Genomic DNA, 144,179 nt, shown 5'->3' with positions numbered 1-144,179 from the left:
TACTTCATTACTATGATTTATTGCCCCATTCTCCTCTTCTAAGCTTCCCTATTTCTGTTTAATAGTTCCATTATACTCCCAAGAAACCAAACTAAACCAGAAATCTGAGAAGCTTCCTCAATCCCTCCTTTCCCTTATGAGCACATCAAGTTAGTGTGTACCTTGATAGGTCTCTTATTCATCCCCTTCTCTCCTTTTCTCATTACTATGTCTCAAGTTTAAGATTTCATTGTCTCTCCTTTGCTATCTCTACATCCAACTCTATCAAGTGCAATCTGTCCTCTATAAAAGTTGGTGAAGTCATCTTTTAAATCTCAAGGGTGGTCCACATTTTCTCTTGTTTACATCCTTCAGTGGTTCCCCACTACCTGTGTGGGATCAAGTCCTTGCTCCTTAGCAAGATGGAGAAGACTGGCCCCCGCCCTCCTCTCCAACTTTATTTTATACTCTACCCCCAGCTCTTACACTTAACTTGCTTGTAAATTAAAGCCCCTGATCAATTTTATTCATTCTTTAAACTCAGCTCAAGTAATACCTCTTTCCTAAAACCTCTCTTAGTTTTCTCCACTCCAGATTAGCATTCAACTTCTTCTCTTGCTATATCCTCTATTATCTTGAACACCTATTTTCCCTATGGTTCTTGTTTTCATTATCATCTTCTCCAAACCTCTTAGCTCCTTGACATCAAAAGCTATACATATTTTTTCCTGTTTCCTTAGCTTGTAGCCTAGCAAAGTTCTGGGACAAATATTGTAAAGCTTAATAAACTATTACAGAAGGATGGACAGATTTACAGATATCTGAGAAATGTTTTTATTTAATAGAGTATTATATTGAAATAATATTACAGGGAACTACTATTAACTGAAACCCAGGCTATTAATATTCCCACACAAGTTTTTATAAAAGGGCCCACGAACACCTTAACACCTCCTCCCAATGTCTTTGTAATGAGCCTGAAAAAGACTGAGGTCATGGACTGAAATCCTTGCTACCACTTTCCCCAGAATGTGCCTGTATGGTTGATATCAACTTTGAAGTTTCACCATGCATTTGGGGGAAAAAGAAACTGAAGAGAGTTAATGACATAGCATGTGGATAGAAAAAGCAGAGTGGTAACCAGCCAAAGTTAGAGATTTCATCTTCATATTTGAGTAAGCTTACCAAGGTCAGATAATTCCACCATGACTACAAATGATCACTGTGGAAAGACTAGAAGATCTAGACTCATCCAGCATATTCATAATTCCTAGATTGAAACGATTTTTTAATTAACATCTGTATTCATCATTTGAAAGGGCAACCAATACGAAAAGTATAGAAAGAAAGAAAGAGAAAAAGAAAAGAAAAGAAAGAAAGAAAGAAAGAAAGAAAGAAAGAAAGAAAGAAAGAAAGAAAGAAAGAAAGAAAGGAAAGGAAAGGAAAGAAAGAAAGAGAAAGAAAAGAAAGAGAAAGAAAAGAAAGAAAGAGAAAGAAAGAAAGAAAGAAAGAAAGAAAGAAAGAAAGAAAAGAAAGAGAAAGAAAAGAAAGAGAAAGAAAAAGAAAGAAAGAGAAAGAAGGAAAGAAAGAAAGAAGAAAGAAAGAAAGAAAGAAAGAAAGAAAGAAAGAAAGAAAGAAAGAAAGAAAGAAAGAAAGAAAACGAAAGAAGAGAGAGAGAAAGCAAGCAAGCAAGCAAGCAAGAAGAACAACACCAAGTGTGGTGACTCATGCCTGTAATCCCAGCATTTTGGGAGGCCAAAGCAGGCGGATCACCTGAGGTCAGGAGTTTAAGACCAGCCTGGCCAACATAGTGAAACCTCATCTCTACTAAAAATACAAAAATTAGCCAGGTGAGGTGGCGCACACCTTTAGTCCCAGCTACTCAGGAGGCTGAGGCATGAGAATCACCTGAAACTGGGAGGCAGAGGTTTCAGTGAGCTGAGATGGTGCCACTGCACTCCACTCCAGCCTGGGCAACTACTGGGGGAACCCACCCCTGATAATTCAACGTTTTTCACATAGGTTCTTTTCTATTTCCCTAAGTGTCAGCTGGTGTGAGAAATAAAGGGAAAGAGTACAAAAGAGAGAAATTTTAAAGCTGGGTGTCTGGGGGAGACATCACATATCGGCAGGTTCCATGATGCCCCACAAGCTGCAAAACCAGCAAGTTTTTATTAGTGATTTTCAAAGGGGAGGGAGTGTAAGAATAGGGTGTGGGTCACAGAGATCACATGCTTCACAAGGTAATAAAATATTACAAGGCAAATGGAGGTAGGGTGAGATCACAGGACCAGGGCAAAATTAAAATTGCTAATGAAGTTTCAGGCACGCATTATCATTGATAACATCTTATCAGCAGACACGGTTTGAGAGCAGACAACTGGTCTGACTAAAATTTACTAGGCGGGAATTTCCTCTCTTAATAGGCCTGGGTGTGGTACGGGAGACCAGGGCTTATTTCATCCCTTATCTGCAACTGTAAAAGACAGACATTCCCAGAGCGGCCATTTTAGAGACCTCTCCCTAGGAACACATTCTCTTTCTCAGGGCTGTTCCTTGCTGAGAAAAAGAATTCAGCGATATTTCTCCTATTTGCTTTTGAAAGGAGAAATATGGCTCTGTTCCACCTGGTTCTCAGGCAACCAAACCTAATGGTTATCTCCTTTGTTCCCTGAACATTGCTGTTATCCAGTTCTTTTTTCAAGGTGTCCAGATTTCATATTGTTTAAACAATTTGTGCAGTTAACACAATCATCACAGGGTCCTGAGGTGACATACATTCTCAGCTTACAAAAATGATAGGATTAAGAGATTAAGGACAGGCATAGGAAATTACAAGAGTATTGACTGGGGAAGTGTTAAATGTCCATGAAATCTTAACAGTTTATGTTCAGAGATTGCAGTAAAGACAGGAGTAAGAAATTATAAAAGTATTAATTTGGGGAAGTAATAAATGTCCATGAAATCTTCACAATTTATATTCTTCTGCCATGGCTTCAGTTGGTCCCTCCATTCAGGGTCCCTGACTTCCAGCAACATGAGACTTCATATGCTTGAGAACATCTTCAACTTACCTTACATTTAAATGATTATCTAGACACAAAATCCTAATTTAAAGTTTCTTCAGCACTTAAAAGCTACTGCTTTGTTTTCCCCTTGCTTCTGTTGTTGCTGTTGAGAAGCCTGATGTCAGTTTAATTATTTCTCCATTATATATGATCTTTTTGCATCTTCTTGGAAAGTTTTCTTGTATATAATTTATTTTCACAGTAAGTGCAAGATCAAATTGTCCATATGACATATTGTTAAGATAGTATATATTACATTTGGCATTCAAAAGCTATGTTATCATTATGGGGAAAGAAAACTTCAAGGGCCACTATAATTTGAACAGGAAATGTGACAGTCATGAAGATGTGTTAGATCTTTCCTCAAGAGAGAGCCTGCCACAAAGAGTGTAGTGAGCTGACAGCCTCCAACTCTCTTCAGTCAGCTCCCTAGTGACGCTAAGCACATCAGGGGTGCCAGATAACTAAACAAAGAAGGGATATTAGGTCATGGCAATTTCCTCTCAATTTGAAACTCTTCTGTTAGCAATCTGTGCACTAGAGCTCCCCATTGGGCTCACTGAGATTTTCTGCACCACAGAGATTTTCTGCACCACAGTTTGAGGCTCTTCCCCCTCCATCTTTCTTCCTTATGCCTTTTCTTTCTCAGGTGTCGGACTTGCATGGTGGACTGTAGGCTATCTCTGCCTACTCTTTCTCCCTTTACTCCTTATCTTGCACAAGTGTTACTCTCCTTATACCTCTTGAGTTTCTGACTACATCTTGGTGTCTGCTTCTGGGGGACCAGGACTAACAAGAATAAATGAATGTATGTTGTGTATTTAAGTAGAAAGCCCAGTCCAGAGAACTTGCAACCTGATAATTTTCCACATGATGCCATGGAGTTGTACTACCATCATCCAGCATCCTCTACTTTTCCTATTCCTATTCTTGGCCCCATCAGGGCTTGCAGTGAAATGAATTTGGGGTTATCAAAAATAGATGTTTTTATTATAGGTTATTTTTATTATAGCCTTTATTGCCTTTATTGGATTGACATGACGTATTTTGTATAAACAAGAATGCAAATGCTCACCATTACCTCTTTAACCCATTCACAGTTTACCAAACCGGCCGATTTTACCACAGTAGATTACAACTTGGATATAGATTTGGTGGTACTGATTACATTGTTCCTGTTTACTTTCTTGGCTTTAAGAAATCTGTAAGTGGTTTCTGACTCAGAGTTAACATTTTCTACCTTTAGTGTGTTATGCTTTACAAAACACTAAAATTTAAGAATTTAGACATCAATAACTCAGAATATTTTTGTAAATTATACAAGAAAGTTCATAAAGACAGAATAATTCAGTTCAAAACATAATTGTTTTTACCCATTTAAAATATGTTGATAGTTATATAATTGTTATACAAATTTATGGGGTACATGTGATATTTTGATACAAGCATGCAATATGTAATGATCAAGTCAGGGCAACTGGGATACCTCAAACAATTACCATTCTTTTATGTTGAAAACATTAAAGTTCTAGCTATTTTGAAATATACAATACACTATTCTTAACTATAATTTTCCTATTGTACTATTGAATACTAGAACTTATTCCTTGTATCTAATGGTATGTTTTCAAATATTAACCAACTTATCTTTCTCCTCCCCTACTCTCACTTACCTTTACAGTCTCTGGTAATTACCATTGTTATCTTCTACCTCCATGAGATCAACTTTTCTATTTCTCACATACGACTGAGAACATGTGATAATTGGTATTTCTGTGCCTGGCTTATTTCACGCAACACAATGACCTCCAGTTCCATCCAGTTGCTGCAAATGACAGGATTTCATTCTTTTTTATGGCTGAATACTAGTTCATTGTGTACATGTGCCCCATTTTCTTTATCCTATCATCTGTTGATGGAAATGTAGGTTGATTCCATATCTTAGCTATTGTAAATAGTACTGCAATAAACACAAGAGTGCAGATGTCTGCTTGATATACGGATTTCCTTTTCTTGGTGGTGGGAGTGGCATATATCCATCAGTGAGATTGCTGGATTGTATGGTAGGCCTATTGTTAGTTTTGTGAGGATTTTCATACCGTTTTCCATACTAGTTGTACTACTTTACATTCTTGCCAATAGTGTATAAGTTTTTCTTTTTCTTTACATCCTTGCCAGTATTTATTGTTTTTGTCTTTTTGGTAATAGCCATTTTAACTGGGTAAGATGATACCTAATTGTGGTTTTGATTTTTACGTCCCTGATAATTATTGATGTTGAGCATCTTTTTGTATACCTGTTGGCCATTTGTATGTCTTCTTTTGAGAGATGTTTATTCAGATCCTTTGCCCATTTTTAAAATGGATTTTTGTTTTTTGCTATTGAGTTGTTTCAATACCTTATATATTCTGGTTACTAGTCTCTTGTCAAATGGATAGTTTGCAAATATTTTCTCACATTCTATAGGATATATATTCAATTTTTAAAATTGTTTATTTTGCTGTGCAGAAATATTTTAGCTTGATGTAATATCATTTGTCTACTTTTATTTTTATTGTCTATGCTTTAGAGGTCTTACCTCCAAAATCTTTGCCCAGATCAAAGTCCCGCAGCATTTACTCTATGTTTTCTCCCAGTAGTTTCAAAATTTCAGGTTTTCCATTTCAATCTTTAATCCTTTTTGTGTTGATTTTTGTATATAGTGAAAGATGGGGATATAGTTTCATTCTTCTGCATTAGGATATCCAGTTTTCCCATACCATTTATTAAAGAGACTGTCCTTCTCTCCATGTGTGTTCTAGTCATCTTTGTCAAGAATGAACTGGCTATAAGTGTGTGGATTTGTTTCTAGGTTCTCTCTTCTATTCCACTGGTCAATGTCTGTTTTTAGGCCAGTAGTATGCTGTTTTGGTTCCTATACCTTTGTAGTGTAATTTGAAATTAGGTAGTGTGATACCTCCAGTTTTATTTTTTTTTTTTTTTTGCTTAGGATTACTTTTTATGCTTAGGATTACTTTAGCCATTTGTGTTTCTTTTTGGTTTCATATACATTTTAGAATTGTTTTTTTCTATTTCTGTGTCAAATGTCATTTCTATTTTGATAGGAATTTTATTGAATCTGTAGATTGCTTTAGGTAGTGATATGGTTTGGTTGTGTCCCTACCCAAATCTCATCTTGAACTGCAGTTCCCATAACACCCACATGTTGTGGGAAGGACTCAGTGGGAGCTAATTGAATCATGGGGGCAGCTACCCCCGTGCTGTTCTTGTGACAGTAAGTGAATTTTCATGATATCTGATGGTTTTATAAGGGGCTTTTCCCCCTTTGCTAGGCATTCATTCTCTCTCCTGCTGCCCTGTGAAGAGGTGCTTTCCGCCATGATTGTGAGTTTCCTGAGGCTTCCACAGCCATATGGAACTGTGAGTCAATTAAACTCTTTCTTTTATAAATTACCCAGTCTCAGGTATTTCTTCATAGCAGTGTGAGAACTAATACAAGTAGTATAGACATTTTAGCAATACTAATTATTCTAATCCATGAGAATGAGATATTGTGTTAGTCTTTTCTTGTGTTACTATTGTGAAAGGAAAATCTTGGGGCCCCAAAATTACTAAGCTAAGGGAAAAGTCAAGCTGGAAACTGCTCAGGACAAACCTGCCTCCCATTCTATTCAAAGTCACCCCTCTGCTCACTGAGATAGAGGCACATTCTGATTGCCTCCTTTGGAAAGGTGTATCAGAAACTCAAAGAATGCAACCATTTATCTCTCACCTACCTGTGACCTGGAAGCCCCCTCCCTGCTTCGAGTTGGTCCCACCCTTCTGGACGAAACCAATGCACCGCTTACATATATTGATTGATGTCTCATGTCTCCCTAAAATGTATAAAACCAAGCTGTGCCCCGACCACCTTAGGCACATGTCGTCAGGACTTCCCAAGGCTGTGTCATGAGTTCCTGTCCTTGGCTTTGGCAAATAAACCTCCTAAAATGATTGAGACTTGTGTCATCATTTTTTTTTTTTATTAACACTATAAAGAAATACCTGAGACTGGGTAACTTACAAAGAAAAGAAGCTTAATTGGCTCATGCCTCTGCAGACTATACAAGCTTGGCACTGACATGTGTTCAGCTTCTGGGGAGGCCTCAGGGAGCTTTTACTCATGGCAGAAGGTGAAACAGGCACAAGCATCTCACATGGTAAAAGCAGGTGCAAGGTGGGGGAAGTGGCAACACTTTGAAAAAAATCAGATCTTGCAAGAACTTACTATTGAAAGGACAACACTAATAGGAAGGAGCTAAATCACTCCTGAGAAATCTGCCTCCATGATACAATCACCTCCTACCAGGCCCCACCTCCAACACCAGGGATTACAACTCATCATGAGATTTACAGGAGACACATGTCCAAACTATTTCAGGTGTATGGTCTATTTTTTTTTTTTTTTTTTGGTCTCTTCACTGTCTTTCATGAGTGTTTTGTTGATTTCTTTGTAGAGATCTTTCATGTCTTGGTTAAATTTATTCCTAAGCATTTTATTATTTTGGGGTAGCTATTGTAAATGGAATTTCTTGATTTCCCTTTCAGATGATGTTTGTATGTTGGTTTTATATCCTGCGATTTAAATAAATTGGCTGATCAGCTCTAAGAGTAGTTTGGTTGAGTCTTTAGGTTTTCCTAAACATAAGATCTTGTTATCTGCAAACAAGGATAATTTGACTTCTTTGTTTTCAATGTGGATGCACTTAACTTTTTTGTGTTGTCTAATTGCTCTGGTTAGAACATTTAGTGTTATGCTGAATAAAAGTGGTGTAAGTGGGCATCCTTGTCTTGTTCCAGATCTCAGTGGATAAGATTTCAATTTTTCTGCCTTCAGAATGGTATTAGCTGTGGGCTTGTCATATACGGCCATTATTGTGTTAAGATATGTTCCTTCTATATCCAATTTGTTGAGGGTTTTTATCACATAGAGAACTGGTTTTTTAAACCATTTGTATTTGGAAACATTCTTTATAAATACAAATTTCAATGTTTGTTTATTAATTCTAATTTCTAAACTGTTTATTTTTAAAATTTACTTTTAAGCCAGGTGCAGTGGCTAACACCTGTAATCCCAGCACTTTGGAAGGCTAAGGCTGGCGGATCACCTGAGGTCTGGAGTTCAAGACCAGCCTGATCAACATGAAGAAACCCCATCTCTACTAAAACTACAAAATTGGCTGGGTGTGCTGGCACATGCCTGTAACCGCAGTTACTGGGGAGGCTGCGGAGAAGAATAGCTTGAACCCGGGAGGCAGAGGTTGCGGTGATCTGAGATTGCTCCATTGTACTCTAGCCTGAGCAACAAGAGTGAAACTCCATCCCAAAACATAAATAAATAAATAAATAAATAAATAAATAAATAAATAAAATTTACTTTTAATTGATTAATGGTAATTATGTGTATTTATAGGATACAGTGTGATCTTTTCATCTATGTATACATTATAGAAAGATTAACACATCTACTACCTGACCAACTTAGCATTTTTTGTCTGTGTGGTGAGAAAGTTAGAAATCTATTCTTTCAGCAATTTTGAAGTATACAATACATTATTATTAACTGTGGTCACCATATAGTGCAATAGATTACTAAAACTTATTTCTTCAGTCTAACTGAAATTTTGTAGCTTTTGTTTAACATCTTCCTTTTCCCAATCGCTCTTCTTCCTCCTAATCTCTGTTTCCATGAGATCATCTTTCTTAGATTCATCATATAATTAAGATTATATAGTATTCGTCTTTTTGTGCCTAGCTTTTTTCACTTTGCATAGTGTTCTCCAGTTTCATTCAATAAGTGTATTTTTATATTAAAGCACATTGATTCAGTAAAGCATAAAGGACTTCCCTGGCTACACTTTTTAGCTGTGGTAAATTTTTTTTTTGTTTTTTGAGATGGAGTCTTGTTCTTCCACCCAGGCTGGAGTGCAGTGGCGTGATCTCGGCTCACTGCAACCTCTGCCTCCCAGCTTCAAGCGATTGTCCTGCCTCAGCCTCCCGAGTAGCTGGGATTACAGGAGCATGCCACCATGCCCAGCTTATTTTTGTATTTTTAGTAGAGATGGGGCTTTACCATGTTGGCCAGGCTGGTCTCAAACTCCTGACCTCAAGTGATCTGCCCACCTCAGCCTCCCAAAGTGCTGGGATTACAGGTATGAGCCACCATGCCCGGCCTTAGCTGTGGTAATTTGGATTTGATAAAATATCAAATAATTTATAGCTACTCCCCTATCCCAATCAATTCAAATTATTTATGTTTATAATAGATTATATTTATTTAGTTTGAAGGCTTTCTCCAATTACAAGTGCTCAGCCTGCCAATATGAAAAGTAAGATATTTTATTTAAAAACATGTGGTTTATAGTGATGTGATTATGATTATTTACATCTCAATTTTTATTTATATATTTATATGCATCCTGCCTTTTTCACTCTGTGGTTAGCCTTAAATGTTTGGCACCAGTGTACTTATGTAAAATAGACTACTGTGGAAATGCTTTTCAGAGTTCAGTTTATTTTACGGGTCCACAAAAACCACAGAGCTACTAGGTGTCACACAACAGCTATACTGAAGCAAACTTTTGTTCAAAGCCACACTTACTTTTGCTGCAGTGAAGTGCATTCTTACTATATGTATTCCAAAATTTTTCAAGACTTTTCCTGCAAGAAAATATTCTATATTATCCTATCTTCTTGTTATGTGTGTGTGTGTGTGTGTGTCTCAGTCATCTTAAATTCATCTGAAATTCTTTGAGTGCAAGGCCTGGTATCTTTGTTTTCAATGTGCATTTTAATACTCCATAATACTTAGAAGTTAAATAATACATGATTTACAAGCATACCTGTTAAAAGTTGAAAATAGCAAAAAATGAATACTTTTCAAACAATTTAAAAATTGTTAGTTATTATTAATGATTAAATCTCTTGGTGCTATGTGAGAACTTCAGCCTAAATTTAACTCCTTCTTCCTTTTCTTTCTTTCCTTTTTTTTTTTTTTTTTGAGACAGAGTCTCACCCTGTTGCCTGCTGTGGGAAGTCAGGGACCCCGAACAGAGGGACCAGCTGAAGCCATGGCAGAAGAACATAAATTGTGAAGATTTCATGGACATTTATTACTTCCCCAAATTAATACTTTTATAATTTCTTACTCCTGTCTTTACTGCAATCTCTGAACATAAACTGTTAAGATTTCATGGACATTTATCATTTCCCCAGTCAATACTCTTGTGATTTCCCATGCCTGTCTTTACTTTAATCTCTTAATCCCATCATTTTTGTAAGCTGAGGATGTATGTCACCTCAGGACCCTGTGATGAATGTGTTAACTGCACAAATTGTTTAAACAATATGAAATCTGCGTACCTTGAAAAAAGAACAGGATAATAGCTATGTTCAGGATACAAGGGAGATAACCATTAGGTCTGGCTGCCTGAGAGCCAGGCAGAACAGAGCCATATTTCTCTTCTTTCAAAAGCAAATAGGAGAAATATTGCTGAATTCTTTTTCTCAGCAAGGAACAGCCCTGAGAAAGAGAATGTGTTCCTAGGGAGAGGCCTCTAAAATGGCTGCTCTGGGAATGTCTGCCTTTATGATTGCACATAAGGGATGAAATAAGCCCCGGTCTCCCATAGCACTCCCAGGCCTATTAGGATGGGGAAATTCCCGCCTAGTAAATTTTAGTCAGATGGGTTGTCTGATCTCAAACCCTGTCTTCTGATAAGATGTTATCAATGACAATGCGTGCACAAAACTTCATTAGCAATTTTAATTTTGCCCTGGTCCTGTGATCTCTCTCTGCCTCCATTTGCCTTGTGGTATTTTATTACCTTGTGAAGCATGTGCTCTCTCTGATCCACACCCTATTCATACACTCCCTCCGCTTTGAAAATCACTAATACAAACTTGCTGGGTTTGCACCTCAGGGGGCATCATGGAACCTACTGACATGTGATGTCTCCCCCCGACACCCAGCTTTAAAATTTCTCTCTTTTGTACTCTTTCCCTTTATTTTTCAGACCAGCTGACACTTAGGGAAATGGAAAAGAACCTACATGAAATACATTGATTTATTGGGAATGGGTTTCCCTGATAGTCTCAGAGATTTTATCACACTAAAACTAAAACTATTATTGAAAACACTTTTGGAAATAATGAGTAAGACTGTTTTTATATAACCACTGTCAAAAATAGAAAAAAAATAAAAACAGAAAGAAAGGAAAACAATGCATCAATAAGTGAAATGGGAGAGTTCTCTGACCCTCCTCACAGGACGTGTGACAGGGATGTGACTCATCTGTTTGGCCGCTGCTGCTGCTCAAACCTTTCATGGGAGGGAGAGCACACAGACGGGCAGGTGCAGAAGCCAGGTATGTGCTTTTGGGCTTTGGCCCAACAGTGATGTCTAGGGATGTGTGCCTGTGACTCTCAAAGCCCCTGTGGGTGTGCTCTAGTGCTCTTTTACCTCTGCCATCCACAGACAGCTTAAGTGATAACCAGCTTAGTGCCCTCTTGGTACCCATGTACTTGTCTGGCATCCAGGAAGAATCAGGTTACACATGGATGTGAAGGATGGTGAATGTGGGAATTTTACTGGGTGATGGAGGTGGCTCTCAGTGGGATGGACAGGGAGCTGGAAAGGGGATGGAGTGGGAAGATTATCTTCCCCTAGAGTTTGGCTGTCCAGCGCCGATCTCCCCTCTGACCATCCCCAGCTAAACTCCTCTTGATATTCAGGCACTCCTTCTCTTCTCTCCTTCTCTGCCATGCCATTCTGTCACTCTTCTGCTCTTCTGTTTGTCTGCTTATCTGCTCATCTGCTCATGGTGCCTGTGGTTTATGGTGTTTATGTGTACAGGATAGAGGGGTGTGGCAGGCCAAAAGGCAGCTTTGGGGCACTACAACAGTACTGCCTGTTCCCATTTAGGTCCTTAGGTTTCCAGGCTTGAGGGTGGGACCTTTGCCAGGGAACTGTCCTCTTCTACCCGGTATTTCCCTGTCCCCTGTTTGTCTCATAAGGATTCTGCGATTAAACTAATAATAATGTCAATGTACTTGAAGGATGATAGAAAGATTGGTGGGCATTAAAAGAGGGCTAAGATACTGATCTTCTTGGAAGGGAACATATGCATATTGTGTTAGGCTAGATTTTCCCAGAATCAGACCCTGAGCCAAGGATTTTAGTGCAAATGTTTGCATGCGTGTGGTAATCTCAAAAAGCACCAACAGGGGACTGCAGAAGTGAGATAGAGAATAACAGAAAACTAATCTGAATTCAGGATACCTTAACAAGCAGGTTGTCACTTGGGGCAATTGGATTAGGTCTCACTGGAGCCCTCCAGTAGATGTAGAATTTGCCTTAGAGTTGTTCCATTCAAGGATCAAGAAAGGTGGAAATCAGCTGCTGGATGGCCAAACACCAGGAGAAGACCAATTTCTACTCCTCATTGTTTAAAAGCTGTGCTCATGGTCAATAACTCCCTGGAGATTACAGAGGCCAAGCACCCTCCAACCAGGAAACCCTCTGGCTAAGGGATTACCTCAAGTAAAGAAGTTACCTCAAGTAAAGAAGTTGTTGGCATGTATGGGAAACATAATTGCATAGGGGATATGGCTGTGACTGCTATACTGTACTTACTGTACTGCGCAGATTCACTCATGCTTTGAATTAAATTCTCTCCATCTAGTCACTATTCTTCAATGTAGTGGCTAGTCACAATTTTAAAATAAAATGAAATTAAATACTAACAATAGGAGGCCAATGGGACAAACTGCAGCCTCCTCTGCTGCAGTTGGCCTGAGGCTATGACTGCTATTCATCATCTTACCTTTTTAGCAGACATTTTACATTTCACTCAACCTTGGCAGGCACTTCTAGTCGAGATTGGTTCACTTTAATGAACCTCAGACCCATATCCCTCAGGGATCTGATCCCCTTTTTGTTGTTCTCTAATCAGTTCATGGTTGCTGCAATTGCCTGTTCACTGTGATCATTAGACATAGAAGCACCTAGAGGAACCTAGTGAATCCCCTAAATTCAAGGCATAATTCTCCTTGCTGCCATTAAGTAGTAGTAACTTTATCTCTCTACCACATTAAATATCAATTACACTTTCTGCATAGCAATTCCATTCTTTGTTTGCTGGCCTATTGGCCTGAGGAGCCAAAAATAGCCAGTGGCTGCCAGAGCTTCAAATTTAGTAGAACCTTACTGATCCCCTATAGTCCAGTATAACACAAGTTTTGCAGATGAAAGCACAAACCTCCAAAGTGGTGCATTGTGAGTAATAATAAGACCCACTGCTACTTCTATCCTTTATTCCTGAAACCATATGTTCTAGCTGTCACAGTGATAGGACATATAATGGCCATTGGTTCAAAATATATACCATATCCTAAAAAACAGCACTCAAAAGCCACAGTGTCATCCACAAGGCTTATTGTTTAGAGGCCATTTCAACATTCTGTTGAAACAGACAAGAGGCAGGGAAATACTAGCCAGAAAGGGGCAGGGTCCCTAGCAAAGCCCCACCCTCAAGCCTGGACCCATGGCCCAAAGTGAGAAACATGCATTCCTGTTTTCCCACCCAAATGTTGCCTTTTCCAAAACCACCCTGGCCCACCATCCTGTATCCATAAAAGCCCCTAGGCCCCACTAGCAGAGCAGCAGAGTGGCAGAGAAACAGAGAAGAGAAGCAGCGGCTTGACATCAGCAAGAAGCAGCTTGACTTCAGAGGGACAGCTTAATGGTTAGACATTAGAGAAGAGTTCAGCTGGCAATGGTTGAACTCCAGGGGAAGACCGCCTTCCCACTCTGTCCCCTTTCCAACTCTCCATCCTGCTGAGAGCCACTTTCATCAGCAATAAAATCCCCCGCATTTACCATCTTCAATTTCTTCATGTGTCCTGATTCTTCCTGGACACCCAACAAGAGCTCAGGATACAGAGGGCTGTCAAACTGAGTTGTTAAACACTTAAGCCATCTGTGGATGGCAAAGCTAAAATAGCACTGTAACATATGCCCTCTGGGGCTCCAGGAGTCATCGGTATCCCCCCAGATGTTGCCACAGGGCCACACAGACTTCTGCTCCTGCCGGCGCCCAAAAGCACTCGTCCTAGGCCCTTGAACCTGCTCGCCTGTGTGCTCCCCATTCCATGAGCGGTTGAGCACTGTGGACTGAGTAAACAAGCCAACCCCTTTGCAAGTCCTGCGAAGGGATCAAGGGAACAATTCCATTTCACTATCAGACTTACAGATTAGGGTAATGTGGTATATGGTAGGACCAGTGGATCCTGGTCACCTGCTATTTTCATCCCTCCTTTGACATAAGGGGGCCAGTGCAACCAACTTACGAAAAGGTTGATCTCTATTTGAGGACTCAGCATCAGTCTCTGCTGCTGGCAGATTTGATGTAATCAATAGCTGCAGTAGTTAGATTAATGTTGGTGGGAGGAATCTGTACTGTTGAGCCCATGTATAGCCTCCATCTCCACCACCATGACCACTCTTTGTGGGTTCATAGTGGACATTGGAATGGCCAAGATAACAGAGGCTAGCTAACTTGGATGAGTTATTCTGTACACTTGATTGTTTGAATCCTTCCCTTTATTTTATGCTCATACCAAAGATGTATCTACAAGCCTTTTCCCCAATCTTTTTTGAATCTGATCTTCCAATTTCATTCCGAGCTCCTGACCCACGAGACAATCTTCATGGCACTTTCTAAAATGTTATGTATAGTCTTCTTTCAGACCACTTCTCTATCCACAAAGGTGCCGACCTAGTGTGCTGCTTGAACCCCAACCCTGGAGGATTTTTCTTCTTCATTGTTTTTCAGGGCCACACCTGAGTAGGTCTATAGTACAGCAGCAGTTCATTTTTAGCTTATTCCAACATATTAAGCCAGCTCATCTATAGAACTAGGCATAAAAGAAGGCCTTTAATAATCCTATATGTTTGGAGATTTTAAATAGCACACTACTAAATGACCCTTTGGTTAACAAAAAAAATGTGGAGGGGAACTTATGAAATACCATACATCAAATCTATGGAACATTGCTAAAGTAATGCTTCACAGAAACAGTATAGTTTTGAGTATATCACAGAACTGGAACAATTAAAAATAAATGAGCTAAGGTTCAATAAGTTAGAAAGGACAGAAATAAAAAAGATAAAGACAATAAAATAGAGAACAGCAACAAAACAAAATAAAAAATTTTTAAAATCAACAAAACAAAACCTGGTTCTTTGGGAAGACATATAAGATGGACATATAAATATTGATGACTTAGAACCTCCTCTAGGTAATATGCCCAGAGACAATCTTATACATGCCCATAAAGAAACAGATACAAGTTTCTCACATTATTACTTATGAAAGTGAGGACTTGAAGACACCTTAGTTGTTCATCGCCTAGATAATAGATAGGTTAACTGTGATGATGCATGTTGCAGAATGTTATGAAGTAGTCAAAAATAATGAATTAGACATAATCAAAGCCAGTGGGTAGATCTTGAAAACATGCTGTTAAGTAAAAACAAACAAACAAGAAAACCCTAGTGTAATATCATTTGTGTAAATTAAAAACAAGTGAATACAAAAGAAATATTATGAAATTTTTAAAGATACAAAAAATCTCCTAGAATATACCCTGGGGAGAAGGGACTAGCTATGAAAGGGAATAGAATCTGAAGAGGAAATATAATAAAGTTAAATGAGACAAAAATTAAACAAGAGAGGGTTGTACAAATAATCACAGCATAACATGATCCAAAAGTGAGACTAGCAACTATTTTTGTAAGAGGTTAAAAAAATAATGTCATACTACTATTTACTATTAATCGCGTAAAATGGAAATTGTATTTCACGTAATATAAAGATCACACTCTTTCATAGAGCCAAGTTAATGGACATCTCTCTTTGAAAGATTTTGGGATTTGCTTTCTGAATCAGGTTTCCTCTTGGGTTTCATTTTGCTTTATCTCTCAGCAAACTTTAGCCATAAAGTTCTCAATCCCCTATTTGATAATTCAATATTATCAATTTAAATTGAATAAGTATTTATCCAATTTAAACCTTTAGATTATTATCATTCCAAATGAGTCAATTAAAATAATAACATGCAATGAAAAAAAGTCACTAGTTTATTTGTAAATAGAAAATACAGACAGCATCTTGTACTTAAAGTTATCTAAACAAAATATATTTATTCTTATGTATAAAATGTATTAGGCTGATAGTTCTAGATTTTGTAATTCTCATAATCCAATAAGAAATGTTTTTCTAGTAAACAGCAAAATAAAATTCTAAAAACAGATATTTGGCAGAAGAAAACATTTAATTGCATCATAATCAATTTTATAAATTTTTAAATTTTATATTTAAATAGGAAAGCTGGCAATCATGGAAAAATATAGTTAGCCAAACATCAAACTATTCTAAAAATAATTCATTATATTATCTAATCCTAAAGTCTTAGCTTTTATCACATTTTAATGTTTTAATTCTCTTTTTTACTTTAAAATATTTTAATGATCTTTAAAGTAGCTTAAGTACCTTAAGGCATTTTTAGATTAGTATCTAAATGCTTATTTACTTATGCTCCAACAACTGGCTATCCCTAATGGAGACATTATTTATCTCTGTTTTAGATACTTACAGAACGTAACAACCAAATTATCTATTCATGCATTTTCCATTGTATTGAAACTGGTGATAGCTCTGTCTTAAGCCAAACATAGTTTTGTACAGAAACTGACATACTTAAATTTGGTGATCAATTTTGGAATCCAGAGAGAATAGAACTCTCCTTTATGCAAAAATAATTGTCCCAAAGAAATCTTGGCTTCAGGATCTCAAGTTATTAAGGCTGTCAAAGGTCTTATGATAGATAGTCCATAAAAACCATTTGCTAAATGAATCATTTGTGTTGAAAATATAATTTACATGATTTGGTATACTGGGAATATAGCTGATACTCAAGTAATACTTTCGAAGCAATGAAGAGCCAACATATACAATCATAGCATACCATTTTTATTTAAATAGCCTTCATTGGACTCTTCTGTCTGGAATAGTGACAGGAAAGTTCAGGAGACAGAAGGTAGGGCCTGGAAGATGATGGAGATGGGGCTGAGTGTGAGTTTTGTCTATAAAAGGCCTCTGGCTGAGTATGGGTGGGCAGGTGTTATATGTCCTTGAACATGAGACTAGGCGACTTCTAGAACAGTTGTGGATCAGAGGTAAACATACATACGCATGCATTTATGTTATTTGGTGGGCTACTTAGATTTTATTGCAATTCGTTTCACTTTCAGTTTCTCAGAGTGAAAGGGTCTAGTTTGGCAGTGTTGCCTTACGGGCACTGCTGCCTTACTGGCATCAACTGTTCAACTGAGCTCCCTTTAAACCTCTTTAACAAAGGACTAGCATCCTATACTAAGCCTTTTACAACCTTTTACCAAACCTTTTTCTGATCTGTGCCTATCAGAAGCTTTTGCTAATTCTGCATGTTTAATTCACCTGGGGTTTTTTGCCCAGGGTTTATTTGACAATAATTTTCTTGTTCTCAGTATCTCCTCTCACTGTGATTTTCAGAACATGATTTGTCTCCTGTCACACTCGGTGCTTGTGGGGAATCTCTCCTGTTGAGTTCTACAACTTAATAACTTCCCTAGATTTTGTGTTTTGTTCTCAGGGCTGCCGCGATGTATAAATGAGCCCTTCCAATGCCTCAGTTGTGGAGCTATATGATTTTATATATATGACTTCATTTCCAAATCCCTCTTTGATCTGTGAGCTCCTCAAGGCCAGAGCTATGACTTATCCATCTTTGTATGTCCAGTATCTAGATTACAACCTGAAATATGGCAGGCATTCAGTAATAACTGAAATGAACAGAAAGCGAAGCAGAATGGGACTTGAACTTGGAAGAAATTTATTCTAATGGTCAAATTATTTTCATACTGTATGTCATATTTATTACCAAGTTGTTTTATAGCACTTTCTTTTCATGTATACACTTGCTACCAACCTCACAACAAAGTAGAAATTACTATCCTCATTTTATTAAAAAATAAAATAAAATAGTAAATCTAGCAGTTTGCCTGATGTGAAACAGGATTAATTTAAGTAGAAAAATTTAATTCCATTTTAAAAGTCTTAGCTCTTCTATCCCAATTCAGCTGATTAAAAAACAGATATAGAATTTCTCCCAATTCCAACATGTTATCAACCATGGAAGCAGAAATATATGGGGGGAAATTGCCTTTTTCGAATAGGAGGTTGCCTGGGCAAGATGTCTCACATTTCTAACATCAGCATTTTGGGAGACTGAGGCGGGAGGCTCACTCAAGTCCAGGAATTTGAGATCAGCCTGGGCAACTTAGTAAGACCTAGTATTAGTTCATTTTCATACTGCTAAAAATAACTTCCCTGAGAGTGGGTGATTTATAAAGGAAAGAGGTTTAATTGTCTCACAGTTCTGCTTGGCTAGGGAGGCCTCAGGAAACTTACAATCATGGCAGAAGGGGAAGCAGGCATCTTCTTCACAAGGTGGCAGGAGAGAGAGAAGTGGAGGAGGAACTTCCAAACACTTACAAAACCAACAGATCTCGTGAGAACTCAGTCGCTATCATGAGAACAGCATAAGGAAACCACCCCCATGATCCAATCACCTTCTCCCTCAACACGTGGGTATTACAGGTCCCTTCCTAGAGATGTGGAGATTACAATTAGATATGAGATTTGGGTGGGGACAAAGAGCCAAACCATCAGACCTCATATCTACAAAAAAAAAAACCAAAACAAAACAAAGGAATAATAAATAAAGTTTTAAAAAATAAATAAGAGGCTGGATCTTACCTAATAGGGCTTGGATTACCATTCAAACAGACCTAAAGGAATTCTATGCCAACCCAGCCACCCAGAAATAGAAAGGAGAAGGAGCAAAAAAGAGTATAGGCAATTCTGTCTATATTTAACATTCAAGAAGTCATCAAAAAAAACCCAAGATTAGAGGGTTTGATTTTATAAACTGTCTTTCCGGTATACCACAAATCCAATAAAACTTCAGAGAAAAAAGGATCTACTTTCTGGTTATCTATTGCATTTTATCATTTTATTCTGGTTATCTATTGCTACATAACAAATTACCCCAAGATTTCGCAGTGTCAAACAACAATTTTCATTACATTATATCTCACCATTTTGTGGACGAAGAAGTTGAACAGATCTGAGCTGAGAGACTCTTCTGCTCCGTGTGGGATTGATTGAGATAATCACTGGCACCTTTGTTAAAAAGTCTAAAAGGCTGACTTCAGTTGAAACTATTAAACAGAGCACCAACATCTGACCTTACCATCATGGCAGTTGCAAGATAATATTTCTTACATGACAAGTTACAACTCCCAGAAAGAGTTTTGTAAGCAACAGTTAGTAAAAGCTGTGAGTTTCTTAAGTCCTAGAGACTGGCATAGCATTATTTCTGCCGTCATCTATTTGTCAAAGTAGTCATTGAGCCCACTATGATTTAAAGTGAGGGAACATAGATCTTCATGTTAGGATGGGAGGAATGTCAAGGAATTTGGGGTCATATTTAACCTACCACACAGCCCAATTAACTTTTAACGCTCCTTGCTTGCAGATGATATTTTTCAACATTTTTTTGTGCAAAACCAAAAATGCAGAAAGAAAGCTTTTTGTTCCTCTGTTCTCAGAGTACTACTCTTACAGCTGTATACCGTTCAACCTTATATTATCGCCACTGTATATATTTTGTCACCACTACTAAAGTTGACACTAAGATATTTTTACATTTATGCTTAACTTATTTATACACCAATATAAATGAGTAGTTCAGGAAGAAATTTCATAAGACCTACAGCTGTCTGCACTCTTTGCTTCTTGGCCTCTGACCATTTAAATACCTCCAGACTCTACTCTTAGAAGAGCAGGCTGAGTGTTCTACCATATCAGCACCTCAACATATACCAGAACTTCTCTCATCATTGTTAAACCAAAAAGTACTTTGGGGACCAGATAGACCAAACTTGCCATTTCACGGAAGTTAAAACAGATTCAGAGAAGTTGATACGAACTCATCCATATTATGCAAATAGTATATGCACAAGTCAGAACTAACATCCAGGACTTGTTGAACATCTTCAGTTGTATTTACAGCATATGTATTTTGTGTTGGTATTTTTTCAAAAGAAATTTTATTAGGAAACTAAGAAGGAAAAACTATCAAAAAATGACAAATTAACTAAATCCAGAACATCAAATCATAGAAACTATTAAATTTCCTGAAAGCAAGTTTAAAAAAAAAAAACTTAATTAAAACTATTAATCATCAGTCAATGCCTGTCTCTTGGCTCAGTCTGGTTGGTATTCATGACTCTTTTTTTTGTTTGTTTGTTTTGTTTGGAGACGGAGTCTCGCTCTGTTGCCAGGCTGGAGTGCAATGGTGTGATGTCAGCTCGCTGCAAACTCCTCCTCCTGAGTTCAAGCAATTCTCCTGCCTTAGCCTCCCTCTCGAGTAGCTGGGACTCAGGCATGTACCACCACACCCAGATAGTTTTTGTATTTTTAGTAGAGACGGGGTTTCACCATATTGGCCAGGATGGTCTCAATCTCTTGACCTCGTGATCTCCGCTCCTCGGCCTCTCAAAGTGCTAGGATTTACAGGCGTGAGCCACTATGCCCGGCCAACTCTTACTTTTGTAAACTAACTTTCCTTCCTCAGCTGACCTTGCTGCTCCTTCTTTTTTTGTACACCATAAATGTATAAAAATTTTACCTGTCAATTTAAAAATAAGTAATAGAAAACAGAAAAAAAAATAGAGAATATCAATAAAGTGAAAAGTTGGTTCTTTGAAAATATTAACAAATTAATAAATTTTTAGCAAGCCCTGCCAAGAACAAAACAGATAAGACATAATTTATTAAAATCAGAAATAAGGACATCATCCAGACTCTACAGAAATTAACATTATACAGGGAAATGATGAACAACTTTATGCCAACAGATAAGAAAATGTAGATGAAATTGGAAAAATTCCTAGAAAGACACAAAGATGGCATCAGAAAAATATCAGATCAGAAATATAATAGATAGTGACAGTGGGTCACCCATAACAAAGAATTTCTTACACACACATACACGCACAAATATACAACAGAACAATTCACACATAAATAACACTAAGAAGAAATTTATTCTCTCGTAAATATAAAAACAGAAATTTATTTGGGACTAGTTGGTGAAAGATCAATGTAAATCAGTAAAAATCCTTAATTTTGAATTTTTTTAACGTGGCTCCTTTCTTTTCCTTTTTTTTTTTTTTTTGATGGAGTCTCACTCTGTCACCCAAGCTGGAGTGCAGTGGCACGATCTTGGCTCACTGCAACCTCTGCCTTCTGGGTTCAAGTGATTCTCCTGCCTCAGCCTCCCAAGTAGCTGGGACTGTAGGTGCCCGCCAACACGCCCAGCTAATTTTTGTATTTTCAGTAGAGGCGGGGTTTCACCAGGCTGGTTTTGAACTCCTGACCTAATCCACCATCCTCAGCCTCTGAAAGTGCTAGGATTACAGGCATGAGCCACCATGCCTGGCCTATTTATTTATTTCTATTATGTATTCTCAATTATTTCAGAGAAGTTCTGTAGGTGATAACCTTTGGAGACTTTGCAGGTCAGAATATTTATTTATTTTGATCTCGCATCTAAATTCTAGTTTGGATAAGTGTATATTTTATATACTTGTAGTTTCAAAATAATTCATACTCAGCATTTCAAGCATTGATCTATTGACTTCTACAGTATAATACCCATCCAATGCTACATCACTGCTCAGCTTTAGGGAACATTTTCTGGACCCTGAGACACAAAGCCAGGGAATATCATGCACATAGGGCTGCCTAGAGTTTGCAACAGCCAGTTCCTGTGCAGACAGCGTTCTTTCGTTCTGGAAGCTTTTAGAAATTTATTTGAGTCCTAATAGTTCTGAAATTGCACAAGTAATTGTCTAAGGCAAAGATTTCCTTTGTTTGTTTTTGTCTTAACATTTAGAGCACTCTGAAATCTCAATACCTGTGGTTTAGCAGATTATGGGAAATTTTTCTCAGTTGCATATTTGTTTATTCATCCCCGTCATTTTCTCCGTTTTTGTCTTCTTGGTACTATTAACTGATAGCATTATGTATGGTGAATTGTTCCTTTTTTTTTAACTTTTTTTTCTTTGGTAATCGTCTCTTTGCCATTTGCTCCATAGTTTGGGGGAGTTTCTGTAACCTTATTTTCCAAATCTTCCACTGGTATTTACTGTTTCTTAAATTTTAATTTTGTTAATTTGTAAGAACTATGTTTTCCTCTGATTGCCACCTTGTCATTGCTGTCTGTTCTTATTTTGTGGATACTTCATCCTGCTGTATGACACCTTCTCTGAAGATAGTCAATTCATTTTTTTAAATGTTCTCTTATGGTTACTTGGATCATCTAATTGGCCATGTTAGTGAATGCCTTTGGTTTTGTCAAATATGTGGTAAACTATTTCACTGATGCTCTCAGTTGATGGGTGAAGGTTCTGTTATGCATTGAATTGTGTTACCCAAAAAGATACTTTGAAATCCTAGACCCCATCCCAGAGAAAGTGACTTTATTTGGAAATACAGTCTTTGCAAATGCAATCAAGTTAAGATGAAGTCATTAGGGTGGCCCTAATTCTATATGACTGGGATCCCCTATAAAAAGGGAGATTTGGATCCACATACAGAGGGAGAATGTCATGTGCCAACAGATGCCAGGATTGAATTCATGCAACTAGAAACCAAGACACATGAAAGATTGCCCACAAACCACCAGAAGCTAGGAAGAGGCAAGGAAGGATTCTCCCCTGTAGGCTTCAGAGAAGAATGACCCTGCGGACACCTGGATTTCAAACTGACAATCTTTAGAACAGTGGGAAAACATATTTGCATTACTTTAAGCCACCTAGTGTATAGTGCCCTGTTACAGCAGCCCTGGGAAACTGATACAAGTGGATTTCCTGGGTTTCATTTGCAACTGCTGTGTGAGTCCTTTTCCTCCCAGTCTTCTCCCCTGAATGGAAGAACTTTATAAGGGAGGCAGTACTCTAAAGCCTATGTAGGTGAAGAGCAAACAAACCAAAACAAACAAACAAACAAAAGAAACAAGGCTATGCCTCGCCATCCTCCAGAAGGAAGGCTTTACTTGAGTGGTGCATTAGTCAGGGTTTTATTCAGGGCTCATCCGCATTAGAGAGGGCAATCTTCTTTCCTCAGACCACCAATTCAAGTGTTAATTTCATCCTAAAACACCTTCATAGACACACCCAGAATAAAGTTTGACCAAATAGCTGGCCACCCCATGGCCTACTCAATTCACACATAAAACTATCATAAACCTACCCCTTGTCAACCTGGTACCCATATACATGTCCTTAAACCATACTTAATCTCAAAAAAGACAACAAGGTCATATTTCCTCCTATCATAATAAAACTATTCTGTGTACAACCAGAAACACACTAACATTTTAGAAGAGGAGATAAAGTCCTGAAATGATGTTAACTCTTCTCCTTGATGTCCTGTAAGTTACACACAATGATGTAAAGTCAACACACCTTATTTTATATGATAAGGGGGTACCAGGGAAGAAAACAAAAATATTTGCTTTATCCATCTATGTACACACACAAACACACACACACACACACATTTGTAACAAAATAAGGAGAAAATATTCATGACAATTATAGTCCTCATTTCTCATTTCTGTAACTGGTCGTTTGGCCATAGCTGGTATTTTTAACTACCTCTTCCACCACCCAACCTGTATTCACTTTGCCTTCAGCAAAAACTTCAGCAGGCCATAGTTCTTTACATAGTGGGTAGCCCAAGTTTTCCTTCCTGAAAAGTCTGAGCTATGTATAGCCCTGCCTGAATTGGATTGTTGCAGTTTTACATTGGCCTTAATCACAGAGCATGGCAGTAATAACAGACACCCTAAGGGACCTCTTGTAGTCTAGACATATTCATCCTTACCACCATTGTTGTGTATTGGTTCTATTCCCCTTGGTAGTCAGGATCAGTCACCCCCATCAGAACACTAACTCCCTTCTTTGACTGGTGATTCATAGGCATGAGGAGCCCAAAGTGCCCAAGCGGCAGTCTTAACTTCCAGTTAAATGGACTCATTGTGTCTTGCGGTGGAAGCATTCCTCTCTTTGGAACTAAGACTTCTAGACCAGCAGAACATAAGACTGAGGAATCAGGAAGCAAACATTTTGCTAGTGGGCCATTAGGGGTACTAGTGAATGGTGCTTCTCCCATTTTCAGTCCTTGATTCTGGGACTCATGAATCTTGGCCATGGGAGAAGCAGCACCATGTATTGGATGCTGATCCAAAGCATATAAAGCCCTCTGAAGAGCCTTGTCCTAGCCTTGAAAGGTAATGCCACCTAGCTGGTTCTGGAACCCTGTCTTTAGAAGGTCATTCCACCCCTCTGCTAAGACAGCTTCTTGCAGATGATGAAAAATATGGTAAGACTAGGGAACGCATGAGAACGGGCCCGTTGCCATACTTTATTTGCTATAAGTTGAGTTCCTTGATGAAAACAAATGTTATATGGAATACTATTATGGTGTATAAGGCATGCCATAAGTTCACAGGTGATAGATTGGGTAGAAATAGTGTGTAGGGGGAAGGCAAATCCATATCAAGAGTGTCTATTCCAGTAAGAACAAGATGCTGCCCCTTCTATGATGGAAGAGGTTCGATGTAACCTGCCACTAGATGCTGGGTGACCACCTCAGGCAATTGTGCCTATTAGTGTTAGTCTCTCCCACTGGCAGATCAGGAACTCAGTGGTGGCTATAGCCAGGTTGGCCTTGGTTGGTGGGATTTTATACTACTGAGCCCCTGCATAACCTCCATCCTGCTGAAACAGGAGAGTTCCCTGACTCCCTCATGGGACGTGCAACAGAGGTGTGGTTCATTCGTTCGGCCACCATGCACTCAAACCCTTTATGGGAAGAGGAGCATGCAGGTGAGCAGGTGCAGGGGCCAGGGCAAGTGCTTTTGGGATCTGGCCTCACAGCAGTGTCTAGGGGTGTTACAATGCTCTTTTAGCCCTCCCACTGTGGACAGCTTAAGTGTTAAACAGCTCAGTAAAGAGGCAGTGTGACAGCCTTTTTGGGTTCCTACACCCAGTGCATCCCAAATTCTTGTCTTGCATCCAGGAAGAATCAGATTACTCGGACTTGAAGGATGGTAATTGTGGGAATTTCATTGAGTGATCGAGATGGGGAGCTGGAGAGGGAATGGGGTGGGAAGATGATCTTCCCTTGGAGCTTGGCCATCCCGTCGTCAATCCCCTCTCCAACTGCCCCCAGCTGAACTCCTCTTGATGTTCAGATGCTTTCTCTCTTCTCTGCTTCTCTCCCACACCACTCTGCTGCTTTCTGCTCATGGATCCTGGGGTTTGGAGTTTATATGGGCAGAGGATAGGGGGCTGTGGTGGGCCAAAAGGCAATGTCTGGGGCAAAAACAGGAATGCCCGTTCTCATTTTGGGCCACAGGTCTAGGCTTGAGGGTAGGGCCCTTGCCAGGGACCCTGTCCTCCTCCCTCCTGTCCATATCACTGCCACCATGGCCGCTTTGTTCACGAGCCCACTGGACAATGACAGGGATGGTCGGGGAAAGAGGCTGACTAGTCCACAGAACAGGCCATCCTGTCCACTTAACTCCTAAAATCCTCCTCTGCTGAGGTCACATATTGGTGAACATTCCCATAGGATACAAATATCTCCACATTTTTTTGGCCTATTGAAAGCGGTCTATCCACGTATCCTTTCCTCAGATTTCCTTGTCACCAATTTTCTAATCATGTTCCTTCCAAGTCCCTCACCATTTAGCCAAACCACAGGCTGTAGCCCATGAATCAGCATATAATTGCATGTTTGGCCATTTCTCCATCCAGTCAAAGTGAACAACCGGGTGCACAGATCAACATTCTGCACATTAAGACTTCCCTTCATCTTGGTACTTCACAGCCTCCAGAAAAGGGCTGTATTGCTGCAGCTGCTCACTTTGGGCTAGTGCCTGCATATTATGTGAAACTATCTGTAAACCATACCTGAATCTTCTCTTCCTCCACCAACTGAATGTAGAGAACTTCCCATGAGGCCATAGGTGCAGGCTGGGAGAGAGAAGGTAATGTAGCAGGTATGGAGACCATGAGCATTTGGGCCACTTATTCATGTAAGATACTTGTGCTTGATTTAAATATTTACCACTTCTGTTGGATGATGGAGTACCACTGTACACACCTAACTTTATGGTTAAGTAGATCAGATATCACTCCATTCATCATGGACCACTCAGGTCATATGGTAACTTAGTGGTTGCCCATGGCTAAACAGTCAGCCTCTACTAAAATTTGGTAGCAGGCCAAGAGCTGTTTCTCAAAAACAGAGTAGTTCCCTGCAAAGGATAGCAGTGCTTTGCTCTAAATCCTAAGGGCCTCCACTGTCACTCACCTATTAGGGGCCTGCCAAAAGCTCCAAACGGCATCCCTATCTGCTGCTGACACTCTCAACACCACTGGATGGCAGGATCATATGGCCCTGGCAAAGAAGTTGCAAGGCAGCCTGGATCTGTGGCAGAACCTTCTTTTGTTCTCAGGCAAAACTAGCAGTTTTTCTGATCATTCACTAGATGGGCTGGAGTAACATATCGAAATAAAGAATGTATTGCCTCCAAAATCCAAAGAGGTCCATGAAGCATTATGGCTCTTTTGTTTGTTTATTTGTTTGTTTTTTTTGTATTTGTAGGAGGGACCATATGCAGCAACTTATCCTCCATCTTAGAAGGAATATCTTGGCACGTTCCACACCACTAGACCCTGAGAAACGTCATTGAGGTGGAAGATCACTATTTTTACCCTATTTTGTTTGTCTTTTGTTTCCTTGACTTTATGGGCCTTCAATTTGTGTCAGATGTATTTCTCTGACATGCAAATGTCTTACCAGTACATCTAGGGTAGTGGCTACTTCTTGTTCACATGATTAACATACTATCATGGACCAGTGTGATCCCTTATAAAAGGGAAAGACAATAAAATCTCTGTGAACAAAATTATGACATATGGCTGGAGAGCTGATAGACCCCAGAAGTAGGATCATGAAGGTATATTTCTGGCTCTGGCAGCTAAAAGCAAACTGCTTTAAACTGTCAATAAAGACAGGTATGAAGGAAAAAGCACTTTTCAGATCAAGTACCAGGGGATGTGTTCATTTGCTCAAGAAATTAAACCACATCTGGTAGAGCAGTTGCAATTGGAGTGACCACCTGGTGAAGCTTACAATAATCCACTGTCATTTTGAAAGGTCCGTCTGTCCTCTGCACAGGCCAAATAGATAAGTTGAATGGGGATGTGGTGGGAATCACCACCTCTATGTCTTTCAAGTCTTTGAATGGGGGCACTGATCTCTGCAATCCCTTCAGGAATGTGCTCTGGCTTTTGTTTTATTGTATCCTTAGGTAGAGGTAATTGTACTTGGCCTTTGCCACCAGAATAGCCCTCACGCCACAGGTCAGGGCACCAATGTGGGGATTCTGTCAGCTGTTGAGTATATTTGTGCCAATTTCTGGAACTGAAGAAACTGAAGAAGCTTTCTGGAACTGAAGGAATAGCCATAGGTTAGGCTTAGGGGTCCATGGGACTCACTGTGAGATGGACCTCAACTGAAACTCCATTGATTACCAGACCTCCATAGGCCCGACTCTAAGCTGCAACATTAAATGTCGAATCTCTGCTTAGTGGGCTCATATCAATAAATTTGGCCTTATCCAACTTTATATTTCTTCCACTATTATCCCACACCCTTAGTAACTATTCCCACATATGTTGCCCCTGGATTTCTTCTTGTGTAAATTAAAAGCCCAAGTAATTATTTTGGAGTGTAGCACTGCAGCTTATGGGCCACACTTTGTATCTCATCTCTAGGAACCTCTAGGGTCTTAAGTCTATTTATGGGTCAAGAAGCAAGGAAGGGTATTGGGAGTGAATCCTGAGAAGACTCATGGTTGTCTTGCATGGCAACTGCAACTGCTTTAGTGGAGGTCATTACAATTTCCTCAGGTAGTGTGGTTAATCTCCTCAGATGGGAATGGAGAGGCAGCTCTCAGTCAAGGTGGAGTGGCTTCTCCTACTGGGGTTCAGGAGGGACCCCACTGACATTCAGGGGTTCAATGGCACTGAGGTTTATCAGGCCTTTCCCACAAATGCTCATGCCAACTTTCAGGATACCATTCCTTCCCAATCAGTATCCTCACTTTAACAGTTCATACTTAACAAGGCTGGGAGTTCAACTTACACTGTAATTTAGCAAGTCACAGAATGAGAATCTGGGTTTGATTCTCAGCAATCTCAGCCCTGCAGGTACCAGAGCTGAGGGTCTTCTTCAGGGCACACACAGAAGCTTTTAGGTCATTCATGCAGCACGTGAGTTGGAAATTCAAATGCCTGGGTTCATCGTTTTCTTTTCTTTCTCCACTTTATTCAGTGACATTAGAAGCAACCAGCCCATCTCATTATACTCATTAGTTTGCCAAAAATATTTCAAAGTATCTTATACATAGATTCTTGCTTCTTGTAAGTAGTTGAGTATCCAATGGTGGTATTTTGTGTATCTCCATTGTCAGATCATGCCATGAACTATTACTGCTCTTTTCCTACTGAAAATAAAATCATTAGTGCTTACAAATTTAATCATCTTAGAGACCCAATTCCAGAAATCCCAGAATTAATTTCTAAAACTCATCATTAAAATTCTGTTCTTCTGGAATCACTCTTAGTGACAAAATTTGTATTAGTTACCATCCTATATAAACAAATAGAGCCAATAGGATGTATATATTCACAGAGAAAAAGATCTATTTATCTGGGTGAGAGAGAGATTTATTATAAAGAATTACCTCACACAAATATACAGAATGACAGGTCCCAAGAGGTGCAGTCAGCAAGCTGGAGACACAGAAGAGTTGGTGGTATCATTTCCGTGAGCCTGAAAACCAGGCAAACCAATCATGTGGCTTCATTCCAATTGCTGATAGGCTGAAGACCCAGGAAGAGCCAATGTTTCAGTTTGATTTTGAAGGCAGGAAGAAACCAACGTCCCAGCACAAGGCAGTCAGGTGGTAGAAGACTCTCCCTTACTTTCGGAAGGGTCAGTCTTTTTATTCTATTCAGGCCTTCATCTGATTGAATGGGCCCCCAACCCTGCACATTAGGGAGGGCAATCTGCTTTACTCAATCTTCAGATTCAAGTGTTAATCTCATCCAAAACACCCTCATAGACATACCCCTAAATAATGTTTGACCAATATCCAGACACCCATGGCAAGTTGACACATAAAGTTAATCATCACAGATAGTAAAGGAGTTTGCTGCATTTAGGAGCTGGGCAGATATTTGCCTCTTTTCTTTCATTGACAGTAGTCTAGACATCACAAATTCCTCTTTGGAATAATGTTTTCTAGGCCTTTCTATGTGATAACGGAAGGCATACTAGTGATAATAAGCAGTTCATTTTATTATAATGTAGTTTATAGGTTTTATATTCTACTCTTAAACAATTAAACAGTGCTACCTTCTGTTTAGCATATGTAAGAAGAATAGTAAGACACTGTATAATCATTCACCCTGATGATTATTCAGAGACAACATCTCCTCCTCTTCATTTTTGTTCAGTTTCATTTGCCATTTTTCTGAATCTGCTCTGAATTCAGAAGTGGTTTTTTCAGAAAGTGATTTTCTTTGAAGCATTTTGGGCTTTGGATTTTCTCTGTTCTTTTGCTTCTCAATCAATTCAATACAATCTACTTTTCATCATCCGTAAATCAACCTTTCCCTTGTCCAGAAATTCCTCAAGATATCTTATCTGCTCATCGGTTCCTTTTGTTCCTTTTAAGGCTACTATGAATTTCTTCTCAGTTATTAAGGTATTTGGTACACAGGAAAAGTCGTAATGAGGCTGTGTGTGGAAAATACAATGTTTCTAATAGGAAAGAGACAGACTAAACAAGCAGTCAGAAATAGAGGAACCAGAGATGATGCAGAAGTAGAAGAAAGCTTTAAAAAATTATAATAGTTGTCTGCGCACAGTGACTCATGCCTGTAATCCCAGCACTTTGGGAGGCTGAAGTGGGCAGATCGCAAGGTCAGGAGTTATAGACCAGCCTGGCCAACATGGTGAAGCCCCATCTCTACTAAAAATACAAAAATTACCTGGGTGTGGTGGTAGGCACCTGTAATCCCAGCTACTCGGGAGGCTGAGGCAAGATAATCGCTTGAAACCGGAAAGCAGAGGTTGCAGTGAGCCGAGATCGTGCCACTACACTCCAGCCTGGGTGGAAGGGTGAAACTCTGTCTCCAAAAAAAAAAAGAGAAAATTGTAATAGTCACAGAGAGATAACAGAATATATTGTAATCATAGACCTAAAATGGGATCCTATAAAAGTAAATGTTCTGAAAAGAATAAAGACGTCTTACAAATTCAAAGCAGGATAAAGTTAGTGTAGGAGAGTATATTATCAAAGCGATAATACAATATAACATTATATATTACATTTATTTTTCTGAAGATCTCTCTTCTCAGGCCTCTTTACTCTTTCTCCAATCTGAACTTACATTTCTGCAGGTCTAATGCAGCAGTCATCCTGGGATATCTCTGCTTTGCTCTTTCTGAGGTGGTTAATATTCATATTATAAATATAATATAAAATCACACTATATATTTACAAACAATATTGAGAAAAGCACTATACTTCATAATACAACTCTAGATACCAAAACACCAAATAGGGCACTGTGATTTATATTTATGGAGCAATGCCTTCATATTATTAAAGAAAATTATTTTCGGTCCACTTAGCCAAACTTTTAATTAATCATGAGGGAATAATGAAGCTATTTTCAGTCACACAAGATATTAAGAAATATCCCTTCGGGGTCTTTCTCAGGAAGCTTTTGGAGGATATGCTTATGCCAAGCAATGGATTAAGCAAGGCATAGGATCTGGGATACGGAAAAGGAAGGAACTAGCCAGAAAAGCAGTAAAGCAAAAGACATCCCAGGATAACCACTGTATTAGACTTAGAGGAAACTAAGTTCAGAATTATAAGCAGGAGGAAAGAAGGAGACAGGGGGCCTCAGGAAAGAAAAAAAGGAATTTATAGTTTAATTGACATATATTAGTGTTTGGAAAGATTATTTATAGGTGTTTGTCATATCTATTGATGTATTTGGAGAAAATAGAATGCAAAACAAAGGGAAAAAAGATAAAATTATTAGATTTAAGAAAAATTATAGGAGACGGGAAAAAAATCACAGTGTACTACTTGGTTCGATGGTGAGCAATCATTTACATGGCCATAAAAACTGAAATACTGCCTACTGATTTTAACTACATAAAAATCCTATAGTGAGAAAAATGTGGGATGATAATAGTAGAAAGAGAACAAAATCTTCATTTTAAGCATCATGTGTAAAACTGATAATTCAAAAATGGTAGTATAAGCATATTATTTAAAACTATGAAAGTAAGTCCAGGTGCAGTGGCCCATGCCTATAATCCCAGTACTTTTGGAGAGAGAGGCAGAAGGACAGCTTGAAGTCAGGAGTTTGAGACAAGCCTGGGCAACAAACCAAGATCCCCCATATTGTGTATATGTACACAATATTTTAAAAATTAGCTAAGCATGGTGGCATCTGCCTGTAGCCCCAGCTACTTAGGAGGCTGAGGTGGGAGGATCCCTTGAGCCCAGGAGCTCAAGGCTACAGTGAGCTATCATTGTGCCACTGTATTCCAGCTTGGGTGACAGAGCACAGGGACCCATCTCTAAAAAGAAGGAAATAAAAAGTGAAAGTAAGTATCAGAAGAAATAGCAAAATGAGTTTAAAACAGGTGAATGGGGAGGCAGGGATTACTGATTATAAGTCATTTAGCATTATCTGATTTTTTTATCTGACATTTTTGCTAAAACAAGATGTGCACACAGTTTAAAAAATCAGATAATGCTAAATGACTTATAATCAGAACTGTGTGCACCTATTGTTTTAGCAAAAATATCAAATCTAAAAAGAATACAGATGCAAATAAAATGATACCAAGATATGCTGAATATAATTTTAAAACATATTTGTAAATGTTAGTTCTTTCCTAAATGCGGCATTGATATGGTTTGGCTCTGTGTCCCCACCCACATCTCATGTCAATTTATAATCCCTACATGTCAAAGGAGGGACCTGTAATCTCCACATGTTGAGGGAGGGAGGTGCTTGGATCATGGGAGTGGTTTTTCCCATGCTCTTCTCATGACAATGAGTGAGTTCTCAAAAGATCTGATGGTTTTACAAGTGTTTGACAGTTCCTCCTTCATATGCTCTCTCTTGCTTGCTGCCATGTAAGATGTGCCTGCTTCCTCTTCTGCCATGATTGTACGTTTCTTGAGACCTCCCCAGCCATACCGAACTCTGGGTTGATTAAACCTCTTTTCTTTATAAATTACACAGTCTTGGGCAGTTCTTTATAGCAGTGTGAAAACAGACTAAAACAAGCTAATGCTAACACATTGGTACTTTATATAGCCTTAAGGGAACAATAAATTGATCGCACACACACACACATATATATATAGCATTAGCTTCATGGTTAATAGCAGTTAACAGACACAAAAGTCAAGGTGACAGACATTACTATTCACCTCATGAGTTAAAGGTTAACTGACTAACAATAGTGGCAAAAAATTTTATTGTAAAATATGTTTCTATAGACATGTAGAATCCAGAGACATGAGCATGTATGTCTTGATGAAGATACTAGATGCAGCATTCTGGCAATATTTGAAGACTGAATTACAAAAATCTGCTTCATTTCGTGGATGTACCTAAAAGTTTGGGCCAAAGGGGCAGCATTTAGAATCTGCAAGGGAGAGGAGGAGCCATTAGGAGAGAAAGAAGAAAGTAATATAGGAAAGAAAGATTAAGAACGGATGGCCATTCATATAAGGAAAGAAGGCACCTTGACTGTGTTATATTACCACTACTACACTGAGTAGTAAAGGAACTAGTATTTTATCACTAAGCAAGGAGATGCTAGGTGATCCCTCAGCAGAAAACAACACTCAAAGGACTGTACATTCTGAATTAGCAATCTTCCTGGAGAGGAAGATGACAAATGATTACCAGGTATGAAGTTCCAATCCTTATCTGATACTGATTTTCTGAAAAAGAAAATTAAGGTGGCATATAGAAATTGTTGTAAGTTGTAAAGAATCACCTGATGATATGTATGCCATTGATCTTATTCCCATTAACTAGCAGATTTTGAAAACTATCTACAGGGTTTTAGTAGTGATTAAATTTATGTTTGTTATAGGCATTATTAAAGCAGAGTGGAGTAATTTATACAATTACTGTAAACATCTAGAAGGCATAGGCTACTTTTAGAGTAAAGATGCAGGGATAATAAAGTCATAGCTTTGAAACTGACCCTGCTCCCCAATTACCTGCTTAGTAATGAATGACTTGGAAAAAATAATGATGCCTTAACTTTTTAAAGGTGCAACTTAATTTTATAAAAGAATTCAAAAAAGATACTTAAAAATACTTGCTAGGCAGGGCGCAGCGGCTCACGCCTGTAATCCCAGCACTTTGGAAGGTCAAGGAGGGCGGATCATGAGGTCAGATCGAGACCATCCTGGCCAACATGGTGAAACCCCATCTCTACTAAAAATACAAAAATTAGCTGGACATGGTGGCACATGCTTGTAATCCCAACTACTCAGGAGGCTGAGGCAGGAGAATCGCTTGAACCCGGGAGGAGGAGGTTGCAGTGAGCCGAGGTCGCACCACTGCACTCCAGCCTGGGGACAGAGTGAGATACCATCTCAAAAAAATAATAATAATTAAATAAATGAATATTTGCTCATCAATTAAAATTCTTACATGAAAATTAAAGAATTAAAATGATTTAATATTTTCATTAATAAGGTAGATGAATTATGTCATATTGCTATTCTTTACAGTTTGGATATCACTATTGTGTGAACAGGTTTCAATAAAAGTCTACCTTATATTTTGTGTGTGACAAAAATAATATATAATTGGTTTAAATAAGTCAACCATACAAGAATGTATAAAAAGGCAGATGAATATTCTCCCCCCTGCCCCATTTAGTGTCACAACTTGCCTGTGATTTTAACATTCGGCGTGTGTCTGCTCATCTGGTACAAGTATATTGCACTTATATAGCCTTGTTCTATTTTTTTCAAAAGTGAGAAAATACACTGTAATTTTTTAAGCTAGCAATTACTGTAGACATCTCTTCTGATCCATAATTTTAGGTCACTTAAACAGCTCATAACATAGATGTGTTATAATGTTTTGACCACTGTCCTACTGAGGGACATTCAGAATATTTGTAGTTGTTTACTACTATATTAAAATGAACTTCCTTTTACATATATCTTTATATATTGCTATTTTATTTCTGTAGGATATATTCATAAAAGTAGAATTTGCCCTTTGGGAGGCTGAGGTGGGCAGATCACAAGGTCAGGAGATCCGGACTATCCTGGCTAACACAGTGAGACCCCATCTCTACTAAAACTACAAAAAATTAGCCAGGCAAGGTGGTGCACGCCTGTAGTCCCAGCTACTCAGGAGGCACAGGCAGAAATTACAGAGAGCCGAGATCGTACCACTGCACTCCAGCCTGGGCGACAGAGTGAGACTTCATCTCAAAAAAACAAACAAACAAAAAAGTAGAATTTACTAGATTAAAAATACATAAAATTGTCATTATTATCATCATTATTACTATTGAATAGGTACTACCTAAGCATGGTAAAAAGAAAAACATTCAAAAAGGAAAAAGGGATATAAAAACCTAGTCTATTACACACCGATTCCTGTTATATTTTAAAAGTTTGGAGAGGCCAGGCGCGGTGGCTCACGCCTGTTATCCCAGCACTTTGGGAGGCCAAGCCAGGTGGATCACGAGGTCAGGAGATCGAGACCATCCTGGCCAACATGGTGAAACCCCGTCTCTACTAAAAAGTACAAAAAATTAGCTGGGTGTCGTGGCGGCGCCTGTTGTCCCAGCTACTCCAGAGGCTGAGGCAGGAGAATGGCGTGAACCCGGGAGGAGGAGCTTGCAGTGAGCCCAGATCGAGTCACTGCACTCCAGCCTGGGCGACAGAGCGAGACTCCGTCTCAAAAACAAAAAACAAAAAACAAAGGTTTGGAGACTATATCATCTAATATACATACTAACCCAGACGACTGAATTATGATAATCATTAATGTGTCAATAGATACACCAGTGACTATCTTGATATGAAATATTCAATGAAGTGCCTTACTGTATTTCAGTAAAGTGTCTGTGGCAGGTTCTTACTTTACAAGCATTTAAATTGGTCACTTACATCACCTAACAGATTCTGAAAACTATTATTTTATGGATTATATAGACTACCAGATTTTCAAAGGAGAGGCAGACCTTTTAAAAAATCTGCAAATTTTGAACTTTTATTGCCCTTCCTATACAAAATGAGAATCCAGATGAACCAGTGATAACTATTTACTGGCAACAAGTTTCATGATGAATGCTTAAAGGAGCTGCCTAGAAAGAACAAAGACCTCCCTAATCACCCCACCCCCCAGGGTCACTATATGATAACAATGACTCTTAACTAGAATGCATGCTCATTAAGGGCTGGGATTATTATTTTTTCTGCTGTATCCCCCAGTGGCTAGTGTCAGAGACAGAGATTCAGTAAATACCAGTTGATTACATATTATTCAAATTTGGCCAAGAGCTTGAGGACACGGGCTTTCAAATGATCTGATTCCAACATTTAAGCAAGGAAGAGCTAAGAAGCATTCACTCTAAATAGTATACATAAAAACAATTGAAAGCAAGTAACATATGGGAAGGGTAATTCGTTAGAAGTGATGTTATTCGGCAGGGCGCGGTGGCTCAAGCCTGTAATCCCAGCACTTTGGGAGGCCGAGATGGGCGGATCACGAGGTCAGGAGATCGAGACCATCCTGGCTAACACGGTGAAACCCCGTCTCTACTAAGAAATACAAAAACTAGCTGGGCGAGGTGGCGGGCGCCTATAGTCCCAGCTACTCGGGAGGCTGAGGCCGGAGAATGGCGTGAACCCGGGAGGCGGAGCTCGCAGTGAGCTGAGATCCGGCCACTGCACTCCAGCCTGGGCTACAGAGCGAGACTCCGTCTCAAAAAAAAAAAAAAAAAAAAAGAAGTGATGTTATTCATATGATGCAAATCACACATCACATCAAAGTCTTGTTCTACTTCCTAGTTTTAGCTTTTTAGCTTTCCACAGTGCTAGGGTTAGCTAGTCTGATCCCAGAAGTATCCTTGCATCATGACCTATCACAGGTACATAATTCAACTTAATTCACACATAAATGGGGGAAAAAAAGAGAAACTTATAAGACTCAGAGGCACATTCAATAGGTTTACATTTAATAAAGGTTGTGGTGAGACACTTTAGGAAAAGTGAAGACAGAACTCTCATGGTTTGGTAATATTAAATTGGAAGCAGGGCCGGGAGCGGCAGCTCACGTTTGTAATCCCCGCACTTTGGGAGGCCAAGGTGGGCGGATCACCTGAGGTCAGGAGTTCGAGACCAGCCTGGCCAATATGGTGAAACCCTGTCTCTACTAAAAATACAAAAATTAGCCAGGCGTGGTGGCACATGGCTGTAATCCCAGCTACTCAGGAGGCTGAGGCAGGAGAATCGCTTGAACCCGAGAGGTTGAAGTTGCAGTGAGCTGAGATTGCGCCATTGCACTCCAGCCTGGGGGACAAGAGCGAGACTTCATCTCAAAAATAAACAAACAAATAAATAAATAATAAACTGGAAGCAGAACTATTGACTTAAGCCCTTTTCTGCCATTTTGAGTCCAGAAAAAATAAAAACTGCCTTTTTGCCAAACAGAAGTGATTAGTAGCAGGTTTTCCCTCAAAATGATGTAAAATTGAAATATTTTTGATTTGTATGCATTTTTTGTTACAAGTGGTAATGAGGATATAACAGTGAAACTTACAGATTAGGTCCTTTAATAACTAATACTTCCAAAAGTAAAAAAAAAAACAAAAACAAATATTTCCAATTAAAAGCAATGATTAAGCTTAAATACTCTCTATATAATTTGGGAGCAAAAGGGGTATCTGTAGCTATGATGTGAATCTGATTTGACAGATTTTATACTTTTACATTGAGTTTAATGACTCATATTATAAAAGGGAGCTATAACTAGTAGAAAAATAACTCAGTAAGATTCTGCTGTTTTGGAATCAGGAAATATATTTGTCATTGACTCACAAAACAAAATGTGCTTTCAAAATCTTTTGAAACAATTTTTCTGAAATTTATTTCTAAAAGAGACAAAACTTTAGAAGTGACACGTTTATACTAAGCATACATGCGTGAGCAAAAAATAAGCACGGAATACAAAAATGAAATAGTAAAATTTTAATACAGTATTCTGAATACAAGTAGAATACCACTAGATAAGATTTGTATTTACCTAAGAAATCTATGATAGTATGGGTTGAGATAAACCAGTTTAGGATAGCCACTTCACTATTCACATTTTAATCAGTGTTGACCAGAAGCTAAAACAATTTATTTTAGGCTAAGAGTTGCAATAAAATCATAGACCCAATCTTCCTTGTTATGAATCAAATGAACATGTTTTAAGGTGATTTGTCACTTAATGGTAGCTGGGGTAAGTCATACAATAGAGAGCCCTTACAAAGACTAAGCACCAAATGATGAACTGTTTGTGGCTTTTGTTTTGGGCTATCTTAAGTTTTATTTTGTGTTTTCCATTAACATTCATGTGCAAATTCTTACAGGCAAAATTTTAACATGGAAGTTTCAGCTTGGAGATCTTGCCAACTGCACTTACAACAGTTTTAAAGCAACTGATACTTTCAGAACAATCTCAAGCTTAATTGGTTACCATTACAAGATGCAGAACTTTTTCTTTAATGTTTTCTGGTCCCTGAAAATTCAATAGGGCCAAATGCATTAACTGGAAATAGCATTTTTTTTAAGTCTTAATCAAAGATGATAATGGATAAAACAACTATATAGGCTCTCATACACAATCTTTCTAAATTTTCACCCTGTAAGAAATGATTACAATGTCCTTCAGGCTTGTTATACACCCCCACAGAATCAAAAAGAAAGCCAACAAAGAATTTAACATTTCAACAAGCTAGGAACTATTTACTGTAAGCATATCGTGAAATTCTGGAAGACATACTATCAATACTTTGAGAAAACACTATTAACATGTGTTGAAGAAGGCAGTTTATAAATGAAACATTACAAATCTTATGTTTATGCATACAACTTATAAAATAGAAAAAAGTTGCTATTTTTCCAATAGTATAGCATCACACTAACACTATATAGTTAAGATTGAAAACTTCTGTACACACGTTCACTACACCTCCAAAGCAGCATATGCCTCTTAGACATCCTCATTTGTTATCTAACATATGCCAATCATGGTTTCAGGGACTTGTATCAGTTTGAGCAGGCTACAACAATCATTCTGCCTTATTTCTTTAACTTTAGACAAAGTCAATTAGTTTCAGGGAACAAAAGTTTCATAATCAATGAAGAAACATTAATACCAAATCCCCACAACAAGATGGAAAACATTTCTAAGGAGAGGATATAATCCTAACAGAATGGACCAGGCCCCTAGGTACAGTGAATGTGGGAATTAGGAGTCTGAAAAATACATTAAGATATATAAAATTTAAGTGATTATCAAATCAGTAGTAACTACTAGAAACTTAAATATGAATTATTGATGTTTTTCTAATGTAACATCATCCAGTTTACTGCTTAGGACCACTCTCAAAGCTGATCTGCCATCACATTTTGCCATTAGTGCAAATGAATACCCAAATAATAGGGAGCAGTTTCAATCACATGGAATTTCAAAAAACAGAATGATTGTATATCTAACTTTTTGTATTCTGAAAATAGTGCTATAAAACTCAATTATTCCTAGCTTCTAAAATCTACCATCTTGGATAGTTCAAATTAAACATGGTTGCCTGCAAATTCTTTTCTAGAGGAAGTAAATGCAAAACACATATGGTTCTGTTTTGCTGCTGGTCTCCTCATACACGTGCTTCATCAATGAGAGCACTACTCTAGGCATGCATTTATTATACTACTTTAACATAACTGAACATAAGGAAAACAGTTCACATTTTGATAAGTGATTTGTTTTGGTGGCAGGCTTATTTTTTAATGAAAACAATGCAAATCTCTGAAGTTAAATGGCCAGTTTGACAACCTGAATTAGAAACTTAAGTCTGTAAAAAAATCTTAAGATATGGAAAGCTGTTACTGAAAAATACACAATCTAACTTTTTTTCACTTTGGCTTTTTCTTTTATAAATGAAGATTTGTGGTAAAAGTCAAAGATATCTCCAAGTCACATAGGGCATCATTTGTCACTGCTTTGTAATAGAAATATATCTCATAAGTATTTTTAACTTGAATTTCAAATAATTTAAGATTTCTTATTAAAGCTCTAGTCCAAGTTTCCAGCTGTTAAATTTTCAAAAAATATAATTTGGGTCTCTGATAGAACTTAGCTAGGCTAAGCTACTTGGATAACCTTACAGGACAGTGAGGTTCAAACAGAGATCATTTCCTGAACATGGTTGATCTTTAAGAGAACAATTTCCTCACCCCAACAGTTATGCAGGATACTGCCAGATCTCCACTACAAAAAACCTGCCAGAATTTCTAGACAATTGTTTACTATCCATGTTAAAAACCTTGTACCACCGGAGGCAAAGCAGATAAAGTAAACTTGTTTCTAGTCTATTCACCTAAATAAACTCATAAAGTTGTATAGAAAAATGAATAGAAAGTAATTTTATCTGATCTGTCAGCCAAAAAAATCATTACTAATTCTCTATAAAAAAGAGAAAACTCAACCATAACATATTTAAATAAAAATGCCAACATTGAAGTCTTTTAACAGCAAGACATAGAAAAAGGTTTGCAAATGCAAGATGATGCTTAAAATGAAAGCTATGGTTTGAAATTAGTATTCATAGTAAGAGACTAAAATCTTGTCACTGCAAAATTCCCCTTGGCTTTTGGCATCGACATGGAAAGATTTTAGTCTTTTGGTCACTTGAAGCTGCTACAAAACACAACAATAAGCCTTTAAAATGGGGGCAGGGGAAGTATGCAATTGAAAGATAGTAAAGGTAACTACATCATATACAAGTAAAACGTAGTTTGAAATAAACAGTCATTTCTGCTAGGGATCTGAAGATATAAGAACAGTTTTCCACTATCCCTTCCTTTTTGAAGAGGATCCTCTAAAGAAAATAATTCCTATAAGTTACTGTTAAGTGGTGTTGCCTGGCAGCAGCTTCAATAGGCTAGTCTTCAATCCAAGTAATTAAGTAATCTTACAAGGAATAATCATACATGGCAACAGGGTAAAAAAGCAGGGCAGTTCTTCCATGCACAAACATTTCAGGAGAAAAACCATTAATTTTAAAGATAACCATCAGGTTTCAGGTATCCTAGCACACTCTAAACCTAGGTTTTGCTTTATACCATTGGTGACTAAAATTAACAATAAGTTTTGCAGTGAGGTGTTTTGTTTTTTTTTTTTTGCCTGCAACTATATACACATTGCAAAACTATTCTGCGTCACATGATTTTAAATGAAATAAATACAAAAATGAACCACACAATCAACACATAACTTTAATACTCCACATTTATCTTGATCACAATGGTGGTAACCTCCTAGTCAACAATCTTGTGAGTTGAGGAGTTGATTCTCATTCTCATATCCATCAGGAAGGTATGCTCTCCGTAGCTGGTCTGACTTGGGTATGGAGCCTCCATTCTTCACATGGCGAGATAGGAAAGCACGGACTGCTGGGTGATCAGCCTTCTCAAGCGGGATGTTGGCTTCCAGGCACATTTTCACGAAGTCCTGGATAACACTGACTTTCTCTGTCTGCGCAGTACTGTTGCACTGAAGGGATGCAGCCAGGGGCCTCTGCTTCTTTCTCACATTCTGCTCTTCAAATTCTGCCTTCCTCTTGGTGTGAGTCTTTGACTTGAGGTGGTCACTAATGGCAGACTTGCGGACATGATTCAGAACCACATTGCAAGACGTGCAGAAGAGTTTTCCCCCATCCTCATGCAGCTCGCCTCCGAACTCAGTGACTCGGTCCAGGGGCGTCACATACAGAGCAGTCTTAGAACGGTTTCGAGCAGGTGGTGCCGTTACCACAAATCGCTCCATTCTGACTCTAAATAAATATGGTTCTTTCAAGACAAAAGAAACAAAGATAAGTATTAGAACAACAGTTCATTCTGGAACAATAAAAGGCAGTATATAAACACTTTAAGATTAAATACTTCAAAACAACTTAAATTAGTAGACTGTGTGTCTATTAATCTTAGCTTACCTGAAATATATAAGGAAAGGCAAAACTAGAACAAGTTACTAAGCAGTAGCAATCAGGTCTATTCCTTGATTTTTATGAAATTCAAATAAATTAGACTATAAAGAAAGAACTCAAACTATCCCAGATGTCACTATTATTTAGGGAAACCTAATAACAGGTCAACATTTAGGATATAAATTACATTCAGGATATAAATTGTATTAATCTCATCCAATTTAGATATGTATTCAAGTTCAAAAGAGTTTCTTTCCTGTCACAGTTCTGGGACAACTGAGTTTAGAAAACTGTGGACAAAGTTTTTCAAACAGGTGGGCCTAAAAACTGCCATAATTCTATATGAAGATGAATATAATTTCCAAAACTGTTCTGAGTAAAAACCACAAAAAAAAATTTAATTAACAGCAACAATGACATTAAATTGTAAATCCAAAATACACAGTTCAAAGTAAGTTATTTTGTAATGCATGTATACGTCTATTTTCTAAAAGGTGTTACGATATGCAGTCTTATTTCTCCAATACTTTTTTGTTTCCTTTTCCCATTAAAATTAGTAATTACATTTAACATTTACTTCACTTATTAACTAGTAAGAACAAAATCAAGAACATAGTGTCTAGTATACAGCAGAACCTCAATTAAAATTTGATGGAAAAAGTGAGTACCTTCACTATTTGTCCAAATATTTATATTTAATCTAGAAGCAGCCTAATAATTTCTCAATTTACAATAGTAACACACTTTTATGAGCACTGCACTAAATACCAACATCACAGCCTTATGGGCATTGAAACCTTTAGATAATGAACATATTTTGGTAGGTGACAAATCATCAAGTCTTAATTGTTCCCTGGCCATACCTTTGGGCTCTTACAATAACCAAGACTTAAGAAGTTAAAGTGAATTTGATAAAATTCAAGATGGAATTCTGTCTGCACAAATATGATAGAGAAATAATTCTAAGTGTGCTCTGAAGAATTATGCTTTATAAGTGCAATCAGAAACGATGGAGTATTCAATGAATACATACTAGAGAATAGCTGGGTAACATGAACTCTGTTTCAAAAGAACTTTATTTGCCAACGTATCAGACATTCATGGACACAGAAGATTAAACATTCCACAGAAATTCTGAAAGTACGACAAAGTATAGGTTTTAATAGATTTACTTTTATTTTTTCCACTTTTTTTTTTTTAAATTGCATAGCTCTCATTTGCCAAATATTGTGTTAGGCTACAGGTTTGCAACGGCACAGAAGACAGCTATGATTCCTACCTAATACTTACCATTACACGTTTATATTCTAAGTAAATAGTATGTGTTTTACACTCCCCCGACAAATCAGTACCAATTATGATTAACGGTTCTAACCTAGTTGTGGGAAATATTAAATATTTGTGCCCCGTAATGCGTAAATCTTACTTTCTACGTAAAAAGTCTTGTATCTTTAAACATTTGGATTTCAAAAACAATAAGCATGTAATTCTTTATAGCATAAAACGCTCAAACATTTGTGCTAATGTGAAAGGCCTATACTTTCCAATGTGTTTGTAATTTCAAAAAGTCTGTTTGTGTTACTGCAGAGGCAAATTTCCACCCAGTAGAGGATGCTCGAGTTTACACACCCAAAGAACAAAAGTGTTTTCAGTAGAAGATAAAGACATTTTCAACAGATGAAGAAATTAAAAAGTGCAGGAATTAGCCAACAAAAGAGAAAAAGCAAATCGTTTACTAGATCAAAATAAAACTCATCATAAGTTTTCAAGTTTAAATGTTTACCGGATTAGTTTCCAGTTTTTTTCGTCTTGATACTTAGCAGGGAAGGGTCTCCAGAGCAAAACCAGAGACGCATCAAATCCTGGCACTTTCCGTTTGTTCAACCCCGGAGATGCCTTCAAATCAGTTTTTCAACAAGTGGTGGGGGGGAAATAGTTTCTGGGCTTGCACCCGATTTTCCCTGCTGTGCCAGGAAGTCATGCCTTTACTGTAAAACACGAAAAACAAATGGAAGGAAAAAATGGGGGACGAAAGGAGGGCGACTGAAAAGATGAACAAGAACGTCAACAACTGCCACCACGAAGGTGTTTCTAAAACCACTTTATAGGTAACTCCACACTACAAACCCGATCCCAGCGTTTACCCTAACACTTCCCCTCCCATGTCCTCCTCCGTGGTCCGCCCGCTTGGCACCTCCTCCCGCTCCCCAGGCCTCAGGGTTCGGGCGGGGGCGCGGGAGAGGCGGGGCGCGGGACGTTCCCGATGTCTGGGCTCCCACCTCGGGCGCCGAGCCCAGCACGCCGGCGCCCCGCCGTCCCGACCCCGCTAGCCGGGCAGGGCCGAGTCCCAGATCCCAGCTGTGGGCCCGGGAACTCGACAGCCGAGTTGGCGGCAGTCTCAAGGGAGGCGGCGGCAGGCGCCTGGCGGAGGCGGCCGCTGTCAGGCTTCCCGTCTCCTCCCTCTTCCTCCCGCCGACAACTGTGCCCCGGCCCCGCCCCCGGTTCCAGCTTCAGGACGGAAGGCCCCGGGCCCAGAGCCCGCACCAACGGCTGGGCCCACCCTCGGCCTCCCTAGCTCCTTGGTACCGTAGGATCGAGGCCGCCGTTAAGGAAAGTGGACGAGGCCCGGCCGGAAAGGAAAAGAGAAGGAAAAAGGAGGAGCAAGGGAATAAGAGAGGAGGAAGATCCGTCGCTGCCGCCGTCGCCGCCGTTGCCCGATCGAGCCCCGCGGCGGCCGCCGTGTCCCCCGCCGCGCCCCGTCCGCCTGCACCGCCTATGGCAGAGCCCGTAGGCGGTCCCCAGCAACCGCCGAGCAGCATTGACCAACAGTCGGCCGGTCTATCAAACGGACTGCTGATTTCACCAATAGGAGTAGAAGGGCGGGCATGGGCATGATTGGCAGCTTGCGTTTTCCAATGAAAACTGGGGGCGTGGGTGGGCGGAGCCGGAAGTAGAGCCCAGCCGAGAGGCCCCTGTCCGGCTAGGGAGGAGGGAAGGGGGAGGGAACTAGAGAGGAGGAGGAGGTTAGCCTAGGCAGCTACAGCGGCGGCGGCGCAGGGGCTGGTACGCGCTGGGCGGCGAGAGCCTCATGGCGGAGGAAGAGAGCGATCAAGAGGCCGAACGCCTCGGAGAAGAGCTTGTGGCCATTGTGGAGTCCCCGCTGGGCCCTGTGGGGCTTAGAGCTGCGGGCGACGGCAGAGGCGGCGCTGGCAGCGGCAACTGCGGCGGCGGCGTCGGGATCAGCAGTCGGGATTACTGCCGACGCTTCTGTCAGGTGAGGCGCCCGTTGGCCGCCCCGACTTGTCACCCGAGTCCTGGGCCTCTCTGCGTCTCCTGGCCTTCTCGTCCATGAATGTGGTCTATGTCCAGTGCCCGCTCCTCCCGAACAAGGAGGGTGAGGCTGAAGCTCCCTCCTCCACCTATCCGGCTTGGGGTGGGGGGCGGGGAGCAAGGCGAGGGTGACCCACGGGCTTAGGGTTGCTGAGAAAGTGAGAGTTTGTCGGGAATGAAGGGGCTGGAAAGAAGGAAGGTCGGCTGTCCGGAAAGCTCTGTCCTGACATGCCGTCCCTACCCCAAACAGACCTTCCTGCCCCAGAGTCCCGCCTTTCTTATGTTTCCTACCCTGCCTGGTCTTTCTCACCTCATTTGGCACCTCTGGAAACATTTTCTGCCTTCCCCTCTCCGCCGATTGCCCCCCGTGTTCTCCCCTTTTTTCCGGGATGGGAGACATGCCATCTTTCCTGTCACTGCCACTGTTCACCCTCTTCTAGGGTCTCCTGTCATCCCCTCACAAGATCTCGCTGGGCCGGCTCTCCAGTTGGCGTAGACGCTGACCCACGGTGATTTAGTTACTTTTTTCGGACAGAGGGTGCGTTAAGGCAGTGTGATTGTCATTTTTTTTTTTCTTTTTTAACCTCCTTCCCTTGACACACGCACTCTTTTCTAATTAACTGCTCATAATGAAAGCAATTTTCCTTAAACTCTTGCTCCGGTTAACATTACCAATCTCCCTCACCTTCAATTTATAATTTATTTTATTTAGCCTGTAAAATACAGTGTCTGAATGGTGACATTAAATTATTTACTCAGTCGATCGTCACAGGGGTTTGATGTTGTTCAAAGTGTTTGTAATCAAATATGGCAAATATACCCCTACTTGTTTAGATGTAAAGTTTGAGTACTCTGAATTCTCATCTACTTGCATTTATAAGTTAAACGGTTTGTTCCCATTCACAACAGTCTTTTTTTGCAAGCTATTTTGGGAAAAAAAAAAATTTAACTGCTCCTTTTCCATCCCATCCCTTTTAAAATGTATCTATTATTTTGGACGTACAGGGTTCAGATTCTGGCTCCACCATCTCCTGGCAGAAATTACTACCTTGAACAAGTTACTCTGTGTCAAAGAGGAATAATAGTTAAATAAATATGTGAAGGGTTTGAATCAGGTAGCTATTAATTTCATTCTGATAACAAGTAGGAAATAAAGTTAATGAGAAGTGGGCATCATGTTTGCTGACATTTCTTTCAATGCTTGTATGGAATTTCTTTCAATGCTTGTAAGGGAAAGCTTGTAAGAATTCCCTTACAAGCACTGAAAGAAAAAGGATGGAGTTAATATTTTTCAGGTAAGTTTTTAATGCTTTAATTTAAATTGCCTTTTGAATTCATGTTTTCCCCCAGTGTCATAAAGAAGTTGGTTTGAAGGGTGTGTCAGTTTCTTTGGCATTGCTATTTAATGACTTTCTTGAAAATGTATTTTTATTTTGATAATTGGCATTCACTTTTATTTTGAAAATTGGCATTCAGTGTCTTGTTTTCAGAGCACTTGTTTTTTCTAACCATACCTTTTACATCTAGGAACTACGCTATTGGTAGATTTTGTATCTATAGGAATTGTAAACTTCTGAAGATTAGGATACAATTTATATTTTTAATATATTCAGGGGCTGAAAATTTATTTAATTTTTTTGTTTTGCTTTTTATATCAATAATGAGCAACTAAAATTTTAAAATAAATGACAAATTTAGCCTGAAAACACAGTGACTGAATAGTGACAGTACAATATATTAAGAACAAATGAAGTTGACTACTTTATGACTTCCCTACCTCCTGTATATCCAAGGAAATAAAACAGGAAGAACTTAATGAACGTTTATTTTCTATTGCTAAATTATGTTAGACTGACATACTTTCATGTTACCAACTTTTACCTGAAACATAGTTTATTACCTGAAACTTTACATATTTTATAATACTCTGGATTACTGATAGATATGCTCTGAGGTTCTGTCCTGATTTTACTTTGCAGGTGAGCTTTGTGAAGTCCTTTTTCATATTAAAGCTTTTGGATGGAATAAAATATTCCTTTATTAATTTGACTTGTATGTACCAGAAATAAAATTCTGCCATAGTAATTGCTTCATTTGTCAGTAAGGGAAGCAGGGGATTATTTAATCTAATTCCTAGTCGAAGATTTCTTTTTAAAAATTTGGTTTTCTGACACTTACTGAGGCTAATATTAAGTATAATAATTTGTATTTATTAGTGAATGACTTATTCATGAGTAATGAAATGGATATTGTGCAGTTGGGGTATGTGACAGTTAACTAAATACATGAATTATACAGACAGCCTAGTGGTGTTTCAAAGAAAGGCTCTGGTTTATCTTCCTCTTTTTAGAGGGAAATATGAATCAAAATTTCTTGGCAGTTAGTTGTGTGGGCAAAGGGAGAGAGGAAGGAACACTTCTTTTCCAGAGCGGTTTTTGTGTCTTTTACCATAAGGAAAAGTAAAGCAGAAGATACAGTGTAATGTTGGACTGGCCCTATCACATCCTCCCTTGGCCCTTGTTAGCTGACTCAATAAATGCTTAAATAAAACTGGCCCTTAACTGATACTTAATTTGCTTTGAGGATGAAAAGTAGGGGAAAGTAACTGTTATGGAAGACCTACTAACTCTTAAGCTTCAGACAGCAAGTAACATAGCTGAAATTGAGGACTGAGCAAGTTAATGTGTCTTAGTTTCCATTATGTAGACATGCTGGGATTTGAACTCAGTCTTCAGTTTCTGCTGAAAAGCAGATTGAAATTATAAGTAAATCCTCAATTATAGAGGGTTTTTTTTTTTTTTTTTTTTTTGCAAGTGCTGTGAAAGGAAAAAGAAGTTACTGGAAATAACTTGGTATCATGGATGAAAAGTTTATAAAGTACTCTTTCATTATGACACAGTAGTAAACAATATTTCAAGAAGCAGACTATTATTGTCTGACTTGTTAAGTGCTGTAAACACTTTTCTAATTCCTGAAAGTTTTAATGATTCAATTTATTTTGTCACCAAATACACTGAATTTGTTATAAATTGATTGTAAACTAAGGAAGTTAAGATACTTCTTAGTACAGTGCCAGAATGAATGTAATGAGTAATAAAAAACAATTTCTGGAACCATTTTGATATGTTGATTGAAATATAATTTAAAATTATTTCATACTACAATGGGGTTAATATTCATGCCACAAGGATGTCATGAATATAAAAAGAGAGAAGAATATAAAGTACTTAGTATTGTACCTAGCACACAGATAGACTTAAATAGGTAGATGCTATTAGTATTTCTCTCTTGTAAAATCCTCTGAGGATTCAGGAGGGACGTTAGAGATAATCTGTAGGTAGCTTATAATTTGTGTTTTGCACTAAACTTGAGAGAAAATTTAGAAATGTTACAATTCTTAAATTCTGTTATTTAACTAGAAAAGCTGAATGCTCCTGGTGAAACACAATGATTTATAAAACAATTATGGCAGGGGTTCGTAACATCTCTATGGCAGGGGTTCTTGGATTTTGTTTCCCTTAGGAGACATTTGGCAATGTCAGGAGATACTTTTGATTGTCATGATTGAGGTTTGCTGCTGACATCTAGTGCATGGAGGCTAGAGATGCTACTGAACATCCTACAACGCACAGGATAGCTCGAACAGCAAAGAATTATCTGGTTCGGAATATCCATAGTGCCGAGGTTGTGAAACTTGGCTGTACCCTTACTTTGGGACTCTTAGTGGGTACCTTATATGTGTAATGCTGATATAAATGGCAGCAAAGTTTTTAATGATCCTCAAATACTTTTTAAGTAACGACTATGGGCCAGTCACTGTAATAGCTGCCTTAAGAGATGGTATTCACAGAAAAGAGAGTCTGTCTCATTGTGTTATAAAATCCATTCTAATGTCTGTTAATTTAGAGAAATTAAAATTTGTCTCAGGAAGAAACAATCCTTATTTCTTGGTCTTGGTATAGGATTTACATAATACTTATTAGAGCTCTATGAGTAGTTTTCTAGGGTATAATACATTTTTACTAATTCTTGCTATTAATTGGGATTATTTTTATCTTTAATTTTTATTAATGTACATAGTTTTAAGAAGTCATATAAGGCCTAAATACCAGGAATTGCATTTTGGTGCTAATGGAGACCTGGTTTAAACAAGGTGGGCATTTATTTCTTATGTAAAAAAATCTTTAATAGACAGTGTAGGGATGGTACAGTGGCCATACTATCATTTGCTCTTTCTTACCAGTCATCCTTGTCTTACCATCCTGAGTTTGTGACATGATCCAAGGTAGTTGCTTGAGTCCCAACTATCACATCTGACTTCCCAGTGGCAGGAGCTGGTTGTCTCTATGGTGTAAACCAAAACAACTTGTCCTAAATCCTACTCAGTGACCCACTTTCATCTTGTGAGTTGATCCCCATCTGAAAAGAATGTTAGGAAATTTTTCTAGATTTTTGATTCTGTCAGTATGGAAGAAAACAAGAATAGATATTATTGAAACAACCAGCTTCCTTCTTTTCCTTTCTTTTTGCCACAGCTTATAACAAAAAATAGCAGTCATGTCCTGTCCTCTTCCTTTTCTACTTCTTATTCTCCAGAGGCTATCACTGGCAACTTTTTGAGTTTTGATGTTTACCTCTATATTTATAAGTAATTTTTTCCCTAGTTGTTTTAGATGGAATCAGTTGGCCTAGTACAGGAAGGACGTAGGGACTACCTACGTCTCACTATTGATCTCACTATTGAGCATGTTCACTATGTACACTTCGATTATACGGCGTTTTTGTTTATCCCCTTCCTTCCTCCTACTCTGTGTCCAAATGTTCAGTCTCTCAGAGAATTAGGAGTTAGTTTCCATTGTTTTGTTAGGGGAGGGACCTGGGGGAGATTTTGAACTGATCTTTTTGTTTCTGACTCTGTTTTCACTTCTTTTGGTGGTATGTGGTGCCTCAAATTCCTGAGATGTTCTGGGGTTCTGGGGTTTTTTCAAGCACATATTAGCTTGTTCCCAAACTCCCTCTACTGATGGCTTGGCTTTCAGTTTCTTGGGTCTATTAAGTCAGTTACCACCCATCCATCTAATTTCCAATACCCATTTGTAGATATCTTTCCTTTTTCATTGCTTTGTCCTGTGGGTTTTGCTCTTTTAAAACACAAATATTTTTACTGTTATTTTAGTGGAGTTTTCAAGTAGGATCAGACGTAAATGTGGTTCTCTCTGCACATTTAACTAGAAGTCTCAAATCAGTTTTCTAGCTCAGTAAATAATAGTATGAAAGATGAAAAGTATTGAAAATAATTTGCAGTCACTTACTTTTGAAAAAGAGTATCCTATTTTCTGATCTATTCTGTAGTGAATATCCAGAGCTAGAAATAATTTAATTACATTGATTTACATTATGTGTTCCTTTTGGCCAAATTATTTTTATTTCTCAATTGCAAATGAAAATTTTAGCTTTTTAAAAAGTTTTCAAATTTTGTCACATTTGGGGTATTTCAAGTCTTCATAAAAGGTGAATTCCCTGGAAAGACATTAACTTGTTTATTATAATTAGGAAAAAACAAAGCAAATGAATCATGTTGATGGCTGTATTTGGGGAGCTAAATTTTTTTTTGTTGTTGTTATTGTTGCTCCTTAATGCCTTTATAGGTTGACTTTCAGAGTTGAGTTGAACTGATTGTTCATAATGACATTATTTGTAATAGCAAATCATTGAAAACCACCTAAATGACTATTATTAGGGGAGTTAGTACATATAATGTAATCCTATGTCCCTTCTCCCTAAACAATCATGTATTTAAAGAATATTTATTCATACAAGAAACTGTTTATAGTATAACTACTGAAAAGACACAGGACAAAGGTGTTTCACTTTTGTAAACAAAAAGACTGAAATATACCAAATTGTTGTTAACTTTGTAGTGTTATGCTTATGGCTGAATTTTATTTTATTTTTTACATTTGTTTATTTTTTAGATTTAAAAAAATTAAACCTACTTTATAATCAAAGAAAAAATAAAGTATATAAAATAAATTTCATTTTCTCTTCCTCACAGATTGTTTATTATTACTATTTTTTTGAGACAGGGTCTGGCTGGCTGTGTCGCTCAGGCTGGAGTGCAGTGTCTGCCATCTAGGCTCACTGCAGCCTCCCTGTCCCAGGCTAAAGTGATTCTCAGCACCCACCAGCCCCCACCCCCAGTAGCTGGGACTACAGGCATGCACCACCGTGCCTGGCTAAATTTTTGTAGTTTTAGTAGAGATGAGGTTTTACCATGATCTGCAGGCTGGTACTTTTTTTTTTTTTTTTGAGACGGAGTCTGATTGCCTGTTGCCCAGGCGAGACTGCCCGCCTCCCGGGTTTACGCCATTCTCCTGCCTCAGCCTCCGGAGTAGCTGGGACTACAGGCGCCGGCCACCTCGCCCGACTAGTTTTTTTTTTTTTTTTTTTTTAATTAATTTTTATTATTATTATACTTTAAGTTCTAGGGTACATGTGCATAACGTGCAGGTTTGTTACATATGTATACTTGTGCCATGTTGCTGTGCTGCACCCATCAACTCGTCAGCACCCATCAACTCGTCATTTACATCAGGTATAACTCCCAATGCAATCCCTCCCCCCTCCCCCCTCCCCATGATAGGCCCCGGTGTGTGACGTTCCCCTTCCCGAGTCCAAGTGATCTCATTGTTCAGTTCCCACCTATGAGTGAGAACATACTAGTTTTTTGTACTTTTTAGTAGAGACGGGGTTTCACCGGGTTAGCCAGGATGGTCTCGATTTCCTGACCTCGTGATCCGCCTGTCTCGAACTCCCAAAGTGCTGGGATTACAGGCTTGAGCCACCGGGCCTGGCTGCAGGCTGGTCTTAACTGCTGAGGTCAAGTGATTCACCCACTGTAGCCTCCCATGGTGCTAGGATTACAGGCATGAGCCACCGCGCCTAGCCCTAGATTGGTTATTTTGTACAAATAGGTGCAAAGTTATTTTGAGTATGATGAAATTTTAATTGTTTCCCCAAAACATGTGAGATGCTTTTTTAAAAAAATGAATTGGTTAAACTTATGAACATCATTTTAGAATGACCAATGAGGTTCTAAACCTCAGTGACTTTTTTATACATAGTCTTTCATTAGATACATGATTATTATTGCTTTCCAAATAACCACTCATTACATTGCTTAAAAAATCTATCCCGGCCAGAGTGTGGTGGCTCACACCTGTAATCCCAGCACTTTGGGAGTCCAAGGCAGGCAAATCACTTGAGCTCAGGAGTTTGAGACCAGCCTGGGCAACATGGTGAAACCCTATCTCTACAAAAAAACAAAAAATTAGCTGGGTGTGGTGGCACACACCTGTAGTCCCAGCTACTTGGAAGGCTGAGGTGGGAGGATCGCTTATGCCCAGGAGGCGGAGTTTGCAGTGAGCAGAGATCTTCAGCCTGGGTGACAGAGCGAGACTCTGTGTAAAAAACAAAAAACAAAACCTCAATTTTAATTTTGTAGATACAATGGCAGGAGGAAATAATATTTGAATGGAGTCATTCCTTTTAAGTTTTTTAGTTATATCATCTTTTCACAGTTCTACCAAACACAAGTAAGACACCATTTGTACTGTTATGATTGGCACTGAATTTTCTGGCTTTCCTGCCAAAATGTGCTAAACTATACCTTAAAAATTATAAACAAAAACAAGAACTTTACGAAACCTGTAGTAAAATATTTGTCTGGTAAGATATGTGAAGAAATAAAATAAGATCAATTAAATCTGGCCCATTGAATGACACGTTAATTGTATATTAATATGTAATGTTAAAGATATTAGGAGGTGGTGGGACATTGTGGCAAACTAAATTTGAGAGAGGTTGAATTGTATAATTTATGAAATCCTAGAGTCCAGTACATTAACACTGTATACTGTCAACTTTTCAAAGCAGTGGTGAATACAAAAATAACTTAAAGACTCTAAGCAGTAGAAAAGTCACTAATGTGAAGGTTGAAGCTTGTCAATTATATAAGGCATTGGGGATATAGTGGTAAGCAAACAGACATTGCCCAATTTTGTGTGCAGTTATAACTTTGGTAAGTGCTATGAAGAAAAGGTATGTAATACTATAAATGGGAACCTAATAGGCTTGACTATGTATATTTGGATACTTGGGCAAGTTCTGCTCTACTGAGATCCTTTGGTTTGGTTTGATATGTTCAATTTAAGGTGCTTTTGCCTCATCCAAGGAGAGATCTTGAAGATAGCTGGATTTAACAGAAGCTAGAGCTCAAAAGGGAGGTCTGGTTATCATAGCTGTGTGGATGGTATTCAAAGTCATATGTGTGAATGAGCTCACATAGGGAGAGAAAATAGACTAGGAAAAGGAGAGGACCTTAAAACTAAAGCTTGAGGAGCCTCAAAATTGAATGTCTCAGTAGGAAAGAATGAGTCTTCAAATAAAGTTTGAGAAGGATTAAAGAGGTTTCAAAAACCCAGAGAACTGTGGTGTCACAAAAGGCAAGGGAAGAGAATGTTTCAGGATGGGGTGAATGGTAACTGGCATTGCAAACTGTTGAGATCCAATCGTTGAATTAACATGGAGTCTTGGGTGACTCTAAACAGAGCTGTTTTGGTGTAGTGATGGGATCAGGAGTCAGGCTGGAATAGTTCCAAGAGTGGGAGGTGAAGGAATAGACAGTAAGTGTAAATAACCTATAAAGGAGAAGGAAAGATATGGTGGTAACTGGAGGCATTGTGGATTGAAGGTAACAATTTTCTTTTCTTTTTTTTCTTTTAGTAAATTGGTGTGAACTGTGTACACTTAAAATCTAGTGAGAATGATCCATTTGAAAGGAAGCTATGAATCTACAAAAGAAGGGATTATATTATAAGACCTCTGAAGGGGAGGAAGGACAACACTGAAAGCACAAGTGGAGGGGTGTTACTTTATATAGGAGTTTTTGTGGTAGGAGTAAAGTTCATTTGTTAAGAGTACATGGAGGTGGTTGGTAGCTGATTAGAGAGGTATGTTGAATTGACCCACAGAACCATTTGAATTTGATCACTGTGAATGCAGAGTGACCACTAGTATGTACCTTTGTTCATCAGTGCTTATTTGTCTAGGTGAAGGCATAAAAAATGAATTACATTCATTCAGGATTGGGTGTAGACTATGATAAATCAGTTAATTAACTTTGAAAAAGAAAGGGACAGACAGGTTCATTTTCAGGCTCCACTTGTGGCCAAACATAGTACAGAGAAGTGAAAGGAGAATAGAAGTGGTTGTATCAGTACATATTAATTAGACAGGTGCACAAAATTGCCCTGTGTACTGTGAAAATAAGTGTGCATATATAATGTCCTAATAAAATATGTACAGTTTGTTAATATGTATTTCTACAACTAGAGTTTATTGACATTAACCAGTATGTTTTGGTTACTCTAAAGTTGAAATATTATAAATACTATTCCTAGTGATTTGATGTGTGTATGTTAATGTTTTTAATATCTGAAAGCTATTATGGGAATAGTTTCTATATGTATATGCTGTATATATGTATATAACTCATTTTGAATGCTTTTCATGAATCAGGGACTGTGATAAGTCCTTTACCTGTTTTAGCTCATTTAATCCACTACCCTACAAGCTATGTGCCATTATTCTCATTTTTATAGGTCAGGAAACTAAGACCAGAAGAAATGGCGTGACTAAGTTCTGTACCTAGTATGTGATAATCAGACTGTAACCTAGCCAGTTTGACAGTCAAAAGCCAGCCCGTGCACTCAGCCTCTACAGTATACATATACATTGTATTGTATCTAGGAATAAGCATTTGGTATCTATTGTATCATCTGTGCATATATATTTGATATATACTGTAGCTTACTAAAGCAGTTTTGATTGAGTGGAAGCATTGGAATGGACACTGTTGAAAAGACACCAGGCAGCAGAAACTAAAGATGTTCATAAACGTGAAACAGAAGAAAAAATCAAATTCAATCTAGCAGAAGTTCCCCATCAGAGGTGATTCTCAGGCCAGGCACAGTGGCTTACACCTGTAATCCCAGTACTTTGGGAGGCCGAGGCAGGTAGATTACCTGAGTCCAGGAGTTCAAGACCAGCCTGGCCAACATGGTGAAACCCCATGTCTATTAAAAATACAAAAATTAGTCGGGCATGGTGGTGCATGTCTGTATTCCCAGTTACTCGAGAGGCTGAGGCAGGAGAATCACTTGAACTCTGGAGGGGCAGAGGCTGCAGTGAGTCTAGATTGTGCCACTGCACTTCAGCCTGGGTGACGAAGTGAGACTCTGTTTAAAAAAAAAAAAAAAAAAAAGTGATTCTCAACTCTTAGTCCACCCCCCAACCCACTTGAATGTGATATGCTTAGATGAGATAGTAACAATGGCTCAGTTACAACTTTTCTTCATCGCACTTAACTACACAAAACAGGACAATGTTTGCTTACCACTATATCCCCAGTGTCTTATATAATTGACAAGCTTCAACATTCACATCAGTGACTTTTCTACTACTTAGATGGAGAGTCTTTCAGTTATTTTTGTATTCACCACTGCTTTGGAAAGTTGACATTATAGAGTGTTAATGTACTGTATTTTAGTATATATAATATATTTGTAATATAATAATTTAGTAATATAATATATTACACAAATTATAGCAGTTCTCAAAATACAAAAGTTATGGTGACTACAAACCAGTAGAAGTTATTTTATGTTTATTATCTTGTGTTTTGAAAGCAGGAGGGTATGGGATGTGTTTTAAATGTTTATCATAAATGATTAAAGTTTGTCAGTCTCTCCATATTTACATTTAACCTTGAATATCTGGAAATCCTGCTAGTCCCAAATACAATGGATGTGCTTTTTTGCCCTTTATCTATAGTCTTACTGTGGTTTGACAAATCTCTCAAATTATAGAATTTATTTTTAAAGTCTAAAATTTACATATATTCCATTCTTATGAGAGCATGAAGATCTCTTTCAGCTGATGGGAGTACAGATCACCACAGCTTTTCTGGACTACAATTTACCAAGCTATGTTAGAAACCTTAAACTAATTTGTACCTTTTGACTTAGTCATTTTCCTGATAGCATTCATTTATGAGGAATTATAAATTTGGACACAATACTATTCTTCATAGCATTAATTATAATTAATGTAATGAATGAATTAGGAAACCAGAACATCTAAAATAGGTGAATATCTTTTCATCTCCCATAAATTAAAATTTTATGCAGCCATAAAAAATGATCTTTTCAGTGTCTATGTAAAGTTTTATTTGCATTTTCTTGGTGAGCAGATCCAATTTTTTTTTTTTCAATCAGATTCTTTTAAGAATTTCAAAACTTGCCAAACAAGTCCAACCCAACAATAATCCAGACACACCAAAAAAAGTTATGAACCTTTACTATACACCACTGTGGCAAAGGCAACACTGCCTGTTTTTTTTTTTTTTTTGCAAATAAATCATATTGGTGTTTGCCCATTTAATTTTATATATTCTGTGATTGCTTTCATGATATAACAGCAGGGCTGAATAATTGGGTTGGAGAAAGTATGGCCCATAAGCTACTTTCTGGCCCCTTAAGAAAAAGTATGTCAGTTCCTGTCCTAGATTCTCATTTATCGTTTGCAACAACTCTGTGAAATAAGTACTGTTTTTATCGTCATTTTGTGAATGATGCAGCTGAGACTCAGATTAAGCAGCTACCTTAAGACACACAGCTAGAAAAGGGATCAAGATGTTAATAGTAGTTATATGTGGGCAGTGCAGTGATGGATACTTTTTTCTCATATATTATCCAAATTTAATGTAGTGAGTATAAAACATAAAGCATAATCAAGAGGAGGGAAAGATATAAAACGTAGGTAGAAGAGAGTTGTGAGAATGTTAAAACTCATCTTTTCTCAATTTATTACTTTGATTTCTTGCATATCATCCTGTCATCCTGTGTTTATAAACTTAGAGTAGATATACAATTTTTGCTTTCCTTCCTGGCACCTAAAACTGTATTATGCAGTTCCCCAATTCTCGATTTGATTTAAAAAGAAAGAAATTATTATCTCGTTTCTTAAAAACTTCTGTATTGGGCCAGGTGTGGTGGCTCGCGGCTGTAATCCCAGCCCTTTGGGAGGCCAAGGTGGGCAGATCACCTGAGGTCAGGAGTTAGAGACCTGCCTGGCCAACACGGTGAAACTCCGTCTCCACTAAAGACACAAAAATTGGCCTGGCGCGGTGGCTCACGCCTGTAATCCCAGCACTTTGTAATCCCGCCGCCAAAGCAGGCGGATCACGAGGTCAGGAGATGGAGGCTATCCTGGCTAACTCGGTGAAACCCCGTCTCTACTAAAAATACAAAAAAATTAGCCGGGCGTGGTGTCGGGCGCCTGTAGTCCCAGCTACTCGGGAGGCTGAGGCAGGAGAATGGCGGGAATCTGGGAGGCGGAGCTTGCAGTGAGCCGAGATCGCGCCACTCACTCCAGCCTGGGCGACAGAGCGAGACTCCGCCTCAAACAAACAAACAAAAAAATCCCACAAAAATTAGCCGGACTTGCTGGTGTGTTCCTTTAATCTCAGCTACTCAGGAGGATGAGGCAAGAGAATCACTTGAATCCGGGAGGCAGAGGTTGCAGTGAGGTGAGATCGCGCCATTGCACTTCAGCCTGGGCGACAAGAGTGAGACTCGTCTCAAAAAAAAAATCAAAAAAATTTCTGTATCAAGTGAAGCCATTTTGTACTTAACTTTTGAGACTTTTTATCTTCTCTCATATTTTGAAGTTAACTTCAACAACTATTAAATACTCATAACTTATAAGTCCTCATAAAATGCTGTATTTGTCTTGTCAGACAGTACATAAATTGCTTTTTCTTAATATCAGTTGAATATTCTTAGATATCTTAGGCATAAATCTACATACATAAAGTACAATAATTGAGTATTGTAGAGGGTATTCCTTTAAGAAAATAATAGGTGCTATGTGAAAAGCGTCATTGTAGTGATTATAGGGAATTTAAAGGAAAAACCACACAATTCTTGCCCTAAAGGAACTGAATTACCTAGTAAGGGGGAAAAGGCATATCTAACCATTATTTCTGTCTGTTATGACCCTGATCCAAACCGTAGTTATCTTTCTCCTGGATTATTTTATTTCCCTGTTTCTACCTGTCCTCATTTTCAGCTTATTTTTTATGCAGTAGTCAATGTGATCCTTTTAAAGATACAAGTGAGGTCTCTTCCAGACCTTCCATACTTTTCTCAGAGTCAAAGCCAAAATCCGTATGGTGGACCACAGGGCTCCATAATCCTGCCCCATCTAGCATTATGACTTTCTCTTTTATTACTATACACTCACCAGCACTAGTGTTTTTGCCACTCCTTGTATGCATCTGCTTCTTGGCTTTTGTTTTGTCTGCCAGGAACATGTTTCATTTGGATATCTATATAGTTTGCTGTGGGATCCTGCTCAGATAGCCTCTTATTAGAGAGATAGAGGCCTTCCTTGAACACCCCATGTAAAGTAGCATCCCATCTCTAATATTCTTTTTCTCCTTACCTGTGTTTTATTAATATTATTTTAAGGTACTTAACACCATCTAATATACATTCATTTACGTCTTATCCCTCCACAAAAAAATGAAAGCATCAGTGAACTTGGTACACAGTAGGCACTCTAAGGTTTGAATAAATTAATGAATAAATATACATAAACTCTAAAATAGGGAAAATGTGATTAGTGCCATTATTTTAATTCCTATGCAAGTTCACATGGAGAGACCATTTCTGATAGAGATAATCTGGAAAATTTTAATGGATGAAATAGCATTTGACTTGACTCTTAAAAAAGTTGTTAGTGTTAAAATGTAGGCATGAAGAAAGGAAATAGTATGGGGTAGGTGGACATTTTAAGCAGAGGAGATAATCTGTCATGGCATATTTATGAATGGCAGTAGTTAATTGATTAGCACTATGGTTCTTAATGTGTGGATCTGCAGACCAGCAGTATGAGCATCACCTGCAAACTATTAGCAGTACAAATTATTGGCTCCACCCAGACCTACAGAATCTAGAATTGTGGGACTAGGGTTCAGCAATCTGATTGTCACATTTTCCCAATGATTCTGATGCATGCTAAAGTTTGAGAGCCACTGGACTAGAACATAGACTCAAAATAAAGTATTGGTAGATAATAAATTGGAAAAATGGATTGAGGCTTGGCTTAGGGATTTGAATTCTGTGGGATAACATAGCATTTAAGGGCAAAGTCATGCCATTATTAATCTTAAAATATTGTTTTAAGATACCACAGGAGGTAAAGAATGAAAGTCTACATAAAAAAAGTAAGCTATCGAAGTATCCCAGAAAAGAAATTGAGGGCCTGGCTGAATAATGGCAATGAACATGGAGTGGCTGGAACAGTTTCAAGGAATATTACGTACAATAAAGTACTTAGCATTTTGCTAAAAGTGGAGACAAGGCACCTAAGAATTCTATGAAATTATATTGGGTTTCTAATCTAAATATCTGAGAGTATAGTGATGGTATTAACAATAAATGGTGGGAGAAACAATTTAAGATATCTAAACGAACAGCATAGTTTTGGTTCTATTGGGTTTGAAGAGTTAGTGCATTCTTTTTAAAAAAGGAAGAATAAAAATTGTTCATCAGTCGCTACAATGTAATTTTTATTAATCTTGAGTATATTTATCCCTCTTTAAGAACAGAGCAGTGGATTTTCTAGTAACTTATGGTAAAGTTTACCAAAATGTAAAACTCATAATTTATTTTCTCCTTTTAGTAATATCTCAGTACTTAAGAGTATAAGGCTTTTTAAGAGAGGCAGTTTCTGTGTTTGAGAAAGCTAATTAACCTATGATAGTTTTTTAGTTTAAAATTTCCAGTTTTAATTTGAGGACATAAGTAGCTTTGGTACAGGGGACTAAATGTCCACAAAAATAAGAATTTACCAGATTTGATCATTTGTCTCCCATTTTTGAGTTCACAAAGAAAAATTAAAGTCTAGAGTCTAAAGACGTTAAGATCCCAAATTCTTCCCTTTCTAGAGTATTACTTAATCAGAACCAGTGGGTCTCTCATGTGCCCCTGTGATGTAGAGATGGGTCTTTTTCAGGAGCTGCAACTTGGGTGTCTTCCTCTGATTGGGAGTGGCTTCTTTTAGCCTTCTAAAGGAGAATTCTTTAACTTCCAGTCTCTTTTGTGTCTTACTTTTTCTTTTTTTTTTTTTGTTTGAGACTGAGTCTGATTTTTTCTCCCAGGCTGGAGTGCAGTGGCTGATCTCGGCTCACTGCAACCTCTGCCTCCCAGGTTGAAGCGATTCTCCTGCCTCAGCCTCCCAAGCAGCTGGGATTACAGGCACCCACTGCCACGCCCGGCTACTTTTTATATTTTTAGTAGAGGTGGGGTTTCACCATGTTGGCCGGGCTGGCCTTGAACTCACCTCAAATGATCTGCCCGCCTCGGGCTTCCAAAGGGCTGGGAGTACAAGTGTGAGCCGCTGCGCCCAGCCTGTGTCTTACTTTCTTAAGGGTCTTGAAGATCAGTAGGGCAAACATTGATTACTGCACCCAACCCAATACACATTAAATTTAGAAATATACTAATATTTCTGTCAACTATACTATGTACTAAATTCAGGGAATTACTTTTGCCAGTAAAAATTAGTGATATCAGAAGGATGATGGATGTACAGAAAACAGGATACCAAGTGCATTTTGTTTTCAACCTCACCAGGCTCACCAGTGTGCCAGTTAGTTGTGCCAATTGCCAGTGGCCATAACTTGTGCTTATATTTTACTAGGAAAACTCATCAAGTGGTTAATTGTGCCACTGTCTGTTTACCATATTTTGTGGAGGGTGCTCTTACCCTATTTCCTCCTTCCTGAAAGTAGTATCCTAATTTCTGTCTTATTGCAAAGTTTACAAATTTCCATGGACGGTAGCCCTAGGTACCTCATCTTAATTGATGTTTCCTACTTTAGATTTCCATCATATTAAAAGCTTTTAATTTCTATTTCTTCTGTGTTTTCCCGGTATTCCTTATGCTGAAATAAGTATGGAATCTGTTTAGTGGCACCACTTCTACTGCCTGTTACAAAGAGCATATGACTTACTTGTAGTTTGTAAAGCTTCAAGCATAGTCATTTGCCTTGCAGTCTCCACAACCTGTGTTCTGCTCTTGCATCTGTATTTCTCTAGCCCCAAACATGTGCCAAGACATTTTTAGTCCTGTGCTACCTAGAGTGTTGCCACGCCCCCTGAAAGTTTTAGGCCTATCATAAAAACACTCTTTTTGTGCCCCCATATTTGTATTATTTGGATAATAACCTTTGAATGGGTATTTAAAGTGGAAATGCTTTTGTTGTTTCTGAAGTCTGCGCTTTTAGGAGCCCAGTAAAAACAATATCTCTTCTGCTGCTTGCTCTTTTAGACCTTTTCTTTGCTCTGCTTTTAATTATTCTAGGCCTTGCATAATTTGTTCTACTTTATTGGCAGAATAAACATTCATTTTTGTTACATTTCTTTCAGCAATAGTAGGATATGTCATTTCAGATAAGCAGCTGGTTTTTGTGTTTGTTTACATTTGAGCCTGTTCTTAAATTTGCCTCGCCTATTTTCCTTTTCTTTTCTCTTGGTTTTTTTTGTTCCTTCAGTTGTCTCTTGTAGTGTCTTCCATATTGTTAGAGAAGGAAAGTCAAGGAGTTCCAAGTTCATCAAAAAGCATTCAATATCAAGCAAATTTTGCTCACTCTCGTCTCTGACTTAAGAAAAAAAATCTTACCAGCACAACATTGAACCCAAGACTGACCTCTTAACTTTGTTTCTTTTCAGCATAGCTTTTCCCATTCACTCCCCTGAGACCTAACTCTGACTTTCTGGAGCACTTTTCTTTATGGCATAGTGCCATACCATATGTTGTCATTTGTAGTAACTATTAACCTGAAATGCACCTGAAATGCTTCAGATATTTTAAGGTAATCTCCCTGCTTTTTATCAAATCTTTACAGATTTTATATTACTTGTATAGTAGTCTCAGTCTTCAAGGTGTGGTTTTTTATAGACTTTCCTTTTTTTTTTTTTTTTTTTTTTTTTAGATGGAGTCTCGCTCTTTTGCCCAGGCTGGAGTGCAGTGGCATGATCTCGGCTCACTGCAACCTCCGCCTCCTGGGTTCAAGCAACTCTCCTGCCTCAGCCTCCTGAGTAGCTGGGATTACAGGCGCCCGCCACCACGCCAAGCTAACTTTTGTATTTTTAGTAGAGATGGGGTTTCACCACGTTGGTCAGGCTGGTCTCGAACCCCTGACCTCGTGATCCACCCACCTCGGCCTCCCAAAGTGCTGGGATTACAGGCGTGAGCCACCGCGCCGGGCCCTATTATAGACTTTCTATCTGTCTTTTAAAAAGCAAGCTTTTGCCATACTGCCATAGTTGGATCTCCAGTCTGGTTCACTCTTGACATTTCCATCCCATCGTTACCTTCTGTCCCGCAGTTAGGTACATTTGTAAACAGTCACTCTTCCTTTATTTTGAGTAACATCTATATTCTTTTTTTTTCCTCTAATTTCATCTTTAAGTACAGTTACTTCCGACATGTATCTCCTTTTTCTTTTTTGATACCTGTCTAGTCTAGCCTCTAAGAGTAAACTCTTATTCCTAAGGAAGTCCCTCTTCTATCTTAATCAGTATGCCCTCCTTTTATTTTTCTTTAATTCTTCCACTGTTGATTGTGAGTGCGTCATCTGTTTTTTTTTTTTTTTTTTTTAAACAAATTTAGTTCTTGAAACTGAGCAAACCTCATCCTACAGTTGGTGTTTGTTCATCCCTTATTTTAATCTGATCTTCATGTACTTCTTGTGCATATATTTTGGGGTTCCCTTGTCCATGCACCAATTTTAATATTTATGAAGGAAGCATTTAATAGACTGCTCTCAGCTCTGATTTTGGAATCAAATGAAAAGTTGGCAGGGGTCAAAATTCATCAAAAGCCTTTAAAATGACCTACTATTTATAAGAGGAAATTTGGATCTTTAGGCAGATACCTAAGCTGCCACATGGAGGACTCTGACCTGCCTCAAACCTGGTGGAAGTAGACAGCTCAAGAGGGATATGAGAACCAGACCAATACATTAACCTTGGCCAGGAGCTGATAGACTCTTACTGGTATTGTTGATTTTACTTCCATGGGGTAAAAGAATTTTAGGGAAGGAGGAAAATCATCCTTTCACTGGTATTTTTTGAGATGGAGTAAGTTCTTATTTTATAAACAGGAATGTAGAGGAAAAGAGAAAAAGTTTGCCCCAAACTTACCATGTCCAGAATTTAGGAAGAGGATAAAAATACAAGAATCAGAATAGAGGAGGAGGATTCTGAATGAATTTGTGTTGTTTAGCCTTCTCTATTCATCTCTCTTTCACGCACCAATATAGGCAGTCTGTTTTCCATTTCTTTGCCGTGGCTTATAAAATGTTGGTTGCTACAAAAAAGAGAAAAAGTTACAGACTTAAATTTGTATGGGGAATCATTGTTCTTCATTTAATTTATGAAATATACCTATGAAAAACTTGCATTTGTGGGAATGTCAGAAAAATTATACTGCTTCTGAGATAGGGATACCTTTTCAAAATAACAGATAGGAAAGATAAATGAAACATGCTTTAATACTATTTTTATGTAAACTAACAGAATGCAATTTAACAGAATATTTTAAAAAACTGAAGAAGTCATAACTGATTTTAAATATTAATGTCAAATGTCTTGGTTCAAAGAGTTATTTACTGTGTGTTTAATGGAAATCATTTCTGAAAACCAAGGTTTTTTTTTTTTTTTTTTTAGTGTAAAAGTAATTTTGTATACTCTGTTGTAGCTTCACCGTATTTCATGAGTCACCAAAGCCTCTTGTTTTGTATATATATTGAATTTTAGGTGACTATTGTGAATGTAAATAAAACTACTTCATAGGCTGAATTCGTTTGTAAAATTTCTTTGTATTTGATATAAAACATGCTTAATATGCTAATTCTGGAATCCCTATATTAGCAAGTATAATACTTATTACATTTGAAACTTTTGTGAGTATCTGACTGATTTCTTTGTTAAACTAGTAGGGTTTTGATACATATTCTTTCCTCTTGGATGGAATTAATTCCTATAACATTATTTAATTTCATTCCTTCTTGTGCATGTTCATTATCTTCTATTAAATCAGCTGGTGTGAATGAAGGGGGTAGACCCTCTGCTTTGCATAGAAAAATAAAACTACTTCATTTTATTTTTGAAATTTCTAACAAGGTGAATGATTTTCAAATCAGTAACTAACTGTGGTTAAAAGTATTAAAGCCCAAAACAGGTAGGGAAAGCTGATAGGGTATTTTAAATAAGTTTAAATCTCATCCCAGGATACGGGGGAGGGGTGGGACAGGAAACACTTTATTTAAGATTTGAAGATACAAATAACTGAAGACATGCTGTTAGTCTAAATATGGGGAAATATTCTGTTTTTCAAAAAGGTAGGTTATGGGAACAGATGACCACTAAAAGTAATATAATGTTGAGCAAAATTATTGATGGTTAGAAAGGTAGCTCTTCATTTCTAGCCATCACTATGGGTTCATTAAATCAGGTCATTCCAAATTTTTGTTTCTACTTTAAAAAAATGGATTACTGGTAATGGATATGAGAGAGATGACAGACTCAGCATATATGGATTTCAGCATGGTTTTGTATACAGAATTTCTCATGGTATTCTTATAGATAGATAGGGAGATGGGGGATGGATTAGTATTAGTAACTGACTTAACACTCTTGCCTAAAGAATACTGATTAATGGTTCTAAGGTTAGCTAAGGAACTGAACTTGGTACTATTATAAATATCTCTGTGTGAATTTTTTTTGTATACAACTTTTATGATAAAATAAAAAACTAACTTTTCAGATTTATAGGTGTCACAAACTGGGAGGAAATGCTAATGTACTGGCTAAAAAGGCAGTGTTGAAGGTTTGGGCTGAAACTTAAGAATGGGAAAAGTGAGAGGATTAACGTACAATTATACCATAAAAAATCAACTATAAAAAGTTATGGGATCTATATGAAAAACTATTTTTGCTGAGTCAACCTAAAGTAACTTCAAACTAAATTAATATTATCATAGAGTCAAAAACAGGGAGATGATAGTCCAACTTATTCTGACTAGAGTTAACTGAAGTCTTATGTTACATTTTGGGAGCTTTATTTAAGAGGAACATGCACATTTTGGAGCACAGACAGATATGCTAATGAGAACTAAAAATTTTGTAGACTATGGAGAAATAGTTAAAATGATGAAAGGATAGCAGATATTTAATCTAGGCAGAGACTATAATAAAGATGTATCTGATAGCTGCCTTATAATATTTGATGGGATATTGCATGTTTTATTTACATAATTTTAAAACTTCAAACTAGAACTGATAGATGGATGTCACATCTGTTTTTGCTTCATAATGAAGAATCTTCTAATAAAGATGTCTGTAAAGTTAAGTAAATTGTCATTTGAGATGGTGCATTCCCCATCAGTAACAGTATTCATGTTGGTTAACTCTCTGGGAGTGATACTGTAATGGGTATTTTTGCTCTGGTTGGTAGGTTGGACTAGATAATCTTCAAGATTCCTTTTAACAGTATGATTGTATGGAATATTAATATTTTAGAGAGATGTTTACTCCATTTTCCATTTTGAAAAGGTTTTGTCTTATTACATTTACAGAACCTATCAAATACATTAATGTTGTATAAATACCAGCTTTTAAAGAGTAGTGAGTTGAACAGTATGCTTTACTAAGCCCCCAAAAGTACCAGGTTTTAGTTGCTTGCTACTGTAGATTATGTTCTTTGCAGATTTCCAACAACTTTTAACTTGGAATGTATTTCTAAACCATTTTGGTGTTTTTTTTTTTTTTTTTAAACATGACTTTTAGATTTCCATTACATGATTATCCTGATAGAAAAGGTCAAATTGACAAGTGACTCTCTTTTTTCCAAACAATTTATCTTTTTCATTCTCCAGGGAGAATTGTAAAAACAGTGAGTCTTCAGGTATCTGTTCAGGCATGTAGCATTTTATTTATATTGCCGTATGTAGGATATGCTTTGTTTGTCAGATGAGTATCGAACTAAATAGCTGAAACTCAGCAGTCGTTTTCAGATTTTATTTAGGAGTGATCTGTTTGCTTGCTAAAAGTGAGTAAAATTTGTTGTAATTAATCATACTTGGAAACAAATAATGAACCAGTTCTTAATGATGTAATGAAATTGTCACTAAAGCAAGCTTGATTTTGTCATTTTCTTTTCTTAAAACAAGGTGCACTAGTAATGGTGCACTTTATATCCGTACCATTTTTATATCTGAAAGCTCTTGTTTGTTACATGCCAGAAATTATCGTATATTTTAATATATGTCTTACTTAAATTTTCAGTAGGCCTGTGATTAAAGTGATATTAAATTCATTTTATAGGTAATTTAGAATAGAAGTTTAATGACTTTGCTAAGGTTACCAGCTAATGAGTGACAGAGCTGGAATTCAAACCTAGGTCTGTCTGCTTCCAAAGCCTATACTCTTTCCATTCTGCTGCCAATTTACCTGCTTTATTTTTCCATCTGACTCTTAAAATAATACCTACAGGCAAGGGCAAATCTTGAGGTGCAAATAGGCAATAAAGTGGAAAAAGTAAATGTAGAAATCTGCTTATGTTATCAAATAACATCCAGAAAATCTATAACAACATTGAAATTTGAGAGAAAAGGATGAACAGATAGATTTGTTTTAAATAAAAACTGAACTAATTTTAGACTTACAGAATACAGTACAGCTATCAAGAACGGGAGAGTAACATTGGTACAATAGTCACAAAATTGTAGACCTTTTCATATTTTTCCACTAATGTTCTTTTCCAATTCCAGGATGTTATCCATGATCTCACATTGTATTTAGTTGTTTCTCCTTAGTCCCTTCCAAACAGTTCCTCAGTCTTTCCTTGCCTTTGCTTGCCATTTTTGAAGAACACTGATCAGTTATTAATATTTTTTAGAATATCCCTCACTTTGGGTTTGTCTGATGTTTTCTTGTGACTGGAATCAGTCTGTGCATTTTTGGCAGAAGTACCACAAAAATGGCATTGTGTCTTTCTCAATGTATTGTTATGAAGAGATTCATGATAATAGTGTATTTTATTATATAGTTCACAGGTGATATTTACCTTGATGGCTTTAAGTTTATGTTTGTGAGGATTTTCCACTCTAATGTTACTGTCTATGTATCTGTTGATAAATGTCTTGGGGGAGATACTTTGAGACTGCAAATCCTGCTTCTCCTCAAACTTTCACTCATTATTAACATCAATGCATGGATGTTGTCTGCAACATTTGTCATTGTGGTGTCTGCCTAGTGGTGCTTCTCTGTCTTTTTCCTTCTTTCACTGTAAGAAACAGCTGTTTCATTGCTAACATTTATTATTTGTATATGTATGGACTTACATATATTTTATTGTATGGATTAAAGTCCAATGCTATCATTATTTTGTTGTTCAAGTTGTGCCAGCTTTAGCCTTTTGGAGCTCTTTCAGGTTGACTCCCATATTCTCATATCCTGTTGTTTTCACAGCATTTCTCTACTTTCTGGGAACACAAGATGTTCCAGGCTCATCTTGTGTTTTCCCTATCCCAGCTCTGGAATCAACTGCTTTGTTCATTTTATTGGAGAATGGTGTTTAGAGACCAAGATTTGGGCACTAAGTGTGTTACTGTTACTGTAGAGTCATTGCTTCTAGGATCTCTCAATGGATAGCTAAGAAATATTTTTATATATACAACTACATTACATATGAATAACATAAGCATACTCAAGGGCGTAAGACTAACCTAATGTGTTTTAAAACATTTTAGGTATTTAGAAAATTAGCAAACTTATCAGGGCACAGATTGTATTAGTCTGTGTTCAACACATTCCTACAGGTGTGTATCACAGCCATTCTTTGACGCTCCTAAAATGGAGAGTCATTGTGACATATCTTCTGGTTTGTTAATTTTTTTTTTTTTTTTAAGACAGTCTCACTTTGTCGCCAGGCTGGAGTGCAGTGGCGCGATCTCGGCTCACTGCAACGTCTGCCTTCCAGTTCAAGCGATTCTCCTGCCTTAGCCTTCCAAGTAGCTAGGACTACCGGCGCGTGCCACCACGCCCAGCTAATTTTTGTATTTTTAGTAGAGACAGGGTTTCACCATGTTGGCTAGGAGGGTCTCGATCTCTTGACCTTGTGATCCGCCCACCTCGGCCTCCCATAGTGTTGGGATTACAGGCGTGAGCCACTGTGCCTGGCTTGTTAATCAGTTTTTAAAAGTGACTGGGTTCGCTGTAAACAAATGATGAACTTAATATTAGTGAACAGCTTGACTGACACCTATGAACTGTGAGGTGTTTGAGGTAAGGAAAGTTGATGACAATGGGAGTCTTCAGGGAGGAGAGAATAACAGGGATGTGAATAGCCAACTAATAGAAATAAAGACATGCTTGATACTGTGTTAATGATCTAGTCTGTTAATATGGGTTTAGATATGAAGATCATTGTTTGCTTAGTGACAAACTAATGTTTGGTAGTTTTCTTTGTTATATTACAAAAAAGGAGAGGTCAATTAAGAAACAGATACCGATATTTTAGTTGATCACTTTATATGTTTAAATAGTTGTATATTACTTAGGCTGCCATAAGAAAATGCTGGGTGGCTTAAACAACATAAATTTATTTTCTCACAGTTCTGGAGACTGGAAGTCCCAGATCAGGATGGCAGCATGGTCATGTTCTGGTGAGGGCTCTTTTCATGGCTTGCAGATGACCTGTTCTTGCTGTGCTCACATGGCCATTCTTTGGTGAATGTGCATAGAGAAAGAGAGAGGTCTTTCTGCCTCCTCCTTTTCTTCCCTCCCCCTCCTCACTCCTCCTCATGCCTCTCACTCTTCCTCACTCCTCCTCCCTCTTCCTCACTCCTCCTCCCTCTTCCTCCTCCTCACCACCAATTCTACTGGAATAGGATTTCACCTTTATGACCTCATTTAAACTTAATTACTTCCTCAAAGCCCTATCTTCAAATACAGTCCCACTGAGGGTTAGGGCTTCAACAAATGAATTTTAGGAGGACAAAATTCAGTCCTTAACAATTTAGATGATGTATTTTAGGGTTCCTAAATGATTTAATGTAATTTTAACTTAATAGTTTTATATTAAGTTTACATTTTGACAGTTTTGACTGACAAGTCTTCTCTCATTCTCACATTAATTTACCTTGGTCAATTAAGATATGACATTTTATAGTATATACTATATCCCATTTAGAGCAGAGTATATGCTCTTGAAAGTGCTGCCGGATTATTAGAATAGTCTAACATCTTTCTTTGGCATCAGCTCTGTCCTCTTCAACTCCCTTTATATCATAGCATGCATCTGGCTTTGGCTACTGCTTCTGTCAGCAGTATTCCTATAATTTCTGTAAATATTCACTACAGTAATGTTTGTTATGTTCTTCAAAATAAGAAAAGGGTTTCCACAATCCATAAAGATTGCTGGCCTTAATCTTCTGCTACTTAGACGATTTTCTTTAAAAGGTTAGAACTGTAGTAAGAGTGGGTTTTTAAGATCTTGGAAAACACTATTCTTATATGTTTGCAGCAGCTTCAGCGTTATCCTGGCCACCATTATGTTAATGGCAACCTACTAGAATACCAAAAAAGAAAGAAAGTGAAAGATGTGCTTACTGCCTTGTGGCCTGGTAGAACACACAGATTAGCTGAGTGCCCATGATAGCTCTCATAGCACAGGAAAAAAATTTCATTTTAATAGGGCACTGTAATGTACTTATTTTATATATAGAGAGAAAATATTTCAAAGAGAAATAGTGTTATAATGAATTACAGTGCCTGACATGACATTAAACAATGTAAGATGGTATCTAAATTTCAGTTGATTTTGTTTATGTCCCTTTCAGGGTATTGTAGCAAACCTAATGGAGGTGTTGTCCACAAGGACTTGTATTGTGTTAGGTTTGGGCTCAGCTAGACCAGGCAATGCATTGGTAGCTGAATCTGAATGAATGAAGGAATCTATAATGAGAACAGAACCTGAGAAAGTAGAAAGCTTCTCTTCTAAGGAGATAAACCCAACCCATAAATAGGGAGCAGGTAAGGTTGCAAGTAGACATGGACTGTGAACAAGAAAAATATGAGGCTGTCGGGTACCTATTTTTTATGTGGCACCAGAGTAGGGGTTTGGTAACCAGGGAAAGGCAATAAAGCTAGTCAGGGACTTCAGGGAAGAGCAAATTTAGAGCCAGGTTACAAATGTTTTTTCTAACATTCCTCCTTTTTTCATCTGTACTGATGACAGCATAGTTAGTAGTGGTTTTTACTTTCCAGCTAGTGAGAACTGCAAGATCCAGACGAGATACAAGTTCAGAAACAATCTCCTTTAGCTTTCTTTTTTATCTGTATGTGTTCCCAGAAACATTGGAAAGATGTATGAGTACCTGGTATTGCTATTGGGAATTGTCGAGAACTGTGAAGAGTGAGCTTTTATCCAAGTTTGTCTGCCACAGTTTTACAGGTGCTGGCAGAAGACACGAAACTCTTGAGTCAGAGATAATGGACTTTATTAATCATGGCACAGCAAGCAGCATGAGTTTCATGTTTATGATGGTGCCCCTCGCTACCTCAAGTCTCATACAGTTGACATGGTAGCCCAAGTGGATGCTACACTTAGCAGGTTTTCATCACAGTTGAGGAACCTCAAGTTTAAGGAACCCTAATCTTTTACAATGGTCTGCAAGCATATCTGCCTGAGCTTTGCCCTAGAGGGAGACAATGTCTTTATTATACTGGATATAAAGTGGTTCTCTGCTCTGGAGGGAGACATCATCTCTGTTTTTCAAGGCTGCTTGCTATAAATGTCTTCAAAAAGATAAAGTCAGCTAGGGCTTTTTGAAAAATTGTAGAAATGTGAGAGACCCATGGAAAATTGTCTCCCAGTAGGAAGTGATTAGTGTGAAAAGTCTTTTCAGCTCTGACTGTTCTTGCCTTTTGTATTCTAGTTTTCTTAGCTTATATATCAGGAGTCAGCAAACTTTTTTCTGTAAAAGGACAGACATTAAATATTTAAGGCTTTGTAAGCCATATTCTTTCTGTCACAACTACTGAACTCAGTTGTTGTAGCAGGAAAGCAGCCATAGACAAACATAAATGGATAAACCTGGTTGTGTTCCAATAAAACCTTATTTGTAGATATTGAAATTTGAATTTCATATAATTTTCACATATCACAAAGTGATTTGTTTTTCCAGCCACTTAAAAATGTAAAATCACTTTTACGTCGTGGATGTACAAAAACAGGTGGCAGGCCAAATCTCGCCTGAAGGCAGTAGTTTTAGATGAATTTTGTTAATATAATATATTGTTTTAATATAGCATTCTTGCAACATAGCAATTGATGTTTCTAAAATGTTTTCTCATAAATTACCCCAATTTGGCTTCAGAGAGCATTTCATCTCCATTTTATAGTAAGGAAACTAATGCATTGAGAAGTAAGATGACCTGTTGACCTACCCAGATTAATAAAACTAATTAAGTGACAGAGCCGAGACTGACTGTATTCTGGACTCTTCCCCATAATATGGTACAGGTTAAATATTCATAATCAGAGTATCATGTCATATATCTTTTGTTGCCGGAATATTCATTTATTGCCAGAATTCTTAGAGCCTTATAATAATGATAATGATAATGCATGATCATTTCTAATTTTATTACTATATTCTACTTGCTAGCTATTTTAATATTGAATATTATTTTCACTAAAGCTGGACATGGGAGATAAAGGGCATTAGTTAACAAAATTTGGTAAAAAAGCAATGGCAGTTGAATAGTACAGACATTCATACACTATATTTTACATCTTTTCAAAGATAATAATTGATTTTATTTTCAGATATATGTCATGAAAATAAACAGTATAGAAGATCCCTCCCTCCAGTCACCTGTGTTCCTGCTGAACTAATATTTTAATTTATCCAGTAACTTTTATGCAAATTTTTAAACTCGAGATGTTGAGAACATTTTCTGTAGTAATATCTGGATTGCTTCCCTGTCAGGTGGTTGAAGATTATGCTGGAAGATGGCAGGTCCCTTTGCCACAGCTTCAGGTTCTTCAGACTGCACTTTGTTGTTTTACAACAGCCAGTGCATCATTCCCAGATGAATGTGAGCACGTACAATATGTTTTGAGTAGCCTTGCTGTGTAAGTACTTTTTACTTCTTATAAATGCATTATTTTTCTTGATGTGTTTGAGAATTTGTTTTTGATAATTTCTTCTGAAGAAGAAACCTTTCCTAAATTATCCCCGCAAAAAGTAATGTTTATTTTTTCACTTAAGTATTCAGGTTTAATTTTGAACATGTAACCATAATTTTACTGTAAGTTTTAATAGTGAAATGGAATTTTGATTTACAGATTCCTCTGGTTGCTACAAGCACTTTACTTTTCTTTTTAATTCTCCATATTGCCTTGGGGAGCTCTAATGGTAAGTCCCAGAATACAGCAGTTTAGGCTATGATAGATAGTGAGCAGAGAGAGCTTACATCAGGCCAGAAGGAGGTTAGGAAAATCCTGTTTGTTTGTTTTGTTGTTGTTGTTCTTCCTTTTTTTTTTTTTTTTTTTTTTTTGAGACGGAGTCTCGCTCTGTCACCCAGGCTGGAGTGCAATGGCACGATCTCTGCTCACTGCAAGCTCCGCCTCCCAGGTTCACACCATTCTCCTGCCTCCGCCTCCTGAGTAGCTGGGACTACAGGCGCCCTCTACCACGCCCGGCTTTTTTGTGTTTTTAGTAGAGACGGGGTTTCACCGTGTTAACCAGGATGGTCTCGATCTCCTGACCTCGTGATCCACTCGCCTAGGCCTCCCAGAGTGCTGGGATTACAGGCGTGAACCACTGTGCCCGGACCATTGTTTTGTTTTTTTGAGACAGAGTCTCTCTGTCACCCAGGCCAGAGTGCACTGGTGTGATCTTGGTTCACTGCAACCTCTGCCTCCCAGGTTCAAGTGATTCTTATGCCTCAGCCCCAGAGTACTTGGGACCACAGGTGTGCACCACTACGCCCAGATAATTTTTGTATTTTTAGTGGAGATGGGGTTTCACCATGTTGGCCAGGCTGGTCTTGAACTCCTGACAGGTGATCTGCCCACCTTGGCCTTCCAAAGTGCTGGGATTATAGGCGTGAGCCACCACTCCCGGCTGAAAATCCTGGTTTTTAAAAAATGCTTACAGAGAACTTCAAATTAAAGATTAAAAACTGAACATTTGTGATTATCCCTTCTGCCCTCCTAAGAACCCACTAAAACTATAGTAAAGAAGTAAAAGAGAGAAGAGAATGAAAATAAATAGAGAAAGATTATCAGTGAATGAATGATTTCTACAGTTTTCTGGGGGACAGAAAGCAGATAGAGGAATGGTCATTGAAACACAGCAGAGCAAGTCAGTTTCATCTGTTACTTATTTATACCTCAAATTGTACTCACACCACAACAGTGGCTTATAAAATCACTTATCATTACAAATTGCAATAGAAAGTGTCAAGAGTATGTCTCATAGGATAAGTATTATTATGTGAAACATTTATTTTGAGGAGGATGCAGATAAAGAAATTAATTACAATTTTTTTATTTAGTTCAATCACCTCACGTTGGGGTGGGGCAACAGCATTAGAGGTTGAGTATCCCTAATCTGATAATCCAAAATCTGACATCTAAAATGCTCCAAAATTCACAACTCTTTGAGTGCTAACATGATACTCAAAGGAAATGCTCATTGGAACATTACAGATTTCAGATTTCTGGATTAGGGATGCTCAATCAGTAAGTATAAATATAAATACTACGAAATCCAAAACCCAAACACTTCTAATTCTGAGCATTTCAGATAAGGGATACTCAGCCTATACTACTTTTTGATTTCCTCTATATAAATTAACCCTGGAATAATGACCTTTGCGTTCTGGCATTTACAGATTCCTCATTGAGGCTGCTAATTCCTTAATTACTCTAAAGAAAAATTCATCAGCCAAGAAACTCCAGACTCATGCTCATAGGGCTCCCAATTATTTATATATGGCCTGATTTTTACATATTAATATCTAAGAATCATCAGATATTCAAAAATGCCTTCAGTATGAAAAAATGCAATGAAAAAGTGAAAAATAATTTTGAAAGAAACAGTGTTAATGTTGAAAATAAAAATGAAATATAAAATCTATAATTAGCATTTCTAGAGAGAATTGAGAAGTTATGTGCAACATTAAAATCATCAATATCATGCTGTGTGAAAGGAATAATGACATATGAAAAATGAATTTGAAATTAAGAAAATATGATGGTTAAAATTTAAAGTTCTGTAGGAAGGTTGGAATACGTAAAGCTGAAGCAGTAATCCAGAATATAAAACAAAACCAAAGAGAAATTTAAATGTGTGCGTGTACATTGTGCCTCTTTAAAAATTGATTTGTATATATTTAAAATTGTAGGACGGAAGGAGAGTTTAGAATGTATTATTTAGATTTGTAAGAGTGAGGCAGTTAAAAAAAAAAAACCTTTATTGATGGATGGATGGATGGATGGATGGATGGATGGATGAATGAATGGATGAATGGAGTCTGGCTCTGTTGCCCAGGCTAGAGTGCAGTGGCATGATCTTGGCTCACTGCAGCCTCCTTCTCCTGGGTTTAAGCAATTCTCCTGCGTCAGCCTCCTGAGTAACTGGGATTACAGGCATCCATCACCATGCCTGGCTAATTTTTTGTATTTTTAGTAGAGATGGAATTTCACCATGTTGGCCAGGCTGGTCTCGAGCTCCTGACCTCAGATGATCTGCCCACCTCAGGCTCCCAAAGTTCTGGGATTACAGGCGTGAGCTACCACGCCTGACCTAAAAAAAAAAAAAAAACTGTATTAAAAATACTATATTTATTTTGTGATGCTGGAAGGAATATGTGAATGTATTTGTATTTGAACTTTTTGATTATACCTGACAAATCTTACTCAAGCTTAAGTATTTAAAAAAAAAAAAAAAAAAAGGCCAGGCGTGGTGGCTCACGCCTGTAATCCCAGCACTTTGGGAGGCCGAGGCGGGTGGGTCACGAGGTCAAGAGATTGAGACCATCCTGGCCAATGTGGTGAAACCCTGTCTCTACTAAAAATACAAAAAATTAGCTGGTCGTGGTGGCAAGCGCCTGTAATCCCAGCTACTTGGGAGGCTGAGGCAGGAGAATCACTTGAACCCAGGAGGCAGAGGTTGCAGTGAGCTAAGATCACACCATTGCACTCCAGCCTACATATACAGTGTTTATATTTCTACATTAGTGTATAGTCATGTCATAGGCCTTTACATTCATTCACCATTCACTCACTGACTCACCCATAGCGACATCGTTCTTGCAAGCTCCATTCATGGTAAGTGGCCTATACACATAAACAGCTTTTATATTTTACACTGGGGTGTCCAATCTTTTGGCTTCCCTGGCCACACTGGAAGAACAAGGATTGTCTCGGCCCATATATAAAATAAGTAACACTGATGACAGCTCGTAAGCTAAGAAAAAAAAAATTGCAAAAAGATTATGTAATGTTTTAAGAAAGTTCACGAATTTGTGTTGGGCCTCACTGAAAGCCACCTGGGCTGCACGCAGGCTGCAGGTTGGACAAGCTTGTTTTATACTGTATTTTTACTTAGTTTTCTGTGTTTAGACACACAAATACTATTGTTACAGTTGCCTATGGTATTCAGTACAGTAACATGCTATACAGGTTTGTAGCCCAGGTGTGTGGTAGACTATACCATTTAGGTTTGTGGAAGTACATTCAGTGATGTTCACACAAGGACAAAATCACCTAATGATGCATTTCTCAGAACATATCCCCAGCCGTACTATGTTGGCTGCCCCATCAGAACCATAGAAGTGTTGGAGAGAGAAGTAATTTCCTTAAAGAATTGGTTATGTAGAGAAAAATAATAAACAAAAAAATAATAACACAACAAAGAAAATGTTTACATTATTTTGCAGATTACCAAAACTGTTTCAGTTATTCTCTACTGATTTTTGAAGAAAATAAGTATTAAAAGAAATTATTCGTAAGCAAGAAGTATTACTGTTTCAGGCATTTTTTCCCTCTTTCATCTATATAATCTTTGCTAATTTTAGTGTTGTTATGTGAAAATTCTTATAAAACTTTCAAAAGTTCTTTGGTTATATGTCATTTATTGACTTCTCTTGCACTGCCTGCTAGCTGAAATGATTTGGCCGTGTCCCCACCCAAATCTCATTTTGAGTTGTAGCTTCCGTAAACCCCATGTGTCATGGAAGGGACCCGATGGGAGGTAATTGAATCATGGGGTCAGGTTTTTCCTGTGCTGTTCTCATGATAGTGAATAAGTCTCATGAGATCTGATGGATTTATAAAGGGCAGTTCCCCTGCACACGCTCTCTTGCCTGCCAACATGTAAGACATGCCTTTGTTCCTCCTTCGCCTTCTGCTGTGGCCTCCTCAGCCATGTAGAACTGTGAGTCCCATTAAACCCCTCTTTTTCTTCATAAATGACCCAGTCTCGGGTATTTCTTCATAGCAATATGAAAATGGACGAATACACTAGCTTTTCGACTACTGCCCATGTAAAAAATAATGTGTTAAGCAGAAGCAAATCTTATCTAAGATGTTCAATATAAGTCAAAAGAAATACGTTATGTTGATGACTTACTAAATAGTAAGATTTCTTAGAAGGAAAACTTTTTGCATTATTTGTATTTACTTTACAGAGAAGTTAATTATATTTTCCATACCAGAAGAAAAATGGGGAAATAGCAACATGTTAGTTCTACTAAAAGAGTAGTCAATCTACAACAGTATGTCATTTTATTTAAATATTTAATCAAAAAATTTTTCTAACAATTACTGCATAACTATTTATTCTGTAAAGCTCTGCTTGCTTCTAGGGATAAAAGAGAATATAAGATAGATAAATTCTCGTTCTCAAAGATGTTACAGAGCTAAGAGATATTATATTAAACAAGCAGTTACACTTTTATATAATGGTAGTTAGGAGGGAATTACAGGGTGCAATGAGAGGGGATAACAGGGACTTGACCTGTCTTGGAGGTCAGTGAAAATGTGCTGGGTGAGCTAACTTGCTGTACTCTGAAGGAATGACAGGAATAACTTAGATGAAGGAGCAGAAGAGCCTCTTAGGGATGGCAAACAGAATGTTTAAGGCACCTGGATATTAACAGATTTCAATATATTTATTATCTGTTTTTACAGTTCTTTTGATTTGTATCATGACTTTAAGTTTTTTATTTGCTTGACATATGAAAAAATGAGGAGACTGTCTTTTATATATGTATAACATTTACAAATAAAATATGTTATATGGAAAAATTGTAAGTTACTATATTCTCTGGCAGTATTGTCTGGTATATATGTCCACCTTAGTAAAAGCCTTTATCTACTTTGAATTATACTTATGTATTGATCTGCCTTCTATCAGCTGGGAGACTTGAAAAATTAGAGTTTTGCTAGTGTTGTCTACAGGGAAGGAAAGTGGATTCTGCTTTTATTTATACCTGAGTGTTATTTCCAATGTTACAGAAATAAAAAGTCATGTGGTGAATTGTCTTAAATCAGCTAATTATAATTCTGTCTACCTTTACCTGGGTTGACTGTCCTTCTAAGCTGTATTTTCTAAAGAAACAGAGATTTTGCTTTGTGCATATGGACCTCAAACTCATTCTTTGCAGATAAGAAAACCGAAGCCTGAGAAGTTGGGGGACTTTTGCAAATTGAGTTAATTAAGTTGTTACTGGTTTTTTCCCTCTTGCCTTGTTTTAGATTGGTTAAATACTGGTTCCTAAGTTAAGTTTCACAGGTGGAACAAAGTCAAACACTCTGAAACTAAGTGGACTTTCAGGCAGAAAACATAAACTTTATAAGTTTTACATAAAAGAAAAGCACATTTTAATGCTGCCTTCACAACCTCCTTTTACCCAACAGGAAGGAAATGTTCATAGATTTCAGCATTCCAGGCAGAGGTGAGTTATAGCACAGCAGGTATTTGCCTGACGGCCACTAGGTCCACAAGAATCACTGGAGGAACTAGTTCAGCTAGTAGTATTTGGTGTGTGCACTGGCAAAGACTAAAAGGTGTATTGGCAAGTTGTCTAAGAGAGAAGACCAAATGTTCTTGTCTTCATGGAGCTAAGTGGGTATAATCAGTCTCTTATTTTGAGTGGCTAGATCATCTTGGACTAGACTACACATGTAATGTTTAGATCACTGATATTTTCTGATTATGTTGCTAAATTGTACTGTATTTCAAACACAGCATTTATGCCTAGCCTAACTTCAGTCTTTACTCTATAATCAAGTTTTACTTGGTTGCATTTATAATTTAAGTCTAGGCTTTCAACTAATTTAGGAAATGGCTTGGAAATACAGGAAGAAAGTCTAATTATAAAGGTACATTTGTTTTTTGTGGGGTCTGGACCCCACAAAAGGTGTTTGTCTTGTAGGGTTCAATGAGTATTGCCCATCTCCACAGCACATAGCACTCTTACTACTTCCTGACTCGTTACATTGACGAACACTTATTCAGCACCTTAACCAATTTTGTATCTACTGTCTTTACTAATCATTTGTGACATGTGAACTTGGTCATTTTAAAGAAAAATCTAGGCCATCCAGCCCTCTATCTCTTTGTCTTCTCTCTCTGAGGAAGAGATAATTATATATATATATATATATATATATATATATATATATATATATATATATATTTGAGGCAGTTGGTGGTCTTAATTCTTTTCTCTTACTAAACTTCATGAGATGGTTTTGTTCTTCCCTATTACACTAGAATATTTTGTTTATAGAATTTGTTGTAGCTAAAGTCAATATTAAAAAATTCTTAGTGCATTTGTTTATATTGGCCATCGTTAGAAACTTAGTATTGCATTTGGTCTTAGTTGTGACGAGCATCTTTTCCCCTGTAATTTTGGTCTTCATTGCTCCCTTTATTGATTTTGGAGTAAAGTGGTTGGTACTATAGTTGTTTTATGGGCAAAGAGATAGATTACTAATTGGTATATTTGTGTTGGCAGGGATGGAAAGTGATCAGGGAAAAGAAATACCCTGTTCCCACCCACATTACTATATATATCAGAATCTAGAGGACTGTACATGTGTCATTTTGGAAAATGGTATTTATTGTTTTTCTATTCTGAAGGAAGGAAAGCTTGATAGTTCTCTTGGTCAGTGTGGATATACAAAAATTAAAGCAAAAAGCAGTTGACTACAACCTACTATTAGAAAGATCTTTATTCTTTAAAAGTTATTCTTTAAAGGATGTATATAGTCATTATGAATGGTGTAAGTACGTTTGAATTTTTTTATTTTGAATGGCTTAACCTTGTACTAAGTCAGATCATTTAAAAACTATGTATCTGAACTTTTTTTTTAAACTTCCTTCCCACTAATATTTTTGGTTTATAGAACTACAATATTATACTGGCAGCTTTTACTGTGGAATGAAGAAAAAAGAAAAAAAATTACATGAAATGCTTCTGTAATTATAAAATTGACAAAATTTTGCTCACTGCTTCTTACAAAGAAAACTTACGAGAAACTATCCCAGGATTAAGGCGCTGGAAGAATTTCTTCCAAGTTTGCTATATAAGAAGCAATGAACAGAATTATAGAATTCAAAATATTTAAGCAAATCATATATTTTTAGTAATTTATTGGTTGAAGCTTATTAGCTATAGTTTTCTTAAGCTATGGTACCTTGAAAAGGTTTTCCCTTTTAATTTTGGAATTGAGGTTAATGAACAATTTGCTCCTTGTTTTGTAGGGAATGATTTTCAATGAATTCACTTTTGTTTCCTTTTTTAGTTTTTCCCCCTATGAATAGGACTATCAGTATGTTAAAGAGAACCAATACTAGCTTTTCTCCTGTGGAGCACAGTGATAAGCACATTTTTTCAACGACGTGTTTAGGATAGAAAGGGGTGTGGGGAGAAGGGAAGAGACAGGAATGTGAATGTATTATGTACTAAGAGAAGTGACAGGGATCACCCCCTCCTTTAGCCCTTTGCTGTTTTTTCCTCTTTGTTTTCTGCATCCTCAAGGTATGCATGCAACATCAGTCTCTCTTCATAAAATGCTGTCATAGTTTTGTAGACATTTCACATTAGCTTCTTTTGCAAGAACCAGGTCTGCTTCATCTATCTTTCCATTTCATTAAAAACATAAATCGCCACAGGAATCTGTTGCCCCAATAATCTTTTCTGGTTCTAGTCTTATCTCAAAGCCCCGAGCGATATCATTGCTCTGTTCTCTTTTTTGGACTTGGTACTGTCAGCACAGTTTGAGAAATTGGATTTCCTTGCTACTTTCTGACTTCTCCCCAGGTTTGTTATTTTAACCCTCCTTCATCATCTTAAACTTTTTTGTAAACTAAGAAATGAGCTAAAGGCAATCCAAGTTTTTCTCAGATTCCCAAGTATTGTGCTCCTCAGAAAAGCCTTTCCACATCAGTAGATACTCCATTTGCCCCTTAACTACATGCGTGTCTAGTACCTTCTCCACAGTGTACTCTCCATTCTCTGACGAACTGTCAGCTGTGTGCTTGGTTTTCTTTCCCATGTTGCATTGTTCCACCTGAAGGACTAAGGCCACTGCATCCCAGATACCCCCAGTTTGTTCTTTCCCTCTGGGCTATCAGTAGTGGCCTCCCCTCCCGGGTCTAGGGCTTGGCAGACTGACCTTCATTTTCTTTTTGATTAAGATATATTTCAGTCAAGATTCAGTTAGGTAAATGTAAACCATGCTAGATAATTCAGTAGAAGGAACTTACTCATAGAATCACTTTTAAAGGTGTTAGATGATCTGAGAGAATAGACAGGAGATGGTGAACCTGGACAATGGCAATTGTGGCAAGTTGCTGTTAGCTCTAGAAATGGAGGGACAAAGGAAAAAGAAAGTATTACTAGAGCCCACACACAGGAGATAGTTGATGAGAGGAAGCAGCACTGATTTGTGGGAGAGGGTACCTCTGAAGAGATAGAACTACTGCTATAGAGGATCCTAAAGCTGAGGGGTTAGGGGAGAAAGACCCTCGTTTCTCCTTCCTCCTGACTTCTGATTTCTACCGCTGACTCCCTTTAGCCAAACCTAACCAGAACCCAAAGACCTTTGTTTTGAAAGAGATTTCCACTGATTATTGAATTTTACATTGGCCATTTTTTTTTCTTCCCATACTTTAAGTCCATCCAGTGTCTTCTGGCCACATTTTCTTGTGATGAAAAATCTGCTTTTTATCTGGTTCCCTGAATATAACGTACACTTTTAGGGGCTTGCTTTTAAGATTTCATCTTTATCACTTTTCATTTTTAATTTTTGAGTAGGTAATACATGTTCATGGTTCAAAATGCAAAAAGTATAGAGTGTACAATGAGATACCCTTGCCATTTACATCTACCTGTCCCCTAGTTTCCTAGTTTCTGTTTCTGTAGCCATCCAGTGTACTTATTTTCATGAATTTTCCTTTCAGATGTATAATGCATATATAAGAAAAAAAAACCCATATTCTCAATTTAGACAAATGCTAGTATACTACACACACAGTTTTGTATCTCCGTTTTTCACTTAGATATCTTTCCCCATCAGCATAGAAAGAACACTGGTCATCACATTGGCTGTAGAGTATTTCACTCTTATGTGTATATCAAAATGTAATTAAACCAGCCCCTTACTAATAGATACTTAGTTTTTGTTTCAATCTTTTGCTGTTACCAACAACTGTTTAATGAATTACCATGTATGAGCGGAATATGTACAAGGATATTTGTATATCCTAGATGTATCCGAGGAGTAGAGTTAATTGCTTGATGAAAGAGTATAATTTATCAGTTATCATACATTTATACAAAGAATATAATTTGTCACTTTGGTAGATACTGCCAAATTTCCTCTGTAAAGGTTGAACCGGTTTACATTTTTGCCAGCAATGTAAGAGAGTAACAATTTTCTCACACCTTTGTTAACAGTGTTTTTTTTGTTTTTGTTTTTTGTTTTTTAATAATGAGAGACTTTAACACCCCACTGTCAATATTAGACAGATCAATGAGACAGAAGGTTAACAAGGATATCCAGGACTTGAACTCAGCTATGCACCAAGCAGACCTAACAGACATCTACAGAACTCTCCACCCCAAATCGACAAAATATACATTCTTCTCAGCATCACATCACACTTATTCCAAAATTGACCACATAGTTGGAAGTAAAGCACTCCTCAGCAAATGTAAAAGAACAGAAATCACTATACTGTCTCTCAGACCACAGTGCAATCAAATTAGAACTCAGGATTAAGAAACTCACTCAAACCGCTCCACTACGTGGAAACTGAACAACCTGCTCCTGAATGACTACTGGGTACATAACAAAATGAAGGCAGAAATAAAGATGTTCTTTGAAACCAATGAGAACAAAGACACAACATACCAGAATCTCTGGGACACATTTAAAGCAATGTGTAGAGGGAAATTTATAGCACTAAATGCCCACAAGAGAAAGCAGGAAAGATCTAAAATTGACACCCCAACATCACAATTAAAAGAACTAGAGAAGCAAGAGCAAACACGTTCAAAAGCTAGCAGAAGGCAAGAAATAACTAAGATCAGAGCAGAACTGGAGGAGATAGAGACATAAAAAATCCCTCAAAAATCAATGAATCCAGGAGCTGGTTTTTTGAAAAGATCAACAAAATTGACAGACCGCTATCAAGACTAATAAGAAAAGAGAGAAGAATAAAATAAACGCAATAAAAAATGATAAAGGGGATATCACCACCGATCCCACAGAAATACAAACTACCATCGGAGAATACTATAACCACCTCTATGCAAATAAACTAGAAAATCTAGAAGAAATGGATAAATTCCTGGACACATACACCCTCCCAAGGCTAAGACAGGAAGAAGCTGAATCCATGAATACACCAAAAACAGGCTCTGAAATTGAGGCAATAATTAATAGCCTACCAACCAAAAAGAGTTCAGGACCAGACGGATTCACAGCCGAATTCTACCAGAGGTACAAAGAGGAGCTGGTACCATTCCTTCTGAAACTATTCCAATCACCAGAAAAAGAGGGAATCCTCCCTAACTCTTTTTATGAGGCCAGCATCATCCTGATACCAAAGCCTGGCAGAGACACAACAAAAAGAGAATTTTAAACCAATATCCTTGATGAACATTGATGCAAAAATCCTCAATAAAATACCAGCAAACCGAATCCAGCAGCACATCAAAAAGCTTATCCACCACAATCAAGTTGGCTTTATCCCTGGGATGCGAGGCTTGTTCACCATAAGCAAATCAATAAACTTAATCCATCATATAAACAGAACCAAAGACAAAAACCACATGATTATCTCAATAGATGCAGAAAAGGCCTTTTACAAAATTCAACAGCCTTTCATGCTAAAAACTCTCAATAAACTAGGTATTGATGGAACTTATCTCAAAATAATAAGAGCTATTTATCACAAACCCACAGCCATTATCATACTGAATGGGCAAAGACTGGAAGCATTCCCTTTGAAAACTGGCACAAGACAGGGATGCCCTCTCTCACCACTCCTATTCAACATAGTGTTGGAAGTTCTGGCCAGGGCAATAAGGCAAGAGAAAGAAAGAAAGCGTATTCAATTAGGAAAAGAAGTCAAATTGTCCCTCTTTGCAGATGACATGATTGTATATTTAGAAAACCCCATCGTCTCAGCCCCAAATCTCCTTAAGCTGATAAGCAACTTCATCAAAGTCTCAGGATAAAAAATCAATGTACAAAAATCACAAGCATTCCTATACACCAGTAACAGACAGACAGCCAAATCATGAGTGAACTCCCATTCACAATTGCTTCAAAGAGAATAAAATACCTAGGAATCCAACTTACAAGGGATGTGAAAGACCTCTTCAAGGAGAACTACAAACCACTGCTCAACGAAATAAAAGAGGACACAAACAAATGGAAAAACATTCCATGCTCATGGATAGGAAGAATCAATATTGTGAAAATGGTCATACTTCCCAAGGTAATTTATAGATTCAATGCCATCCCCATTAAGCTACCAATGACTTTCTTCACAGAATTGGAAAAAACTACTTTAAAGTTCATATGGAACCACAAAAGAGCCTGCATTGCCAAGACAATCCTAAGCCAAAAGAACAAAGCTGGAGGCATCACACTACCTGACTTCAAACTATACTACAAGGCTACAGTAACCAAAACATCATGGTACTGGTACCAAAACAGAGATACAGAGTAGTGGAACAGAACAGAGCCCTCAGAAATAACACCACACATCTACAACCATCTGATTTTGACAAACCTGACAAAAATAGGAAATGGGGAAAGGTTTCCCTATTTAATAAATGGTGCTGGGAAAACTGGCTAGTCATATGTAGAAAGCTGAAACTGGATCCCTTCCTTACACCTTATACAAAAATTAATTCAAGATGGATGAAAGACTCAAATGTTAGACCTAAAACCATAAAAACCCTAGAAGAAAATGTAGGCAATACCATTCAGGTCATAGGCATGGGCAAGGACTTCATGACTAAAACACCAAAAGCAATGGCAACAGAAGCCAAAATTGACAAATGGGATCTAATTAAATTAGAGAGCTTCTGCACGGCAAAAGAAACTACCATCAGAGTGAACAGGCAACCTGCAGAATGGGAGAAAATTTTTATGATCTACCCATCTGACAAAGGGCTAATATCCAGAATCAACAAAGAACTTAAACAAATTTACAAGAAAAAATCAACCCCATCAGAAAGTGAGTAAGGATATGAACAGTGTGGTGATTCCTCAAGGATCTAGAACTAGAAATACCATTTGACCCAGCCATCCCATTACTGGGTATATACCCAAAGGATTATAAATCATGCTGCTATAAAGACACACACACACGTATGTTTATTGCGGCACTATTCACAATAGCAAAGACTTGGAACCAAACCAAATGTCCATCAATGATAGACTGTATTAAGAAAATGTGGCACATATACACCATGGAAAACTATGCAGCCATAAAAAAGGATGAGTTCATGTCCTTTCTAGGGACACAGATGAAGCTGGAAACCATCATTCTGAACAAACTGTCGCAAGGAGAGAAAACCAAACACCGCATGTTCTCACTCATAGGTGGGAATTGAATAATGAGAACACTTGGACGCAGGGTGGGGAATATCACACACCGGTTCCTGGGGTGGGGTGGGGAGAGTGGGGAGGGATAGCATTAGGAGATATACCTAGTGTAAATGACGAGTTAATGGGTGCAGCACGCAAACATGGCACATGTATACATATGTAACAAACCTGCATGTTGTGCACATGCACCCTAGAACTTGAAGTATAATAATAAAAAAAACTTTATTATGACAATTTTCAAATATACTTGAAAGTAAAAGTAGTAGAAGCAACTATCACCCAGCTTCAACAGTTACCGGTATATTGTCAATCTTGTTTCAGGTATATTTTCCCACTCCTTACCCACTGCTAGTTATCTTTGTTTATGTAAAGCTTTATTAAACAGTATAAATTCCATATAATTCACCCACTGTCAGTTTATAATTCAGTGATTTTTTGGTAAGTTTTATAGAGTTATGCAACCATTACCACAATCCAGTTTTTCATTTTCATTGCCCCAGAAAGCTCCCTCATGCACATTTGCAGTCAGTCCCCAGTGCCTACCCAGTCCAAGGCAACTACTGCTCTGCTTTCTGTCTCTATAGAGTTGTTATTTCTAGACATTTCATATAAATGATATCATACGATATGCAGTCTTTTGGATACTTTCACTTAGAGCAAGTGAAAATATTGAAAAATAGTTTTGTGAAATAGTCATGTAAAATAGTCTTTTAAATGACTATTTTTCGCTTAGAATAATGTTCTTGAGGTTTACCTATGTTATAGCGTTTATCAGTAGCTCATTCCTTTTTTGCTGCATAGATTTCAGTATATGGATATATTACATTTTATTTGTACATTCAGGAATTGATGGCTGCTCAGATTACTTCCAGTTTTGGGCTATGACATGTGTGTATGTGTTTTAATGTGGCCACATCTTTTCATTTCTTTTAGGTAGATACCTAGGCATAGAATTGTCAGATGTATGATTAGTTTATGTTTAGCGTGTTGTAAAACTCTTACTCTATATCCAAAGTGACTGTAAGATTAAAATTCTAACCAATTTCCTACTGAGGTAGCAGTTTCTTTACATCTTCACTAATACGTTTTTATCTTTTTCATAATAACCATTCTAATGGTTGTACAGTAGAATCTCATTTTAGTTTTAATTTGCATTTCCTCAGTGCTGTCGTTGGTAAGCATCTTTTTGTGTGCTTTGCTATTTTATATTTTCTTTGACAAAATCTATCAATTTTTTTGATCAGTTTTAAATTGTATTATTTGTCATCTTACTGAGCTCTAAGAATTCTTTATGTATTCTGGATATACACTCTTTATCAGATACATGATTTTTGATTTATCCCACTATATCTTGTCTTTTCATTTTCTTATTGGTGTCTTTTGAAGTTTATTGCTGGTTTTAAGAAATTTGGTTGTAATGTGTTTTGTGTCGTTTTCTTCATGTTTCTTGATTTTAAGCTTCTTGGATCTGTGGGCTTATAATTTTTGTCAACTTTTGGAAATTTCCTCAAAAAACTTTTTTTAGAAACCACTATTATGTTTTTCTTCAGGGATGCTACCTGAAGGGGAACAACAGCTGTCCTGCAGCTCATTAATAGCTCTAGTTGTTTTTTGTCTTTCTCTTTTATTTTAAATAGTTTTCTATTGCTATACCTTTGTTTTCCCAGTATAATATTATCTTCTATAATGTCAAATTTGCTGTTAATACCATACAATGTATTTTTCATTTCAGACATTATGTTTTTTACGTGCAAAAGCTTGATGAAGTTCTTTTGTTTCTTCCATTTATTTACTTAACATGGTTAATCTTTTCTCTACCACTGCGGTTCACAAACTATGGCCCATGGGCCAAATCCTAAAATAATATCTGGCAATTCAGTCTCTACTCTAAACCCAACATACAGTGCAAGAATTTGAAGCCAGTGGTGCACTGAATATCATGATAGCAACAACAAAACCCATATTCAGTTTAACTTCTGATTGGTTTTACTCATATGCTCCACAATAAAGCCCTAGCAGAAGACAAGACATGCCTCTTTCTAGTCATAAATGCTGTTTACTTCAACCTCTACTGTCTTTTTTTTTTTTTTTTTTAAATAGTAATTTCAACTTTTAGTTTAGATTCTGGGAGTATGTGTGCCAGTTTGTTGCATGGGTATACTGCTGAGGTTTGGGATATGAATGATCCCATAACCCAGTGGTAAACATAGTAACCATTAGTTATTTTTTAAATCCTACCCCCTGCCCCAGTAGTAGTCTCCAGTGTCTGTTGTGCCATCTTTATGTCCATGAGTACAAAATGTTTAACTCCCACTTACAAGTGAGAACATGTGTTATTTGGTTTTCTGTTCATGCGTTAATTCACTTAGGATAATGGCCTTATATAATGAAGCCCAGCTTTCAAAAACCAGAAATTATAGACATATTAAAAAAAAAAAAAAAAGAGAGAACCACTATTAAGAGATAAAGCAATCAGTAGAGCCAGATCCCAGATATAAAGGCTATTGTGGAAAAGACAGAATACATTTGAGCAGACTGGAAATTTTGGCACAGAGATGGAAACATTAGGGAAGATTCAAATGGAAATTCTGGAAATACACACAGTAACAGATGAAGAATGGCTAAGACCTTCAGATTCCTTAGTAGACTTAATGCAGCTAAAGAAAGAATGAACCTTGAATGTAGATTCATAGAAATACTCAAACTAAAAGGCAAGGAGAAACAGAACAGAGTGTCTAAGAATTTAGGAAAATCTAAAACTGTCTACTAGAATCTCAGAAGATAAAATGAGGCAGAATAATATTGACAAAATAATGGCATGAATTTTCTTAAAATAATGAAAAGGATCCAGCTACAGAAACTAGAACACAAGTAGGTCAAAGTAAGAAGAGAAAAAAAGACATTATCCAAAGAAGAGTGAAGATAATGTGTAGCAGACATCTCTTTAGAAATTACAAGCCAAAACACAATGAAGTGACAACTTTAAAGTGATGAAAGAAAAAAGAAGTATTAACTTTTTTTTTGAGATGGAGTCTTGCTCAGTCTCCCAGGGTAGAGTGCATTGGTGCCATCTTGGCTCACTGCAACCTCTGCCTCTCAGGTTCAAACAATTCTCCTGCCTCAGTCTCCCAGGTAGCTGGGATTACAGGTGCCCGCCACTATGTCTCGCTAATTTTTATATTTTTAGTAGAGACAGGATTTTGTCATGTTGGCCAGGCTGGTCTCAAACTCCTGACCTTAGGTAATCTACCCGCCTCGGCCTCTGCTGGGATTACAGGCATGAGCCATCACACCTGGCCAGACTTTCAGTTTGAGAAAATATATTTCTAAAGTAAAAGAGAGAGATGTATCTAGAGAGATGTATCTAATCAAAAACTGAGGTAATTCATTTCTGGCAGGCCTGAACTACAAAAAACGTTAAAGGGAGTTCCATAAGCAGCACCAGATGCTAGACAGAAATTTGGATGCATCTAAGGAAATAGAGCTGAAAATGGTAAATAAAAACTGAAGATAAATATCAAATTAAATTTTTCTGATTTTTAAACACTGTAAAACATAACTGATGGTCTAAAGCAGGGGTTGACAAAACAGTTTTTAAAAGGGCTATTTTAGACTCATGGACCCTAGTGTCTCTGTTTGTAACTACTCACTTTTGCTCTTGTAGCAAGAAAGCAGCCATAAACACTACACAAATGAATCGATAGGGTTGTGTTTCAACACAATTTTTATAGAAACTGGCAGGCAGCCTATGGGCCATATATTCCAGATGCCAGGAATAAAGCAAAAATTGTAGTGAAATATTATTGGTTTGTAGCATATTTAAAATCAAATGAATGACAAAAATAGCACATAGGTTATTATACCTAAAGCACCATAATATTATTTGAGATTAGTCTGGGATTTTTAAAGACATATATATTTGTAAACTCTGGAGTAACTGCTAAAAACAGGTGGATGTGTTAAGCCAAAGTGGACACTAAATGGAATCTTAAAATTGCTCAGTCCCAAAGAAGGTGAAAGAGGTCAAAGAGAACAATGAATAAACAGAACAAAGGAACCTATTAAGATGATAGGTTTTAATCTAAGCATATCAAAAATTACATAAAATTTAGCCAGGCACGGTGGCTCATGCCTATAATCCCAGCACTTTGGAAGGCCAAGGCGGGCAGATTACTTCAGGCCAGAAGTTCGAGACCAGCCTGGCCAACATTGTGAAACCCTGTCTCTACTAAAAATACCAAAAATTAGCCAGGTGTGTTGGTACACGCCTGTAATCCCAGCTACTCGGGAGACTGAGGCACAAGAATTGCTTGAACCCAGGAGGTGGAGGTAGCAGTGAGCTGAGTCACACCACTGCACTCCAGCCTGAGCAAGAGAGCAAGACTCAATTTCAGAAAACAAACATAAATTACATAAAATTCAAATGGTCTGTGCCTATTAAAGACAGGAATTCGGTTGACAGAAAAGCAAGGTCTAGCTAACAGATAACATATCCATGCCGCCATGCCCTTTTTTAGATAAACAGATACATACATTTTTCCACCCTGCTTTTTTTACTTAGTAGTATATCTTGGAGATCACTCCACAGTGATAGACTATTCCAAATCCATTTTTCACAATTTGTAGTATTCTGTGGATTCTATGAATTCTATTGTGTTGATGTAGCATAGTTTAGTCAATTGGTCCTCTACTGGTATGCATTTGGGTCGTTTACATTCTTTTCCTGTTATAAATAGTGCTATGGTTAATATCCTTTTGGATACCTCTTTTTGAATTTTTGCCAGATTTTGGGGGTAGGTTCCTAAATTGTAATGTTGCTAAATATGCCCAGTGTTCCTTCCATAGTGCTTGTACCATTTTGCATTACTACCCACAAAATCTGGCCTTGTATACCTCTGACCTCGTCACAATTTATTCTGTCAATCTTTTGCTTTTTTTTTTTTGACTGAACTAATAATGAGAAATGGCATCTTGGTGTATTTTTAATTTGTATTTTTCTTACTGTGACTGAAGTTTGAATATCTTTTTCTCACATCCTTTGGTATGCTTTATCCCCCCAAAACTCATATTGCAATTTAATTGGAATTGTAACAGCATTAAGAGGTGGGACCTTTGAGAGGTGATTAGGCCATGAGGGCCTGCCCCCTCATAGGTGGGATTAATGCTGTTATAAAAGGGTGAGTTTGGCCCCTTTTTGCCACTTGGCCCTTCCACCTTCTGCCATGTAATGATCTAGCCTTCCTCCTCTCCAGAGGATGTAGCATTCACCGTACCATCTTTTCAGAAGAGAAGGGCCTCACCAGACACCAAACGTGTTGGCGCTCTGATGAGCTGCCAGAATGGGAGTCAAGTAAGTTTCTCTTCATTATAAATTACTCAGTCTCAGGTATTCTGTTACAGCTGCACAAATGGACTAGGATGTTCTTGAAGACCATTTGTGTTTGATTTTCCATGAGCTATCTGAGTATATGTCAATCCTATTTCCTATAAATTAGTTGGAATTTTTCTTCTCATTATTGTAATAGGGATGTTAAGCTCTTCCTGTAGTGTAAGTTAAAAATGTATGTTTTTTCATTTATCTTTTTTTTTTTTTTGGAAGACAAGAGTCTCACTCTGTCGCCCAGGTTGGATTGCAGTGGTGTGATCTTGGCTCACTGCAACCTCCACCTCCTGGGTTCAAGCAATTCTCCTGCCTCAGCCTCAGGAGTAGCTGAGATTACACATGTGTGCAGCTACCCCCAGCTAATTGTATTTTTTGTAGAGACAAGGTTTCATCTTGTTGGCCAGGCTGGTCTCAAACTCCTGACCTCAACTGATCTGCCCGCCTCGGCCTCACACCTCAATCCCAGAGTGCTGGGATTACAGGTGTGAGCCTCTGGGCTCGGCCCTTTTTTTCATTCATCTTTTGCTTTGCATGTGGTGATAATTTGTTTAATGCTTTTTTAAGCCATGTAGATTTTTAAAATGTAATTAAAATATATTAATGTTACCCTATTGCTTCCGAGTTTCTTATCATAGCTAAGAAACATTTCTCAGTAACTAAGTTATATAAGGATTTTTTTTTCTGATATTTGTGCTGTATAATTTTTAACATTTGGCTTTCCAGTATGAAGAAGTGAATTTTTCCCTGATTTGAGATGAGATGCTGTTTTTATCATATACTAAATTTTCACATACAATTGTCTCTTTTTGGATTTTCAATTTTGTTTCATTAGCCGATTTGTCTGTTCGTGTGCCAACACAATGTTGATTTAATTATAGAGGCTTTACAAAATGTAATATTGGCTAGTCCCTTTTCATTTCTCTTGTTGTTTCATGTTTCCTAGATACTCAATGTTGTAATGAAATTGTCTACCCCCAGAAAAACTTGAAGATACTTTTACTGTATGTAAATGTGTAAATTAGTTAAGGGGAATTTAGCTCTTAACTTATTGAGGTATACACTTTATATACTTTATCTTCCTCCGGTAAAATGACATTGGAACACTAATGCTGAATGAATGCTTATATGTTATGTGCTTGATGTCATGTGTTTTTGCTCTATTTTTGAAGCCCAGATGAGATTATTTTTATTAGTACTTCAAATTGCCAAAATTCTTTAGCCTATATATTTACTGATTTGCATCTTGGACCTTTCTTTCCAATTTAATTTCCCATGTTTTTGTAAACAATCTATATCTTTCTCTGTTTATCCACTGTTCTTTATTGGTATTTTATAGTTTATTATGATTAGCTAGATGTATAATTATTCTATTTATCTCTGTTCGCATTTTCTGGGCTCTCCTGAATCTATGGATTTGGATTTTTCATCAGTTGTGAAAAATTCTTGTCCAGTTAATGTCTTAGCCACATTTCTTATTTCCCTTTTAGAACTATGATTAAACATGTGTACTCCACCTCTGTGTTCCTTAATTCTTGCTTCTTGTGTTTTCCATTTCTTTTTCTTTCGGTAGGTACTCTGGATAATTTTTTCAGTGTACCAATTTTTTCTTCAGGTGTATCTAATCATAAAATCTGCCTACTGACTTTTAATTTCAATGATTTTATTATTTCTGGAAGCATTTTGACTACTGATAATTTTACCTTGTTCTTTATATTTTCAATGTCATCATTTCTTAAACTATATAATAGCTTATTTTATATTCTCTATGATTTTAATAAAGTCTCTGTGACTAATGTTCTTTTGGCCTTGTTCATAGTGCTTTGTTTCCTTGTATGTTGTGGTTTTGTTCTTATCATGATTATTTTTGTTTATATTGTGAGTTTGTATTGTCTAGAATAAATTTATCTGTGGTAATTGAAGCCTGGATTGAAAGAATTTGCATTTGTTTTTGTCAGGTGCCTGGAGATATTACTAGCTTGGGACCAGTATTAACTAAATTCTTCACTTGAGAATATTTTGACCATGTAGGTATATGAATTCAGGTCACAACCTACAAGAGAAGATTTTCAAAGTAGTTTTTTTTTTTTTTTTTTTTTTTTCTGCTTAGCTCCAAGTCCACACTGGCAGTTTTCCTTCTAGTCTAGAAATGTGGGGAAGAATATACTGGTGTAGCCATTTGAATTTGTAGCCAAGGCAAGCTCATTTTAATTGCTTTCAGAGGGAGAATTATTAAAGGTACCTAGTGACTCATACTATGGAAAATACAATGTACAGTTTCTTTAGTTTTGTCCGTACAGTACTCTCCCCTCATCTGTGGATTCACTTTCTGCGGTTTTTTAGCCATAGTCAACTATGGTCCAAAAATGTTAAATAGAATATTCCAGAAATAATACATTTTAAAATTACAGGCCATTCTGAGTAGCATGATGAAATCTCACACCATCCCAACTAGGATGTGAATTATCCCTTTGTTTAGTGTATCTACACTGTGTACGCTGCCTGCCCATTAGTCATTTCGTAGCCCTCTAGGTTATCAGATCAACTATCATGAGTATCACAGTGTTTGTGTTTAAGTAACCCTTATTTTACTTAATAATGGCCCCAAAGCCAAGAGTAGTGATGCCGGTAATTCATATATGCCAAAGAGAAGCTATAAAGTGCTTCAATTGAAAAGGTGAAAGTTCTCAACTTCAGAAAAAAATATTGTATGCTGAGGTTGTTAAAATCTCACAGTGAGAACAAATTTCCTATCTCTGAAATTGTGAGGGACAAAGAAACTCATGCTAGTTTTATTGTCCCACCTCAAACTGCAAAATTTAAAGCCACACAGTGCATGTTAAGGTGCTTAATTAAGATGGAAAAGGCGTTACATTTGTGAGTGGGAGACGTGAACAGAAACATGTTCAAATTGATGAAAATTGGGTTAGGTACTATCCGTGGTTTAAGCCATCCAGTGGAAGAGAAGGGGTCTGGTAATATCCCCTGTGGATAAGTGGGCACTTGTGTGTGTGTGTGTGTGTGTGTGTGTGTGAACAAAATGTTAACTTTTTCCTCCCTCAGTAAAGATGTTACTGAAGAAAGTATTTTGAAGATTAAGTGCACTGGAATAGTTGAGTATGTCAGCGTTACCCACAATCAAATGCTCTTTGTTACTGAATAGAAATTTCTGTGAGATAACAAAGCTTCAGTTAGTATATATAGAAAACTTGTTAAAAGTTGAGTGGTTTAAATAAAATGTGGGTAAAAGTTTATTATATTATTGTTTGACTCACGTAGAGTAGACCTAATTTTCCTTTACTTAAATTGGTTAAGTGGATTTCTTTTATTTGGATAGTTAAGTATCATATTTAGTGGAATTTTCCTATGGTAGATAAATGCACAAATCTTTCTTGTATTTTAGTGTAAAACTTACTAATATGCTACAGAAATCCAAAAAAGAATAATAATTCTGGTTATCACTATCAAACACACTATGTCTGTCTGTGTGTTTTAGGGAAGTCTGGTACTTTATTACCATTTGTAATACAGTCATATGCCACAGAATGACATTTTGGTCAATGACTGACCACATATATGACAGTGGTCCCATAAGATTATAATAGAGTACTTTTACTGTACCTTTTCTGTGTTTAGATACACAAATACTTAACCATTGTGTTACAGTTGCATATAACATTCAGTATACAAATGTGCTGAACAAATTTGTAGCCTAAGAGCAATAGGCTGTATACTATATAGCTTAGAGGTATAGTAGGCAACACCAGCTAGGTTTGTATAAGCATACTCTGATGTTTGCATAATGACACAGTGGCCTAAGGATGCATTTCTCGAATGTATCTCTTTTAGTAAGTGATGCATAACTGTATATAGGAAAATATGGTCTGAATTCCTAGCATCCAAATGACAAAATCAGTTTGTTTCATAAATAGGGACTTTAGTAGTACTCTAGTTATTTGCTTGCATAGCAAATAGGAAGATACTGATTGATGAAAGGCAAATAAGTATGATTATGTATCACAGATTTTTTTAAAAATTCAAAACACATATCATTTAGCATGTATTTGTCCTACTACAAATTATGTTTGTCTGTATATACAGTTGACCCTTGAACAATGCAGGAGTTGGGGTGCTGACCACCCTCCCCCATGCAGTCATATTCACATATAACTTTTGACTCCCCCAGAATTTAAGTACTAATAGCCTGCTGTTGGTAGGGAGCCTTACCAATAATACAGAGTGTTGGTGCACACACATTTTGTATGTTATATGTATAATACACTGAATTCTTATAATAAAGGAAGCTAGAGAGTAAGTGTTATTAAGAAAACCATAAAGAAAAGAAAATATATTCATTCTTAAGTGGAAGAGGATCATTATAAAGGTCTTCATCCTTGTTTTCATGTTGAATTTGCTGAGGAAGAGGAAGAAGAGGGGTTAATCTTGCCGTCTCAGGGTTAGCAGAAGTCTGAGTTTGTTTATAAGTAGACCTGCACAGTTTAAATCCGCGTTATTCAAGGGGGAACTGTAAATCATTTTGTTTGGGAATATCCTGGATAATTATTTCAATTTAGGTAAATGAACCGTACATAACTTATAATTTGGACTCAAATTTTTTATAAATGTATAAACTATTAACATATTAAAACATGGTAAAAAAATGTATTAAACACATTTATTGTAGAAACATTAAACATGTTCAACATGAAAAACTGATAAATATTATGATACAATAATAAATTTTTGGAAAGAAATCTTTTGATGAGTTTAATCAGACATTTTAAAAAAATCTTTACAGTTTAAGAATAATTAGTCTGTTACAGTTCAACAAAATTGACATATGTATAGCTGAGCAGAACAAACTTCTGAAGATCTTGTGTTTCCTCATAGATTGTTGAAGAAAATCTGGATGGTGACATGTTAATAAATAATGGTTGTACTATGTTATTAATCAGCAAATACCTATAGCACTAAGTGCCAGGAATTATGCCAAGTGCTTTTCAAGAGGTGGTTACTAATATTATTACTTGTGTTTTATAAATAAAGAAACTGAAGCATTGAGATATTAAGTAACTTGCCCAGGGATACTCATCAATTAAGTAGTGGAGCTGAGATTCAAACCTAAACAGCTAGACCATGGGTCTGTAAAGGACCAGATACTAAACATTATAGGCTCTCTGCCTACAATAGGTCTGTGTTGTCACTGGTCAACTCTACCACTGTGGTATGAAAGCAGCTATAGTCAATATGTAAATAAATGGATATGACTGTGTTCCAATAATACCTTATATATTAGCACTGATCATTGTATTTCATGTAATTTTCACCCACCATGAAATACTATTCTTTTGACTTAAAAAAATTTAAATATGGCTAACCATTCATATCTCATGTACTGTACAAAAACTGGCCTTCCTCGGGCCAGATTTGGCCTGTGAGCAGTAGTTTACTAGCCTTGCTGTAGGCTGTTACTTATTATGGGCTTCTACTTTATACTATTTTGGACTCATTCAGTTTGCACCCTACAGAGTTTTCTTCCATAAGGAGGGCTATACAAGTTGATCTCTAAACATGTAGTTGATTATTTATAGAGTCAATAGGAAATACAACAGGTTGGAAACGAGGTTTCTAATTCTACATATATTTCAGTTTCTTACAGTAATTTCAGCCTTTTCTTACTTCATAAGTACTTGCTGTCTTCCTTAAAACTTCCTCTAAGGAAAAGGTTTGATGTGTTTTGCCTTTATTTACTATTACTTTGCATGTGGTTTTTCTCTCTTTAATATCATTATCATGGAGTTGGACCATGTTATTTAGGTAACTGGTAGTGGTGCATGCACACTACCATCGGTGCTTTAGATGGTACAGTCCAAACAGCAGTTTGTAAAGTTGGTGAGTAGTGGGTTCATTTCTGTTTTAGGAACATAATAACTGCTGTGTTGAACATGGATTTTGAGTAAGTATGGAATGTCTAGAGTGGAGGTCCATTAGATGTTTAAAGATGAGATAGATGTGAATTAGTGCTTTGTTACTAGGAATAGAGAAGACTCCAGAGGCACTTTTTGGTGGGCTTGTTTTATACTTATTAATAGTAAAATGAAAAATTACAAAAGGATTAATAACAAAAAATAATTCTGCCTTTCATTTCTGACCCCTAGTTCTTATTTGCCCTTTGCAGAGTCAGTTGCTTTGCTGGATATCCTGCTAGATAGTCTGACAATGTACAAACTTTATGTATTGGTGTATATGTTCCCTCCACCCCTTGACCCCTCACCTCCATTCCCATTTACACAAAGATAATGTGATGAATATGTATCTCTGTGTCTTTGCTTAACAATATATCTTGGAATTTTTTTATTCATATAGATGTAGCTATATTCTCACTAATGTTCCATTAATATTTGTATTATATTTCATTGTATGGATATATTTAATTTACCTAGTACCCTATGGTAGACATTTCCAGTATATTTCCAGTTTTTTGCTACTATAAACCATTTGTAATGTATATTGTTGTTTATGTCTTTGAGCTTATGTATGTATATTTTGAGGATGAAATTTCTGTAAGTAGAACTGCTAGGTCAAATGGTATGTGTACCTTTTAAATTGTGATGAGTATAGGAACATTTACATTCCCTCCAACAAGATGATTATCAAGTCCTGTTTCTATACACCAAAGCCATCATAGAATACATCATCTCTTTTATTTTCATAAATATGAGAGGAGAAATAGTATTTCATCTTTATAATTTTGGCCTGACAATTAATAAGAGCATGTTTTTCTATTTGAAAAAAAAAAATCCACTTGCATTTATTTTCTGTGAAATATTCTCTTGCAGTTTTCTACTAGGTTATTGACTTTTTATTTTTTTTAACCTAACTTGTAGAAGCATTTAAATTAAGAAAATCATCAAATAATCTTTCTCCGTGTATCAGTTTGCTTTGGACTGGTTTTAAGTTTTTTGGTCCGTTGATATTTTAAAATTTGTAGTAGTCAAATTTATAAAAATGTCAGGTTATGGAGTATGGTGATTGTGCTGTAAGTGTGTAACTGTGTAATATTTAGGTCTTTTAATTTTAAAAGCATATATATTCTCATAGTTATATTTTATAATTTTAGTCTATTAGTGATTTGTTTTGATTAAAAGCAAAAACCATTTATTAAAAAAACAACTTCAGGTAGTTACACTAGAGGATCTGCTAGATGAATTAAGATTTAAGATTTAGAGGGATTTGTCACTTGTACTACTTTAGGATTGCTAAACAATAAATAATTTTATAATTTTCCATGCTCATGATTAGGAAATCATTCATGTTCTTTTCTTTATGAATCATAAATTATTAAGAGCACATATTTAGTAACAGTATTTCCAAATGATTTATTTAAAAATGAGGAACTACAGAATTTGAGCAATCCTGTTATGAGTGGGATAATCAAGGTAAGCTTAGTGTGAGGAACCATGTGTCATTTATTAGATATAGTTGTTAGTATATGCTGTAATATAAATGTTGGCCAAGAGTTTTATGGTGATTCTCTAACTTATGTTTTTGTGTTAATTTTATCCAACTCTTATATCACCCAGAAAAAAATGAGATTTTGGATTTTCTCTGGAGTCCTATTATATTATGGTGAAGCCAGACTTTGGGTTCATTTTAGATCATCCTTCCATGTATAGCTCTATCATTGTTGTGACCTTGTATGCCATTAAATTGTATTGCATTGTGGTCATTAGTAGGCATGAGTAATATAATTGTTTCATTCTATAGTTCTAAAACTGTAAGTATATTTCTTTGTATTTTCCTTGAAGGCACTTCTTTTAAAATCTTACAGAAAACATAATATGAATTCTGGTGATCAGTACAATTTTTTTAAACCAAAAAATTTTAAGTCAAATATTTGATATTAGATAGCTGTTACTAGTTGATAATCTTTTAATTGGAGCAAAACACTCAAAGAAGCAATGAAAGTTATTCACTTATTCTTTCTAGGAGTTTCTTTGAGTTGCTGCTGTTCTTTGGAAGAGATGAGTTTTATGAAGAGCCCTTAAAGGATATTCTTGGATCATTCCAGGTAAAAAACAGTTTACTACTTCACATTTTGTTTACACTTAAAATAGACCATTATGCTCTCGCTAAATACAGCTTATTGGTTATTTATTGCTTGTAAGTTTTTAATGGTTGCTAACATGACAGTGTTTAAGATCCTGTTATTACTGGCTGATAAAGACAACTCATATAATTAATTTTTAACTGTATTCCCAAGCAGTTCCTAGCTGGAATTCATATTCCACATTTGCTAGAAAAGAGCCTGCTACCACCCTTGTGGATTCCTAGAACTTTCCCTGGTGAAAAACGATTCTTCTTTGCCAGACTTGAAGCAAGCTGTCTATCCCATGCCACTTTTTCCCTTGGCTGTACCTTGATTTTCTCTCTCATAATAGCTTTCCCCAGCTAGGAGGCAGAAGATTTTTTTTTTTTTTTTTTTTTTTTTTTTTCGGGCACTTGGTATAGGAGAGAAGAGAGTAAATTCAGAAGGGAATGACAAAAGATTCAAGACCTCTCCTGTAGATGAAAGACATTTGATCTTTTTACTACTTACTGGGAAGCAACCCTGACCCACTCGGTGAAGTAAAGGAAGATGTACTTTGAGCTCCCCCTAGGGGTGAAGTCTCCCTGACTGCCCATTTAGAACTGAAATATACAGACAACGTATCTTGTATTTGTTACCATGGTGTTAAAAGAAAGGCTTATAGACAACCAGACTGCTGTATTAGGTACATTATATTGAACATTCTACTTTAACCATTCTTACATTCAGCAAAAGTGGTAAAAATACCTGTTCTCATGGAACTTCTGTTCCAATTAGAGTATATATTCAAGTATTTAAAACTTATTAATTTTCCATTCCATTTTTTTTTGACGCTTGTATTCTCGGTAATCCATTCTTAAAATTTTACTCGGCAAATGTTTATTGAGTCCTCACAGTATGCTTTGCACTAAGGTCTGAGAAAAACAGTAGTAAGCAAAATAGAAAAATCCTCCTATTGTGGAGTTATTAATTCTGGTATAGGGACAGAAAGACAATCAAACCTTTATAAATGAAAAACTGACAGATTCATTAGAGAAAAATGGAGGAGGATGGGGATAGTGCTGGCATAGTGATATTGGGGAAGGATATTTCAGTATTAAATGGAGAGGTAAAGAAATACCTCATAGAGATGTCAGCTGACCACTGATAATGGGAACCACTGAAATATTTGGAGTAGACGAGGGACAATATTTAACTTCCACTTCAAATGTATGAAAAACATAACACTAGTGAAGGTACATTTCCTTTATTTTTTCCCTTGTAAGCAGGGTGCCCATTCAGTTATCAAAATAATAAATTTCTCAAGGAAAAGTTAACGGTTTTGCATACTTTTCTATCTCCTGTTCTGATCCTTTGACACTCTCTAATCCTGGCTGATTCTAAAGCTCATCTACTAACCCCCCAACCCCACCTTTTAAAAGTCTCTGCCATTTCTGCCACTTTTGTTACTGTGGCTTCTTCCTACTCTGAATTTCCTTGAGCCTGTAACTCCTACCTTCTAAGAGAGGTTTCACCTTTTGCTCTCATGTTATCTTTACTTAGAGAAACATCCTTCATTTGCTGACCTGAGCTTCTGCTGTAGGTGCTTCCCAGGCCTGGGCCCTTGGGAACTCAGGAAGGGCCAACATGTAATCTTCATGTATACCTCCCTAAAACCTTATATTTTCCAAGCTTACAAATTATCCAGGCTTTTGACTGACATTGATAATAGTCACTAATTGTGATAAGTGACTAATTCAGTGACAACCCCAAATGTCACTTTTTGAAATATTTTTAATATATTGTACTGTGCAAGTACAAACCCTAGCTCCCCAAGTGGTTCATCTCCATACATCTTTCATACAGATTCACACCAGCATAAGGTGGTGTTCTTTCTCTTCTCCTATAAGTAGGACAAACACAGTCCTACTCATATTTTAATGTACATAAAGATCACCTGGGGATCTTGTTAAAATTTAGATTATGATTCAGTAGTTGTGGGAGGGGGCCTGAGAGTCTGCATTTCTGATAAGCTCCAAGGTGATAATTAATGCTGCCAGCCCCTGAACCACACTTTGAATACCAAGGTATTCTTTGTTGGATTTGAGTAAACTACTCTTTCCCCCGCTGTATTTCCACCGTGAGTTTACCAGCTTTGCTGCTTACACTGTGTCATCCTGGGCAAGTTTCATAATTTCTGTATCACTTTATTTATTTGTAAAATGGGGGCAATAACTATACTTGCTGCATAGTAACTTTATGGGTTAAATGAGTAAAGTGCTTGGCATAATTCCTGGCAAAATGATCATGTCACTGTTTTTAAGGTAGGCAGTAGAGCCTGTCTGGTGATGGGCATGAGTTCTCAAGTCTTACTACCTGGATTTTTATTTTTACAACAATACCAAAACCATGCTATTAGATTTATTATTTTCTTCCATGAATTTCTGATCTCCTAAAATCTCAGTTGTTCAAGTAAAAAGTTTTAACTCTTCTTACCTATAATTTTTCCTCTCTGTTATTTCTAGAAGAAACTTCATTCTTAGAGCCAAATGTTCCATTTACTGGCTTATAAAAATTTTCTTCTTAGCCTTTTACTTCCAGTAGTTTTGTTTACATTTCTCATATGATGCATCTGCCTCATCATCATTATATCTAGCAGTTTTCGAGATTCCCAATGAAATGACAAAAATAATGTAAAATGAGGGAAAATAATAATGATAAATGCTGGAAATTAGGATGGGAGCTTGATGTCAATTGCTCAGGGATGAAACCAGATTGACGGTGGGGGGCGGGAGAACAAATAATACTTGATTGACTGAATGCGATGAAACAGGGAAATGTGTGAGAGGGGAAAAAATAATACAGAGAGAAAGAGAGAACTTCTAGTGGTATCCAGTCATGTCCCCCGCTATCCCATGCTTGTAACAACAAGGGCTGGAGGAAATAGCAGGTGGTAGGGATTTGGGGTGTGATCAATCTCATTCTTGTTGCCGCTTCTCAGAAGTGCATCAGGCATGCAGCAGAGCCTAAAGGACAGAAATCCTGAGTGACTTTTATATCCACATTAAAAATAAGATATATGGGCTGGGCGTGGTGGTTCACGCCTGTAATCCCAGCACTTTGGGAGGCCGAGACGGGCAGATCACCTGAGGTTGGGAGATCTAGACCAGCCTGACCAACATGGAGAAATCTCATCCCTACTAAAAATGCAAAATTAGCAGGTCGTTGTGGCTCGTGCCTGTAATACCAGCTACTCAGGGAGGCTGAGGCAGGAGAATCGCTTGAACCTGGGAGGCAGAGGTTGCAGTGAGTAGAGATCACGCCATTGCACTCCAGCCGGGGCAACAAGAGTGAAACTCTGTCTCAAAAGAAAAAAAACACATATATATACATATATATACACACACATATATATATGTGTGTGGTGTGTGTGTGTGTGTGTGTGTATATATATATATATGGCTTTTCATGACAGCATTCTTTCCATTGAGAATGAGGGATGACCCAAACTAAATGCAGCCAGCCCCATTACACAGAGGTAAGAAAGTCTCATAAGAGAGGTGTAGTTGTCTTTCACTGGAGCTTCTTCTTTACTCTCTCATAGGCCATGATCTACCAAATTAAACTGTAGTACTTATAAACTTTCTCCTTCTCCCTTTGTTTGGGCATGAAGGATTTGATAGAGACTTATTTACCTGCTAGCAAAACAGTTCTCTGTTACAGATGTTCTAAGTAAAGATGACTAAAGAGGATAAATACCTCAGTTATCATCAGTTAACTGGAAAGATATCTTGTTTAAAAAATTTTTTTCTTAAAGGATCTGTACATTTTTGCCAAGGTTGAGTTCATAGTATCTTCCATGAATGTAAGTGAAATTGCAAAAAAAGGGACAACTCCAAAGTCCCAAAAAGGGTATACTTAAATAGCTCAGTAAATACATAATTCTACTTATTTTAAAAAATCAAATAATGTAACTTATAGGCATTCATACATTTTTATAATTTTGAGACTGACAGTCATCTTAAAAATTATTAATCCAGTTCCCTTATTTAACATATCTGAAAATTAAGCCCCATCAGAGTTGAGGTTTATAGAAGCAGAATGAGGACCTAAGTCTTACTCTCAACCCAGCATTCGAATTCTTTCTATGCCATATTCCCTAATCTATTATAAAGATATACTCATATGTTTACAGTAATGTATATGGCTAAAGCACAGGTTTAAATGTTTTATTTATACTGCTATCTTAAGAGCTTTATTGTCTAAGATTTTAAAACCTTCTAAAGACTGCCTTATTAGGGATGGGGAGGGATGAAGAAACTTTACTTTGGTGATCTGAGTGGTAGTCAACAAAGGCCTAGACTAGAATGGGAATTGTAGAAATGGCAAGGAACAAACAAATCAGGAGATGGTGAAGAAAACTGACATGATAATCAATAGAAGACAAACATGAGTTTTATATTCAGCCTCAAACACAAATACAAAAACAAGTAATACCTAAGACCAGGGTCTCCAGACTTCTGATATACCATACAGTTTTTAAAATACAGTTTAAGCACATATCCCCTTTGTGCGTATATTACTTATGCACATGTACTCATACTATATATGTTATAAAACAAAAGTACATTTAAAAAGGATAAAACTAAAATAATGTTTTAAATTCAACAGTATAAAGTCACTGACAGTAGTGTGATTATGGTGTATTTTTGAAAAATTTTCAAAATTACTGTATCACAGTGATACAGTAATACGAAGTCAGATTTTAGGTTCAGTTTACTTTGATGTTTGGTCATAAGTTAAAAGGATATTTTTGATAGAAAATTTCTTGTCTGAGCATTAGGACAAGTACCTAATGCATGTGGTGCTTAAAACTTAGATGATGGGTTGAGAGGTGCAGAAAATCCATGGTACATGTATACCTATGTAACAAACTTGCATGTTCAGCACATGTATCCCAGAATTTAAAGTTAAATAAATAATAAATCCAAACAAAGATGAGCAAAATTAAAAAAAGGAAAATTTTCTTTTCTGAATCATGATGCTCAGTTTAAAATGCCTTCCGTGAATTATGCAAAATTTGACTACCAAATTTGTATTCCTAAAGTCAATCCATGTTTTCTTTAATACTAACCACTTTTACTAATGAATTAAAAACTCATTAAAATGCTCCAGTTGAAAATTTTTCAACAGAAAATTCTTAAGTTTTTTAATGGCATAATAGAAGCATTATAGGTGACATACTGATTTTTGGCAACAGCAATCATGTAATAAATGCAAATACTTCCAAACGTTCATTTTAAGTTATTTTCTTTGTAAAAACTTTGTATTGAAAAACAGTAACTTCTTTCATTGTTATAACTGTCCCCTTTATTTTATATGGGCAAGCTCAGAATGATTAATTTTTGAAAATACAAGGTAAATATTCCTCAGGAACCTACCATAAAAAAAGAATGGCAAATTAAACATGATTGCCTTTTTGTAAAAGAAAAATGCATAACATCCTTAAATTTTATAACTTTATGAAATGCTTTGCTATGAGATAACCAATGAACGTGTAATAAGATTTATTATTCTCATCTCATTTCAAAGTATTATAAAGACTACTGTAATTCAAATATTGTTTTTATAATATTAACCATATTGAAGACCTTTTACATTTTTGTCTTAATTTGCTGCAGTAACTTGCTTATGAGTGAATTGGATAGGTGGTGGTCTCTAGCTTTATTCTGGAATCTTCATTCAGACTCCATAGTGCTTCCATTTACACAGATTTCTATAAAACCCTATTTTGATTAAAAAGTTATTTTGATTAAAAAGTTCTCTGGCACATCTTTCCTTTTTTGTCTCTGTTTGAAAAAACTTTTAACCACCTAAGAAGATGTCAACACTTAAGATAGTAATGCAAGGCCTTCCTCTTACATAATGTAGCACAAATGTTCAATATGGCAGGAGAAGAAATTAAGTTTATTATGGATTAAGGTAGTCGTAGAAGCTTCTTGGGGAAAGTGGGATTGTGAAAAGATAGGATTTAGATACGTTTATGGAAGTTGTAGGAGAATGACATAAGAAATGGCATAGGTAAGAAAAGACAAGGTGAATTTTGGGAGATGTGAGAGAAACCAGACTGAAGAAAAGGATTCATGATGTGCAATAGGTGAATGAGTAGGTAGGTAAGTTCAGAAGTCCTTAAATTTGAGATTAAAGTAGTAAGACTTTCATCCTATGATAAACTGCTGATGGATCCAGACCAATTATGTAGAATGGCCAGAACACTGATCTGTAGCTTCACAGACACATGTTGTAGGTGCCTTCTCCAAAACGGCAACCAGTTCAGGGAAAAGAAATCTTCCTTTTGGAGTTAAACATTAAGAAATGGACTCTGAAAGAAGTGATGGAGTTGTATTTTCTCTCCACCTTTGGCAAAGACACAAAGTTGAATGGAAGTAATTAAGGGGATTATATTTAGCACAGTGTAATGTGGGTATCAATAATAATAGACTGATGACTTAATAAAGGATTAAGTTAAGATAGAGGCACAATTTATTATTTAAGTAAATATTCTAGAAAAATACAATATGTATGGCTGGGTATGGTGGCCCACGCCTGTAATCCCAGCACTTTGGGAAACCGAGGTGGGCAGATCACCTGAGGTGAGGAGTTCAATACCAGCCTGGCCAACATGGTGAAACCCTGTCTCTACTAATAATACAAAAATTAGGTAGGCATGGTGATGGGCACCTGTAATCTCAGCTACTCGGGAGGGTGAGGCAGGAGAAACGCTTGAACCTGGGAGGCCCAGGTTACAGTGAGCCAAGGTCGCACCACTGCACTCCAGCCTGGGCGACAGAGTGAGACTCTGTCTCAAAAAAAAAAAAAAAGAAAAAAAAAAGAAAGAAAAATACAATGTGTATATATACCCTAAGGAGAGAATAAGTTGTGAATTCTACAGTAATTTAAGTGCTTCCTTATTCACTTTGGAGGTGTTACCTTGAATATCATCCAAAAAAGCCACTATTCTAGTTAAGGAACAAGGAGCCAAAAAATATTTGTAAGCTTATTGTTCTTTCTTCCTTTGTCTTTTTAAACAGACCAAAATGAAATCTTTATTTCATCTGTTTCCTATCCTGAGCTGTTCTCTATAGGAGTGCTCTCCAAAATATGGTATTTTTGACCCCCGAAGTGTACATCCACAAAAACACCATTTATAATTCATTTTTATCTTAGAAAAAGGAATGGAAGGTAGTTTACTAATTTTTAACAAAGATCGGCAAGAGTACAAGTATATAATTCATTATGTAATCATTTATGGGAGTATACACTAAATATGGGAGGTGTAATTTTAAAAGTGTTCCAAAGTTGCCTGTGGGTGAGAGTTGTTAAATATTCAAATTATCAGGGCTTTCCCCTAGAAATTCTGATTCAGTAGGTCTAAATTAGGTCCTAGGAATCTGTTTTTTAAAAAGAGGTCCAAGTGTTTCTTATTTTCAGCCAACTTTAGGAAGTTGGAAATACGTCTTGACTTAGTCTAAGTCCAGTTCTAAGTCCCATAGCACTGACTGATGCCTCACCTATCCTTAGACAACTAGAAAGATGGATTGTCCCATGGCTGAGCAGCAGAACTAAGCTCACCAATGACTCAGGGACTAGTGTCCAACTTACCTTATTTCTTGTGCTTTGCTTGGACCAAAAGATAGCTTACAGTAGTTGAATTTTCAGGGCAGTCATCTGTATGTCTAGAGTAATTTGGGAGCTTGCTACCTTGCTTACCTTGGGAGGTTTCAGGTGATCTTTGTTTTTACCCATGAAGCTGTTGCCAAGAATCATTACAATGTTCCATGTATGTTAAATTCATATCTTTATATTTACCACATATTTAATGAATGCTTTAACATGCTGACATGTGGAAATGCAGCAATTAATTTCATGCCAAGGAAATTAAATGCCCTAAAGGATTTATTCAAACTGTTAAAATACTAGAAGAAATAATAGCTAATGTCTTTTGAGTGCTGCCGAGGTGCTAGGCATTGTTCCAAGCACTCTCCGTATACCGTTACTTTACCCTCACAACAATCCTATGAAGTAGGTGTTTTAGTATCCATTTTACAGAGGAATTGACTGATAGAGCTGAGAGGTTAAGTAACTTGCCCATTGTTTATAGGATTTTTGTTTGCTTGATTGCTTAATTTGGGACCAACCTTAAATACCTTTTAGAAGATACTTATTTTCATAACGTTTGACTATTTACAAGTGATGTTTTTACTTGACTGAATGATTCTTTATTTTAAAGCTTGATTTCTTCTACTACTTTATTCTCTCATAAAACAAGTAAAACCTCTTTTGTCTATTTTAACCAGGAATGCAATGTGGCATATATAAATCACTATATAATCTCAGCAAATTATGAAAGAATATGAGAGTTTAATAAAAGCAAAGTGTTTGTAGCCACTTTGAATATGTAGCCTTGATTCGTCTAATAAGTAACATTTGTGAAGATATGTTTTTTAAATTCTGAAGCTGTGCTTTATAACTGCTACTAATATCTGAGAGATTTTAATATCTGGGAGATTTTGTGAGCACAGAATTCTGGCAGTTGCTTGTGTTTTGATTGATGTACAACACTCACTTTTTTTTTTTAACATCGCCAGTTTCTACATCTAGTTTTTTTCTTAACACTTTAAGCTCTATTTATGCATTTTTGAAAATAATACTTTTACTAGATATTCAGTTAATCTTTTTAAATTGTCAAATTCGATTCTCTGAACCATTTTTAAAAACAATACCTTGGCCGGACACGGTGGCTCACGCCTGTAATCCCAGCACTCTGGGAGGCCGAGGTGGGCGGATCACAAGGGCAAGAGATCGAGACTGTCCTGGCTAACATGGTGAAACCCTGTCTCTACTAAAAATACAAATAATTAGCTGGGCATGGTGACACAAGCCTGTAGTCCCAGCTAGTTGGGAGGCTGAGGCAGGAAAATCACTTGAACCCAGGAGGCAGAGGTTGCAGTGAGCCAAGATCGTGCCACTGCACTCCAGCCTGGGCAACAAAGTGAGACTCCATCTCAAAAAAAAACCAACAATATTTAACAAAGTATGTAATTAATCAGAAAGCATAATCAAACTAAACAAAGCTTATAAATCTAAATCTAATAAACGAGATTTATAAATTCAGTAAACTAAGATTCATTGCTTACAGACTTGTTACAAATTTCATGTTACAAGTCCAAGCAGATTCTCTGAAAAAACATTTCAAATACCTTTTTTTAAAAACCCAGAAAATGTGTGGACAAATTCACAACTATTGCCCAACTTAACAATACATCTTTATTTTAAATCTAAAGCAGAGGTTGGATTTACTTATTTAGAGATTTCTTTAACCTGTCATTTTTTAAATCCCAAAACTGCAAATCTAACTATCCAACAAAGGGAAATAGAATCTCCATCTTGCAGCCTTCTACCACAACTTAGATTATATATTTGAGATCAGGACGGGAGACTTTTGTCTACCTGCCAGCCAGAGAGAGACTGTACATTTAGCAGGCACCGCACGCCCTCTGCCGTACCACACACTTTTTTTCTTGTCAGGCTCTTGCCTGCCATTGTTAAGAGGAACTTTATGAACCTTTATATAAATTTAACTGAACATTTTTCATTTTTTTGCAACCTGGTTCTTTTCCTAGAAATGATGTGTCCCTTAGGTTACACATCATCCCTGTTTGGGATTTTCTAAGTCCAATTATACAGATACTGCTGTATAACCTTTGGCATTAAAGCCTATTTGTGTTCATGGGGTTTTGACACCCTACTTAGGTTACAGTAGTAACCCTTTCTCTTTTATAATTTAATAGCTGCCTCACTGGCCATCAGTCATTTTACTGACAATGATGATCAAGTTTAGTTTTTAACCCCTTTAAATTCACAGAGCCAAAATGATTTTTCTCTCCTAGGAATGCCAGAATCACCTCCGCAGATATGGAAATGTGAATCTGGAACTGGTGACTCGAATCATTAGAGATGGTGGCCCATGGGAAGATCCAGTGTTGCAAGCTGTCCTTAAAGCTCAGCCAGCATCTCAGGAGATAGGTACTTCAGGAGATTCAAAACCAAACCAACATTTGTGAGAAGCAAATACACTTTCATTTACTAACTAGAGCAGTAATAGTGATTTTTCTTCATTTTATAATACTGAATAATGGGAGTGATGTATTTTCACATTAACAGTGTTTTTGTAACCTGGCCCAAAGTGACTTCTGACACCCGGATCGGTACATTTATTTCTCGTAATGGAAATTCTGAGTGGTAACACATCTACTAGATGTTACTTATTTACAGAGAGGGTATTTTTGTCACTTCAGTTGTATTTTTAAAATCTGTTTAAGTAGGAACATCTTTTTCTGTTTTTTAAGAAACAAAAAGTCTGCTTTTCATGAAAGCATATGGAATCTCCCTTCCCTTACACAGGAAGCTTCATGAGGGCTGGAACTCTGAATTTTTGTCACTACTACTGCATATCCTGTAGCTAGCCCAGTGCTTGGTACAGAGTAGATGCTTAATATAAGTATTTGTGGATTGAATGAATGACCACATGATGAATGTGTGAGTGAATAAGTGACTAACTGAATGAATAAATTTGAATTCCAAGTACTCTAGAGCAGTATTTCCCAAACTTCATGAATTAGAACTTTTGTCTCATACCCTTACTACCTGCATATTTCTTTGATATCACCTCCTGTCCAATCTGATTTAACAGTGGTCCTTTGTAGGCCAAATTTTTCTTTCAAGGCAGGAGGCTTTGTCAACTGCTGTTAGTTAATTCTTTTTTAAAATGTTCCCCACATTATTCCTGAACCCCAGAACATTTTGGATCACTAAAACTGTAGAGTGTAAGCTCAGTAACAGTGAATAAGCACAAAAGTGTAGAAAACATTTAAAAGTGTGGAGAGAGCCAATGGAGTTTAGTTATGAGACAGCCAATGGGGAAAAAAACAAGACCTCCCAACCCTGGAACCAGTTAGACCTTGGTTTGGTGAGAAAGACACTTCATTCCACAGATTTTGTTGAGCTGGTTATTTCTGTTAGTCACAGGTTAAGGGGTTAGGGTGAGTTGTGAATGCAGTTAAGTGGAGGAGGAGCTTTGAAGGGATGGGAGGTGGGACAAAACTAGGAGGATAGGGCTAAGGTATATGTGACAGTGTTATAAAGAACCCAAGGGGTAAAAAGGACACTGGTGTTTGAGGTGTGGATCTTGGAAAGGGAGTTAAAAAAAAGAAAAAAAAAATGAAAAGGGAGAGTTGAAGCTGAGGAGGAAGAGCTGGATTACTGAAGAAGTATGAAGAATCAAATACAGGAAAGGCAAGGGTGACAGACTGGAGAAAATTATGAAGAGACTGCATGTGTCCAGAGGGGAAGAAGCTAGACAAGGACAGAGCTTCAAGAGAAGTGAGGACAGGGGAGAAGAAAGTTTGAGCTTTTAAGGGATAGATTTAGGCTTCACTCGTAGAATCTAGAATAAACCTGTTATTGGTTGGTCTGAGGGCTGATGACCATTTAGGCTGGGAATTACATTAAAATAATAAATACTCCTTTGATACCTATACTAGCATACCTCACACTTTGGGAAAAGCTGCTCTAGAGCCTCATTGATATGGATGACTTTTCTCTAGTTGGTGATGATTAGGGGAAAGACCAGAGTGAAGTTATCTTTGCATTAACTATACAAGTCAGTATCATATATTGTAAACAGAATTGCAAGACAAATTTTTAAGCCAAAATAAAACATTTGTAAGCACTTTAGAAGCTACTGATTAAATATAAGTAATTAAAATACTTCTGGATTCAAAATCATAAAAATATGGGTTCCAGTTCCTGCTCTGCCACTTAATTATTTGTCCTTGGGCAAGTCATTTGACCTCTCTGAGACTCAGTTTTGCAGTCTATAAAGCTAGTATCATAATACCCATCATAAGGTTGTTGTTAGGTCTAAATAAAGTTATGTAGCTAATGGTGTTTATATATTTTAAAATTGTGTAAAGTATTAATTAGTAATTATCCTTAGTGATACATAAATGTATATTAATAAGCAGTCCTATTTGGCACTACTTTTGGATTAATTTTATCTTTAAATAAAATATATTTTCTTGTGATTCAACTTTTTCATTAATTCAGATTACATCTCTATAATTAATGTGAACTAACATGGTTTTAATGTGACAGACTAGGATTCAGCCTTTTAATCTTAAAGAAAATATTGAGCAGTAAGAAGATAAAGTATGTAATCTTAGACTAAAAAGACATAGACCCATGTTACTTGGAACATATTTTAACATATTAATGAACTGAAAGAAGAAAATTTTTTTTCTTTTAAAATTTTGTTTCTGTTATTTACTTTTTAGACTGAGAAGAAATCAACAAATATTTCTTGAGCACTGTTTTGGTGTCACTCTTATTTTCCTTTTTCCAACCATATAACTGAATATTCTTTTCACAAATAAACTCCTACTAAGGAAAATGCTATTTAAGTAGTTAAATCTAATTAGAAACCATATTTTAGTGGTAAAGTTTCAAAGAACAAAGTTTGAGAGAATCTTTTCTTGAGAGTAATAGAGTCTGTTTTCTTTTTAATATAGTGAACAAATATTTAAGTTCTGAAAATCCACTGTTCTTTGAACTACGTGCCAGATACCTAATTGCTTGTGAACGCATACCCGAAGCAATGGCTCTTATTAAATCTTGTATAAATCACCCAGAAATCAGTAAAGACTTATACTTCCATCAAGCACTCTTCACATGTCTGTTTATGTCACCTGTAGAAGATCAGCTATTCCGGGAGGTATTGTTTGAGACTATTTTTGCCTATTACCATTTTAACCCTGCCAAAAAAAAAAAAAAAAAAAAAAAAAACCAAAAAAAAATAGTAGCCCACTGTTGTTGTTAAATTCCTTTTACAGTAATGCCAAAGATTTAAGGATTACATTATCTAGATGTGTTTTCTTTTGGCACCATAACTTAAGGTCATGTTGAATTAAGTCAAAATCTGATATTAACAAATGATGAAATCAATAAAATATACTCATTAATAAGTATTATTCACATTGCACTTTTGATGTGATGGAGAAGAGGTCAAATAAAAGTCAACAAGCTCACAGCTTGCCAGGAGTAAAAAAAAAAAAAAAAAACAAACCCAAGAAGCATTATGATCTTGCCTTTAAAATAAAGTACTAGAGGTAAAATGCTCATGTTTATTTTATTTCTTAAGGTGAAGGAATTAATCTTTTCCTAATATGGATCATATGTACCTATAGGTTGTGGACATTAATGAGATTAAAAGTAGTCATTGTAAAATGTAGGTGCTGTACAGTGAAACTATGTAACCATGAAAATATTTCTGTACAAGTCATCATTGTTTTTGTAGAAGAAAACTAGAAATCTAAGTAATTCATTTTGAATGTTTAAACATTTATTGCAACTAGCTTCTTAGATACTTTTATTGATATGAACTGATTTCTCTTTTCCTCTTACAGCATTTATTGAAAACTGATTGTAAGAGTGGAATTGATATCATCTGTAATGCCGAAAAAGAAGGCAAAACTATGTTAGCCTTGCAACTCTGTGAATCCTTTCTTATTCCACAGCTCCAGAATGGGGATATGTACTGTATCTGGTAAGTGTTCGCAAATAAAGAAATTGAAATGGTAAGATGGGCAACAGAAAGAAAACTGCAGTTTGAACTTTGTTTTTTAAATTGTGTGAAAATATCAAGCTACTTTAAAAAAAATTGATTGTGCAAGGAACAATAGTAGATTCTAAGAACTAGAGAATTTAAAAAGAAAATGATAATGTGCCACTAAACTGGTAGTGTAAATGTTTAAGGGATGTGCTATAATGAAGCAATGGTTTGAAATTAAATTTTAATTTGGAGTCTGAGTTTTAAAACATTTAAAACTTGCTAGAATATATGAAGCAGTAGGTTTACCTAGCAATCATGTAATTTAAAATGTAATATGAGTGTTTTAAGGTACCTAAAATAAAAACACTCTTCAGGGGCTATTAAGAATTTCTGTTTCCTCGACTCCAGTACACCCATATACACACATAAACACACAAAACTCTTACCACTTTGCTGTTTCATTATATTCTTAACAGAAAACTAGGTTTCATTTGCTGAACATAATACTCTGAAATGATCATGGGCTATAAACATTTTTTTAAATTCTCAAATACTTAAAACAATAGCTTGAAGGCATATAGCTGCAAATCATAATACTTCAATATTCTTGGTTAGTTTTTGTTTTTGTTTTTTGGAGACAGGGTTTCACTTTGTCACTCAGGCTAGAATACAGTGGTGCGATCAGAGCTCACTACAGCCTCAACTTCCTGGGCTCAAGTGATTTTCCTGCCTCAGCCTCCTCAGTAGCTGGGACTACAGATGTGTGCGACCATGCCCAGATAATTTTTGTTTGTTTGTTTGTTTTGTAGAGACGGGGATTCACCATTTTGCCCAGGCTGGTTTCAAACTCCTTGGGCTCAAGTAAATCTGCCCTCCTCAGCCTCCCAAAGTGCTGAGATTACAGGCATGAGCCACCGTGCCTGGCCCTATTCTTGTTTTATAGATTAAAATCTTCAAACTCAGAGATAAGAGTCAAATAGCTAGTTAGTAGCAGACCTGGATCTGGAAACAGGTAAATTTGTTTTCTAGGGGTTACAATATACCTTTAGTTAGGTTATGCTAATTTTTATTTAAAATTATATCATGTAAATTGGAATTTCAAATAGAGAAAGGGATTAGGAGGTGGTGGTAAGACATACATTCGCCCTTATATACAGTTATGCAGCACCTAATGATGGGGATATATTCTAAGTAGTATGTCAATAGGCAATTTCCTTGTGTGAATATTGTAGAGGTACAAACCTAGATGGTATATCCTACTGCACATCTAGGCTATATGACGTAGCCTACTGCTTCTAGGCTACAAACCTGTATGGCAGTGTTACTGTACTAAATGCTATAGGCAGTTATAATACAATGGTATTTGTCTATGCAAACATATCTAAATATAGAAAAAATACAGTAAAAATGATGTTATAATCTTATGTGACCACTGTTGTATACGCATTCTGCTGTTCACTGAAATGTTGTTACACTGCATATAACTGTAATTTTTGAAGTATTATCATTTTTTGATATGTGGTTATTTGGAAACTGAAAACAGTCATGACAGTTATAATAGATCTTTTCCTATGGGAATAGGAATGTTCTCTGCCCTGAGCTATATCACACTATTTAAACAGGGTAACTTTAATTCTTTCATTGTAATATACTCATAAATAACTAGAAACAAGTATACATACACACACACACACACAAATAAAAGAAAAGAAAAATACATTTTATTTTCTTCTTCTATTGGTAACCCATTTCTACTGGTTAGGGAAGGACCTTAAACATATTATAATGCCTGTCTTCCAGCTCCTGGCCACAGGCACCTTCTAAGAATACAAGCTCAGTGTCTCCAGCTGCCTAACCAAAAACGAGTCTTTAGCCTTCTTTTTGTCCCTTCCTTCTAAGTAGTGTGGGTTCTGATGGCCTACCCTCTTATTTCTTCTACCTCTTTTCTATATTTCTGAATGTTAGAAAAAGTCCCTTTTCTTCCTTCTAGAAGTTAATTTTCACTGTAATTTGATGAGCAGGATTCTTTTCAGCCTCCAAAGTCTGTGTTGTCCATTTCATCCTGGCCTTGCCTATGAGTCAGCTTGTCATTTATCTTCCCTCTGTGTGAACAGAACCGGATCCACAGTTTTGCTGTATCCCAAGCCAATGGGGCAAGTTGCTAAACCCATTTCTCTTTCACAATCATTAATAATAATAATAATAGCCGCAAATATTTGCTGAGTGCTTCCTATATTCTTTGCTTTATATATGCATATGTAATTTAACCCAGCAAGCTTATGGAGATAATACTGTGTTCAAGCCATTCAATACTGTGTTCAAGCCATTCAGCTAGTAACTAGTGAAGCCAGGATTCAAACTTAGGCAGTCTTCCAGCCTCTGCTATATTAAAATTACTTAAAATAAATGGGTCAAGTTTGAAAAAAAAAAAATCTGCATTGTAAGGGTAACTGACCTCATTATATAGGTTTTCCTCAGAAAGTAGATGACTTAATGGTAATATTAGTAGTTAATAGGGTCTTGTATTGGTTACCTGAGAAATGTGCTGTGTTTTCTAACGCACACATTGAATAAAAGAAAACGTGTATAAGCTTCATTAAACCTGCTCTTTTGGTCTTCTAAAAGACTATCAATGGTTTTCAGGATTTTTTCATTGTTTTTTGTTTTCCTTCAGAATCCACTGTACAACTAACACCTAAGATCCCATGTTGTAAATCCAGTCAAAATGGAGCTTCATAACACTATCCTAAGATTTCTGCTTTGCCTGCTTTAAAGCAAAAATCCATAGTGGTAGCCTTCTCTTGGCAAACTTATTAGGATATTGCAATGTACATATTACAGGCTTTCAGCATTTAGGGGAAGCATATGCCAGACATTTCACCTAGGTGTTTCAATTATCTCTCTTAATTCTTTGGATAAAGATGCTGAATAGGAATAATCCCAACCTTTATGTATAAGAAAACTGTATATAAAAGAGATTAACAATCATACAGCTAGTAAGAAATGGAGTTGGAATTTGTACTAGTTTGCAAGTGACAGCACCTGTGCCTAACTAGTATAGGACAATATTTAGGGTGCAGTATGGGCTACATGAAAGCTACATGGAAGGCCACAGGTGGTTCTCAAAGGTAACTGCTACCAGGGACACTGACATTGATAATGTTTTTCAAAATCTGTTTCTTTTCTGTCATTTGGCTTCAGTCTCTCTTGCTGCAGACCAGCAGGAACATCAGCAAACCCCAAGCTTAATAGTTTAGAATTGAGAACATCTCAGAGATTCTGACAAGCCTGACTGGGATCATTTTCCCATCCTTGAATTAATATCTGAAGGGGAATGCAGAGGAGGGTCACACAGGAGACATGGCCACTAGCCTTCTACCTTTGTGTTTTAGGGCTTTTCCTAGAAAAGGGTGACTCATTGAACTGGGTGTGCCACTTCAGCTAGTGTATAATGCTGTATTGAGATTTAGGTCTCTCTTATTACCAATTCCATGTTCTTGCCACTGCATCCACTAAACAATGTGTCATTGTATATATTTACAATATATTAAGGGTTGGCGAAATAGGTAGGACCTATAAAATATAAACAAGGAAGCATATGATAGGCATGAATCAGTAAGAGGAATCTTTTCTGAAATAGGTATCACTTTAGTTTGGGGTATTCATGAAGGCTTTCCTGAAGAGATACTTGATAAGGCCTTTGAAAGATAAGCTCATCTTAGGCATGAAGTACTTTCCAAGTACAGCAGTCAGTATAAACAAAAGTGAGAATAAATAAAGCAGTTTAGCTGAGAGTAAGGAGTTCCTAAGATTCAAATCCTGAAACTCCTAACTCTAAAACCCACATTTCTATTGCTGTTAACTTTATAGCATAAGCACTAAATGAAATGTGATCAGGGAGGCTGAAAACAGATCAGGTTAGAAACCACTCTAGAAATACACCTGTAAAATTAAAGGGCCTAAAAGGGTAACATTGAGAAAGAGTGATACAGCTGAGGGCAAAAGTATACTTGAAATGTAAAGACACTGCAAGATAAACAGGTTAGAACCAGATGAGGATAGAGAAATGTTTAGTGTCACTGACTGATCTAGGAAAAGATCATCAATTTTGCAGGAATATGATTAGTTCTGAGTGGGTTAAGGTGATGGAAAGCAATGTAAATTGAAACACCCAGGCATGAAAACTGGAAAGCAGTAAAAGCTAGAGATGCAGTAGGAAGGTATGAAACCTCAAGAGAATTCTAAAAGAGTATGAGTGCAAAAAAAGGGGGGGATAGTGGACTGAAACTTAATAAATAGCTAGCATGAAATGGAAGTGGAATTTTGGTTTTACTTCTTGTATGTTGCTTGCTGTCATTTTCTGTTTTGTGTTTTCTGTATTGTCTAAGTAGACTATGTGCACCCTCATGATGGTAATCAAGCCGTCCTTAGACTTAATACCTGTGTGTGCTGAGCTCAAAGTATATGCTCATCACTTTTAAAAACTATTTTCATTAATTATTTTAATACTTTTAGATTATGATGCTTTGTACACTTTTATGACATGTTTTGAAGAATTCTAATTTGCTAAAATGTGATATCGAAATATATCAGCTCTATCATATGATTTGCCTTTGTCTCAAAACCCACTGCTCTTAGCCTTGTGCATCAAATAACAGTGGCTGTATTTGAGAAAAGAATCTGCGTATGAAATAGTTCGAATGGTCCATAGCCTGTCTGTTTAAAAGTATGATATCTGAAACATACTATTTCAGAATCAATACTATAACATACTTACAGTTTTAATCTTTAGAACTTTTGATGTCTTAATAAATTGAAAATGAAAAGTATGAACCATTTCTTTATAAATAGTCTACAACATTGGTTTCCAAATTTACAAGTAAAATATTAATTAAAGGCCAGGATCTATTATTTTTAAGTAATATCAGTATTGGCAAATTAGTATCAGAATTTCTGTTTTGACCCAGTAGTAGAGGCATCTTAGGTATGCCAACATATTGTTGGAATTCATTCCTTCCCACTGTACATTTGTGATTTCTGATATTTCTTCCTCTCCCAACTTTTTTTAGTTTCATATAGGTAGCAGAAGTAGCTTGGGAGTGAACGTAATACATATTTACACTCATATACGTTGCAGCCAGGGCACTATAGAATCAGGGAAAGATAGCTAATGTCTGTATTTGAATAAACTGTATTTTTGATAATTCTCTTTTTTTCTCATTTACAGGGAGTTGATTTTCATATGGAGTAAACTACAGCTTAAATCTAATCCTTCAAAACAAGTTTTTGTAGATCAATGCTACCAGCTTTTAAGAACAGCAACTAACGTGAGAGTCATATTTCCTTTCATGAAAATCATCAAAGATGAGGTAAATAGGATATATTGATCCCTTACGTTTAAAATTCAGTGGCAGTTCACTGAAACTTGAATCTCTTTTGATAAAATTTATTTGATTTTAAAATTGAAGGAAAGGAGGATTTTAAGGCCTCATTTTCCATACATTACATTCTCCTCTGTCCTAACTGCAGACTCTCAACATGGGAGGCTAATTTATTGTTACTTAAAGTTTAACATGGAAGAAATTGCTTCCATTACAACCTTTTTTCTTATAATTAATTTGTTACTTTCAATATTGTCCTAAATCCCATTTATAGAATCTTAACTAATTTGCAAATAAACTTGGTGTATCTATCGATAATACCATTTCACTGTCACAGAGAAACTTAGTTCCAGTTTTAGGTCCACTGTTTACGTGTAAAGGAACAATGAATTCTGAGGTGTTTTTGAAACTTAAGGAAAAAGTTTTTAAATTGTTTATTTGAAGTAATTGTAAAAATGTATTACCTCTTTCTAAAAATAGTCCTGAATCAAGTTTTTCTTGGGCCACTTCCAAGTGAGTACAATCCTACATGAGTCTTACGTAGACATGAAAGTGGATCCTGCAGATCTTTTAGTTTTCTCCCCAAAATATCAACAGGACTTTGAGTATAAAGATAAAGCCACTTTACATTTTAGGTAGCACCATTAAACGGAATCTCTATGTTGGTTACTTTTAAATATATAAGGAGGCATCTATTAAATAATACATTTTAATTTTTTTTATGTTTTTATGCATTTATTACATTCATTATCACATCACTCATTAGATGTATGATCATGTAGTGATCATACTCTCATGGTAATTTTGCTAACTGCATTCATGGTATGCTTATTAAATGGTGAAATATCATTCAAATGCATTCTCAAAGTAAACCTCTCCTTCCAACAAAAGAAGAAAACTATGTTACAGAACATGTCTTAATATTTGATGTGCATTAGAATCACCTGTAAAACTTAATTTTAAAAAATAAAGATGTATCCATATTTTTGTACATGATTCTTATTTGTACCAAAAATTGATATATATTATTATAGAAAGTTTACAATGTAAGTGAGGTTTTGCCAGTCATCACAGAGCTTTCTTCTTTTCACATGTGGGGTAAACCTATGAATATATTATAAAAGGAAAATTGAAAGATGAAATAAGTATTAAAAATACGATGCTTAATAGTTTATACTCCACTAAAAAGACTTATTTGTTGGAATAAATCATTCAATTGCCTCAGTACTGTGAAGAGTCATAAATACTGTGTGAGTTCAGGAGACATAGATGGCATATCTAAAAAGGGTTCACGGAGGAAATACTTTAAGCTGGGTTTTCAATGACATGAGAATAGTATTAACATTTGTAGAGAATTTTATAGCTTACAGGGCACTTTTTCCTCATTTTATTATTTGTTTTTCACAACCATCTGGTGACATTAAAGGGTAGCAGAGAAATGTGGGGAAGTGGGTGGGGGATGAGACTAATGCCAGAGACTGTGTGTGGTAGGAGGAGTGATTGTTGGAGATACTTAAAGGAATTTGAATGCAACAATTCATTCATTTCATTGAACGAATTGAAAATTCATAAATATCCTGGAACCATCAAAAGATTTCAGGTAAGGAAGTAGCCTGTTCTCTTTTTTGATGATCTTAAGATTTTTAAATGTGAGCTTCTGTATACATTATAATTTTATGAGCCAAGATAGAGGACGTAGGCTGGGAGCGATGGCCTACACCTGTAATCCCAGTACTTTGGGATTCCGAGGTGGGCAGATCACTTGAGGCCAGAAGTTCGAGACCAATCTGGCCAACATGGTGAAACCGCATCTCTACTAAAAATACAAAAATTAGCTGGGTGTGGTGGCTCATGGCTGTAGTCCCGCTACTGGGGAGGCTGAGGCAGGAGAACTACTTGAACCCAGGAGGCAGAGGTTGCAGTGAGCCAAGATCGCGCAATTGCACTCCAGCCTGGGTGACAGTGCAAGACTCTGTCTCAAAAAAAAAAAAAAAAAAAAAAAAAAGAGGATGTAGATAGAAGTATGGAGAAAGAAAAGGAATTCTGTTTTGAATGAATGGATTTTGAATTTGCTGTATCTGAAAAATCTAGGTAGTAAAGTCTAATTATAATTGACATTTAGAAATAAGTAGTTGGAATTCAGAAAGGATTCCAAGTTGTAGATGATGGATTTGTAGGAGCAAACTAAGTAAATGCAATAGGTCCGACTTTCACTCATTCTGCAAACATTTATTCAGAGGTTACAATGTACCAACTTTTATGCTAACTATAGGGAGATATAAAAAATGAAACACTGTCCCCTGTAATTTAGGAATTCAAAGTTAGGAGGTGAGGACATACACATACACAGATATTTATAAAACAAAATTGAAATGTTTTTTAAAGATAAGTTATTCTGGGTGGAAAGAATGGGGAATTTTAACTGTACCTCAGGGCAGAGACCAGGATAAGTGGGAAGAAAACCCTTCAGATTAGAGCTGATTCTCAAAAGAATGAATAGGAGGATCAGTAGGAATTTACTAGCTAAAGTGAAAATAAGATGTGGTAAGTTAAGGTCTGCCTGTGGGAAATCTAAGTAGTTCTGCAGGGTTACACAGCATGTAAGGGACTAAGAAAACATGAGGCTGGCAAGGTAGTATCCCTCCCTGTAATCTCTACTATACCATATGTAGGCAGTATGACATACATACATATGTATGATGTTAAAGACATTATTATGGTATCTCCTCCAATCAAAATAAGCCTTTAGATTATTCCACACCACTAGAGAGACACTATTATAACTAAGATGGGTTGACAAAAGATTCCCAAGTAAAAGCTGATGCAATTATCCTTGAGTCATCAGTAAACGTTTCAAAGCTTGAGTACTATTCAGATAACTTCCAGGGGGGCTCATTATTCTGAGCCTTATATACCTTATTAGATTTGGAAAGATTATAACTGCCTTCTTTATGTGGGCCACATTTCCCCCCTTTCTGGATAAATAACATTACTTAATAAGCAAAATAAGTAATATTTTTTCATATAGCACCATAATAAAAGTTCCCATAAGAAGTTTTTTTTTAAGCCTAGTTTATTTCTTGATATGGAAAATTGATAAATCTGTTAAAATACGTATAATTTTGACCCTTCTCTCAAAGAATATGAGATTTATACCTAAAATAATAAATGGGGGTCTAGAATTCTAAGAAATCTTAATCACCATAAGTTTATGAAACACCGTAAGTCCATTTTGTATTATGGATAGTGGGGCTTGTCAAATGTGAAAATTAAATAAATTAGAAGCTAAAATGCTGTCTATTCCACATTATTCTCAAGTTTTAAAAACAGAGAAAGGTATATATTTAAAGAGTTAAACAAGGCTACTAAATATGGAAAACTGCACAATAGAATACTATGTTTATTCAGCTTTCATTTTTAAGAGTTGTATTTTTTAAAGATAGACTAATGTAACCATTTTTTGGAAAAAAAAAAAAAGTAGCACTAATATTTTTATTTTTCCAGGTTGAAGAAGAAGGCTTGCAAATTTGTGTCGAAATATGTGGTTGTGCTCTGCAACTCGACCTTCATGATGATCCCAAAACTAAATGTCTGATTTATAAAACAATTGCACATTTTTTGCCAAATGATTTGGAGATCCTCAGGATTTGTGCACTCTCAATATTTTTTCTGGAGCGCTCCTTAGAAGCGTATCGTACTGTTGAAGAGCTTTACAAACGTCCAGATGAAGAATATAATGAAGGCACAAGTAGTGTTCAAAATCGTGTTCGTTTTGAATTGCTTCCGATTTTGAAAAAGGGATTGTTTTTTGACCCTGAATTTTGGAACTTTGTAATGATTAAGAAAAACTGCGTAGCATTATTGAGTGATAAATCAGTAGTTAGATTTCTAAATGAAAGCACACTGGAAAATAATGCAGGTAATCTAAAAAGGACAGAAGAACAGCAAGGTTTGGATGAAGGGTTTGACTCTCTTACAGATCAGAGCACTGGAGAGACTGATCCTGATGATGTATCTGGAGTGCAGCCTAAAGGTCATATTAATACGAAGAAAAACTTTACAGCTCTTAATACTTCCAAAGTAGATCACAATGTCCCAAGGCATCGTTGTATGTTATGTAACAAGGAATTTCTAGGTGGTCACATCGTAAGGCATGCCCAGGCTCATCAGAAAAAAGGCAGTTTTGCATGTGTAATATGTGGTAGGAAATTTAGAAACAGAGGACTTATGCAGAAGCATTTAAAGAATCATGTTAAGAAGATACAGAGACAGCAAATTGCTGCAGCTCAACAGGATGATCAGGAAGTCACTGCCTTGGGAGAAATAAATTGTTCTAATTCTTCCATTTCATTTGAAAATGGGAATTCGGATAGTAAAGATTTGGAAGTAGAGACTCTTACTGCTCCTAGTGAAGGAAACAAAGAAGTCATCCCTGAGCATGTGGCTGAATTCATTGAAATTCCCGTCAGTGTACCCGAAGATGTTATTGAAAATGTTACTGAAAACGGCAGTCCTGTAACTTCTTTAAATAATGTCTTGAAGCCTTTACCTGAATGTGGGGATGATTATGAGGAGGAAGAGGATGAAGAAGGTGATTATGAAGAAGATGATTATGACCTGAATCAAGAAACTTCAGTAATTCATAAAATCAATGGAACTGTATGCCATCCAAAAGACATATATGCCACAGATCAAGAAGGAAACTTTAAGTGTCCTGCTCTTGGCTGTGTCCGGATATTTAAAAGAATTGGGTTTCTAAATAAACATGCAATGACCGTACATCCAACTGATTTAAATGTGCGACAAACAGTAATGAAGTGGAGCAAAGGAAAATGCAAATTTTGTCAAAGGCAATTTGAAGATTCTCAACATTTTATAGACCACCTTAATAGACACAGCTATCCAAATGTGTATTTTTGTTTGCATTTTAATTGCAACGAGTCATTTAAGCTGCCATTCCAGCTTGCCCAGCACACAAAAAGTCACAGGATATTTCAAGCTCAGTGTAGTTTTCCAGAATGCCATGAGCTTTTTGAAGATCTTCCTCTGCTATATGAACATGAAGCTCAGCACTATTTAAGTAAAACACCAGAATCATCTGCACAACCAAGTGAAACAATTCTTTGGGATGTTCATACAGACTCAAATCCTAATCATCAGGAAAAAGACTCATCTAGTAATGAGAAACAAACTATTAGTCTGCCAGTTTCTACTAGCAAATCAAGGAAAGAGTCTACAGAACCAAAGACATGTATAGAAAGTATGGAAAAGAAAACAGACAGTTTAGTTCAGAATGGAAATGAACGTTCTGATGACACTGTTTCAAATATAAGCTTGATAGACCAAAAGATGCCTGACATAGAGCCAAATTCTGAAAATAATTGTAGCAGTAGTGATTTAGTCAATGGACATAGTGAAATAGAGCAAACACCTTTAGTTTCATCGGACCCTGCTTTGAAAATTGATACAAACAGAATCAGGACAGAAAATGGTTCCATTTTACCCAGTGTTGTACCACAAGAACACAATACCTTGCCAGTATCTCAGGCACCTTCCAAACCAAATCTGACAAGTGAACATACTTCATATGGCTTAATTTTAACAAAACCATACGTCAGACCATTGCCTCCCAGTTACCTTGACGAACGGTATCTTAGTATGCCAAAACGCAGAAAATTTCTGACTGATAGAGTAGATGCCTGTTCTGATCAAGATAACGTATATAAAAAATCAGTGAAAAGATTAAGATGTGGCAAATGCCTGACCACCTACTGTAATGCAGAAGCACTTGAGGCTCATCTTGCACAAAAGAAATGTCAGACACTCTTTGGATTTGATTCAGATGATGAAAGTAAGTCTTCTATCTTCTTAGTAGAGATATCTGTAAAAAAAGAAAATGGCATAAATAAAACTATTATAGATCTTTGAGATTTAAAAACTTGACATTTGTGTAGCACAGATAGTGAAGCATTACTCCATACGTTATTTCCTTTAATACATACAACCAGTATGAGGTGATACTAATATTCCTGTTTGATAGATCAAGCAACTGAAATTCACAAGTAATTTGCATAGGGCTTTGCCTATGAACTTGTGCAAGGCAGAATCTGAACACAGGTTTTTCATATTCTTTGATTATACTTCTTACACTGTATCAAAAGTTCTTCTTCATTCCAAGTTTCTGTAATAAAAGTTGTAATTTTGATGGGAATTATTTTTCATATGCATTCCAGAATATAAATCAAGTGAATCTGTGTCTCTGTTACAAAAATAGAAGTAGAAAAAGAACAGAAAATAAGTGAGAAACAAAATCAGAAAAAGAGCTTGTCTTTCTACTAATAGCAATATCCTTTAAAATGACAGGGTGTAAATTAAACAGGAATCTGACTTGGAATTCCGGTTGAACGTCAATAAAATTTGAATTAACAGATGTGTTCTGTTTTACAGGTGCCTGATGAAAATATTTCAGAAAGACCTATCAATCAAGCAGTAGTGTGAAAAAAACACTATAAGAAAATGCATCATCAGTTTGCTATTTCCCTGATGGCCTTAATTTTAGAGTGGTCTCGGATTACTAAAGATAAAGACGAAGCACATTTTCTAGAATGAACTCACAGAGATGTGCTGGCTTAGACTCCAAAAGGGTTATTATAAAACTCCCAAAGTACCAGTTTTCCAGAAAACCACATTTTAAAGTTTATGATGATTAATAGCAGCAGCATGTTCAGTTTCGCTTATATGAGAAACATGTTTAGGCAACTAGACAGAAAACCAGCGATGGCCTTACAGAAAGGGAAAAGTTAACACATTATTAAAAAGTGTGTGTGGGGAGGGGGGCTGGTTTACAAGAATAAACCATTTAAAGTATTTTATTCTACAAATGGGGTTTGTTTTCTTGTCATACATAATCAGATTATGTCCCCTCCCTTCTGGTCAAACATGTTGAAGGAACCGCTGCTGTTTGGTTTGTGATGATTTAGAAACTTATACATTAACATACCACAGTGCTATCAATTAAAGATTGTAACTGGTTTCCAGATGATTAATTAAGTCAAAGTTCAATGAATGGCACGCCAGCATTGAAAATTAAGAAATTAAAAAAAACCACAGTGCTTTGCTAATAAGCTCTTGATGGAACCTCCCACTAACCACTTTTGTGGTATAAATTAGTTACATTTAAAGGGCAGCAGTGTCAATAAAATAGGGAAAAAAAACCATCAGTAACTCTGGGGAGAGATGAAAGGAATCTAAGACTTTACAGGCTTTGTAGTTGAAGGAAAACACTGAATTGCAAATTATTCAATGTGAATAATGGTAAAAGCACACTGGGATATTTCTGTTTGTATATATGTTGGGACATTGCTTGATGATTCATAATAAGGTCCTTTAGACATTAATATGAGTTATCTAAGTACAGTCCTATTAAAATAACTGGCTCAAAAAATCAGCTAAGAATCAGGTTGAGAATTCATTCATTTTATTCTATTAGGAGAGGTAATTCCAAAATAAGCCATACTACTCCTGTTTTTTAATTCATTAGTGATGACTCTGGTCTGAATAGTAATTTTTATATGTAAAAGGCAGTAGTTACACAAAACATTTGCACAACACAATAAGAGATACATTCATGCATTGTTTTCCTTAGTGGTAAGTTATTTTCCTAAGAAAATTTTAACTTAAAGTGTTAACAAAATAAATATTTTAAAAAATACTCTCTCAGATGTTTTCCATTTGTCCATTATGGAAAGGAAGATACTTAAAGACTTCCTTTTACCTAATAGTGTGTGAATCTAAAACAGGGATAAAAATAACAAAAAGGCAAACTGTTTCAAAACGGATCTCCTAATGTCCCAATGTCAAATATTCCAGTTATTCTAAATAACAAAATCTTTGTTCAAGGCAGATAATCTCATCAGACCCTATTATTAGAGCTTCTTCAATGAGGCTATTATGGAAGTGGGGAATTTCTTCCAGGTAGCATCCATATTTTATTAGGATTTCCAGATCATGATAGATCAGATGATTTTTTTTAAATTTCCCGGTTTTATTCATTTATCATCAGCATTCACTACTATGCAATGATGGTCATAAGTCCATTCCAAATTTAAATTTGTTTCTGTTATGTAGCCTACATTAGGCTGTGGAATTTACATTTAGGTAACTAAACACAGCTCATAATTCAAGTCTTTTCTTTAAGGTCAGCTAAAAAAATGTTTTCTGTATTTCTTGATACTAAAAATGTAATGATTTTTATTTTAGTTCATTCTAAAAGTATGTCTTGTAATAAAAAGTCTGTTTGGAAACTGGTTCATTTGGACAGTGAAGTCTTTTGAAATATTTCTGCTTTGTACATTTTCCAGAAGTTTAATATTTTATCACATTTTTCACAAGTTGTAACAACTGATATAAATCCATGCCCACAAAGTATTCCATTTTCATTACTTCCATTGTTCATGCAAAGATGTTCCAAATATATTCCATTTGTTATTTGTCTTTAATTTGAGGTTTATTTCTACTTTTGTGTTGCTAAGAGAAAATTATTTCTGAAAGACTGAGATCAAACTGGTTTATATATAACTAAATCAAGGAATGTTTTATAAACTTCTATTTGACCACCCTGTCTTAACCTCGGTTTATATATTTCTCAAATAGCTAGTGAAAGAATGTGTTCATTTTATTATGTCTGTCTTTTAGCACATAAACCTACATCATTTTGCTTTTATAGGGTGCATACACTTCCAACAGTTCTAATTTGAGCTTCAGAAGAAAAGGAAGCTTGCTTCTTATTCCTCAGATTCTTTTCTTCTGTTTTGAGGATGTATTCATCCTACATGGACCAAGTTTCAAATCTTCATTTTTAAATAAAAATTTCCTCCAAAAAATTAAATGTTAAATTTCTGCTGTGTGTCAGTAAGGTCAAGAAAATAGCAAATCTGAATTTTTGCTGCTCAGATATTATGGAGGAGGTAAAAAGGGTAATCTCCATGGACAAGGACACTGGTACTTTGGGCTTTAGCCATATTCATTTTTTTAAAACCACCAATTATATAATACTTAAATAATTTATATCATTGAACTTGTGATTCTTTTCAAATCACACTGAAGGTTCAGCCGTACTCCTTTCATGTTTGGTTTAATACTTATGTATGGATGAAAAACCTAAAAGGGATGATAGTGTTTATTTTTTAATTTATTTGGTACTGTAAAACACCTTTTCAGAATGAGTAAATGCTGCATATGCATTTTGGAATTGTTAATATGTGAAAGATATTACAGATTCAGCAAGAAAGGAAATTTGTGCTTCCTTGTTGAATGTTAAATTATTTTACTTTGCATTTTATAAGAGTACAAATTAAAACTGAGCCATTGAACTGCAATAAATCAACAATAGTGTCTCATTTCAAGAAATTTTTTGTACTGTACATAGATTTGTTCAATAAAACGTTGTCCTTGTTGGTAATCAAGTGTTCAATTTTATGTAGTACATTGCTTTCAAAAGGAATTAGACTTATATAAGGTATATATTAAATGAAAATGTCAATTATGTCTTAAAAAGGAATGGCATATTTCAGTTAGTATCATTACCATATTTGGATTGAGTGATTTTTTAAAAACATAATATAGAAAATAGAAATATCTAAAATTTTACACAAAATAGGCATTTTTGGACATTTTAATGAATGCCTATATGGAGGAATAAAAGTTGATAGAATTCTGTTTCACCAAAGTCACTTCAGGTAAGTGGGTTCAGTGTGATACAGTACTTTCTGCAAACTTAGTAGGTGTCGGAACTCTCCAAAGGCAAGACAGTAGATAAATTTGTCTACATTGGTAATTCTTCAAAAATGAAGAGCTTCTGGTGGAACTTAAAAAAAACAAAGACTGAAATCATTTTGAAATATTACAATATAAATGATGATGAAAATTATTTCCTAGGAAAGAATTTCACTGGGGAAACAAACGTTTTAAAGTCAGTAAGCTGTAACCCAAAGTGATGTCCTTGAGCATGAGGGCTCCTACTTTTTTGGTTCGCTAACAAAGGAAAACCCTCTAAACTATTTGTTATAACTTGCAATTGGAAAAAATGGGGCTTTAAGTAGGAAAAAAACCTTTCTGATGTGATGAGATCACACTGCAAATGATAAATGGGATAAAATGATTTGTGCAACTTACAAGCATTATGCCTTGAAACACTATGAGAGTGTTATTGAAACATTCTAGAGCTGAGATCTAAAATTATCAGTCTGATTTATGGTCATATGATCTTAGACTCAATATATTCCATATTCAAAATAATGAAGGTATTGAGGTATTTGGACAAAGTTATTGGGGTTTCGATAACTTCATTTTCCTTTTCTGAAATTTGAGGAATTCTGGGAAGCATCTACTACTAAATAGGCTTCCAAGATAACCAAATTCAGCTGATTTTCATAGCATAATGTCTGTACTGATTTTAAGAATCAACTGATAAAACAGGGACAGATGTTTTAACTGTACATCAAGATTTGAAATAGAGTCAATCCACTAATACTTGGAATAAAAATTGTAAATGATAGAAAGTTTCATGCCTTATTGATGGGTACTGCACAGCGGGGGAAGAAATGGCTTGTTGATATATGCTACCTCTAATTGTACAACTCAAGGTTAAATATGAACACTGCTCTGTAGACACCAAAGTTCAGAAAGGTTAACCTGGTTAAAATCACACAGCTAATAAATGCAGAGGGTGACTGAAAAATCAGATGGGTCCCAAAACCATGTTTCCATTGTGCCACACACTTTTCCCTACAAATGTAGAGCATGAGTGGATCTAATAATCCAACTCAGGTCAGATTTGCCTGAGGATCAGTGATTTCAGAGTCAAAGGATGAAGCCTGGTAGAGAGATATCTGGTTGATGTAGTAGTATCTTCTAGCAGTGATTCTTATGTGGTTTCTAGAGCAGCAGAATCAGCATCACCTGGAAATTTGTTAGAAATGCTAAATTGTGGTCAGGTTGGAGGCCATCTGGCGTAACAAATCCTCCAGGTGATTCTGATACAAGCTAAGGTTTGACAATCACAGATCTAAAGCAATAAGGTTCTTTGTATTTCCCTAGAAGATAAACTTTCCCCTTAAATTTATAGAACCTTCTCAAAAATTAGTTTCCAAGACATTTAAAGAAGTCCCCTATTACTAGGTACTTAAACTGTTGGGTGAATGGATACTTTAGTAGTAAGATCTAATATCCCAAACCACTCTAATGGGGAGAGTTTTTTGTTTTTTGCTCAAGTTGTATTCAGTAAATGAAACTACCAGAACAGAATTTAATGGAAACAGTGCAAAGAGGTGTGGGGATCAGTTACACTCAAATTCTAGCACACTAGTTTTATCGTTGTGGAGAGCTGTACATCTCATTGATACAGAATTTTGCTAAGTTTCTCTTCATGTTAGGTATGGCTCCTGTACCCTGTCTTTGGCTCCAGTCATATTTAAAACCTCCATCTACCCTCATCATGTTATTTTAGTCCATGCATTTTTCACTACTATTCCCTTTACTGGTTGTTCACCTTTTTCCCTGTCCCATCTCTCATTCTTTGATTTAATCCTTCCTAAGCATAACCACTTTGTCAGAAAGCCAGGTCTCTTGATTACTCCCCTAGCATTCCTCCTCTCAATACATGGCAACTAGTTGCCCGAACCAAAACCTTCTAATCATCCCTGACTCTATCATGCCCTTCACTCTAATTCAAGCCACCATTTTCTCTAACCTGGACTATTTTAATAGTCTCCTAACTGGGTTCCCTGCTTCTACCCTTACCCTCCCTTCAGTCTTCACACCAGCAGCCAAAGTAATCCTGTTCTGAGACAAGTCAGATAATGACATTCCTGTTTAAAACCTGCCAGTGCCTTCAAAGCTCATTCATTTATTCAACAAATATTCATTGGATACCTACCGTATGCTGGCCTCTGTAACAGGCAATGAAAAACAAATCCTTGCCTCACAGAGCTCATATTCTATTGGGGGACAACAAACATACAGTATGAGTGCTATGCAGAAAAATAAAGTGGGTAGGAAATGCATAAGTAAGCATGGTGTTGGTGGTGATTTTAAGCAAGATGATGAGGTAAGGCCTCTGATAAGGTGACTTTTGAGCAGGAACCTGACTAAAGTAGAGGAAAGAGTCATTCAGATATCCAAGGTAAGAATATGCCAGTGGCAAGAGCAAAGGCTTTGAGGCAAGAACCTGTGGCAAGTTGAAGGAACAGATGATAAGGGAACCACTGACTAGTCTGGAGAGATTGACAGAATAATGAGAAAGAGATAAAACATGAAAGCTGAAGTCCATAGAATGGTCTACAAGGTTCTAGACCTACACTATCCAAGACAGTAGTCACTAGCCACGTGTGGCTATTAAAAGTTAAATTCAAATAAAACTTAAAATTCAGTTCCTTAGTTGCACTAAACACAAGAAGCTCAAGAGCCACGTGCCTGATAGTTACTGTATTGGATAGTAAAAAGAACACTGTCATCATCTCGAAAAGCATCTTGACAGGTTTTATATCAGTGGCTCTTAATTGTGGGTGATTTTGCCCTGCAGGGGACATGTAACAACGTCTGGAGGTAATTTTGGTTGGCGCAGAGAGGGAAGGAGGTGCTACTGGCACCTAGTGGGTAGAGGATGGGGATGCGTTAAGCATCCTACAAGGCACAGGACAATCCCCTGGACAAAAGATTATCCTGCCCAAAATGTCAACAGTTCTATGATCAAGAAACCCTGTGTTAGATCAGTCTTGACTGCAACTCTAACCACCTTGCTCATTGCCTCCTCTTGCTCAAACGGGCTCCAGTCTCCTGGACTCCTTCCTCGAAATCTCTTGCTTCTTCCTGACATGCTTCTCCTGCGGTTCACTCACTTTCTTGTGATCTTCAAAGGCACTTAAATAAGTTTTCCTTTCAACTTGTATAAAATACTAACATCCTCTCCCATCCCTGTCTTCTGGATTTATTTTTTTCCATAGCATCTCGTGGCCGACTATATAGTTTCTTACATGTTTACTGTCTATTTCCTTCCACCAAAATGCAAGCATTGTTTTTTGCCCTAGTACAAAGAACAATAACTGGCAAGTAGGTGCTCAACTATAATACATTTTTAATGAACGAATGAAGTAAGTTGGACATGCCCTCCACGTGGTCCCACACCAACATATTTTAGCACTTATCTTGTCATCTCTTTACTAACAACACTCCCAAAAGCTCCTTGAAGAAAGGTCAGGGTCACGTCTCTGAACCTTCAATAGTAGCAGGCATTCATTAATACTTAATTTAAAATATGAAGAATTGCTGTGTTGAGCAAATGGTACCCCAAATAACATCCACTGACAATTTCACCATATTTTGAATGCCTTGTTTTAAAGACTACATGTACACTATATGACTGATATTTAGCTATTATTTATGAGACAGGGTCTCGCTGTCACCCAGGTTGGGGTGCAGTGAGTGTGGCGTGATCTCAGCTAACTGCAACTTCTGCCTCCAGAGTTCAAGCGATTCTTCTGCCTCAGCCTCCGAACAGCTGCGATTACAGGCGTCTGCCACCATGCCAGGCTAATTTTTTGTATTTTTAGTGAAGACGGGGTTTCTTTATGTTGGCCAGGCTGGTCTCGAACTCCTGGCCCCTTGTGATCTGTCCGCCTCAGCCTCCCAAAGTGCTGGGATTACAGGCGTGAGCCACCGCGCCTGGTCAATCCTAATTTTCATATGTAAAAATGTATTTTAAAGTTAAATTTGCTCGCCAGGATCTGCAGATGTGTACATTTCAGCTACTAAATGGCAATACCCCAATTAAATGTCAACTGATCAAAAACAGGCCTTAAAAATGGAAAGAGAAAAAGGCAAGTGACAATTTAGTCCGATTCCTCTTTAGCAGAGCATGACTATTTCTCTCGTCAATGTGTGTTGCTACCATGCCAATACTAATATCAGCTCTTTAGTAAGAGCCACGCACTGTTCACCCCGCCCCCACAACCCCAAGAGGTAGGCATCTCCACTAGATCCACTTCCATAGGACACTGAAGGGGAAAAGGCTACGGAGCTTGCTTACAGTCTGAGTAAATGGCGGAGTAAAACCCTGGCAATCTGGCGTCCAGAACCCCCAACCTTAAATTGCGCGCGACATCGCCTCTTCTAAGGCCGAGCCGCCAACAAGGGAAATGGAGGCAAGAAACTGTCCCGGCGTGTTTGAGAGGAAAGTCCGCTGGAAGACGGCCAGGCACAGTGGATTATCTCTTTTTAACTTTTCATACTATAATGTTAAACAAAACTAAATTATTTTAGTTTACTTAATTTAAGGAATCAAACTACCGGCTCACCCAACTCAGAAGTGGCCGCAGAAGACATTCAAGCGCTCCCGGGGGCCCGGCCCGCGGGCGGGGAGGAGCCGCCTCCATTGGACGGCCCCGCGGCATCACGGGAGCTCGCGGTGCACCCGGCTTGCCGGCTGCTTTCTACGCACCTGCACCTGCGCAGCCCTCCAAGGCGCTCTTTTGGAGGAGGGACTTCTGTTTCGGAGGAGGGACTTCTCTTTCGGTAACCAGCTCCCTTGCTGAAAGTGTATGTTCTCCATATAAACCCGGCACTTCCCTTAATTGAGATACGTGGGACTTCACTCCGTCCCCAGCCCGGAACCACAAGTGGGAGCACTTTGTTTCCTGATTGACCTCTTTGGCGAGTACTTCCGCCCAGGGGCCTGGAATACTCGAGGCCCTTCGACGGCGAACAACAAGAAAGGCACTTCCGGTGCCTGTTGCCAGGCGCGGGCCCAGTGGGCCGTAGGGGCGACGTTTTTGCCGTCGTCTTTACCCCCAGCCCCGGGGGTGGAGATGTCGGGACTCAGCTTTTCAGAGATGGAGGGCTGCCGTAACCTACTTGGCCTACTGGACAACGACGAGATCATGGCCCTATGCGACACCGTCACCAACCGCCTCGTGCAGCCTGAAGACCGCCAAGGTAAGGGCGGACCCTTCCCCTAGGAGGCTGCCGCCCCTCCCCTGGCCTCACGCCTACCCCGCTTAGGCAGAATCCTCGGGAATCTGGGCCGCCGCGGCGGATCCATGGCTCTGCAGCTACTACCCAGACTTGGGCTGCCGGGTCAAGGGAGGGAGGTGGTGGTGGTGGTGATGGCGCGGCTTCCAGGTTTTATCCATTCAGTATTATGGGCAGCGCTTGTTGATTCAAGGATTCGGAATAAGTCATTAGTAATTTTAAAAATTTTTCTGGGGAGCCAGAATGTTTTGCATTTTCAGTTCCGATCAGCTGAAGAGAGTCAGCTGCCGCTCGGGCTTTTTTCTTCAAGTTTGAGTGGGAGGAGGTTGGCAAACATTTTCTTATGTCTCTGGTAAAAAGCAGCTACTGTAATTAAATGGCAGACACCTTGAATCCACGTCTCTTTTTGGAGGCAAAATTTTTCAGAGCTAAATTTTCGTACTGGGAATACATACAAGCGAGCTAAATACATATTCCGGTGGATTTTTAAGGGCTATTAGTGAGAAGCCTGATTGTGACTAGTCCATGTAAAAATGTAAAGCGTTTGTTCATTTTGTGTGTCGGGTAGCTAGTTTTATTTTAAATTTGCTGAATTTTACTTCAAAATGTGAAAAATTCCAGATTCCCATATTAGTATACGATTATCTTTAAAAGATTCTGCCCTTTTAAAACTGGGTTTTTCTGCTTAAGTCGGATTTCATTTTTGGCATTGAAGAAAGTCATTTATCACTTTGAGCCATGGACACTAAAAGAGGAAATTCCAAAGAATTAAGACCTAAAATAGCTTTAGACTTACATGGTTCTTCAGTGTTTGTCTTACATGCCTTCACCTTCTTACAGTCATGGTGAGTGTGAATTTAAAATTATAATGGATAAAATGCTGCATTTAATTGATAGGGTATCTAAAAGCAAATAGGAAAAAAATTCCCAGTGCAAAAACGTTTAAATGACTTGAAGAAACATTGTTGGGGGGTGGGGGGGAATAACATTTAAGCATATGAAAGTATACTCAGCGTCTTTAGAAACTAATGAAATGAAAACCAGAAACAGAAGTTGTCTTTTCTGTGTACCAGCTTGGAAAAAAAAATTAAAAATATAAAGTATAAACTTCAAGTGTTCATGATCAGGTGAAGCAACTCGTTGACAACTAGTGAAGGAGTGTAAGTTAAAACTACCACTTTGAAGAACAGATTTGACATCTCCTAAAATGGCAGATTAGACACATACTCGAGACCGACCTAGTCTTCTCAAACTTGAATATGCTTTTGAATCTCTCAGGGATCTTGTTAAAATGCAGGTTCTGATTCGTTAGTTTTAGGGGACGCCCAGAAATTCTGCTTCTGACAAGCTCCAGGTTGATGCTCATACTGCTTGCCCCTTTGGGCACTGGGAGATACATATGAGAATTTCAAAGTAACAGCGTTTGTAATTGGACACAGAATAGAAGTCTGTAAACAGAAGAATAGCTAGATACCTTGTGTACAGTCGTATAACTAATTATGATATAGCAGTGAAAATGAGCTAGCTATGTGTATCAGATTACTCCAGAAAATATTAAGTGAAAAGCTGATTATAGAAAACTATATACCGTATATGGATGGATTGAATTTATAGCACAATTTAAAACATACCAAACCAAATATAGTTCAGGGATATATACTTATGCTGTACAGCTATAAAAAAATGGGAAGTTTTAAAGCAACATTTAGTATAGTAGCTACTCTGAGGTGGATGAGAAGAAAGAGGAATAGCATTAGGGAAGAGACGAAATGAGGGCCTCAAAGATAGTACTATTTCTTGCGTCCTAAGTTAGGAGGTATGCATATGGAAGTTCGTCTTATTGCCATTCTGTATGATTCCCACGTGTCAGAAATATTCTTTGGTCTGTGTTTAATATAAATATTTTAAAATAGAAGTCGGCCAGGCATAGTGGCTCACGCCTGTAATCCCAGCACTTTGGGAGGCCGAGGCAGGTGGATCATCTGAGGTCAAGAGTTCGAGACCAGCCTGGCCAACATGGTGAAACCCTGTCTCTACTAAAAATACAAAAATTAGCTGGGTGTGGTGGCACGCACCTGTAACCCCTTGGGAGACTGAGGCAGGAGAATCCCTTGAACCCAGGAGGTGGAGGTTGCAGTCAGCCAAGATCGTGCCAGTGCAGTCCAGGCTGGGTGACAGAGCGAGACTCCGTCTCAAAAGAATAAAAATTAAAATAAAAAGTATAAAAATATAAGCCCTGGTTCTCCACTTTCTAGAAATACAATAATTGGGCCAGATGTGGTGGATCACGCCTGTAATCCCAGTACTTTAGGAGGCCAAGGCAGGCAGATCACGAGGTCAGGAGATCGAGACCATCCTTGCTAACATGGTGAAACCCAGTCTCTACTAAAAAAAAAATACAAAAAAATTTAGCTGGGTGTGGTGTCGGGCGCCTGTAGTCCCAGCTACTCAGGAGCCTGGGACAGGAGAATGACGTGAACCTGGGAGGCAGAGCTTGCAGTGAGCCAAGATCGCACCACTGCACGCCAGCTTGGGCGTCGGAGAAAGACTCGTCTCAAAAATAATAATAATAATAATTGATACCTAATATGGCCTCAACTTTCATTATCTGTAGAGGAGATAGGACTAAAATTCCTTGACATCTAAAATATTGTTGTAATTGTCCCTATTTTTAGAGGTTGTACATGAATTTAGGACTGTTGGCCTTATTAGAAAAAAATGTTTTTTCTGGCTTGAATGTTTTCTTAAAATGCAATTCTTTAAGAGAAAATGCTAAACTTTCACTGTCACTTATGGGAAGTGAAAAGAAGAGATTTTAGGTAAGGGAAGTTTAAGGCATAAAGACATTAAAAGAAAACTGACAATGGACTTCCTATTTTTTTAAAGTGGTGGCTATCATGCAACAGCAGTAATATTGTGAAAATAGCTTATAAATATTATTTAATAGAGTTTCTACTGACCTGGCACAAATTTGTAAGTGCCTCATGATTTTTTATTAATCTTCGCAATTTCTTTCTAGATGCTGTTCGTGCGATATTAGTGTACAGCCAAAGTGCAGAAGAACTTCTAAGGCGTAGAAAAGTCCACCGAGAAGTTATATTTAAGTACTTGGCAACACAGGGGATTATTATACCTCCAGCTACTGAAAAACACAATCTTATTCAGCATGCGAAAGATTACTGGCAAAAGCAATCACAACTGAAATTGAAGGAAACGCCAGAGCCAGTTACAAAGACAGAGAACATCCAACTCTTTCAACAGGTAAAATAAATCTTAGAGTTCTTTTCTGAACCTTTGTTCTGTCTGAAACTTTGTTGATAATCCTAAATCTTGGGGAACATGGTTAATAATGTTTGTGGGGTTTTTTTATTTTTATTTTTTAAGAGATTCTTGCTCTGTTGCCCAGGCTGGAGTGCAGTGGTATAATCGTAGCTCACTGCAGCCTAGAATTTCTGGGCTCAAGTGATCCACTCCCTCTGCCTCCTGAGTAGCTAGGGCTACAGGCATGTACCACCATGCCTGGCTAATTTTTAAAATACTTTGTAGGGATAGGGTCTCAACTATGTTGCCCAGGCTGTTCTTGAACTCCTGGCCTCAAGTGGTCCTCCCACCTCGGCTGGTATTACAGGCAAGAGCCACCATGCCTAGCCTATTTTATTTATATTTTGTAATTTTAACTTTGTTTCATATCCTATCAATCCCGAAGGAAGAGACCAGTAAAGCAACTAAAAGAAAAAATGTTTCTGACATATCGTGATATGTATGTAATCATCTATTGATATGTGAGAGAAAAAGTATTTTTCAATATCAGCATCATCAAATGAGGACTATTGGATTTTTAGAGAGTAAACTGCAAGGTTAATTTTTTTTTTTTTTCAGCGAAATACTGTTCATTTAAAAAAGGACTGCTGATACATGCAACAATCTGTATGAATCTCAAAAACATTAAGTAGAGCAAAACAAGCCAGACATAACATACTATCTAATTACTTGTATATTAAAGCCACTTCCAGGCAAAGCTAGCATTTGATGGTAGATACCAGAGCAGTGGCTGCTTTGAGTGAGGGCGGGGAATTCAAAGTGAATGGAAAAGGGGCCTGAGGAAATGTTCTGGGGTGATTGAAATGTTTTGTATTTTGATCTAGATGATGGTTATGTAGCTGCATACGTTTTTCAACATTCCTCATGCTGTGTGTTTAGATTTGTGATTTTACTATATGTAAATTAATTCCTTAATAAAATACTATTATAAAATAAGCTGTAAATTAAATGAAATTAACTTCAAGTTTATATTGAGTTTATATGTTTCCATTGAACAATCACTAGTGCTGGTTAAAAGAGGCTTATCGACTTACTCATTTCATTTCTTTTTTTTTTTCCTCAAATATTACTGATTTGTTTATATGCAAATACCTATTTTTTTATATATCTTCACTTTTTTTTTTTTAATTATACTTTAAGTTCTAGGGTACATGTGCACAACGTGCAGGTTTGTTACATATGTATACATATGCCATGTTGGTGTGCTGCACCCATTAACTCGTCATTTACATTAGGTATATCTCCTAATGCTGTCCCTCCCCTCTCCCCCCTCCCCACAATAGACCCCGGTGTGTGATGTTTCCCTTCCTGTGTCCAAGTGATCTCATTGTTCAGTTCCCACCTGTGAGTGAGAACATGCGGTGTTTGGTTTTCTGTTCTTGCGATAGTTTGCTGAGAATGATGGTTTCCAGCTGCATCCATATCCCTACAAAGGACACAAACTCATCCTTTTTTATGGCTGCATAATATTCCATGGTGTATATGTGCCACATTTTCTTAATCCAGTCTGTCACAGATGGACATTTGGGTTGATTCCAAGTCTTTGCTATTGTGAATAGTGCCACAATAAACATACGTGTGCATGTGTCTTTATAGCAGCATGCCTTATAATCCTTTGGGTATATCCCCAGTAATGGGATGGCTGGGTCAAATGGTATTTCTAGTTCTAGATCCTTGAGAAATCGCCACACTGTTTTCCACAATAGTTGAACTAGTTTACAATCCCACCAACAGTGTAAAAGTGTTCCTATTTCTCCACTTCCTCTCCAGCACCTGTTGTTTCCTGATTTTTTAATGATTGCCATTCTAACTGGTGTGAGATGGTATCTCATTGTGGTTTTGATTTGCATTTCTCTGATGGCCAGTGATGATGAGCATTTTTTCATGTGTCTGTTGGCTGTATGAATGTCTTCTTTTGAGAAATGTCTGTTCATATCCTTTGCCCACTTTTTGATGGGGTTGTTTTTTTCTTGCAAATTTGATTGAGTTCTTTGTAGGTTCTGGATATTAGCCATTTGTCAGATGAGTAGATTGCAAAAATTTTCTCCCATTCTGTAGGTTGCCTGTTCACTCTGATAGCAATTTCTTTTGCCGTGCAGAAGCTCTTTAATTTAATGAGATCCCATTTGTCAATTTTGGCTTTTGTTGCCGTTGCTTTTGGTGTTTTAGACATGAAGTCCTTGCCCATGCCTATGTCCTGAATGGTATTACCTAGGTTTTCTTCTAGGGTTTTTATGGTTTTAGGTCTAATGCAAGGTTAATTTTAACTTCAGCTCTGTGTAATTTTTTTTCACTTTAGAAGAATTTTATTGCAAATTCTTTCTCACTTTGTTTTTGGTATTGCAAAAATGTTATGAAAACAACCTAAAATTTTACTGTAAAATTTTTTTTTTTTTTTTTTTTTTTTTTAGGTTCCAGGGTATGTGTGCAGGTTTGTTAGACAGGTAAACATGTGCCATGGTGTTTTGCTGCACCTGTCAACCTATCACCTAGGTGTGAAGCCCAGCATGCATTAGCTGTTTTTCTTGATGCCCCGCCCCTACATTGGAACCTAAATATTTTTTATGCTTTTTTTTTTTTTTTTAGCTAGAAAAAGTTCTATTGTAGAAATTTTCTCCAGCGGACATTGGCTGTTTCTGTTCTTTGTATCTCCACTGTACATTTTAGATATTGCACAAATATTTAAGTGTTGCTTGAATTAACCTCTAGGTAATTTGCAGATTTTTAAACTACATACCACATTTTTTGAATTAATGAGGTTTCAGAGTGAGAAAGCTTTGCTTTCACATTAGGAAAGAATCTTCTAAGAGCTTTCTTACTTTATATACTGATAAGAGCATTGACTTTGAACTCATACAGATACAACTTCAAATTAGAGTCTGCCATATACTAGGTGAGTTAACTTAGGCAAATAACTTGACCTTTCTGAGCCTTGTTTTTTTAATCTATAAAATGATCATAATAATATCTATGTCCTAGGGCTTATTGTGAAGGTAGGAAGAAATAGCTCTTAAGTACCACACACAGTGCCCAGTATATTGAATAGCAGGTGCTCAGTGAACCTAATACATCTTGGTAAAGTAGTGTTGTGGAACATAGGGATGAATGAGATCTAGTCTATCAGGTAGATTTTCACAGTAACTTTTTTTTTTTTGAGACAAAGTCCGTCCTGTCACCCAGGTTGGAGTACAGTGGCACGATCTCAACTCACTGCAGCCTCCGCCCTCTGGGTTCAAGTGCTTCTCCTGCCTCAGCCTCCCGAGTAGCTGGAATTACCAGCATGCGCCGCTACACTCAGCTAATTTTTGTATTTTTAGTAGAGACGGGGTTTCACCATGTTGACCAGACTGGTCTTGAACTCCTGACCTCAAGTGATCTGCCTGCCTCGGCCTCCCAAAGTGCCGAGATTACAGGCATGAGCCACCGTGCCCAGCTTACTGTAACATTTTCTTTGAAAAAAGAAAAATAATAGAATAAAATTAATCCCAGTTATAGAAAATAACCTGTTTCAATCACCGTTAGAATATGCTTTTTTTTTTTTTAAAGACAAATGAAAATGCTTACTTATATCAAGTTTATGTAATTTATATGCAAAATGTGAACATCTTGAAGGTTTGGAGTGTCGCTCTGTTGCACGGGCTGGAATGCAGTGGTGCTATCTTGGCTCACTGCGACCTCCACCTCCCAAGTTCAAGTGATTCTCCTGCCTCAGCCTCCCGAGTAGCTGAGAATACAGGCACAGGCCACCATGCCCGGCTAACTTTTGTATTTTTAGTAGAGACGGGGTTTCACTATGTTGACCAGGCTGGTCTCGAACTCCTGACCTCGCCATCCACCTGCTTCAGCCTCCCAAAGTGCTGGGATTACAGGCATGAGCCACTGCACCCTCCCAGTTCATATTAATTTTTTTTTTTACTAAACCTTACTCTCTTAGCTGAATTTTCAGCAATTTAAGCTGGAAATTTCTAAAATGATTTTTCTCCTTTTGAAAAAAGATTTTTTACTATGCATAATGGGTTCAGCAAGTTCACATATAGTTCATTTCTCTCTGGTGTAATGGGTGCATTCAAACTTTGAATAGGATAGATAGAAAAATAAATATGAAAGTTAAACCTTGGTGTTATTTTGTATTTATTTTATTTGTTTCAATCAGCAGGTGAAAGAAGATAAAAAAGCTGAAAAAGTTGATTTTCGTCGCCTAGGAGAAGAATTCTGTCATTGGTTCTTTGGACTCCTTAATTCTCAGAATCCTTTTCTGGGACCACCTCAACATGAATGGGGGCCACAGCACTTCTGGCATGATGTGAAGCTTAGGTTTTATTACAACACATCAGAACAAAATGTTACGGACTACTATGGAGCAGAAATCGTGAGCCTTCGTTTGCTGTCACTAGTAAAAGAAGAATTTCTTTTTCTCAGCCCCAACCTAGATTCACATGGACTGAAATGTGCATCTTCTCCTCATGGACTGGTTATGGTTGGAGTTGCTGGGACTGTCCATCGAGGAAACACTTGTTTGGGCATTTTTGAACAAATTTTTGGACTCATCCGCTGCCCTTTTGTGGAGAATACTTGGAAAATCAAATTTATCAACCTGAAAATTAGGGGAGAGAGTTCCCTTGCTCCTGGAACATTACCGAAACCAGCTGTTAAATTTGAACAAAGTGATCTAGAGGCCTTTTATAATGTAATCACTTTGTGTGGTACCAGCGAAGTACGACATAATGTAAAGCAGTTTTTGGATAGTGGAACTGGGGACCAAGTTTGATGTAGTGGAAATTAGACATTGCTTAACAAAAGAGAACTGGGTTTACCTGACCCTCTAAAGCACTAAGTACTGTCAGCCTGAAAAAATCTTCTGTACAGAAACTCTTCCAAATACTATATCAGTAATGTCTGAATTATTTCAGATGTGAAAATTGACATATTTTAGTTGAAATACCTTTCTGGACTACAGACTTACATATTATGTGAATACTTACTATTTCTACCCGAATTGCAGCAAATGTTCTGAAAGCTTAATGCAAATAAATCCGACTTTAGATCTGACAGCTAACTGTGTGCCTTAGAAACCAGGTAATATTTTCCTTTTACTTAGTGAATATTCTGCTAATATCTGTACTTTTCATGTGGGAAAGGATTAATAATGGTCCAGGCTTCCCCTCTTTAAGTTTCTTGTTTACTTTTGTCTAACTCTGGATAATTGTATTTTACAAATACATCTCACCATAGTATATTTTTAAAACTATTAAATATTTTAGATCAAAGGTCTCATTTTAGAAAATTTAACATTCTTTTTGCAAAAAAGTCCAATAATTTGAAAGTTTAAGAAAAACTTACTACCTCTTTAAATATTTGAGACATGTTTTTCAAAGTTATCAGCTATAGTCCAAGCTCAATATCTTTTGTAATCTGCACATTTTCCTTACTGTTTTTGGGCAATGATAAATGCTGTTCTCAAAACAGACTTTATTCTTACCTAGGCTTCAGCCAACAGTTTTATAGAGCTGTTATTGTAATATGATATAGAGGAAATATGCTGTTGAAATTTTAAAGGTATGTCCAGTTCCTAACTTTTAAACGAATTACTCTTCTTCCTCTTGGTTGATCTTGGCAGAGGTGACAAAAAAACCCAAAACAACCCCATGCATTTATAATGTGTGTTTACACATATACATAAGTATACATATACTCCCACATTATAGCTTAGAATGTTTAGTTTTTTACCTTTCTGTTACTAGGTTTGAGTTACATGGTTGAGTTGCCAAATTATTTACATGCTTTGAAGTTTAAATTCTTCATCACCTAGCAACTGTTTGCTGATCATGGATTTTCTTAGTTACTTTAATTTATAAAAGTACCATTTGGAAAAAAACTCAGTTGGAAAATGTGATGATGTATTCGTACATGTTACTTTTTCCTTTGCTATAATCATCTAGGGATACTGATAAGAATTTTGGAAATAGGAGGCTGAAAACTCATCCTTTTTGTTTTTTTAATGCTATGTCTCTTATGAGGAATACGAATTGGTATGTCCTAAAATAAGAATAAAGGAGGGAAATCCCTTTTGTCTGCTATAAGAATAGTGTATCATTCATATTTAATTTGTAGTTGTGTTGCTCTTAAAGTTTTAGGCATTTAACCAGAACAAAGAAAATTTTGTAACTGCTAGTTACACTATTATTGTAATATAATTAAGTATAAAAAGAGTGTGCAAAATAATTTCCTCTCATGTTTTTATAAAGGTACACAATCAGGTCACAAATCCATCTTTATCCATCCTATACCTCTGCTTGAGTTTTGAAAACAGGGTTACCTTTTATTCCTTAGTTTGCAGTTTGAAATACCATTATAAAGTGTAATAGATAAACATCCTAAGTAAAGGATGAAATTAAAAACCATTCCTGTTGCCACAGATGCTCAAAAAGGGCAGGGATTTCCTCTAGGTACCTTTAGTATTGAACTTTTGAGTTCGTGTAAAGCGCAAATAAGGCTGCAATTTCTGCACATGGTTTTGATTCAACCTTAAAAATTTAAAATCCTTTTGATAGTCTTAAGATTCTTGAGGATTAATGCTATTTTATTTCATGTTTATTTCACAAATCCCTAGATGTGGGCACACTGTACAGCCTAATGTTGGAGTGAATGTGTTAATGAATGAGTGAAAAGCTACTTGTATACAAAAGGCTTTTCCGCTTCTGGAGTTTATCTTTGGTTCTTCTCATTAGTGTTACTTTTTCAGTCACGTAGTTTCTTTGAGTTTCATACTTGAATACGCAGAAACTTTTAAGCCCCCAAAATAACTCAGATTTGGGAGGAGAAAGATACTGACTTTAAAAGCCTAGGGTTAGTAACAGACCCTGAGATTCCTGAGGCTACCTGAAAAACATTACAGGGGAAGTGTGTGAAGAAACAGTATTTGGAGGAGAAAGACCTAGAGGAATTGAAATCTATTGGTGAAGCTTGAAGCTTGATCAGCCTTTTGTGAGAATAGCCAAAAACACACTGCCAGGATTGAACCCTACTTGTGCTATGACCCCATTAGTCTGTTCATGCCAGGGAATGGCGGAGAAAGAACCCTGTTGTAGTTCTCTGTTTTGATATACCCAACTGGTATTTGGAAAGTCTGGAGTCAGTCGTAAAGGAGAATACCATACACATAATTCATCATAATTGGGCGGTCAAACTGGGGAGACCGTCTGGCCCTTTACTTGCTGTAGGCTAATTTGCCATAGCCTAATAACAGGGCATACATAGTAAATACCCTTTTTTGTTAAAATTTTTTAAAAATTGTAATAGTTACGTTAGAATACTTTGTTAGAATCTAGAATGTGAAATAACGTACTTCATGTGTCTTCTTACCAAAAATACCAACGATAAGGGAAAAAGCCATCTCTAATTTATTAAATCAACTTGAAAATGGCAAGATAGCAGATCAAGAAATGTTCTGGATTTTCAGAAAGGTCACGTTTTTATACTAAAAGAAGGTTAGTTACCTAGTACCAGTAAGAAATTGTAATCGTGTCTGAAAAAAGATTTAAAGAACAGTGGCTTAAAAGTACAAAACTGCGTTTTAACAAAATAGATCATATGGCTAAGCAGATCAAAAAAATGAATGCAAACCACACTGTAATGTTATCTTAGGATATCTCTGTTTTCACAAACTTAGATGACCTTTTCTTTCTGGGTTGTGGAAGTTGGTCATACAAGTTGAGTGCTGTGTTCTTTCTCAGGAAAAATGTTTACATGAATTTTTAGAGTTTTTACATATTTCATTGAGTCAACGGGTTTCACTAAAACATCCGTGCGTCTTATTCTCCATGTGTGGAAAATCCTGCCGTAATGATAATTACATTTCCCCCAGACGACTACTGTATTAGAAAGTGGAAATATTTATAAAAGATTTTGTGGTATTTGTAAGTCCTTAAGTTAGCTAAACCTTTTTTATGAGTGAAAGGATAATCTCTAGGAAA

At 36.9% G+C, this 144,179-nt stretch overlaps 4 protein-coding genes and 1 pseudogene across 22 annotated transcripts; 2 read left to right on the top strand and 3 right to left on the bottom strand.

The window, feature by feature from the left end:
• Nucleotides 1–37,550: 37,550 nt before the first annotated feature.
• CGGBP1 (CGG triplet repeat binding protein 1) lies at nt 37,551–43,661 on the bottom strand. Of its 2 annotated transcripts, XM_065539296.2 has the most exons (3): nt 43,464–43,661; nt 42,714–42,814; nt 37,551–41,543 (listed from the first exon to the last, which is right to left on the bottom strand). In XM_065539296.2, the coding sequence occupies exon 3, from the start codon at nt 41,518–41,520 to the stop codon at nt 41,017–41,019; it is 504 nt and encodes a 167-aa protein (XP_065395368.1). In that variant the 5' UTR covers nt 41,521–41,543; nt 42,714–42,814; nt 43,464–43,661; the 3' UTR covers nt 37,551–41,016. The 2 variants fall into 2 exon arrangements, with proteins under 2 accessions (XP_065395368.1, XP_045241254.1); XM_045385319.3 differs by lacking the exon at nt 42,714–42,814.
• Nucleotides 37,551–132,531, bottom strand: LOC135964368 (uncharacterized). 3 transcript variants are annotated; one of them, XM_045385314.3, is made up of 6 exons: nt 132,356–132,531; nt 123,634–123,742; nt 63,346–63,511; nt 49,269–49,354; nt 43,464–43,668; nt 37,551–41,543 (listed from the first exon to the last, which is right to left on the bottom strand). In XM_045385314.3, exons 3-5 carry the CDS (start codon nt 63,346–63,348, stop codon nt 43,584–43,586), a joined length of 174 nt encoding a protein of 57 aa, XP_045241249.2. In that variant the 5' UTR covers nt 63,349–63,511; nt 123,634–123,742; nt 132,356–132,531; the 3' UTR covers nt 37,551–41,543; nt 43,464–43,583. The 3 variants fall into 3 exon arrangements, with proteins under 3 accessions (XP_045241249.2, XP_073889763.1, XP_015300849.3); XM_074033662.1 differs by lacking the exons at nt 49,269–49,354; nt 63,346–63,511; nt 123,634–123,742; nt 132,356–132,531 and adding exons at nt 42,714–42,814; nt 44,267–44,500; XM_015445363.4 differs by lacking the exons at nt 49,269–49,354; nt 63,346–63,511; nt 123,634–123,742; nt 132,356–132,531 and adding an exon at nt 44,267–44,500.
• On the top strand, nt 44,689–127,321 carry ZNF654 (zinc finger protein 654). Of its 15 annotated transcripts, XM_005548393.4 has the most exons (9): nt 44,689–44,954; nt 72,201–72,346; nt 98,733–98,814; nt 108,762–108,897; nt 111,441–111,643; nt 112,335–112,474; nt 117,708–117,849; nt 121,366–123,712; nt 124,309–127,321. In XM_005548393.4, the coding sequence occupies exons 1-9, from the start codon at nt 44,769–44,771 to the stop codon at nt 124,314–124,316; spliced, it is 3,390 nt and encodes a 1,129-aa protein (XP_005548450.3). In that variant the 5' UTR covers nt 44,689–44,768; the 3' UTR covers nt 124,317–127,321. The 15 variants fall into 15 exon arrangements, with proteins under 15 accessions (XP_005548450.3, XP_045241245.2, XP_065395362.1 ...); XM_045385310.2 differs by lacking the exon at nt 72,201–72,346; XM_065539290.1 differs by lacking the exon at nt 108,762–108,897.
• LOC107128838 (chromobox protein homolog 5 pseudogene) lies at nt 80,148–80,924 on the bottom strand (annotated as a pseudogene).
• C2H3orf38 (chromosome 2 C3orf38 homolog) lies at nt 132,496–142,425 on the top strand. 2 transcript variants are annotated; one of them, XM_074033660.1, is made up of 3 exons: nt 132,496–132,849; nt 135,905–136,146; nt 140,363–142,425. In XM_074033660.1, exons 1-3 carry the CDS (start codon nt 132,723–132,725, stop codon nt 140,972–140,974), a joined length of 981 nt encoding a protein of 326 aa, XP_073889761.1. In that variant the 5' UTR covers nt 132,496–132,722; the 3' UTR covers nt 140,975–142,425. The 2 variants fall into 2 exon arrangements, with proteins under 2 accessions (XP_073889761.1, XP_005548452.1); XM_005548395.5 differs by having other exon boundaries at nt 140,360–142,425.
• Nucleotides 142,426–144,179: the final 1,754 nt, after the last annotated feature.

This window comes from Macaca fascicularis, chromosome 2 (assembly GCF_037993035.2).
Source record: "Macaca fascicularis isolate 582-1 chromosome 2, T2T-MFA8v1.1".
In the NCBI taxonomy this organism is placed as follows: domain Eukaryota; kingdom Metazoa; phylum Chordata; class Mammalia; order Primates; family Cercopithecidae; genus Macaca; species Macaca fascicularis.
This window is presented reverse-complemented; position numbering and strand designations above follow the sequence as displayed.

Bases quoted from the DNA above. Each gene is read 5' to 3' on its own strand.
- ZNF654 (XM_015446581.4), top strand. From the start codon at position 44,769: ATGGCGGAGGAAGAGAGCGATCAAGAGGCCGAACGCCTCGGAGAAGAG. The intron at 44,955-72,200 runs GTGAGGCGCCCG...CTTCCCTGTCAG, and splicing joins ACTGCCGACGCTTCTGTCAG to GTGGTTGAAGATTATGCTGG. The intron at 112,475-117,707 runs GTAAGTGTTCGC...TCTCATTTACAG, and splicing joins GGGGATATGTACTGTATCTG to GGAGTTGATTTTCATATGGA.
- CGGBP1 (XM_065539296.2), bottom strand. From the start codon at position 41,520: ATGGAGCGATTTGTGGTAACGGCACCACCTGCTCGAAACCGTTCTAAG.
- C2H3orf38 (XM_005548395.5), top strand. From the start codon at position 132,723: ATGTCGGGACTCAGCTTTTCAGAGATGGAGGGCTGCCGTAACCTACTT. The intron at 132,850-135,904 runs GTAAGGGCGGAC...ATTTCTTTCTAG, and splicing joins GCAGCCTGAAGACCGCCAAG to ATGCTGTTCGTGCGATATTA. The intron at 136,147-140,359 runs GTAAAATAAATC...TGTTTCAATCAG, and splicing joins ACATCCAACTCTTTCAACAG to CAGGTGAAAGAAGATAAAAA.
- LOC135964368 (XM_074033662.1), bottom strand. From the start codon at position 44,499: ATGCTGCTCGGCGGTTGCTGGGGACCGCCTACGGGCTCTGCCATAGGC. The intron at 43,669-44,266 runs GTACCAAGGAGC...CGTGTTTTACAG, and splicing joins ACGGCGGCCTCGATCCTACG to TAAAGGCATGACTTCCTGGC.